At 34.1% G+C, this 139,592-nt stretch overlaps 19 protein-coding genes and 2 long non-coding RNA genes across 26 annotated transcripts in view; 14 read left to right on the forward strand and 7 right to left on the reverse strand.

Annotated features, from left to right (window-relative positions):
• The first annotated feature begins 9,886 nt into the window (after window positions 1-9,886).
• Window positions 9,887-14,931, forward strand: LOC111014751 (Serine/threonine-protein kinase WNK (With No Lysine)-like protein). Its single transcript, XM_022289559.2, has 10 exons — window positions 9,887-10,323; window positions 10,991-11,080; window positions 11,222-11,309; window positions 11,816-11,857; window positions 11,954-12,013; window positions 12,098-13,543; window positions 13,691-13,792; window positions 13,891-14,046; window positions 14,135-14,272; window positions 14,357-14,931. The coding sequence occupies exons 1-10, from the start codon at window positions 10,226-10,228 to the stop codon at window positions 14,546-14,548; spliced, it is 2,412 nt and encodes an 803-aa protein (XP_022145251.1). The 5' UTR covers window positions 9,887-10,225; the 3' UTR covers window positions 14,549-14,931.
• A 794-nt stretch (window positions 14,932-15,725) lies between these two features.
• MTA (mRNAadenosine methylase) lies at window positions 15,726-23,218 on the forward strand. Its single transcript, XM_022289738.2, has 7 exons — window positions 15,726-17,084; window positions 17,615-17,713; window positions 20,487-20,570; window positions 20,731-21,086; window positions 21,239-21,455; window positions 21,991-22,070; window positions 22,669-23,218. The coding sequence occupies exons 1-7, from the start codon at window positions 15,852-15,854 to the stop codon at window positions 22,949-22,951; spliced, it is 2,352 nt and encodes a 783-aa protein (XP_022145430.2). The 5' UTR covers window positions 15,726-15,851; the 3' UTR covers window positions 22,952-23,218.
• Window positions 23,219-24,221: 1,003 nt separating this feature from the next.
• Window positions 24,222-25,167, reverse strand: ENODL8 (early nodulin-like protein 8). Its single transcript, XM_022289642.2, is given in 3 exon segments — window positions 24,222-24,629; window positions 24,631-24,731; window positions 24,813-25,167. Coding segments are annotated over 3 exon segments (747 nt in total). The 3' UTR covers window positions 24,222-24,338.
• Window positions 25,168-25,242: 75 nt separating this feature from the next.
• LOC111014812 (Phosphoenolpyruvate carboxylase family protein) lies at window positions 25,243-26,850 on the reverse strand. Its single transcript, XM_022289640.2, has 2 exons — window positions 25,626-26,850; window positions 25,243-25,380 (listed from the first exon to the last, which is right to left on the reverse strand). The coding sequence occupies exon 1, from the start codon at window positions 26,720-26,722 to the stop codon at window positions 25,655-25,657; it is 1,068 nt and encodes a 355-aa protein (XP_022145332.1). The 5' UTR covers window positions 26,723-26,850; the 3' UTR covers window positions 25,243-25,380; window positions 25,626-25,654.
• A 918-nt stretch (window positions 26,851-27,768) lies between these two features.
• Window positions 27,769-30,125, forward strand: LOC111014813 (homer protein). Its single transcript, XM_022289641.2, has 3 exons — window positions 27,769-28,258; window positions 29,372-29,732; window positions 29,814-30,125. Exons 1-3 carry the CDS (start codon window positions 27,854-27,856, stop codon window positions 29,999-30,001), a joined length of 954 nt encoding a protein of 317 aa, XP_022145333.1. The 5' UTR covers window positions 27,769-27,853; the 3' UTR covers window positions 30,002-30,125.
• Window positions 30,126-32,879: 2,754 nt separating this feature from the next.
• Window positions 32,880-45,044, reverse strand: LOC111014790 (Protein kinase superfamily protein). Its single transcript, XM_088118592.1, is given in 21 exon segments — window positions 32,880-33,571; window positions 33,677-33,728; window positions 33,852-33,916; window positions 34,916-34,971; window positions 35,073-35,124; window positions 35,381-35,482; window positions 35,582-35,638; window positions 35,734-35,772; window positions 35,840-35,934; window positions 36,754-36,890; window positions 38,791-39,140; window positions 39,237-39,299; window positions 39,419-39,487; window positions 40,161-40,226; window positions 40,295-40,466; window positions 41,069-41,145; window positions 41,249-41,330; window positions 42,574-42,618; window positions 42,716-42,840; window positions 42,952-43,206; window positions 44,681-45,044. Coding segments are annotated over 21 exon segments (2,202 nt in total). The 5' UTR covers window positions 44,855-45,044; the 3' UTR covers window positions 32,880-33,502.
• Window positions 45,045-48,052: 3,008 nt separating this feature from the next.
• On the reverse strand, window positions 48,053-56,727 carry LOC111014811 (Tetratricopeptide repeat (TPR)-like superfamily protein). Of its 3 annotated transcripts, none has more exons than XM_022289637.2 (15): window positions 56,105-56,727; window positions 54,919-55,050; window positions 53,844-53,913; window positions 53,237-53,350; window positions 52,733-52,816; window positions 52,030-52,080; window positions 51,814-51,843; window positions 51,607-51,669; window positions 51,435-51,500; window positions 51,070-51,198; window positions 50,736-50,771; window positions 50,328-50,447; window positions 50,064-50,228; window positions 48,981-49,101; window positions 48,053-48,468 (listed from the first exon to the last, which is right to left on the reverse strand). In XM_022289637.2, the coding sequence occupies exons 1-14, from the start codon at window positions 56,548-56,550 to the stop codon at window positions 48,991-48,993; spliced, it is 1,617 nt and encodes a 538-aa protein (XP_022145329.1). In that variant the 5' UTR covers window positions 56,551-56,727; the 3' UTR covers window positions 48,053-48,468; window positions 48,981-48,990. The 3 variants fall into 3 exon arrangements, with proteins under 3 accessions (XP_022145329.1, XP_022145330.1, XP_022145328.1); XM_022289638.2 differs by having other exon boundaries at window positions 48,971-49,101; XM_022289636.2 differs by lacking the exon at window positions 48,053-48,468 and having other exon boundaries at window positions 48,844-49,101.
• Window positions 56,728-59,291: 2,564 nt separating this feature from the next.
• LOC148208791 (uncharacterized) lies at window positions 59,292-64,392 on the forward strand. Its single transcript, XR_015787324.1, has 2 exons — window positions 59,292-59,529; window positions 64,023-64,392. It is a non-coding gene; the product is annotated as an uncharacterized LOC148208791 (long non-coding RNA).
• A 2,737-nt stretch (window positions 64,393-67,129) lies between these two features.
• On the forward strand, window positions 67,130-69,948 carry LOC111014781 (methionine gamma-lyase). Its single transcript, XM_022289601.2, has 2 exons — window positions 67,130-68,116; window positions 69,131-69,948. The coding sequence occupies exons 1-2, from the start codon at window positions 67,324-67,326 to the stop codon at window positions 69,712-69,714; spliced, it is 1,377 nt and encodes a 458-aa protein (XP_022145293.2). The 5' UTR covers window positions 67,130-67,323; the 3' UTR covers window positions 69,715-69,948.
• A 3,110-nt stretch (window positions 69,949-73,058) lies between these two features.
• On the forward strand, window positions 73,059-80,469 carry LOC111014791 (mediator of RNA polymerase II transcription subunit 10b). Of its 3 annotated transcripts, XM_022289611.2 has the most exons (8): window positions 73,060-73,218; window positions 73,567-73,913; window positions 74,707-74,964; window positions 75,062-75,142; window positions 75,247-75,349; window positions 75,468-75,557; window positions 78,945-79,039; window positions 80,098-80,469. In XM_022289611.2, exons 3-7 carry the CDS (start codon window positions 74,741-74,743, stop codon window positions 79,014-79,016), a joined length of 570 nt encoding a protein of 189 aa, XP_022145303.1. In that variant the 5' UTR covers window positions 73,060-73,218; window positions 73,567-73,913; window positions 74,707-74,740; the 3' UTR covers window positions 79,017-79,039; window positions 80,098-80,469. The 3 variants fall into 3 exon arrangements, with proteins under 3 accessions (XP_022145305.1, XP_022145303.1, XP_022145304.1); XM_022289613.2 differs by lacking the exon at window positions 73,567-73,913 and having other exon boundaries at window positions 73,059-73,218; XM_022289612.2 differs by lacking the exon at window positions 73,060-73,218 and having other exon boundaries at window positions 73,233-73,913.
• Window positions 80,470-94,614: 14,145 nt separating this feature from the next.
• On the forward strand, window positions 94,615-96,600 carry LOC111014782 (transcription factor bHLH14-like). Its single transcript, XM_088119186.1, has 3 exons — window positions 94,615-95,031; window positions 95,751-95,758; window positions 95,835-96,600. The coding sequence occupies exons 1-3, from the start codon at window positions 94,679-94,681 to the stop codon at window positions 96,404-96,406; spliced, it is 933 nt and encodes a 310-aa protein (XP_087975312.1). The 5' UTR covers window positions 94,615-94,678; the 3' UTR covers window positions 96,407-96,600.
• A 1,896-nt stretch (window positions 96,601-98,496) lies between these two features.
• LOC111014760 (beta-carotene isomerase D27) lies at window positions 98,497-101,932 on the forward strand. 2 transcript variants are annotated; one of them, XM_022289574.2, is made up of 6 exons: window positions 98,512-99,148; window positions 99,679-99,771; window positions 100,809-100,870; window positions 100,961-101,067; window positions 101,566-101,661; window positions 101,761-101,932. In XM_022289574.2, exons 1-6 carry the CDS (start codon window positions 98,780-98,782, stop codon window positions 101,808-101,810), a joined length of 777 nt encoding a protein of 258 aa, XP_022145266.1. In that variant the 5' UTR covers window positions 98,512-98,779; the 3' UTR covers window positions 101,811-101,932. The 2 variants fall into 2 exon arrangements, with proteins under 2 accessions (XP_022145267.1, XP_022145266.1); XM_022289575.2 differs by lacking the exon at window positions 99,679-99,771 and having other exon boundaries at window positions 98,497-99,148.
• Window positions 101,933-103,061: 1,129 nt separating this feature from the next.
• LOC111014897 (uncharacterized) lies at window positions 103,062-106,845 on the reverse strand. Its single transcript, XR_002601953.2, has 3 exons — window positions 106,706-106,845; window positions 106,458-106,615; window positions 103,062-103,345 (listed from the first exon to the last, which is right to left on the reverse strand). It is a non-coding gene; the product is annotated as an uncharacterized LOC111014897 (long non-coding RNA).
• LOC111014896 (endoglucanase 1) lies at window positions 104,540-107,111 on the forward strand. Its single transcript, XM_022289760.2, has 7 exons — window positions 104,540-104,743; window positions 104,861-105,070; window positions 105,174-105,374; window positions 105,494-105,586; window positions 105,674-105,835; window positions 105,914-106,025; window positions 106,476-107,111. Exons 1-7 carry the CDS (start codon window positions 104,540-104,542, stop codon window positions 106,964-106,966), a joined length of 1,473 nt encoding a protein of 490 aa, XP_022145452.1. The 3' UTR covers window positions 106,967-107,111.
• Window positions 107,112-109,197: 2,086 nt separating this feature from the next.
• On the forward strand, window positions 109,198-110,951 carry LOC111014901 (Lung seven transmembrane receptor family protein). The gene has a single exon (XM_022289764.2). It carries the CDS (start codon window positions 109,349-109,351, stop codon window positions 110,669-110,671), a length of 1,323 nt encoding a protein of 440 aa, XP_022145456.1. The 5' UTR covers window positions 109,198-109,348; the 3' UTR covers window positions 110,672-110,951.
• A 1,275-nt stretch (window positions 110,952-112,226) lies between these two features.
• FHIT (FRAGILE HISTIDINE TRIAD) lies at window positions 112,227-116,050 on the reverse strand. Its single transcript, XM_022289735.2, has 5 exons — window positions 115,849-116,050; window positions 115,636-115,746; window positions 113,076-113,222; window positions 112,610-112,708; window positions 112,227-112,507 (listed from the first exon to the last, which is right to left on the reverse strand). Exons 1-5 carry the CDS (start codon window positions 115,969-115,971, stop codon window positions 112,391-112,393), a joined length of 597 nt encoding a protein of 198 aa, XP_022145427.1. The 5' UTR covers window positions 115,972-116,050; the 3' UTR covers window positions 112,227-112,390.
• Window positions 116,051-116,662: 612 nt separating this feature from the next.
• LOC111014754 (uncharacterized) lies at window positions 116,663-118,229 on the reverse strand. Its single transcript, XM_022289564.2, has 3 exons — window positions 118,048-118,229; window positions 117,521-117,957; window positions 116,663-117,346 (listed from the first exon to the last, which is right to left on the reverse strand). The coding sequence occupies exons 1-3, from the start codon at window positions 118,136-118,138 to the stop codon at window positions 116,810-116,812; spliced, it is 1,065 nt and encodes a 354-aa protein (XP_022145256.1). The 5' UTR covers window positions 118,139-118,229; the 3' UTR covers window positions 116,663-116,809.
• A 5,219-nt stretch (window positions 118,230-123,448) lies between these two features.
• Window positions 123,449-125,332, forward strand: F3H (flavanone 3-hydroxylase). Its single transcript, XM_022289603.2, has 3 exons — window positions 123,449-123,886; window positions 124,250-124,678; window positions 124,862-125,332. Exons 1-3 carry the CDS (start codon window positions 123,518-123,520, stop codon window positions 125,174-125,176), a joined length of 1,113 nt encoding a protein of 370 aa, XP_022145295.2. The 5' UTR covers window positions 123,449-123,517; the 3' UTR covers window positions 125,177-125,332.
• A 711-nt stretch (window positions 125,333-126,043) lies between these two features.
• Window positions 126,044-131,228, forward strand: FNR1 (ferredoxin-NADP[+]-oxidoreductase 1). Its single transcript, XM_022289789.2, has 9 exons — window positions 126,044-126,295; window positions 126,388-126,613; window positions 127,694-127,827; window positions 128,281-128,359; window positions 128,837-128,928; window positions 129,685-129,762; window positions 129,862-129,924; window positions 130,060-130,294; window positions 130,959-131,228. Exons 1-9 carry the CDS (start codon window positions 126,053-126,055, stop codon window positions 131,024-131,026), a joined length of 1,218 nt encoding a protein of 405 aa, XP_022145481.2. The 5' UTR covers window positions 126,044-126,052; the 3' UTR covers window positions 131,027-131,228.
• A 2,049-nt stretch (window positions 131,229-133,277) lies between these two features.
• On the forward strand, window positions 133,278-134,416 carry LOC111014753 (cold shock domain-containing protein 4). The gene has a single exon (XM_022289563.2). It carries the CDS (start codon window positions 133,412-133,414, stop codon window positions 134,195-134,197), a length of 786 nt encoding a protein of 261 aa, XP_022145255.1. The 5' UTR covers window positions 133,278-133,411; the 3' UTR covers window positions 134,198-134,416.
• A 4,020-nt stretch (window positions 134,417-138,436) lies between these two features.
• LOC111014785 (thaumatin-like protein 1b) overlaps window positions 138,437-139,592 on the forward strand; it is a 4,704-nt gene continuing 3,548 nt past the window's right edge. The window contains exons 1-3 of the mRNA XM_088118818.1: window positions 138,437-138,762; window positions 138,909-139,292; window positions 139,520-139,592. The exon at window positions 139,520-139,592 is cut by the window's right edge and continues 246 nt beyond it. Coding sequence (XP_087974944.1) covers window positions 138,705-138,762; window positions 138,909-139,292; window positions 139,520-139,592 — 515 coding nt within the window. The 5' untranslated portion in view covers window positions 138,437-138,704. The remainder of the gene's footprint in view (window positions 138,763-138,908; window positions 139,293-139,519) is intronic.

Genomic DNA, 139,592 nt, shown 5'->3' on the forward strand with positions numbered 1-139,592 from the left:
AAACGTAAAAGAAAAGTAGATACTATCTACCGGTTTAAATATATTCAGAATAACGTGAGGGATAGACACAAAATAATGGGAATAAAAGACTTAAACAGTGTTAGTTAATAATTAATACTGATTGATATTTGGTGCTGTAATGTCCCCAATATTATAATCTCTTTAATCTCCAACCTTTTCTTCACTTAGATGGAGATCCACTTCATTCAATCAAAATGATAGAAATTGATACAATGGGTTAATATTTTTTGTTGGTTTAAAATCTTGCTTTAGATATTTCAACTTTCATAAAAAATTTGTTGCCATAGTACTTTATATACTAAACATAAATCTTAAATCACTTATCTTAAGAATTGGGTTTTTCTTTCCAAAAAAAAAAAGAAACAGAAAAAAACGGGTTTTAAAATAAAATAGGCACGTTATGATTCCTACTTTCATGTACTTTAATACCCATTGAAATGGTATAGACTGCCACAATATAATTACCCTCTAATACCCATTGAAAATGTATACTCAAAATCTTTATGTGCCTAATAACTATATCCTGGTCGATGCAAATTCAAAATATATGTTGTCTGTTATTTCTACTTATATACGTATCCAATACTGTAAAACTACCTGCTACGCCCCAACCAATTTAACCAAAAATGAGTGATACATGTCCAAAGAATTATGAAGCCTTCTCCACTAAATGGTAAAGGCCAAAACTAAGCTAAAACTAGAAACCAAACACTGAAAAAACAAAGCATAGGTTTGGTTGAAATTAGGCAAAATATAATGACATGAAATAAAATCTAAGTGTTAAGAGAATTTAATGTAACAAAAAAAAAAGGTGGAGTTGACCTCATTTGCATGATGAAGCTTGTAATGTGTGGAGGGAACAACATTATGCTCTTTTTCCCTTTTTCTTCATTGCCAATCACTTTTTTCTTTTTTTCTTTTTCTTTTTTTTTTTTTTTGTTTTTTTTTCCTCTCTCTCAAACCCCAAAAATAAAGGGGCCGGATTGATTAATTATATAAAGTTCTTGGGCGACACCACATAAATGATTAAATGCTATCTGACAAATGAACAACAAAAAAATGAGTATGTTTTTATTTAGTGTAAGCATTCCATCATCCCCTTATTCCTCCTTAATCATTTGCTTCCACTTTTACCTACCTACCACTCAATTTGTTTCATAGGCCAAATAGTTCTTAATCGGTCAAAACTCCACGATGGATCGTAAGTTTGAATCTTCTCTTTTCTAATCGTTTCTAAGTAAAATTAATATTTGATGGTTTTCTTTTTTGTTTCATTAAAAAATAAAAATTTCGATGAATGTCTCTAACTATACACATGCATGATTTTGTATTAAATAAATATTATATATCGCTCATATATATATATATATAGTAGAACATGTGAGGATTGATGCACGACTTCTTAGTTTGAGATATATATCTCAGTTATGCTCGTTTTGACCTCATATTTATATATTTGTGATATAATATTATTCTGAATTTTGTTATGTGTTTATTTAGTCCATGAATTCTAAAAAGCTTCAATTACGTTTCTCAAACTTTCAATTTTAGTTCTAATGAGATTTTGTTGTTAAATTGTTAACGAAATATTGACATAACAAACATATTAATTAGATAATTGAGTGATAATTTATCATGACATTTAGGAAATGCACAAAAATGTAGGTCAAGAAAAGCAAGCCAGCCAAAAAAAAGTTTTAATTGTATTACACTCATCTGCCCATCAATATTTTTGCCTCTCGCCCACCCTATTTTTTCTTTTTATATATATATAAAAAATTTGTGTGTCCTACTCCATTGTATACAACATACTAGACCATCACTTATTAGTTAATTAGCATGTCATTTTAACATTTAAAAAGTAATATAAACAACAAAAATTAATTCAAATGATCAAAATTAAAAAGTTTAGACACATAATTGAAAACAGAAAATATTTTAAAATTTACGAATTAAATAGACAAACTATCAAAATTTAAGACTAAGATTTGTAATTTTAACCTTCACCTACATATGGATATGTTTTAGAGTATTTTTTGTAAGGTTAGAATCACTTCCACTGGAAAAAAAAAACTTTCATTTTAAAGTAGAATGTTTAACAATGATTCTCAATTGATTTTCGGTTCCAGTGATTTTTGACAAAAATTAATAAAGAATTAATTTTTAAAATGGCTATTGTTTTACTTTTAATTGTCTTTTTATTCACCTTAAATTTTGAAAATTCTTTTCTAAATTTTTTGCCACGTTATTTATCTTTATTTTTATTTTTTTTATTCTCTCTAATTTTTCTTTTAAAATTTTATTTTAGTTCCCATCTGATCTTTTCTAACTTTATTTCTCTTTCTAAAAATAAAAATTTTGTCTCTGTAACATTTTTCTTTCTAAAATTTTTATCAAATTTCCTCTTTAAACTTTAAATATTAATCATTCATGTTTCAAAAAATATATATATTTATTAATCATATAAAATTACTTGAGAAGTGTGTAACCAACCACTAAAATAATTATATAAAAATTATTTTTACAAAATCAATTATTATTAAATTTCTTTCGTTAAAATCACTCATTCTAAAATCATTTTTAAATTGGTCCATACATATGTATGTGAGTATTTTTCATTTTTTAGTTCGACAATTACGAAATAAGATATCAAACATTACCCTACGAATTATGTATGGGTAAAATGGGTGGCTTAAGTCAACAAATTCTCGAAGGAAGAGAGAGAAGATAATTTATTTAAAATATGAATATTATATTTATATGGTTTTGGGTTTGGTGATGTGCAATATGCATTATAATGAGATGGGTCACAAAAAAAAAAGATGTCGTCCCCTTTCCCCTATATCCCTTGTAGATTTGGGACAACTTTGGATACCCTAATTCTTTTTTCTTCATACATTTATTTTCTATATCTCAATTTTAGAGAGAATTAAATGGAGTTTTTTTACTTTTATTTTTTTCTTTTTCAAGTGGAAGCCAATTCCAAATGCAATCTTGAATTAATTATTTATATTTTTGCATTTCCAATACATAAATTATATGACATAATGATTCATTCTTTTCGTTTTGATGTTGAACCAATTCAATTCTTGAGATATTAAATAGAGAGTTTTTATTGGTTAATGATCTTGAGCTTGATAGAGTTTTAGTGGGTATAGTTTGACAATTTTAGTTATGGCGATATTTTAGAATGTAGAAGGCTAGATATGCGTAAGTATATGATATGACATTTATCGTTGGACTTGTCTAATAATTTCTACACTGATCACATATCAAGTGTTACAGTTGATTTGATATCACGAAAGATGATTGTCTAATACATTTTGATGTGACCTCGTTGAGCCTTTTGAGCCAATTTTCAAGTGTGTCAGCCAGATGTTACTTAATTTTAATAGGACATAGAATATGCCTAGACTTTTTCGAAACCATATATAGTTTTTTTTTTTTGTCTCACATAGTTGACTGACTAATATGTTTGTGCTAGCCAGTAATATCTTCATATATTATAACCACCTTTAATTAGTTGATAATGTATGAATGGTTGATCTTGATTAGATAGTCAGAAGTAGTGGGATAGGATAGGGTGTATAGTTAAATGACGTTGAGTTGATACGACCACGCAATTCACGTAAATTATTCATTATTTTAAAAATCTCCCCGAAATCGATACCCAACCCATGAAGAATTTGAATTTCTTTATCTAAAAAAAGCATGATCTTTTGATGTCTAATTGATGTTTTGTTGCATCCCATAACAATATATACACAAAAATGTATAAAAGTGGGACATGAAAAACTTTTCAAGGGATGTGATCCCTTTTTCCTCTTTACATTAATTAAGCAAAGTTGAAAAGGGAATGGGTGGAGTGAGCATGCATGGGGGAAAAGGAAAAGAAGATGAACACTTTTAATATGTTTTTAATAATCAAACAAATCTAATTAAAAATCTAGATTTTAGATTACAAATGAAAATCAATCATATCAAAAAAGAAAAAGAAAAGAAATAATAATAATAATAATAAAGTGTAAAAGATCTATGAGAGAAGAAAAGTGGTGGGGGTGTGGACATAAGGTAGGTGAGTGGTCAAACCGGAATTAGTTTCAGAGAGAATGTTGGGGAAAGATGAAACCTTTGATTACATCACTTCCCAATTCTCTATTTTTCTCTCTCTATTATATTAATATTAGATTTAAATATCATTTTAATCCGTACAGTAATTTTGTTAAACAACGATTTAATCGATGAACTTTTAATTGTAATGATTTAGTTCTGTACTTTCATATCGATAATAATTTAGTCCATGAACTTTAATATGTAACAATTTAGTTCTTATAGGTTAAATTTTGTAACAATTTAGTCCCTACCGCAAAAATTCTCATCAAAATTAAGTGTCAATTTCTGTCGTACAACGATTTAATTTTTGTAATTTATAAACTAATTTGATCATTCATCAGTTTATCGGTCTACATATATAAAAAATTCACAATTGAGACCAAATCATTACAAACTTTAAACTTGAAAGACTAAATTGTTACATTCTAAATTTCAATGAAATGTTACTTTTGAAAGTTCGGAGACTAAATCGTTACTTCAACTAAAGTTTAAGGACTAAAAGTGTTATTTAACCTAATTTTTACTTTCAAAATGTTTCTTGTGATCTCTGTGCTTTAAAAGGTGGTCATTTTGGTCCATTATTTTTATTTCTATCTTGATCAAAATTTTAACATGATATTTTACTCACTAGATTTCTTGAAATATGACATTAAATTTATGTTAAAAGATTTTCGTTTATATAAAGTTTGTGTTAAAATTTTGTAAATAAAAACTAAAATGGTCACTTTGTAAAAGTATAGGACAAAAATGGAAAGTTTGAAAGTACATGAACTAAAATAAATAAAAGTTGTAATACAAATATCAAAATGTACATTTTAAGAGTATAGGTACCAAAATAAATCAAATTCAAAAATACAGAAACCAAAATAGTATTTAAACCTGAATGTTATTATATCCGTTTTGAACTTAGTATTTAAACTTGAATGTTATTATATCTGTTTTTTAGTTCAAAAGATATAATAGAACGATATTTTTTTAGTACAATAAACGTGGAGTATGATAATTTGAATTTCAGATATTTTTTTTAATATAATAAATGTCAGTAAAAATGGGTATTTTTTTTAATTAACCATAGCTAACTACTTAGACTATTGGTATAGCTTTTCTAAAAGTTAGTGATTTGACAATCTACTCCACATTCTTGTACTTTAAAAAAAAAAAATCTCATTTTTACTAACATAATCAAGTATAACTAATATGTTAAAAATTCCACACGAAAAATATCAAGAAATTAACCAAATTTATAATATATAGACTACTTTTTTATTGTCAATTAATTTTAAATTAGAATTTTATATGTTAAGGATTTCACGTAAAAAAGATCATCCGGACGTTGATATTGTATTTTTACCTTAACGAAAAAAAAAAGTGATTATTAGAATTTTTTATGTCAAGGATTTCACGTAAAACAGATCAATTGGACGTTGATATTGTATTTTTACCTTAACTAAAAAAAAAGTGTTATTATTAGAATTTTTTATGTCAAGGATTTCACGTAAAAAAGATCAACTGGACGTTGATATTGTATTTTTACCTTAACTAAAAAAAAGTGTTATTATTAGAATTTTTTATGTCAAGGATTTCACGTAAAAAAGATCAACTGGACGTTGATATTGTATTTTTACCTTAACGAACAAAAAGTGTTATTATTAGAATTTTTTATGTCAAGGATTTCACGTAAAACAGATCAACTGGACGTTGATATTGTATTTTTACCTTAACTAAAAAAAAGTGTTATTATTAGAATTTTTTATGTCAAGGATTTCACGTAAAAAAGATCAACGTTGATATTGTATTTTTACCTTAACGAAAAAAAATGTTATTATTAGAATTTTTTATGTTAAGAATTTCACGTAAAAAAGATCAACTGGACGTTGATATTGTATTTTTACCTTAACTAAAAAAAAGTTATTATTAGAATTTTATATATCAAGATTTAACGTAAAAAAGATAACGTTGATATTTTATTTTTACCTTAACGAAAAAAAAAAGTTATTATTAGAATGGTAATTAACAAAAACGTTGGGGGGAATGAAAGGTAAATTATTGAAATGGGCTCGAGGCGGAGGGGTGCGGCGGAAGGAATAAGATATTGTCGGAATTCACAATTTCTCTTCTCAGAGTTTCAGAATTACCGCGATATTAATGAGATCACTGTGGGCCCCACCCTCCCTCCTTTTCCCACGTATAATAAACACAAGTACACAGCCAAACATAATTTATTACGCACAAATAATTATCTCATCACCTTTTATCCATTTTAAGTTTTAACTTTTAAATTAATTTATTTTTTCGGTTAAATTATATTTTGATCTATGTTTTTTTTTCCCGCTTCAATTTATTTTAATATTAGTTGTTTGGATCAAGCCACACTGACCAACCTGTTCAAACCGGTTCAACAAAATCGACTTAATAGGTCGATCTTGGTCAGTTAGCAAGAGGAGTCAGCTGCAGTATCTCATCCACCATGCCAGGGAATGGACTGGTCAATAGCAATGACCAGAGGTCGTTCGGAAGAGTCCTGCTAGAGCAGATAAACATCCTGATGGGACGGCTATCTACCTCATCGACCACTATAAATACACCATTCCTCCATGGGCCCAGGTATGAAATATGTCTGAAGCTGATATGTTAAGCTCGGATTCCTAAGTGACTTGGACGTCAGAGTGGCCTACCTGTTTTACAGATATCCCTAAAGAACACTTCAAGTATTGCATCCCGACCTCCGATGTAATTCTCCATGCCTTGGTAGATTTTTGCATCAACATTAGTCAATATACTTTTAAAGATAGTGCCTAGCGGAGGACCTGTGGACTGTCTTAGAGGTATGATTTTTGTTTTATTTTCATAACGTCGATTTTGGTTCTTATACTTTTAAAGAACGGTCGGTATTTGTTTGTAAAATTTTAATACAAATTTTATACATAAGAAAAACCTTGTAATACAAATTTATGACTATGTTTTATAAAATTTGGTGAATGAAATGTCATGCTAAAATTTAGATTGAAAAAAATAAGATTCAAAGGAAAATGAAAGATACCAAAATGGTTACTTTTTAAAAGTACAATAATGACTAAATCAACATGAACGTTTTGAAAGCATAAGAGCTGAAGTGAACAAAAGTTGGAAGTATGGGATCAAAATGAGCACTTTGAAATTTAAGGACCAAAATCAATTAAATTCAAAAGTATGGAGAACAAAATAATATTTAAATTAATTGTTAAGTTTTCAAAGTATTGATATATTCACAACATAAATCTGGCTAATAGGTTCGAGTTTTTTCTTTATGATTATTATTTTAGTTCAGCGAGAATCAAACTATCAATTTAAAAAAAGTAATTAGTGTCTTGTATTAATAATTTAATATTGATGTTGGTAGTATGCGAGCAGATATTAGAGGATAGAATAATGACAATTATCAAAACAAGTTATTTTTTAAAGTTCATAAACCACAAAATAGACCATAATTTTAAGATTTAAATAATACAAAGTTTTTATTTTTTATATTTTTATAGTATAAAATATGGGAGGGAAGATGGACCTCACAATCTTGTGATCAGATATATATGTCAGTTATTATGAACCTATACTCACTTCGACAGATACTAAAATAATTATTTATTTAATATTTTACGTAGTTTAATGAGATTTAAACTTTTTTTTTTCTTCTGGTATTTCAGTCAACGTATCAAAATACTAAAATTTAAAATTTTAAGAATAGAGGGAGAGTGAATTATTAATGCAAAAACATTAACCCAATTTAATATTTTTTTTTATTTTGTTAGAATAAATGTAACGACTTGACATTAGTAAAATAAAGATAGATATGAAAATGTTTATATGCTGAGGTAATTTTGATAACAAAAATGTTTACCATATTAAAAAGTAGCATAATTGAGAATCATTTTTCTACCCACTTGCTCATTGGGTATAATTTTAAAATTTCAAATCTACACTTGATAATGATAGTTTATATTTTATTTATTTTATTACTTTTATTACATTTAAAATAATATGTGTGTTCTACAATTAATACCAATCATTTTAAATAAAAACTGTTTTTAAATCTTAGTCTGTTTTTTTTAATGAAGAAACCAACTTTAAAAATCTTTTTCTATTTTTTCAAATTGGTTAAAATTTTAAAAAATAACATTTAAAACACTAAAATACATCAAACATGTATTCCACGTCAAATTTTTATAGTAACATTAAAAGAGGGCGATTATGAGAATTATACCATATTTAAAAGTGAAAAAAAAACCATATTTTTTAATTATTTTTCAAAAATTATAATAAAAATATCAACAGGATAATCTAGAATTATTAATATTCAATTAATATGCAATGACCATGGGACATTTCAAAATAGGTAGCAATGATTCATGCTGCAAGTAATGATGCTTATTACAATTTTTTTTAATTAACTTTCATAAATTTGAACAAGCCCAACATTATGAACTTTGATTTTAGGGTTAAATAAGAAATAATGAGGGACAATCAATTTCATAGATTTTCATGTATTATTATTTTCTTTATCTTTTGATGCATCATTAAAAAATTTTACCCATCCCATTTAATGCAATATATTTTTCTCACATCAAATTATCACAAACATATATGATGTATTCATTAAACAATCAAAATGCAATCTTTTTTATTAAATGTAGGTTGAAACTTTCAAAAAAAAAAAAAAACAACAACATTTTTGAGATAATCCTTAGAAAAAAAATAAAAAATTCAAAATTTACCATGAACTTGGCTGGAATTTTAAATTTCATCTAATTGTATTTTTAACCGAGATCAATAGTGCAATTTTCATATTCTATTACAACTTTGTTACATTTACCTAATAATTTAAAAATGACAACGTAGGAATCTTCCAAACCCTACAAATTTCAACAAAAATCCACTTTTAATGTCATATTTTTTTAATATCCCATCAATTTCATGTCATATATTTTGATAATAAATTTTAATAGCTCTCCAAACATATAAGGTAAAAATTCCAAACACTAATTGAAATTTAAGGCCTATTTCAATCATAGATAAAAATGGACTCATATTTATTAAAAAAAAAAAGAAAAAGAAAAAGGCTCATATTGCCAAATTTATAGATGACAATTTGATTTTTTAAAAAGAGAAATACAATTTTTTTTCTCCCATAAAATGGATTGCGGATAACCATATATAAATTAAAAAGTAAAAAATTATAACAAAATTTTCATATGTCCATGAGTTCAACATCGACATCAGAGCAGGATCAACATTTTCATAATATTGCATAAAAAATTGACAAAAATATAAAAAAAAACATAGATAGATATCAATAATATAGACATAATATGAATATTAATAATTTTTAACTTATTTTAAAAGACAAATACTTATTTATTAATTTAAATATTTATTATACATTTTACATTTTTATAATTTTTGTAAAAATATCAATCGAAAGGAGTATTTTATGATATTATTGGACTATTTTCCAATGAGCTACTGTTATGCTCTTTTTCTTTTTTCTTTTCCTCTCAAATGGTGTTTAGGAAAAGTGAATAATAATACTGAATCAAAAGTGTCTTTTAGAAAACATATGAAATCTATTGTCCAAAATTTGTCCAAGAAAAAAAGCTTGTTTTTTTGTTTTTGTAATGAAAAAGTGGAGACCACCGGCACCGGCTATAGCCGGTAAAAGAAAAGAGCGAGAAAAAAGTGGGGGGAAGAGCAGGGCAGAGTCGAAGACAAAAGGAGCGAAACATATCAAATGCGAAAGATCTGTGTGTTTTCTTCGCTCCTCCATTTTCATTCTTCCCTTTTGTCCTTTCATCAGTCAGTCCCAAACAAAACCCCCCATTTTCTTTTTCTTTTTCCCCTTTTTTCCCACTCTTCATATAAAACTACCCTTTAATCTCTCCCCTTTTCACTCTTTTGCTTCCCCTGAACCCAGCTGAGCTCCCCTTTTTGCCATTTTTGCCGTTTTTTCTCTGTGGGTCTTCACCGGAATCGTGTTCTTGCTTCTGGGTCTGAATCTGAATGAGCTTGTTTGGACGATTCTGAATTTGGGTTCATCATTGGTTGGTTTTTTTTTAATCCAATGGGTGAAACAGAGGTGGGTTCGGTTCTTAGCCGCATTTGCCGCAGTAACCGCTGGTCCTACGCCGTTTTCTGGAGTTTTGATCAAAGAAATTCCATGTAAAGCTTCTCTACCCCCCATTTCTTCTTCGAGACTTGGTTTCTGCTCTTTTATCATTCTTGTGGTTGCTTTGATCTTCTTATGCAATAATGCAATGCAACTAGTTTTGCTTCGCCTTCATTTCTTGTAATATGAATAACTATGTACTCTGTTATCCGTGTAGAAGGTTGTGTTCGTGTCATTTCTTTCGCAATTAATATTGATGGTCACTTGTTGGGTTTTTGTTCGACTTGTGCTGATCTTCAAGTTATTGAGCAAGGGAGAGTGAAGAATATGAATAAAATACTAAATATGCCGTAAACTTTTGCATTTCACGGGTCATTTCTTCGGGATTTTGCTAATTTTCAAGCCTTCAAGCAAGGGAGGACGTTAAAAATTGAAATATACTGTAACCTATCAGCTTAAGATTGTACTAATTTTCAAGCCCTAAATGAGGAGTGGCAAGAACACGAATAAAAGATCAAATACACAATAACCTATCAGTATAAGATTTAGTAGTCAGTCATTTCTTCCCCAAATAATACTGGTTCTGTTGGTACTAATTTTTAAGTATTAAGAAAATGAATGAAAGATTAAATATACCGTAATCTATCGGGTTTTTTTGACGTTTTTGAGGATGTAACATGGTTTAGCTTACAATAGGTTGTGTTGTTGCTATGTATATAGGTTGTTGACTTTAGAGGATATTTGGTATGAAGAGCAAGTGGGGCTGATAGCCGCTAATATGCTTCATCAAGTCCACATTCTTGGTGAAGGGTAAGCTGTCTCTAATCTTTATTCTTTATGTCTATATGCTTTTTCTTTTTCCTTGTAATTTCCAATATTATGGTCTGTTTTCTTGAAGCAAAGGGTTGAAAGTTTTTGTTTGTTTCATTTTAATTTGGCTGTTTTATTCAGAGTCATTGGCACTGCTGCTTTCACTGGAAAGCACCGGTGGATATTTTCAGATGCTTCAATTGGAGAATGGAATTCCTCGATATTTCAGGTACGTCTCGGTCGCGGAGAAAGGAGGGAGGGCAATTGTCTTCTTAGTTCGTGTTAAATGAAAAAAATTATATTAAAAAGTTAAGATTTTAAAGTTTTTCACTCTGATGTAAAATTTTGCCTTCACAATAAAAATTTTTGGCTCCACCCCTTAGGCTTCAGGGTGGAGCCAAAAAAGGAAGGGGGCAATTGTCTCTCTTAGTTTGTCTTGAAATAGAAAAGTTCTTTAAAAAAATTGAGATTTTAAAATTCTCTCTAAAATTAAAAAGTTACATGTATAAAAAGTTAGAAGGTAAAATTTTGTCTCTTTCTAACAGCTTAATTTAATGCTCTTGATCTCTTCCTGATTCTGTTTCAGATTCTTCGTTATTATATTTCTGTGATCTTTCAATATTTATTATGCCTTAAACATACAAACATCTCCAAATCTGGAAGATTGTATGTAATCTTTCACTTATTGTGTCTTAAACACTTTAATTGAACATTTCTTTCCATTTCTTTTTCCAGGACAATTTGGAGTTTCAACAACAATTTTCCTGTGGGATAAAGGTATGCTGCTTTTCTTTTCTTGTTTGTTCATTACAAAACACCATTTCATTTGATAAAAGTAATAATTTTTGGGCGATGCAATTATTTCGATTTCAGACTGTTGCAGTAATTCCTGTTCATCCTCACGGAGTGATGCAGCTTGGCTCTATTCATAAGGTTATATTGAAACTCGTGTACACTTCTAATTCTGTTTATCTAGCCTGGCAGAAGTTTGAATAGTTTGGTCTGTTTTTGCTGCAGATTTTGGAAAGTTTGGAGTTTTTAGCAGACGCAAAGAGATCACTGAGTCAAGTGATCAATGGTGATGAACTTGTAGCAATGAAAACTACTCCCATGGTTTCGAGTGCTGATATTTGTCACAGTCACTTTAACGAGCTTTTAACGTCCATAGTCTCGTCTGCAAATGCAGATGATTGGAGCCTCAGCGCTATGCATAATAACAACCATACAGACTTCACAGGGAAATCTTATGCTTCAATTGAAAAACAGCAAGCCTTTGATAGTTCCTACTTCAGTAAAAGTAGTTGTGAAACTTCTGTGCTGACTTCATCTGAGCCACTACCAAGATCCGACGTTAGAGAACAAGATGCTCAACATCCAAGTTATTTGGACGGTCATATTCTCGAATCTTGTATAGACGATATGGATTATGGAAACCAAAGCTCGACATTCGCATCGGTGTCCAGTAGAACCGGTTTTCCCCATACGGACAATGTTCAGCAATCAGTTCAACTACTTCCTCTGACTGAGGGTGAACTTATGGAAAGTGTCACTTGCCTACCTGACTTCCATGACAAGCATATTTCCGAGGATTTTACTATGGATCTCCCCGACATCTCCCTCGTAGAGGATCTATTTCAATGGTTTGATTCTTCACCAGAGATCAGACCCAATGGAGCAGCAACTACTACATTGAACGATAACCTTCCACAGTCCGTAGGAGTTCCCACATTGTCATCTAATCTGGTTGAAGTTAATAAGTCTACGGACGATCTGACCGGCGTCTCCGCTCAAAGTTTAATAACTCATGGATCTCAATCCAGTGGACAAGACAAAACAGTAAGAATACAGAATGCAAAAGATAGACTATTTGACAGTTTGGGGTTGGATACAGGATTTCCAGTGGCCAAATCTTGGGATAACTTGATAACAGAAGCTCATGGCAGTTACTCGGGTGGGTGCAACAGTATGTCTACGTGCACTTCGAAGTTAGCAGATGGGTCGTCGGATCTTCCTCGCAAGAGATTATTCTGGGAGTTGGGAATTGAAGAGCTTTTGGATGGTCTAAATAACACTAGCTCTGCTACTAAGTCAAGTGTTGAGAATCATCAATCATCTGCCTCAAAAAGGTCAAAGATGGAAAGATGGTCGCTCGACAGTAATCCGATCCAATTAGCCGATCCATGCATCAACATGAATTTGACACAACCTTTGTGCACGGTTGATCGTTTCCCATGTAAGAAAGATGCTGTACCAAAGTCACAGGTAAGTTCATGGATTGATGATAGCTATAGTACCAATATTGGGGGCTCCCTCCTAGAACTATCTCAGAAGAGTGAGGAGCCTGCTAAGACCAGTAAGAAAAGGGCGAGACCCGGAGAGAGTAATCGTCCGAGACCCAAGGATCGGCAACAGATCCAAGATCGTATCAAAGAGTTGAGAGGAATTATCCCTAGTGGTGCAAAGGTACATTTCGAATTATATTGCACATCTGATGATAATGCATCAATGTTTCGTTTTCAAAACTATTGCCATCATCTATGCTACGTTCAAATGCAATATTTGGCATACCGATATCTGTTGTTAAAATGTTATTTTTGATTGATGGAACAGTGTAGCATTGATTCGTTGTTGGATCGTACGATCAAATACATGCTTTTCTTGCAAAGCGTTACGAAATACGCTGACAAGCTTAAAGAAACTAACAAACCAAAGGTCAATACTTGATTCATTTTCCTCATTATTTTCTTGCAACTTTACATCTACTAATTGACTAATATATGTAAAAACTGTGTCTTGTACCCAAATTACAGTTGATTGACCAAGAGAATGGAGTGGCCTTAAATGACAAATGCACCATGGAGAGAGGCAGTGGCGGAGTTACTTGGGCATTTAAAGTGGGAGCAACACCAATGGTTTGCCCGGTCATAGTCGAAGACCTTAGCTCACCTGGTCAAATGCTCGTCGAGGTAGGGAAACCGAGAGTCTTCTCAAAAGCTAGTTTTGTGCTCGATTGTCACAACCTTTTTTGACGTTGCTTGATTGCTCTTTGTTTAGATGTTATGCGAGGAAAGGGGCTTCTTCCTCGAGATAGCAGACATGATTCGTAGCTATGGATTGACGATTTTGAAAGGCGTGATGGAGATTAGAGAGGATAAGATATGGGCGCAGTTCGTCGTGGAGGTGAAGCTAAATGTAAGTAACCGAGAATTCTACGAACAAGTAACTTCACGCCCTTCAACAATTTCTCTAATCAGGTTGAAAAAACTTGTTTTGCAGACTAATCAAAGCATTACGAGGATAAATGTATTTTTGTCACTCATGGAGCTTCTACAACAAGCAAACATTGGTGAAACTGAATTACCTAATCATCAGTCAAACAATGCTATGGATAGTGATGTTCCTCTCATGGATTGTTTCCAAAATCCAACTTTGCAAATTCCCATAACCTTGGCAGAGGCACTCCAATGACAGATTTCAAGACCGAACACTGTTAATTGTTGTCCGTGACGACCGAGGAAGGATTTTTGGCTCCTCAAGAACAACTTTGTCCTTACTACCAGTAAATATTTGACAACTCATTATTTTTTAAAGGAAATTTTTGTTTTACATTTCTCTCTCAATTGTTAAATGTTTAATGGTGGTAAGGATAAAGTTGTTCATTGCTAATGAGGAACTAAGTTTTATCCGATGTGGAATTAGAGTTTCTAAGTTTGTTCTTTGTACATAAAAGAGGACATGAAGTTGAGCTCTTTTTTTTGCTTAATTGTTTGTTTGTCGATCAATGCCTTAACTTGTGTATATGCTAAAACTAATAATAACTTTATTATGCATTGCTATCTTTGTTAGAGTAATGACATGAATGGTTATGCCACTCAAAATAACAAAACCTATATAAATTTTGGTTAAATATATGTTTTACTCTCAAATAGTTTAGTGTTTTTTCAATCTAGTAATTTTTTCTTGTCAAGAAGAGTTTTAAATTTAGTTGGTTATATTTTAACCTTTTCAATTTTATATATTTCATGGGTGAATATTAAAATTGGTGGATAATAAACTTATATAATGTGATATTTAACGAGTTGATAAAAGTTTAAAATAAAAATTAAGTCATATAAGAGAGGAAATATTTAATTCCTTCAAAATTCTAAAGAAACTTACGACATAAATAGTATTAATGTGGAACGGAAAGAACTTGCTATAGCACCACTATGGAACTCGGCTAAATGCTCTTTGATGTCTAAGTTATAACTCAGGTGGAGTGAAGGAATATGATAAGGAAGATACTGTGAACGCTTCGATACTCCATACTCTGTGCTCTTTGATTTTATCAAAGTATTGGATATCAAACAATGTTTTGAATGTGAGGCTTCGTTACTCCATACTCTGTACTCGTCGTTGCAAAAGCAAAGCAACAACATAAAAGAAGATTCCTTAACACCTAAATCGTTTTTCTACCAGATTTCAGCGGACAACCTGCTAATACAAAATATAGATATCAAAATCAACATTTTTAAAATTTAAAAAATAAAATGAATGAAAATTTAGAATTACTAAACCAAAATGGTATTTAAATATCGTTTTAAAAGTTGAGAAAAAAGAAAAACAACTAATTTAGTAGTTCAATAGCAATAGGAATTAGGAAAAAATTCATCAACTTTGTAATTTCGAAATACATCCGCGTTCCCCCGTGAGTGGGAGAAAACCCAAATCTGGAACCAGTTCTTCTCCTCTTCGGGTCTGGTCCGTCCTCCGTGCTCGGAGCTGAGAAACCATGGAAACTCCATCAGAGCCCACAGAGGAGAGCATGGCGAGCATCAAAGACAAGCGTCAGCAACTTGAAACTCGCATCCTCACCCAACATTCTACCCATTTGGAGCTCCTCTCTTCACTTCAAGCTCTCGTTCCTGATATCGTCTCCTCCCTCGACCTTTCTCTCAAGGTCGTCTCCTCCTTCAATGGCCGCCCCTTTACTCCTACACCCCTTCTTCCTGAACCCAAAATTAAACTCTCTAAATACCCTTCGTCGGCTAGTAACTCCACACCCCTAAAACCCCGCCCTAATCCTCTGTCGTCGGGAGAAGCGAAACCCGCGATTCAGAAGAATCAGAATGCTAAGGTGGGCTCAGAATCGAATTCCGATCGTAAGCGAGCTCGCCAGCCGGATGGCGGGAAATTTTCGATTGACGATAGTGGCAGCCCCTTGTCGGTGGTTCGGTCGATGGTGGCGGTTTGTCTACTCGAACGGGTGCCCTTTACGGCGATTGATTCTTCGACGGTGTTGAGGAAATTGGAGAACGATCAAAAGGCAACGGCGGCGGAGAAGGCGTCGCTGCGAGAATTAGGGGGAGATTCTGGTGCCATACTTGCTGTGGAGATGGCTCTGAGGTCGATGGCAGAGGACAGCGGTGGGGTTGAGTTGGAGGAGTTTGTGGTGAGTGGGAAGTCTCGAGTAATGGTGTTGGGGATTGATCGTACTCGGCTTATGAAGGAACTGCCTGAGAGCGCAAATTTTCAGTTGCAGGAATCGAGTTTAGGGGAGGGTAACACGAGCCACAATCAGAACCAGCAAGTGGGGAGTGCTGGTGGTGTGGATGTCAATGGCGGAGTTTTTGGGATGGGGGGGCCTTTGCCAAGGCCGATACCGGAGATGTGGATGGGGCTGGGTGACCCTAATATGCAGGGACTAACGCCCATGTTTCCGGCGAGTGGACCAGCCGGTGCTATGGCGGGAGCGAGGGGCACGCCTAGGATGATGGGCATGATGGGAATGGCTCGAGGGATGGGTCTCCCGCCGTTGCATAGGCCATTGATGGGACCAAATGTGCCCATGGCTGGCCCCAATTCAATGCCGCAGAAACCTAGAACTGAAGAGGATGACATGAAGGATCTCGAGGCTTTGTTGAGCAAGAAGTCTTTTAGAGAATTGCAGAAGTCAAAGACTGGCGAGGAGCTTTTGGACCTCATTCACCGGCCAACTGCCAGGGAAACTGCTGTGGCAGCAAAGGTATATATAGATTGCTTGAGAAGTATGATGTAAATACGTTCGTGGATTTTTTCCTGTGGCATGGATTCAAATGTTGCTATGTTAGAGAAATCCTCGAGTTAAAGCATTGCTTGTAAACTGAAAAGTATGATGTAAATCTAGGTTCATGGCTTATTTTCTGTGGCATGGATTCAAATTTGGCCATGTTCTTATCGTATATGCTAGAGAAGCCTTGGTTTTAATCCCCCTCTCCCAAACACACAAAATTAGGCTGAAAAAAGCAACCTTTGTCCTTTTCTGCTGCTGTGTTATTTGAAGATAGACTCCTATTTGCATACTGCAAGAGAAGTCCTCTGTCTCTGATGTTTTGGACCCTAGTTAAACTGTTTTTTCCTTATTTATCCTCAAAAAGAGAAAATTTTGTCTTATATTGTATTGTAATTCCCTGTAAATCAGGGCGTAGGAGTCCTGTTGTGATGCTTTTTCCCATCCCCACAATTTAATTTGGTGGCTTCTAACGAATCTTCTAAATTTATTAATTTTTGCTCCAGTTTAAAACTAAAGGTGGTTCACAACTGAAGGAATACTGCTCATCCTTAACAAAAGAGGACTGCCGGCGTCAATCTGGCTCTTTTATTGCATGTGAAAAGGTTCGTACAACTGTAAAGTGTAAACGTTAATTTGCTTATAATATAGTGTAAACATTAATTTGCTTATAATATACTGTGACACGTTTCGTATTTTCAAGCTCTTGATTCAGGGTGGAGTTGCATGGAAATTTATTCTAAATTAATAATGTAAAAACTTATTTTGCTTATTATTTTCTTTTTTTAAGGAAAGGATATGATCATAGGAATAGTAATTTACATCATTCTCATTGTCATAAATGATGAAAGTGAATTTGCATAACTGGCTTGTATTGAAGTTGTCCATAATATGGTATGCATAATTACACGTCCCGTTGTAGAGGATGCTTACAATAGAAACTAGTTTGGATTCAACCAGGAAAGAAAGGGAAAGAATATTGGAGTGATTTGCGTCCCAATTCACTAAGATTCCAAAAGCCAACCCTACATTATTTTTATCATACTTGTATACTTGCTAACAGATCATCCCTGCACCCCCTTATATCACATATGTTACTCGCGCCCAATTGAACTTAGTTGATTTGGTCTTTTTGCCCCCCTTGATTATTTATTTATTTTAATTTCAACTTGCACCCCTAAGCCTAGGGGGATGAAACAGATGTAGTTCAACCTTAATCTCCTATTTATGCCCTTGACAAAATGATTATTCGAAATAAACTCCAGTCTCCAATACTCCTTTGAGTAGAACTAACTTCAATATTGTCCCTACCCCAGATTAAGAAATTTCTCATCAAAGTTCCTTCCAGCATGGGGCTAAACCATTTAAGTAATCTCTGAAATGGTTGCCTTCCCTTTGCCCACTTTGCCATTTCTAGACGTTACCTTTAGAGCAAAGTGATGTGTCTTCCAATTTCTCTTCCTCAGTTGATGTTGAAACAATATTCAACTTCATATGGCTACGAATATAGGCTATGCCTGAAAAACTTGACATCTCGAACTCCACACTCTATTTTCAAACAGTGAACTCCCATTTGTTCTACTACTACTTCCTCTTGGCTTCCACAACTACTTCTTGAGCTGCATTGTCAATAGGTGCCTTTCTCCACATTACCTCATACTTCACCACCACTTCTCCATTTCCTTCTCCAATGACTTGTTCAACTCTTAGCACATTTGTGTAATTCAATCTTGTCTCCGTTTCTTTCTCTTAGCAACCATACCGTTATATTGTCAAAATGATAGAAAGTAAGTTGCATTGAACCGCAAAATAAAGGCAAACAATCCTGAGTACTCTAAGAGATCCTACTTCTTCCAGATAATTGAGATTTCAAAATCTACCCACCATCATGGGTGGCTCATTAGTCCAAAATGGATAGGGCCAATTAAGTGAGAATGGGTTCAAATCCCATGATGGCCACCTACCTTAGGAATTAATAATTCCTATGTGTTTTTCGGCACCACATGTTGTAGGTTCAGGCGGTTGCCTTGTGAGATTAGTCGAGATGTGCGTAAGCTGGTCCAGATACTCATGGATATTTAAAAAATAAAAAATCTACCCCTATATTATCTACATGATCCTGATATACTTCCTAACTGATCTCTCCCTCCGTCCCCTCCCTCCTTTCTTTGTTTTGTATACTTGGGTATGCTCTTGAAGGTTGCCACATATTCCTTTATTTTCTCTATACATATTTCTCATTCTTTGGGTTATTGTCACAATATGCCTTTTCCTCTAAGATGCCAAGTGATATCAGTCATTGATTTGGAGGGTTCTGGGACAAATACGTTTCAGTGACTTGAATCAGTATCAAGCTCAAAAAACAAAATATAGGAATTCGGCCATTTGTCGCTCCGATTCATATAAAAAAAGAAAAAAAAGAAAGAAAAACAAAGAAAACAAAATATAGGAGCTTGTAAAATAATTAAAGCTGGGATTATAAAATTATTGAAAGTTATGTAATAAATTTCTAATTATTCACTGGCTAATTAAGAAAAAGACCTAATATTGTAGCTTCAATATGTTTACATATTTGACAAAAGGTAAAATGAGAGCAGGTGTAGAAACTGCGGCGGTTAAGAATTTGCATCTTTCAAATAGGAACTTGCCAATTTATGGGTATACTATAAAGTTACAAAGGTTTTACCTGTAAACAAACCTCCTACGATGTAATTGACAAGCTATTTATATCAAATAGAATTAAATTTAACATAGAAGAATTATAAGTTTTGAATTCTAGTTTAGTTATTACTGACTCAGGCTATTTATCTGAGTCAAAGGCCATTAGGCAGAGTGGATCTAAGTATGAGTGGAGTCATGCTGAACCAAACTCAATGTTCTCTTAGTCTTCTTGTACTGTGTAAATCATTATGCTGGTCATTTTTAAGGCGTCGCTTGGCTTATTTTGTCCTCATGAAGAAGTAAAAAATGTTCTTTCTTGGGATAATGCCTAGTAGCCCATGCTAGTTTGCACCTTGCCCAATCCAATAATGTTTAACTGTTCAGAATGTGAGTCGGGAAACTCATAAGATATCAGTTGGTTTCTGTTAGTGGACTAGGATTTAAGACATGTGTGTCTTGACCTTTTGCTATTTCCTTTTTTTGTAAATCTTTTTTCCACCTGCACTGTCATTGTCTCCAAAAAAAACTCCGGCAGACCTATAGCGTCCTTTACTTTTAACGAGAAAAAGTAACCTTAGAATTGATAAGCAATTTATTTGTTCTTATTAAATGGTAGTTTCTCCAACTTATTTCACTGTGTTGCAATGTTTCACATTGTTATACTCATCATGAACTGAATATATAATGTTCTCAAATTATTTCCAAAATGCCTTGCAGGTTCATTTTCGGCGAATAATTGCTCCTCATACTGACATCAATCTTGGTGATTGCTCCTTTCTTGATACTTGTCGGCACATGAAGGTACATATATATTTCCTAAGGATTGTATCTCGTAGTAATGAAACATTAACACTTTCTTTTTGTCTCGGGGAAGTCATTCCCCAACACACAATATTATGAGGACAGGAAGGGTTCATTGATCAATTTGTTAATGATGGTGCTACATTGCATTTTTTTCCAGACATGCAAATATGTTCACTACGAGCTTGATCCAATTCAAGATGTGCCACCTATGGCGATGGGGGCTGCATCTATTACTCCTTCGAAACCACTAAAGCCTCAGCGAGCTGAATATTGTTCAGAGGTAGAACTTGGTGAACCACAATGGATTAATTGCGATATTCGTAATTTTAGAATGGATATCTTGGGGCAATTTGGAGTCATAATGGCAGATCCGCCGTGGGACATCCATATGGAATTGCCTTATGGGACAATGGCTGATGATGAAATGCGAAATCTTAATGTTCCTGCACTACAGACTGATGGTCTGATTTTTCTTTGGGTCACTGGTCGTGCAATGGAACTCGGAAGAGAATGGTGTGTGCTCACTACTTAGTATCTGTCGGCTATAGTAACTGTATAATATGTTTTTTTTTTCTGAACAATCAATCATGTGTTGCTGAGAAACTAATATATGCTGATTTTTTATCTTTAGTTTGGTTCACAAAAATATTACTTTTTCTTTGCAGTTTAGAACTATGGGGATACAAGCGTGTTGAGGAGCTAATTTGGGTTAAGACTAATCAACTTCAAAGAATTATTAGAACAGGGCGGACAGGCCATTGGCTCAATCACAGTAAGGAGCATTGCCTTGTTGGGATAAAGGGAAATCCAGAAGTTAATAGGAACATTGATACAGATGTTGTTGTTGCTGAGGTTCGAGAAACGAGCCGTAAACCAGATGAGGTTAGTACAGTCTCTCTCTTGCTAAACCTCCCCATCAAATTTTCCTCCATAAGTTCACTTGGAATATTGGAGTTTAAAATATTGTCCAGGACAATGGTAATTGCTCTGTGTTTCCCCTTCTCATGTGAGGCACGCTAAAGCATAAAAGCTTGAGCCGTAACCACGAAGAGGGAAAAGAAAAAAGGTCTCTTTTGGGGTGCACAATAGAAAAATATGAATGAATCCTTTGTATATGAGAAGATAAAGAAGGGTGAATAACAAGATAATGAAACTAGAGCTTGTTGCAAGAGATTTTTAGAAAACGAGAGTTTTGGGAACATATTCTTAATTTCTTGAGGTTTACAGAAACATTGAGGCACAATGGCATGTTCCTAGAACTAGAAGCGAGGTGCCCTACAAGGGTCTTTGTGAATCACACTTTTCAAAACAATGAATAGGAGTTCCACTTGCCTCAGATACTACATGTTTGTCGTGAAGTTTTTTCTTCGATTCTATTAATGAGAAATTCAGGTTTATAGTTAACGCATGATTGCAGATGTACCCTTTGCTTGAGAGGATAAGTCCGAGGACAAGAAAGCTAGAATTGTTTGCTCGCATGCACAACACTCATGCAGGGTATGTTTTATTACTTATTTGTTGTATTATCATTACTATTTTCCCTTTATAAAGCTTCATATGAGTGTTTTCTAAGAGATGAAATTATTGGATGGACTATGATCTCAAGAAACCGATTATATTATTTAGATTTAAATTCTATTTTAGTCCTAAGGTTTTAGGTTAACTTTTAAAATATCTATTTTAGTTCTTGAACTTTAAAAAAACAACAATTTTGGTGCTTGATATATTTTTTGCCACCTAATACTACTCAATATAACACGTTAGTACACATACTCGAAATAACGGTATCCAATATGTTAAAAGCAAAATAAGGACAAGAATCAAAACAATTATCTTCTTAAAAAGTTCACGAATTAAATTAGTCATTTAGAAAGTTCAAAGATGAAAATAGAACAAATATGAAAGCTCGGACCAAAATGAAAATTTTGAGGGATCAAAATGGAATCGAAAGTTCGACAAATTTGAAATAGCTAGGTGGCTGCAGGTTGCTAATACTCTTTCTGCTTCTGAGTTATAAATCATCATTCCCCCTTTTAACTTGCAAATTCTGATGACAGGCAAGCATCATATGACTCTCTGTGACATTGTTTTTCAGGTGGATATCTCTTGGTAACCAACTGAATGGAGCGCGGTTGGTGGACGAAGGGCTAAGAGCAAGGTTCAAGGCGGCATACCCAAATGTGGAGGTCCAGCCAGCGTCCCCTCCAAGGGCTTCAATGGAGATAGATTCTGGGGCTGCTGCTCAACTCAGGAGTCCCTTTGCAGTAACAGAATCAAAGCCCCCAGCTGGTCCTTATGGGGGGGACCCTACGATTCCAGAGGTCCCATATGGAGCAGGTACCCCAGATAAAGCAATTGCAGTAGGAGAATCACTTTAGTCTTTGCCTTTGTTCTGTATCCTTTTGTGTTAGTTTTACTTGCGTTTGTATGTTTCAATATTTTGATATATGCAGTAGTGTAGGTCAAATGAGCAAAAGTAGTTGTCAGTCAACTCAATTTTGTATAAGATATAAGAGAATTTATTGTTCCTTTTTTTCCTTTTTAAAGAAAAAGGATGAGGTAATCCACCTTTAGTTGGCCAAGGGGTCATTGGGAGAACAAAAGGAATGGTGAAGGAATTTGAAGATTACGATCCGTTCAAACTTCATGGTGGTCATTTAAAATATCAAGATCAAGTTTTACTAACGATTAAATGTCGTAATTAGATGGTTGTTTTGTGAGATTAATTGAGAGTTGTCTTTAGAGTAATTTAATTTCCACTAAATTATAGGTTAAATTGCAAGTTTTGCCGTCAAAGCTTTATTAAGAGTCACTTGGCCTACATGTGAGGACTCTATCCTCCTTCACCAAATTCGAAAGTGAAAGGGGGAACTCAAAGTCCGTTTCTATTTGATAACGTTCTCGTTTCTTGTTTTTAATTTTCTTAAGAAAGCCACACTTTACAATGAACTTTGTGTATTGTTTCTCTTTTTTTTTTTTTGAACATTCCCAAAAATCTTATATAAATTTTGAGAACTACCAAAAACAAGTTTCTTCTTTCTTGTTCTCATTCTCCAAAATTTACTCCAAAACATAAGTAAAAAGATTGTTTTATCATATTTATTGATGTTTGGGTAATGCATTTCATTTTTCTTTATTAAAAATGAAGAAATAAGAACAAAAATATTACCAAACAAGTCTTCAGTAACTCACATTTGAGTATTTAGATAGCATGTAGCAAGTGATGTTAGGGTGTGTGCGATCCTATTTGCTTCATGATGAACATGTGAACCTTTACGTACTTGAAAAACATGTCCATATCACTTGTCTAGTTTCTTGCGTCACACACGACACTAGTGTAATTGTAACAATCATGCCTAATAAGTTAAATCGCCAATCTTTTAGAGTGGCCACAAGTTTTGAATAAGTTTCTAGATCTTGAAATTCAGATAAACATCTCATTAATTAGGAATAATTAATGAGGAAACAGCTTATCCTTAGACGCAAAATTAATTTAACTTAGATTATATATGGAAACAGCTGAGATTCGCATTTGGACATAGCTGGCTCGCCTATGCATTTGAAGACCAAAACTATGGGGCGGCGTGAGAGTGTGTCGAAACATAAAATTCCCTCTTTACGTGAAAATCGGAGCCAAAAAGCAAAAGCAAGAGCAAAAGCATCATACGAATTAATATTCATCTAAAAACACAAGTATAAGGATATGAAGATTGTGAAAAAGAATTCCTTTCCCATCTGTAACTTGATAAAATCTCGACCTTGAACTCATCCGATCAAAATCAAAAGTCCAGCAAAAGCTCCAATGAAAGTTGGTGAAAAAAAGCTTCTTGTTGGCGAGGAAGAACTGGCGTTGGGAGCCGCTGGGATTCCGCCAAAAACTGTGGGGTAAGAGGGAGAGATCTCGGGGAGAGCGCCATCAGAAGAGGGAGCGTTTGCAGAAGAAGAAGCATTCCCAGAAAGCACAGAAATATGAAGCTTCTGTTTCTTCTCACAGTGGCCAGCAACTCCACTGGTGAAGAACCACTCCCCATAATCAGTGATGTTGAAAACAGAGTTTGCCATCGTTCATGGACAGGATTGGATCCTTGAGGTTGCAGCTGTTGTAAGATTCTTTCGTCACTTGAATCACTGAATCTTGGCTTGGTGGGTACAAGAACACTGCACACCCCCATTAGAGTCAGAATGAAAGCTCAAGTAGTGGAACAAGATCAGGAAATGGGAAACAGAAGAAGCACTTACACAGAGAATCCCCAATCTTGAGAGAGTGATATTTGGACCAATGCGTGTAGATCTGTGGATTTGCTGAAGTGGGGACACCCCATGAATCCAAATCTCCAACTTTGTACTGGTAGCAGATTACACTATGGATCTGCAATAGAATCACAAGTTGATGAAGAAAATGGAATCTCAAGCTTTCAGGAACCGCCATAATAGCTTCACCGCCACTTTTTTGCCTCTTTCCTCTCCCAAATCTACCTGATACTTGAGAGAGCCACAGAGGACCCTTAAAAAAGGGCACGTTTTTAGTTTTTACATTACAGCTTGCTGCTGTAAAGTATGGCAGCTGACACTGGGAGTTGCAAAATGGCCACATGCTGAAAGAGGATTTTACCCCAATGCCCCCAACTTCTCAAACTCCTATAGAAATAGAGGGCTATGATGGGGAAAAGAGGCAAACATTGACCAATGATCACATGTGATTCTGACCAATAAGAACAGAAAGCACCAAAGCCAACCTGTCTCCTTTCACATGGCCTTGTGACATTATACAGTACCCAATATTTCGGTCCATGATTATCAATCAATCCTATAGTAGTAAGATGAAGTTGTAAAAATTCAATGCGGGAAAGTCAAAAACTAGGCGATGACTCAATGAGCCGAGTTTCAGTAAGCAGAAGAAAGAGAGTAGACTGAAAAATTGTATGTAAAAACATTGAGAACAGGAGAAAGTGCATATCCACATCCACATATGAGCATGATTTATAAAGACCCATGTCAAGAAATGCAACTCTCCAAGCTCTACTTATGTACTTGAAAGATAAAGAAGAATACCAAAAAGATGGAAAAACAAAAAGGTTGTTTCATTCGCTCCAGTACTTGTCTTCTTCATCCTCCTCAATGTGAGTTAGCGGCTGATCCTCATCCTCAGAGCCACTGATTTCACTCATCTTAAACTTTCTCACATCCTCTACAGCAGCAGTTCGAAACAAACCCAAATCCACAGCCCCAGAAATCATCCGATATCCACGTTTTCTCATGTCAATTGGGCCATCGTGGGGCATTGAGAATCCAGCCAAAAAGGCACCCTCTTCACCATTATCGCCTTTGCTCTGCAGTACAGCTTTCTCGGCCCTCCTCATCATCTCCCTCACCTTCTTGTGCCCCGGATCCCATAGATACCCCATGCTCCCGCTCATGTCCAATGGCCCCATTTGAATGCAATCCACGCCATCCACTTCCATTATCTCTTCTATCTTCTTCACCGCTTGCTCCGATTCCACCTGACACATGATCAGCAACTCGTCCTCGTAATTGCTCAAGTACCCTTCGTCAATCCCGTATTTGGATGCTCTGACCACCGGGTGGGCCGATCCTCGGACTCCGGCGGGAGGGAATCTGCAGTACGACACCGCTTTCTTCGCCTCTTTCGACGAATCGATCATCGGGAACATTATACCCTGCGGGCCCAAATCTAGCGCTTTCTTCGCCCACGCGGCGGAGCTCTCGGGAAGGCGGAGAATGGCGGCTGTTTGAGCGGCGGCGAGGGCGTGGAGGCAGGGGAGGGCGTCGGAGATGCCACCGTAGCCGTGTTCCATGTCGACGACGACGAAGTCGTAGCCGGCGAGACCGGCGATCTCGGCGAGGGAGGGGGAGAAGGAGAGAAGGAAGAGGCCGTAGAGGGTGTCGCCATTGCGGAGACGGGACTTGAGATTCCGATTGACGGCCGGGGAAGGGGCGGCGAATGAATCTGAGGAATCAATGGGGGAAGGAATTGAGGGGTTGGAGGAGGAATTGGATGAAATGGGGAATAGGGTTCTGAAAGGAGAGAGAAATGGAGCGGAGCGAGAGAAGGAGAGGGATTTGGTGGGGAGAAGTTTGGAAGAAGAGAGGAAGGAGGGAGAAATGGTGAAGGAGGAAGGAATCGCCATTGTTGGAGCCTGGAGGAACAGAGGAGATCAGTTTGGTCAGTGAAATGAGGAGGAAGATGAGTTTGGTTTAGGGTTTTACTATTTTTTATTTTTTTAGTTCAGGGTTTTATTTTCTTTTTCTTACAGTAATTAAAAAACAAGTAGGCTAAATTTAAAAACTACCCTTAAAATATCTTTATTATTCTAAATTTTTAAATTTTTAATTGTCCATCAATAAGCAATCTGATTAAGTAAATCTGATTAAGTAGAGATGATTACAAATTCTAAATTACAATGAGTAATTATTACTACTTTAATAGAAGCATAAACTAAATTATTACTTGAAGTACAGGGACTAAAAATTTTAGCTTACTATTTTAACTCTAAACTTTTTTGGTAAGATTATATATCTTAACTCAGTAGTTAATTTTTTATAAAAGATAATTTTAGTTATAATTGATATTTTTTTTCTTATCTATTTATGGGTTGATGAGTAAGTTTGAATATGTGTATTGGAGTAACATAAGTTGTCAATCCAAGCATGATTTAAATGGATAGGACAATTGTTACATTTTCTTAATACCTTATATTTTTACTTTGAATACAATATACGGGATACATAGATTTGAACGTCCAACCTTAAGAGAAATAGTAAACGTTCAAATGGTTGAGCTTTAACTCCTTATGTAAGTTCAAATCTACTTTTGAGGTGGGGTTCAAATCCCTGATCAAGTAAATCTTAGGAATCCAAATACTAAAAAGATATTGGAATCTTTACTTTATCATCCAACATCGTCAAGGAAGTTAACTCAAGATCCTCTGAAAAATCAAGACGATTGACTGATTAAATGAGTCGAAACGATGAATCACTTGCCAATCTGTAATCAAACAAAACGATATCTCAAAGATGATATACACATTGACCCACACAAAAGTCAGATCTACCCGTCTATATTTATTGATCAAAAGTCGTTGCTCGAAAATATATGTATTAATCACGTATTAAAGGAATAATATTAGGGGTAAAAATTTGTAAATTGTCCAAAAGAATATATATTTGATAAATAAATATGTGGCTTAGAAAAAGTTGTATCGTCTTCATTGTTCTGTACTCGCGAGGCGAGGAGAAAGCGGATAAGCAAGAAGGCGGCCATGTCTGCAACCATCAAACATTCATTGCGTCCTCCATCAAATCCAATCCATTTCGCCGCGATCTCAAGGAAGTTTCTCATATCACATTCTTCCTCCACGAAGATTTTGCACAAAAGTTTCTCAGCACCGCGTCTCAAAATCGTGAAATGTAGCTCGGAATCGAACGGCGGAGAGGAAAACATTCAAAACAATGTCAATTTGAAGGATGCTTTGTCCAGCATGGTCGGTAATCAAGTGGAGGAACTCTTGAATAAGGAGGAGAACAGAGGTTTGCTTGATGGCTTGGAGAAGGCGTCGATGAGAGTCGAAATCGCCAAGAGGCAGCTCGCTGAGATCGAGCAACAAGAACTTGAGCTCAAACGATTCAAGGATTATGTTAACCAGCTCGAAAACAGAGCATCGGAGGTATGTTAATCGATCTCTTACGTACTTTTGTTGTGCAATAAATGATTCTTCGAGGATGCTCTAGGATTTGAGGATTATATTAATCTGCTCAAAAACAGGCTTAGGTTTATTATCCAATCTTTTAGATAATCTTATTGTGCGTCGAAGGACTCTTTCTTCCGTTATCTGTCTGAATGCAAACCAAGTAATCGAGATGCTCTAGGATTCAAGGATTATATTAACCAGCTCGAAATCGGCGTTTCATGAAGTTTGTTAGTTAATGTTTTAGATACTCTTTGCAACAAAGCACTCGTTTACTGCGTGTTTAAATGCGAACCAAGAAATTGAGGGTGCTCCCAGATTCAAGGATTATACTCTGTGAATTTAGATACTCTTTATTGTAAGATAAAGCACTCTTTCTTTCATTTTCTGTCTAAATGCTAACTAAGAAATCGAGGTTGTTCTAGAATTCAAGGATTATATTCACCAGGCTTGAAAATTGAGCTTCAGAAGTTTGTTGGTTAATATTTTAGATACTTTCATTGTGCGATAAAGCACTCTTTCTTTCGTTATCTGTCTGAATCCAAACCAAGAAATCAAGGATACGTTAGGACTCAGGAGTTAAGGATTATTAACCAGCTTGAAGATAGAGTTTCAAAGGTTTGTAGATTAATCTCTTATGTACCATTTGATATGCGAAATCTTGGCAAATGGACAAGGAACTCGTTGACAAGCGAATCCCTATTACACAAGCACTCCTATTGTGCGACAAAGCATTGTTTTGTATTCTGTCTAAATGCAAACCAAGAAATCGAGGATGCTCTAGGATTCAAGGTATTAACTGGCTGTTATTGAATCTGTCTGCATCCGAAACCAAGAAATTAAGGATGCTCTAGGGTGTGTTTCACAAATTTCACCTCTTCTTTTCTCGACCGTTCTGAATTTTATTTAGAAAAAATGGTATCCGCAGTTGCATTGCCTGCGTTGGAGGTTATACAGGAACTATCGGCTGTGTAGCAACTAAAGTCTCTCACTTATCGAAGTCAATTATATGTGGGTGTCACTTCCAAATAACAATTATATTAATATCAACTATAAATAACAATAACATGTTGGTCATTTTTCACATCTAAGATCGCAGAATGTCAAAAGGAGATAATGGAGGCAAGAGGGATGATTGAGGAGGCCGAGCGCTCTCTTTCGCAAAGTGAGGGTGGAGATGCTATTAGCAATAGAAAAGATGGGGAGCTTGACAGAGAGGAAGAGAGACTGGAGTCTATAAAGGCAGCTTCCATATCTGCCATTGTTGGCACACTTGCTGGACTGCCAATCTTTCTTACTCAGGCGACCAACACATCTCAGCTTGTACTTCCTACAGCAATCACCCTTATTAGCTGTGCCTTATTTGGAGTCACATTCCGATACACGATAAGGAGAGACTTGGACAATATTCAGCTTAAGACTGGGACATCTGCTGCTTTTGGCTTTGTTAAAGGTACTGAAAATGGCTCCCTGAATAAAGAATTGAATTATCTTAACGCAGTGAGTGAGGAAGTTATATTGTTAATAAATGCAGGTCTTGCAACGCTGGATGGTGGACTCCCTCTGGAACTTAATGCTGAGAGTTTCTCATCGCATGCTTTCGATGCTGCTGTGTATATATCTGAAAATCTTTATGTATTTATTTCTGCTGCCGTTGCCCTGGATTACTGTTTCAAGATGAGGTTATTAAGCCCTTTTCCTATCAGGAAATCAATACAATAGGTAAGTTAGAAATGAAGTTCGTTTTAGGAAGGTCAAACTCCCGTGATCGAAGTTCATGCTATCGAACTCCAAGCTATATACGGTTTTCATTTGAGTATCGGTCATGACCTGATGTTTTCATGAACTGTATGCCGAAAGTAACTGCTGAGTTATTCTTGAAACTTTGATCTCGAGCAGGATTTGACTGCTAAATGGACCTTAGAAAGTTCGAGTTAGCGCCAATCATCAGATCAGATTTTAGGAGGAATCTTTAGGCAGATAGAATTATGGATCAGAGAACTCACTCATAAAGGTGATATGGCAGCAATAAGAATGGAATCCTACAGAGTAAAAGAAAGATCTGTGCCTTGAAAAAAACGACAGGGAGTCTAGTGATGCCTTTATAGGCTGAGAGATTAATACATTCAGTTCTACAAATCTAGATGGCTCAATCCTTATTGGTAGCAGTGATTACGTAATCAAGAAATGGAAATAGGTCAATCATTACACTATACGATGCTGTTTGCTTTCAGTTTGGTATATGGACAAGAATGTTTGGAAGGTATTCCAACTTTTGAGAGATAGGAAGTGAGGGTTCCAAATTGATTTCTAAGTGTACTAGGAAGAGTTCAAATTATGGTGTATTTAATATCTTACGAGTTATCTAGGCAACCAAATGTAGTAGAATCAAACAGTTGTCTCGTGAGATTAGTCGAGGTGTGCGCAAGCTGGTTCGGAATAAAAAAAAAGTGTACTGGGAAAAAGAGTTTAAGGCTAAGAGTATAAATGTGGGTCCATGGATAGGGTGGATTGAGGGCTTTTTTGGAATACTAAAGTTCTTTAAAAAAAATTGGGAAGATAGGGTAGTTTCCCAACTATTTTGGAAATGGAGTGGGAATTTGGCTTGGACAAGGAGGACCAAAACGCTTTGTTTTAGCTATAAAGCTAAAACATATGTTTTAGTTCCTCATATTTGGATCCTTTCAATTTAGTCTTTTATGTTTTAACATTTTTCAATTTAGTCATTTATTGTTAATGAATATTAAATTTCCATTGATAATAAAACTATATAATAGTGAGTGAATTAGAGGAATTAGAAATTTATCTCTTAAATGACTTTTCTTATCCTCTAAATACGCTAAGTATTATGTTATACTAATATTGAGGGATTAAATAGAAAATTTTTAAAACATAAGGATTAATTTGAAACTCTTTAAACAATAGAGATTAAATTAAAAAAAAAAACCCAACATTTGAAATTAAAACATATGTTTAGCCTAACTACAACCATCTTCCTTCAAACTCAAGTTTGGAAATGCCAAGTAAATTACTAGTCAAATCAGTAATATAAAAAATATTTGCCGGCAAGAATGATATGTTTCAAGAAATTTTGGTTTCTCCCACCTTTAGACCTTCTCTACCACTTCCTTGTCTCCAAGGCTGACTCCTAGGATAAAAGCAGATGATAGATTAGTGGATTTTAGCAGGATGTTAAAATGTTTCAATTGTCATTGGAAGGCCAAGCACTGTGATAAAATTCTTTCCATTAATTTGGTCAGTAACGAGGAGATTTTCAGTTTCAAGACTAGCAATGATAATAGGTTTTAAGTTGTTTAATAGGCTCAAGTTGGCTATATTCATGGTAGTTGTTTCATGTCCAAGATATCCCAACTTTTATAGAACTCCTTTTAGTTTGCAATACACCCACGATAGAAGATAGTGGGTATCTCTCTGTCATTTTGTGTAAAGAATGTTTGAGAGAGGTACAGAATTTTGTAATACTCAATAATAGAAGAGAGTTCTATGAGCATACTACTAACAAATGCAAAAAGGTATTTACATGGTTTGAGTGTGCTAGATAGACTCACTTTTTTTTCTTCTTGATATGGTTTGTTTCCACAACACAATAGGCAAGATAGGCTTTTGCAAGCGAGAAAAGGGATGATCATTTGCTTTTGGGTCATTGAGCTGACGTTCTAACACCAATGAATCAACTATAACTATCATCAATAGCTGAGAGCATATTTGGGAGTGTGTTATTTTCTAAAACCACTTATATATCATTGTCAAAAATTACAATTTTAAATGGATGTGATTTTGACGATAACAAAAATAATTTAAATCATGTCAAAATCACTTTCAAGCAAACCCTAAATAATCTTATTAGAGCATAAGGCAAGGTTGAAACAAGGACGGCTTCCTGTCCCTTATCCACACCCCCATTTCACTCTTCATCCTTGCAAACGGAAAATTTTGCAGGAATTGAGAGTAGGGAACATGCAGAGATCGTGTTTTCCACGGGAAATTATTCCATTTTTTTTTAAGAAATTCCAATTTAGAAGTTAATTCTCCATAGTAAAGCTGCATTTGAATGGTTAAATTCTCATGAAGAATCTTCATTTGAAAAAAATATTGTTAAATTTTCTAAGTCGGATTTTGAGGGTGAGACGAGCGTAAGAAGAGGAGCCGAGGGAGGGAAGGAAAAATCTAAGAGAGAGGGATCTAGAAGGGTCGGTGGTTAGGCAAAATTAAGAGCCTCGTTAGGTTATATATATAAGAAATGGGGAGGGGACAGTGAATGTATTCCTCATAAACATCCAAGCGGTTGGGAACATTTTGTCGCCGGGAGCCTAAACGGGAATTCCCCGTCCTATTTAGAGGGCATCCGCAGAAAAAAATAACATCCCTATAGATTGATAGGGAGTGTCATGGGAAAATGGATGAATAAAACCACCTTCAAAAAGTGAAATTGATCATGAAACCACAAGTTTAGGATTAGTGGAGAGAGACCAAGATGGAGCTGCATGGAGTAGAAAGAAAATCAAGAAAACCAAAGTTTCAAACGCTCAAGCTCAGAAAATTGGGGATACAATTACATACCCACACGTGCAAGTTCAAGTTCAAGCCAGGAATAGGAATATACCCATCTCCAGATTTATAATCAACATTATTACTAGCTAAACTTTGTATAAAACAACCACATTTGGTAATCTAAAAAACAGATGAAGAGGAGAGGAGGAATATAGGTTGACATAAAAACAGAGAAGAAAAAAGAAAGCCCCAGGCCAGCCTGCGTTTGCAAGCTTCTTGTTTTGGGTCCTTTGGATTTGGGAATGAAATAATATAGTTCATTATTACATATGAACAAATAAATATTAATGTAGGAGGCTGGTTCATCACAAACTAAGCTTCCAAGGGCCTTTTTCCATCTCATAGCCATCCGAGAAAATAACAAGAGAAAGTTAGACGGCGTACCCGGCAACACGGGAGTTTTCAGAGCCGATTGCCACTCGGGATTGACCTGGAATCTGCCAACTCTGAAGAGCCAAATGAAGATGGCGATTGGGAGGCTGAGAAAAATGGTTTGCTGGCTTTGCCTCGACAGAGCTATTAACAGGCCAACAATAGACATTCTCCAAAGAGTTGAATGTCCCAAAAACAATTTTACTGCATACTTATTGCTCTCTCCCAGATGTATACAGCGGCATACTTTACAGTAGTCGTAGCACGGGACGTGCCTTTTCAGACGTTCTCTTCCCTCTTGATCTCATTTTCGTCATGACCAGATGTTGAGTTGAACTGCTCTTGTAACTGTAGGCCAAAAGATTAAACAAGAGTGGCAGTCTAAATACCAGAATTTAACTAATAAACAAGTTACTTATTTTTTGAAAAAGAATAAAAACTTGGACGACTCACTTGAATGTATTTCAACTTTTCAGCAGTCAATTCATAGGTCAAATGCGTCATTCTGGAATGAAAAGAGAAACACTGTGAAACACTACAACATTTGGTGTGATCTATACATCTATAACACTGTGGTGTTGAAGGAAATTCTGGAAAAATATTCAAAACAAATTTCTAGAGAACCGACCTAGCTTGAAGTTCGGAGACCTTCCGAATCAGTAAACGCTCTCTCTCAACAGCGGCTGATTCAGCCTGCCAAACAAAGGAATTCTACATATCAGATGGGTGGGGTTCTTTATACCTATACATATATACTTGCATCTATTTTTCCAATATGAGACAGAAAAATTGGTAATGTAAGCTATATAAGGTAAATAAAAAGTCTGTATCTTGTTAAAAAAAACTCCAAAATGAGTGAAAAGAGAAAGAAAAACTGAAAGCAAGAGTATAGCTAGGCTAAAAATAATAAAAACATCCAAATTATACAAATATTATTGTAGATCGCAAACAAACTAGAGAGCAAACGACATCTGAAAGCACTTTAGTTTTAACCAAATCAAACCGATCTACCCGACATCTTGACTTAATCTCAATACACATTTATTTTCTTTTTTAATTGGAGTTGTCTCATTTATGAAAGCATTTGAATGTAATCTTTTAAGATTTGTAAGTATATCCCTTTGACTAATACCTTCAACCCTGTTGTGGATTACAAAACAATTTCCAATTGGAAGCTACCATAGATAGATGAGGAATAATTAGAAAACTTTCGAGCAGTTCCAAGAGGAAGCAAACCAAATCACCAAATCCCAAAGGATGTCCCCACTTCTAACCTCATTTTGGAATATTCTATTATTTATTTCACCCTAAATAAGCCATATATATATATACACACACTAACAAAAAAAAAAGAAATATATATGGGCAAGAAAATAAGAACTCGAGGGAATAATCATTGACTAATATTTTTATGGTCATATCACTTTTAAATTGCTTTACTTTTTATATTGTCCATGAGAAGATAGATTAGCAATTGCTCAAAAACATTTCTGCAGACAGGGTTTCAATTGGAATATTGAATGAAAAAGCAAAGCCAAATGTGACAATATCGAGCCATTTATTAAGTTCGTTTAAAATATCAGAGACGAGCAACCACTTTTATTGATCACCCAACAAAACCACATGGGCAAAATGCTAAACGAACCAAGTACATAATTGATCTTATATTAATTTTACATTGATTGTACTTACACTTCCATTGTTCTCCGAGCTTCGAGGCAGTGGAGGCAACTTTCCATTTTGAGTAGCTTGTATTTGAAGGAAAAAAAAAGTATCAATCACACGTTAGGCAAAGAACCTTATAATATAAGATGATCATGCCAGCCATCCTATAATCCTTTTTACTTACCATCAACCACGTCTGATGTTTGTAAGCTATTCAATAAGCTCACTATAAGATCCTGAAACCAACAGAAAACTTTATATCTTTTTAGATTGAAAACTAAGCTTTTATATTAAGACGAATAAAATAATTACAAGAGGGTATAAAAAAGACAGTCCAACAAAATGAGTCAAACTAAAAGAAAAGGCTCCAATCAAGCGGGATCTGACCTAAGTAATTACAAAAAGTTTAGATAGGGAAAGGCACAGCCATGATTAATTCAGGAGACTGAGCAAAAAAAAAAAAAATCCACCATTGTTTTAATGTAACTTTACCTGTTGAATTGAGGTCTGATGGAAAAGATTCTGAAGATGAGGCATTAGAACTGATGTGGGCATGTTGATGTTGCAAGCTTCCTTGGGAGAAAGGCTGACAGGCTGTGGAACAGAGAAAATGATATCACAGGAGTAGAAAGGGAATAATTTTGTATTCTAGTAATCATATGGAGGTGAAGGCAAGCAGGGAAGCTTACGAACCTGCTTGGAATCAAATATCCAATCACCAACGCTAGCTGACTTTCGTAGAGGCGAGTTCTGAACACACATCAATGTACAGAATTCAGAACACGAGCATCAACTAACCTAGACATGGTAATTTTCGATGCAAGGAGCAAAGAATGATAACAAACCTGTGAAGACCGGCGTGAGACCGTACTCAATGGAATATCCTAATCCAGCTTTCAAGTTAGTTCTGGTCAGTTTTTTATAAGAAATTAAAATAATGGTATAATCTACCTTTACGAGATCTAGGTTCTCTGATGTTACTGAAAAACGTCCCTTAATTTGCACAAGATTAGCTTTTGATTTGTCATCCATTGAATCTCGAAACCCTGTTACAAGAGGAAAAGAAAAAATTACTGCCAGAAAAACTCAGCAAGTAAGAAACACAAATTTTGACCACTCACGTGCAAATCTTGGATGCTGGGAGTTGGGCAAGACATCAAGGTCAATTTGATATTTTAAATACTATTACAGTTAGGTTGTAATTTGAATTTAATTTTGTAGGTTTTTCTCTCCATATACTTCACTGCTTTAAAAGTTCAAGTAATGACGCTTCCTGTATCCTTCAACAAATTTCCACCATTTACTTGACACCATTAAAAAAATAAGATTCATAAATGGCTCGAGCAATCTTGTTGAAAGATGTTCTACTAACTACCATCAACCAATTTAAAATCTCTACATGTATGAATAACTAATTAAAGTCAATCCAGGTCAAGAGAAAGCTAATCAGATGCTGATGGATAACCAGATATCCATTGACAATAATCTCCTAGAAATCGGAGGACCTTTGAAAGCAAATGTCGTTCTTCTTTCGATTGCTTCTCAATCGCCAAATCCAAAACTTCTCAATGGTGTGTTCTTTCCGATATCTTCTCCTCTTACTCTCCTAGCATGCTTTGTATGATCGGGAGGCATTCATAACTCTCCCTAGTGGTGTCTTTTAATTTACGTTGATTCTACTGTTACTGTCACTTTTATTTTTGCTCACTCCTTCGGAATTTGTATCTTTGAACAATTTTTTTCATTTTCATTAATCAATGAAAAGTTCGTATCTTGTTCAGAAAAAATATATATATATATTTTCTCCGAGAAATCCTCCATTTCCTAGTATGTAAAATGTTTACTTAAGTGATGACCTTCATTACCTCCAGAAGGCTTTATGGGAGCTGATAGGCTGTTTGCCGAGGCTCGGTTTGGCAGCATCAGTGGACCACTGAAGCTTGGAGCTTGCCGTGCTTCTCGACGATTCTTTTCAGTAGATGGTTGACTTTCAGAATCAAACCTAACAATCAGTAATGACACAAAATATCATTGCAGATGTCATAGCAATTAACCAGCTATAAACAAATAGCTACTTGATTAAATTAAATGGTTAGTTCTTCCATCCCTTGTTCCACCCAACCCTTCATCTGTATCAGGTAATTTAAAAATAATAATCTCACTACTACACTAACAAAATATTAATCCCTTGCTTCAATTTAATTTGAATATAAAAAACTTAAAAAAAATTACAAAAGGGGACTTATCAAAGAACTCGGAGATTCTAACAATCAATAAAGGGATGAAAGACTCGAAACGAATGTTGTTGATAAAGAGGTGCAGAATTGGATTCTTCACAGTGAAAATTGCAGCAGTAAGTAGAGGCTAATGAAGACAGAGCAGTAAGGTTGCAGGAAAGTTTGGGCAACTTCTCTTGCAAATCTGCCTCTGACAGCAAGACCCCAAAACTCAGTTCTCCTACCAGGTGAACTTGAACTGGTGAAAATTTCGCGTGATAAGTCCAAAGACAAAATCATTAATTATCCATTTCTCAAGTTTGTACCTATGTAGAAAGAATGAGATAACTATGAAGTTTGCCACGAGAGGGTTTCACCAAAGCCTCTCTAAATTTGGGATGGAATTCTGTGCCTAGAGATACTTCAGACTGGCTCACAATGCTTCCCTTGGTGGTGGTTAAACAAGCGAAAATACTTTGCAAATATGCTACTAAAGCCCTGTTTTAATCTCCTCATGATCATTATATGATTGTTAATTATAGTCTCCTCTTGATTGTATGGTTCCGTCAGGGTGGCTCCGCCCCTGCCTTTTGTTAATGCATTTTGATGTTTCTTATATAAAAATTAAAAGAAAAAAAGCTCTTTTCAATCTGGATAGAAATAAATGGTAGGCTTTTTAACAATAGACAAATTTCTGTAGAGGTTTTTCAGAATATTATACAGCTTAGTGCCTCATATTGGAGTGCCCTTCTCAAACCATTCCGTAAACTTCAGTACTTTCTCGATCAGGCTTGATTGGGGGCTTTTTCGTAACCTCTTTCACACAAGGGATCCCTCTTTCCATGGCCTTTAGGTTATATCCCTTTTTCGTGATTGAGTTTGAGCATTTGTTTGGCATGATTTTGAATATTTTGTTAGTGGAATTTTATATGCTTTATTGATTGGTTTATGCACGATTTTTAATTTTAGTTTTGAGAAGGAATTAACTACAACACTTATTCAAGTTCAAGTGAATGAAACTAAAAGTTTAGGATTAAAATTAACTCACCCACCTTCTCTCCTTTCAACAGATTGTTAGAGCCTTCGTTTGGAGCCTTGGACAGAACAGAACAACTGAATTATCAATGAAAATGTCTCTCCTTTAAATAAGTTCTTTGATAGCGTTATGTTATTAGCCCTCTGCAAATGTCAATATCCCCTTTACAAATTATAGTCGTAATGACCTTGTATCAAAGTGGTTTTGTAAATCTGTTTTGGGGATTCATTCATTCATCAATGAAATCTCTATTTCTTACCCAAAAAAATAATAATAATTAACTCACCCACCTAAGTTCAAGGGATATAAATTGAACTCCCCTCCCCGCCCCAAAAAGGAAAAAAAAAAAAAAGATAATGAACCATTCCTAGACTCAGTTTCAAGTATCAGAAAAAAACCAAAAGAACTTTTATGTTTCTTGTTTCTTTAACTCAAGTTAGGTTCTCAAGCATTATACAAGTTTACTTCAGCACAAAAACAGTATAAATAGGTAGGAAACACACTTCTATCATCATGTTTATGCAATGAGAAATAGAAACAATGTGTGGTACAGGAGTATAAACATCACTCCTGTGTATCAGGACCATCTCAAGAAGCAACATGAGCAAATAATCAGATTTATAAATATGAAACCATGAAAAAGTACAAACCTCTCAGAGCCTCGCACTCTTTCTGATAAAGAATGACTAAGCACAATACCAGGTAGAAGTGGACCACTTTGAGTTTGACGACCTTTTGGCATTTGGGTTTTAGTCTTGCCTTGTACATTGTCTTGGCCAGAGGTGGATGCTTCTGCTTCAGTGCTCGTTCCATTTCTCTTCCATCCGGTTTTTTCTTGGAACCCAGATTTCAGCATATCACTTTCCATAAAGTTTCCCTTTTTGCTCAAGCACTCCACTTGTGCCAATCCCTGACCACTTGCCCCTAATCCATGCTCATCCCGAGATAATTCACTACATGAATTGAAATTCCTCAAACTAGATTGAGGACAAATAGCATCCTGACATTTACAAAGAATAGAAGTGAGCACATCAAAAGCAGTTGAATACTTATGAACTTGCAGAAATAAAAGCTTGGAGTAAGTAAAACTCTAGACCTTAACACTACAAGAATTTGTTTTCTCCTCCTCTTCCCTCATCTCTGGCATATCATCATTCACCTACTCATAAATATAAAAATCAAAGGATAGAACACATATTCTATAACTGAAGACATATAACCGTAAACAATTTGAATTTAAATATGGTTAATAATGCAGCAAGGAAAAGTGAGATTTACCAAGGAAGCTTGGGCTTTCAAATCCTCGACATCAAAGTTCCATGCACTAACTCCTCGCTGGTACTCACTCTAGTGAGGGCAAGATGCAATATAATTGGTAAAAAGGAGAAAAGGTAAAACTAAAGAAAAAAAATTGTGTGGTGTAAAAAATATTTAAGAAAAAAAATCCTTCTCTTTTTTTTTATATTCGTGAGTGTCCAAGTCAGCTTGCGCGCACTTGACTAATCTTACAAGACAACCACCTGGTCCTATTGCATTTAGTTGCCAAGGAAACTCGTAGGATATTAAAATCTAGGTAGGTGGTCGCCATGGTTTGAACTCATGTCCTCTAAGCCCTTTACTATTGACGGCCCTTATTGACTTATTGACCACTCGACCAACCGATGATCATTAAAAATTCCCTTTTTCTTAATAAAACAATTTGGAGCACTGTTTTTAATGTATTTATAGAAAGGAATTGACCAAGAAACAACATGTACAAACAAATGGAAGAGATAATAAGGGTCCTCGAAATTGTGTTGGCAGAGACAATACATTACCAACACTTCCCATAAAGCCTTGTGAAAGCACAATTATAGAGGATAGACTCCTTGAGTTAAAAATGAGAAGAAATACCTCAAAAAATATTAATTCAAGGACAAGAAGTACAATAAAATGAATTTACTTGAACAAATGGTACCGAATCAATTTGTTTTTAAATTAAAATAGAAAAGGATAAATGGCTTTAAGAAATATTTACAACCTGTGATAGTGCTTCTTGCTCTGCTGAAGGCATTTTCTTTAAGGCTAGCTGGGCAGCATCTTTAAGCTGCAAGATTAGATAATCCATCAGACTAACGAAACCATGATATGCTTGTAAAGTAGTGGAGAGCTTACCTGCAGGTCCTTTACACGGTGTGAAAGAGGAGGCAAGTTAGCAAATAATTTCTTCAAAGAAAGCTCTGGAGGCTTAGCATTCTTGAAAAAGGAGTGCTTTAAAAGTTTCTCAGCTGTTGGCCTCTTGGTTTGATCTTTCACCAGGCACATTGCAACCATTTCTTTTAAAAGACTGATTACAACTGGAAATCCTCTAATTAGAATACATCTATTAAACATTTACCAAGTACAATTCATGGCTTTGGTCCAGCGACCTTTAACCTTCTAGTACATAGAAAACCTAATAAGGAATTATTGGCAGGCTTGGACAACAATGCAGAATTGCCACTGAATGAAAAATCAATCAATTATTTAGTTCCAGGAGCATATAAACAATAAACAGTTAGCTGAAAGCCAGACTAGGCATATAAATAACCAGATGAATTAAAGCTACAGAAGACGGGGAGATAAAAACCAAATTTTGTTTGTGGGCTTGGTTTGATCTCATTAGTCAGTCTTAGGCCCTTACCACATGTTTAAGCTGTAGACCATGGCAGTGAACTAGTGCCAATATTAGAAATTTTGGCATCACTGGGAAAAGCCTACCCAAAACTGGCCAGCGGTCCAGCACAATCTCAAGCTCGATCAAGCATATAGGGAAAATAGTTTCAAACAAAAGCAACATTTGTAGTAATAAACTTGTCATCAATAATATAACAGCATTTTACATAATAATATAACAGAGTATTTTATTCAGTATCTCTAGTCACGAGGAGGAAAAAAAACCAACAAAACACCTATACCTTAGAGAACTTTTTATCTCTATCGTAATCTAGCCCAGGAGGAGCATTTTGTATTGTCATAAGGAGCACCTATCAAGAAACAAGGGCAAGGGGGACGAAGAATAAGATACAACTGACAGATGTGGAAAGAAAAATATCGTGGATAAAGCCAGTTATGTACAAGTAAACGTACCTTCATTGGAGGATATTTAGAAAATGGTGCATGACCATGAGCCAACTCCAATGCTGTTATACCAAAGGACCAAATATCAGCCCTGCACATAATGATGAAAGGCATTGATGAGAGGACTTCCTGTATTGTGTTGGAGTGTACAAGTGAAGGGAGGAGGAATGGGCATCCTTCACCCATGTTACTATTGAGCATTGGTATCCAAAACATACCAAAAAAAAAATTAATACAATATCCAATTACTTAATTTAATCCATTCAATGTTAATTATTCATTTTAAAGTTAGAAATAACTAATTCCAAATTTCGTATAAGTAATTTATTCAACAAACATTGCTAATAAATCTAATTTAACTTAATACAATTAATTTACTTCTTAAAAAATATTAGTATATTTTAGGCAATAAATAAAAAATACATTTTACAAATCTCAGTCATAAACACCAACCAAGATCATTCTAGTCCAAGCATCACATTCTCAAATACTGAAGACTATAAAACTGCCACTGCCAAGTTCCCACTATCTTATCTTTGTTTTGAAAAAGTCAATTGTCCCGTGAGAATAGTCAAGGTCCGTCATACTTGTAAGCTAGTACAGAAACTCACGGATATAATATATATATATATATATATATATATATATATATATATATATCCAAACTTGACTCTAATTCCCAGTTTCTGTGTCCTTTCCCTAAAACTAAAAGGAGTATAATCTCCCTATCACGTTTTTTTCCATTACCCCTTCCATTTGAAACCTTGGTCTTGTCTATTTTACTCTTTCAGAGATTGGTGGTCCAGTTAAAGAAAACACAGCATTAGCTCTGCAGCCATAGCTTCAAAGGAGAGGCCAAGACATTGTGGCTTAATGCACTAGAGGCTTTATTTTGAGGGATTCGGGAAGAAAGTAATCGGAGGGTTTTTAAAGGAAGAAGTGTGAGATGGGAAGATGTCTTAGGTTGTTCAGCAAAATTAAAAGCTGTACGTTGGTAATATGGTATGGGTTTCTATAACTCCTATAGGGAGTAGGTAAACAGAGTTTAGTAGTAACTTTTCAGCATATTAAAGAAAAATGTTTCTTCACACACAAATACACATAATAAATTTTTTTTTTATTTAACAAAATAACTCAGTCACAGTGGGAATTGGGGAAGCATGTGAATAGCTGAAACAAACAGCATTGCATGCCCAAACCCTGAACATTTACGGATCTAGACCCCTGTAATATGCCTCAACAATATGAAATGAAAAACCATAAACTCGTTGTGGCTATAACCCTGGAAATTGTATGATAACATTTAATCTGAAGTCAACATCGAACAAACTCACTTGGAATTATATCCCGTTCCTGGTTGCAATACCTCCGGTGCCATCCTAAGATAAAGTTAAAATGTTAATTATTGGTGGTAAATACTTAGGGATCAAAAAAGTGAGAGGGTTGAAAAGACTCCGCCTAAAAAATAAACCCTACCAGCATGGGGTTCCCACAAAGGTATTTCTGGAGCGCTGTCTATCACCTGTATCAAACATGCAAGCTGAAACACCAAAATCAGCAAGCTTCACAGCCCCATTACTATCAAGCAGTATATTTCCAGCCTGCAAACAAAAATATAAAAAGATAATAAAATAAGAGCCTTCTCAAATATATTGTTAGGATTGATGGGGTAAAGGAAAAAAAGAAAAAAAAAGAATCATGGAGTTATAGACCTTCACATCCCGATGTATGTGTCCCTGGCGGTGAAGGTACTCCAAAGCTTTAAGAGTTTCTTTCAGGATAGAACCAATAGCAACCTCTTCAAATCCATCTGAGTATGCTGTCTTTATTAGGTGCAAACAAGAACCCTCTGCCATGAATGGCATGACAACCCAAAGGTTTCGTTCAACAACAAATGAACAATAAGCCCTTACAAGGTTCGGATGATCTATCAAACTCATTGTTTGAGCCTCCCTACGTATATCATCCTGTTAAAGGAGAAGATCCTCTCTTATAACAGACATAATTAAGAGTCACTAACTTAAAATTGTTATAGTATCGAGCAAGAGAATTTAGAGTAAGCATTTAAAGCTTAAAACAAAATTTAGAACGAAATCTGGGAAAGGAAACAGAGAAATATGAGAAACACAAGAGTACCAAAAAATTACATCAACAGGGAGATAATAATCCACTGGTGCCAATGTTCAAAATACTGTGGTGGCTGGAAAGCAAAAGCATTTGAGGCTATCAATGCATCGTATAAGTTTATTATCACGAGTGCTAAAAGATTATAGGGCCCCTTTAGACCAAGTATGGTTTTTGTAAAATTTTTCATTTGTTGACTGGAATGCTAATCCGTTCCTTCTTGCAATTTTCTTTCCAATGGAACTACTTTTTGCCTACCTATAGACATGCATGCGTGCATGTATAGGAGAGAGGCTGGAGTGCATATGGGGAACTTCTAGTAGCTAGCAACGATGATATAAAAAGGGGGCCCGCATATCTTTACCACTTCAAAGACGTATTTTACAGTCAAGAGATGAGAACCGTGACCACCTTTACGCACATTACCCACTCTATTGTCTTGTCACTTTGGAGCAACTTTGCAGGTTATTGATTATACCTGGGTTACAGGCAAATGATCAGAGTTCGAGTTCATTTCTTTAGAATAAACCAAATAACGGTATTCTTCCTTCTTTTTAACTAAATGGATTGTGTAGCCTTTTGTAATCCTCCTTCCATTGTCTTTTTTGTAGGTTCCTGCCAGTCTTTTTTTTTTCCTTTATTTTTTTTCTTGGTAGCAATAAGACTATCTTATCAACAAAATTAAAGAAGCTTTAAGGAAATTTTCATGTCTCTAAGTTTTATGATAGCTGAAAATATAGTACCCATTCCATAAGGAAGTAAGTGGATTTGTTCTATTTAATATGGTGTTCGCATAACATATTGACCAGGCATCTAGGATTTCTTGCAGGCTCGGTCTTCGCTTGCCACTTGCCAGAGTGCGTGAATCAATCACGAAAATAATGGAACCGAGAAACAACTATACCGAAGTCACTTCGGTTTGTATACATAAACTAACCCCAAGGGAAAATAAAATTGAAAGTTGTAGTGCACAAAGATACTCATGTCCCCGAAATTTTACCACAAAATATAAAAAAGAATCAAAATCACAGAAATTAAACAAATCTGAGATCACAAAAAGGGTGAAAGAACACTTAGTTAGACGAGAAGCGTTAAAATTCCTAAAACTACAAGGTACCAAGTTATTGTGAAGTTAAGCAAGTCAGCAAAAACCTCTCCAAACTCAAACCAAGTAAATCAACAACAATTCAAACCCGATCTTCAACAAACACGGTCCAAACACCAACTAAGCAATCAACAGAAACAAAATGAAGCAAAACGGCAACAATTCAGAGCAGAACCAGGAAGAGGAGCACAAGGAAAGGGCAGGTAACTTACAAGATTACTATTGCAGCGATCAAGATCCAAACACTTGATGGCCACAACTTCATTAGACGGAGTGTAGATCGCTCTAAAAACCGTAGCACTGGCACCATAACCAATCTCCTCGAGAAGCTTGTAGTCGCTAGAATTGGCGCTGTAAAACCTGAGCTTACCTCCCATCCTGCCCATGCCCTAACGAACACTTGGCAGAACCAAAACAGGCGATCGGAAAACCAGTGGAGAGTAGAAGAGCAGTGTGGAGGAGGCGTCAGGAGGTGTGGAGAAGGAATATCGGGTCGTTGACCGCCATGAGAAGCGGTAGAGAGAGAAAAAGGAGGAGGAGAGAGAGAGAGGGAAGAGAAGAGAGAGATGTGGGGGAAGGCGGGGGGTGCAAAGCGAGAGTTAAGCGGGTGATGACGTGTCGAAGGCCCACGTAGGCAATGCCATTTTCTTGAAAACAAGCCCATTGGTGATGCCAACCAAAATATTTCCAAAGTAATCTTTCTAAATAGTTTCTTTCATGCCATCTTCTTTGTTCTAAATTATTAGTTTCAAGTTTTCAACCCCTTTTTTTTTAGTTTCTTTTAAATTTGGTTTGTTACACTTTTTAAATGTCTGTTTTGATTTCTCTTTTTAAAAATAGATTATTACAGTTCTGATTTGTAATATTTTAACATAAATTTTATACCAAATGAAAATTGTTTAATACAAACCTATGGCTAAATTTAGTGTGTGAAGTGTCGTGCTAAAAGCTTAATTTAAATAAATGAGATAGAAATGGAAATAAAATTGTTATTTTTGTAAATATATTATCCAAAGTGAACTTTTGAAAATACATAAACTAATGAGGAATAATTAAAATGGACATTTTGAAAAGTATATGAAATAAATTAACAAATTCTGGATTAAAGGAGTATTTAAACCTTTTAAAAAATATGGAATTTTTTAGGATGGTGGTATTTTGGCCTTTTAATTTTCAAAGTGTATGGTTTAGCTTATGAATTTTTTAGTTTATTCCATTTTGGTAATCCTTTTAAAATAGTAATAATATTTTTGGAGTACTCTATCCTTAATTGTTCAACACATGGATAATGTGGTCATTAACGTGCTGGTGTGGCATGTATAAATGGAAAAAATCTCCTATTTTCACACTATAAATTTTACTTCATGAATAATTTGTAACCTTATTAGACCTCACATAATTATTAATTATTACTTTCTAAAATTTAGTGGTTAAAATAAAAATAACTTTCAAACTTCCAAAGATTAAGATAATTATTTTTTTATATTGAATATTAGTATATAAAATTTAAAGTTGAACAATTAAAAAATAATAAACTCCAAAGTTCTTAAATTAAATTGAAATGAGATATACGCTAAAATTTTTATTATTTTGTATATATTACATTGTCGATGAGAGAGGTTCGATTCGGGGTACAATTTAATGAATAGTTGAGTTATGTTTAAGTGAACAAAAAATTGTCTTTTAACTTGAAATAACTCAACTGACTATAACTACGATACCTATATCCGACTAAAAAGTCGTGAAATTGAATCTTAGCACACATTTGGTCAATGGGACTATTTCAAATATTCTTTTTGGACCTTTCAAAAAATAATTTTAGATTAATTACTTTTACTTTCCTATACATCATGATTTGATAAATAATAAAATATACTCTTCTCTTCATGTTTGCTCACTTTGGCGTTGACACCTTATCTCGTGATAAAGTCATTCTACTTTTATTTTTGCAAAATACACCCTTTATTTTAACATAATTGAAAAGGAAAATATTTAATTTCACACCACACAAGAAAAAATAGCATTTTTACATACTATTTAACCATATGACTTTTTTTTTATTGGGTTGCAATCGTCATTTGTGTGGATCATAATATTATATTAGAGGCGAGGAGTTGAAAATATGCTCGACCTCACGAATTCAAGTCATAACACATAGTTTCGAAAAAGTCGAGTCATAACACGTGGTTTCATAAAATTGTACAATTTTTCTATCTATTTTCACATGTATAAAATTTGACTCAACATGTTCTATTCTATACGAGTAGAAAAATAGCTCAACTTGATAATTAAAAGAAAAACAGAAAAATTAAAACCCAATTAAGATGAATTTTAACCACTTTCGAAAGAATAAAAAATAGAAGGAACAAAAGCCTTAATCACTAACGTTTTTGGCAAATTTAGATCTCGTTCAATTTATAGATATGGTGGAAGTATTATAGTTTACCCGATTAATTACAAAAGTCAAAAAAATTTGTAAAATTATTTTAAATGTACAAATGAAAATTTAACACTTCTCGCAAAAACGAGCATAGCTCAACAGTAATTAGCATGTACCTTCAACCAAGAGATTATGAGTTCGATCCCCTAGCTAATTTACAACAATGTTACATAGAAATTTTTACAACACAATTAAGGAAAAAACAAAAGAAAACAAAAGGAAACACTATAATATAATTTAAACATTCTTTGAAAGTGATAAGTTTGAACTTTAAATTCCCAACGAAATGGAATATTCTTATAATATCTACTACATCTATTCACACTATAAATTTTTCATAACGTTGACATAACTGATAAATTTTTCATAACGTTCACATAGCTGATAATGAATAAGAGTAATATCGGACTTCGAATCTCCGCAAAACAACGTGTAGTTAAAGTGAAGTGTAATGGGAATAGAAACAAAGGACATACTCATTGTCAAACAATACTTGTTTCTGTAGAAGAATAGAACACATGAGACATCCACATAAATGACTCTCTTTCTCTCTCTTCTTCATCTTCTCCCTCTTTCTTCTATTACTACTGATTGACTGTACAGATACTATGCAAACCCAATGGCCTATCTAACCAACCAGCAACCACACCTCCCTTTGTCTTCCCTTAACTTCTTCTCTATCTTCAACTTCATCCCCACCTCCATTTTCAGCCTTAAAAACTATCAAACAAACAGAATTTTGGACCAACATCTCTCCTATTCCACGATCGGATTTCGACCTATGAAAACTTCTTCCGATAACTGCTTCACAAAGATGATTAACGTTCTGTATGTTCTCGCATGTGTTTGTTTTTCTTCTAAAATAACAGATTTGGAAACAATAATCTTAACTAATAACATTAACATTTGCCAATCATCTAGTAAGGTTCTAAGCTTTCTGCATCGTCAAAGATACTCGATCAAGCTCTTCTTTTGGGAACGATTGGACCCTGCTATGGTCGAACCTAGTAAACCCGATGTACTATTTAGTCCTGAACTATGAAGCGCATTATATATTCTTTCTAGCCACTCAATTATAATCAAAGCAGTTATCATCAACAACCGAGGAGAAATCTATCAATCCTACCTACTAATGCCAATAAGGTTAATAAGGTGGAAAGAAATGATGCATTGGGCAACCCCAGTTCCAGCTCTACTTAACTAAGCCCTGTAATTATACAAGGTCAATCCGACCAACTTGAATGACTTTATTAAACAAATGTCATCAAGCTGCTCATAAAGCATTTTGAGGGAAAACGAAGAAAATACCTCATATGCACACAATAACTAATATTGAGAAACAACTATATCTTAAACTTAGGACATTTAATTATCAAGAAAACTCGTACAAATCAATGATATCACGTCAGCGCGTATCAAAAGTCCATTACCCATTTCCAAGTTTGGCAGCCGCCATGAGCTTTGTTGTACCAGCAATACACGGAAGTCTTTCCAGCTGCTTCCTTTTTCAACTGTAAACATTATTATTTTACACCATTGTGGTTGGTGTACTGACCTCTCCTGATCATGGGTGTTACAGTAATTACTCTTTTCACTCACCATAAAATACCAATACCAATCAAAGAATTATTTTATATTTAATCAAAAAACGAAAAAAAAAATAATAATCAGGTTGCAAAGATTAATTACACACACACACACAAAAGAAAGAAAGAAATACTATTCCTTTGTTCGTTGTCTCCCAGGGTCTAAATCATCAATCCAGAAACAATATTGTGTGCGAGTGTATTTTATTATAAACTATTGTTTTCAAGATCTACTGATAAAATTACCAAAATAATTCAATTGAATTTTTCAATGAAATTAATTCGATACCACTTGTGCGTGCTGTTAACAAGCGACATGTACATAGATTATTAAGGTTGAAAGGAAATCTGACTAAAAGAACATGTATTAAGCACTGGAAAGTACTCCAAAATTTTGTGTTTCAATTTAGAGGAATGGATACTCAAATCTACTGTGAGTAAGCATAATATAGACATAAAGATAATATTGATGATACATTTGCGTACTTGGTAATAATCAGCCTGCTATGATGCCAGCCAAAACGTCGTTCTTGCCTCGAGCATAGATTGTGTAAACTAATCTAATTGCATCAAGCCATCCATCAAGCGCGTCCCACGTGTCAGCGACCTGACAGAACAACAAGGTGATCATATAAGTTAATAGTTATTGGGCAAAATAATGCATGTTTCATGTTCCCTAGAACAAAGGATGCACATGCAGTACTACGTAAGTTGTAACAAAAGGAAACCATGGGAAATTACATGTGATCAATGCACTCCACTCTGATAGCAGTAACTCGTACAGACCAGACATAATGATCTTTGGAATTCAGTAAAGTTCGATAAATTGGATGTTCTAAAGATCATTTTTGATATGATCATAGGAATTGGTTTCAATTTTGTCCCGAACCTTTTAGAAGTTTCGGTTTTACCTTCAATTTTTTTTTTTTTTTTTAAGAAACCCCAACCTTTTCTTGGCAATTTCTGTTGATATGTGTAACAAAAATATAAAAGACCAAGCTCATATGATAGGGGCATTTTGTATGATTTATTTGGTTTCAATTTGCACTTAATATTTTTACAAGTCTCAATTATAATAAAAATTGCTAGACCTATGGTTTCTTTTGTAATAATTAAAAGAATGAGATAAAACTGACATTTTTTAAAATATGAAGGGCAAAACTGAAACCAGTTGCATAGCATTTTGTACCATTTTGGGTCCATTTGATAGCCATTTTGTTTTTGTGTTTTTGTTTTTTTATTTTTTTTTTAAATTATGCTTGTTTTTGTACAATTTCATTAGTAAATTTTTCACCTCTCTTGAAAATATATTTGAGTTCTTTTAACTGAATTTCAAAAACAAAAACTACTTTTTTTCCCCTCAAAATTTGGCCTAAATTTTGAAAATGTTCATAGAAACTATATAACAAAAAAAATGAATATAGGTAATGTTCCTAAGCTTTTTTTAAAAGAAAAAAGAAAAAATGAAATTGTTATCAAACGAGGCCTTAGCTTTTTTGTTTTTTTTAATCACTCTTTAGGAGCAAAATTCTATACATGTACGATGTAATGCCGCTAGAATATGCTCACCAAGAAAACTGGTCCATGGATTGTGTCAATGCAGAGTCCAGCACCGGGTGGTAGAGTTAGATCTGCGCATGCTGATACTGAGACAATATCTGGAATTTCTACTTTGATTGTCCTCTCGCCATTCAAGCTAGGTGATGTTTGTATTTGCTCCCCCCCTATGTTAAGCTGAAAGAGGATTGGGTGTAGAGGATACAAGTAGGTTAAAATCAGTCTCAACCAAATCACATAAATGCAGTGGTTAACTTGATTTTAAAAAATGGGTACCTTTTGCAATACATCATGATTTAGAAAAAATTGTGAACGTTTCCAATCACTGTGAGGAGCAAGTGGTCTCCCCACAGGAGGTGCAGTCAGGTATCCAACTTTTAGATACGGCAACGGCAGCTGTCAAAAAGTCAAGTTTCATTAAGTTCATTGCAACCAAAAATATTTCCTGATCAAGGGATGTAACCAGTAAGTAGTAATCTGAAAAGCACACGTACTTCAGAATACATGATAACTTCTGATTTACAAGTCACAGATTTCGTGAAAACTTTAAAATTACAGATAAAATGCTCGAAGGAACGTAAAATAACATTTTTATTCATAAGAAACGATTTCATTGATGATCTGAAATATGGCTCAAGTTCATGATCAATTGTGATGTACATTATTTGATAAGTCAGAACTAACCATTGAACGAACCAACCGCAGGGCACTGCTGTAAACCTAATAAAAAAAACATCAAAATTTCAATTCAAACTTTTAAATGAAGAAAAGAAATTGACTAATCAGAAAACAAGAGAAATGGGAGAAAATTTAAGAGTTAAAGCCTTTTGTATAGTATTTGAAATGTCTTTGTTTTCTTTCCACGAACATCAATGCTTAAAACACTATCATACTTGTGCACAAATACTTGTCCAGTCGTTGGTAAAGATGTAAAAGAAGCAGAACGGAACATAATATTCCGTTATTACATCAGGCTCAACAACACAGAAATTATTCGAGACAAAAGGACCAGGCTTACAGAGTAATTTGGTTTTAGAGCATGAGCAGCTGCGATATAAATAGCAGATTGGCTGTACAAGTCATTAGGGGAAACATCCTTAGCATTTCCTGTTCCTCCGGTCCTTAATGTGTCCTCAGCTAGTCCATACTGTAGATGCCAGAAATCAGTTTAAGATTTGAGCAAATTTATATAATCTGATCTGTGAAACAATCAAGAGTTAAATCCCCTATTCCATTGTCACTATCACTTATATAGACAGAATTTGAGAAGTTCTTAAATACATCTCTACAACACATGTTGATGAAGTCATTCTAAACACAGCGCTTTAGACAGATGTAAGATCATGTAATTTCCATATACAGAAGGACAGGCAACAGACTCACCAGAACAGTACCAAGATTGTAGATTGCTCGATGAAAATCAAATTGCAACTGTATTGCTGCACGAAACTGTAATGGAAGACAACTCAGTTATCAAGAATGGAACGTAACAGTAAGTTTTATGTGAAAGGCAGCAATTATTTTGTACTTAGATGCTGCCAAATAGTAGTGTTACCTTACTGATAGCTGTTCTTACAATTGTCTGCTTTTCTCGTGCTGGCACAATCGCACTGAGTTCCTAAAATTAATCATGATATTCAATAAAAACAAGTTTCTTACACATACTGTGGTTGCATACGTGAAGGTGGGCCGGCGAGAGCCTTTAAATTCAAAGAGTAAACTAATGTGAAAAACATAACATAACATAACATAACATAAGTACCTGTAGAGCGAGTCCCCAATTATTTAGCGCCTGATATAGATCCAAAAAGAGTTAGCCTTAAGGTATTAGCAAAATAAATTTATATGATTTATTTCAAGTTATGGAGGTTTAATAGAATCCATTTCACAACGGAGAACACATTCCATGGGAAGAAGAACATCCCAGAGGGGCAAATTTAAGCACATATGGGTTTTCTAGCAATTTCTTGACATGTACCTGGGGACTGTTCCAATTGAGTTGAACAGCTTTTTCATAGTTTTTGGTAGCCTGAAAAATGGAATAATTGAAATGATTAATTCAGAAAAAAAGGAAACAGTAATTACTGACCAAATTATATATCAATTATTTTTGTGGATGAATTTTAAAAAGTTCCATTCAGTCCCTCAATAAATTGATCTTATTGTCAACTTGGTTTATCTAATATAAAAGAATTGCTTATATTTTATATGTTTTACCAGCATCCCACAAGAGTTGATGATTAAATATAATTAGACCTTTTATACAGTTAATAACCCAAATGATACTTTTGAGAGAAAGCAGGTATTCTCTTTTTTTTTCTGAAAATATAAAATTACTAATATAGGGGTGGAAATTTGAATTTTCAGCCTAAAATGGAGGCTACTAATTTTTACACTGAGTAATGAAATTGATGATATAATATTAAGGAACAAAAGGAAATTTGATAAAAGATACATTTCACCAAAAAGAGAGGAAAATAACACCAAATTGGAGAGGACATGGAGTGTCCATTGGATCACAGCCATCACAATAACACAGTTGATAGCTAAATTATAAAATATTTTTCCCTTCCAAAGGAAACGTTAATATATCCCAGAAAAAAATAGAATGGCAAGAGCCCATCCCTTTCCAGTCATAGACATTCCCAAATGATAGATACACAAGGGATGGAAGCATAAACCTGCTTCCATAGTTCTTCAGCCTCCTTTGTACGACCACGAATTTTGGCCCGATCAGAGATTGCAATAGCCCAATTATAAAAAGCCTGGGATGCAATCCGAATACATAATATCATTGAAATAGCACCAACAATAAATTTTGCAGGTCATGTAAAAATGCATACAATAATTTTCTTTATCTGCTAGTTCCAAGTTCAGAAGAAGGCTCATTTTTCGTAATAGGTTATCAAACCTTAGCAGGAATAAATAATTACTGGTGTGAAAAATTGGCCGGAGGAAAATCCATTTTGATCCATCTTGAAAAAAGAACGAAAAAATAACTCTATATTCTAAATAACTTCTTTTCTGGCAGAATCAATATTAGAAACTCTTCAAAATCTGTCCATCTTTTCCTTTCAATTTTTCCCCATCTTGTCATTAACAAAACATTTTCCCCCATCTTCTGCTCACATTTCTTGCAACGTCATCCTGAGTAGTAAAAGTTTAAAAAAGTTTTTTTTACATACATCATGAAGTGTTGGGCAAAGACGGGTAGCCTCATCATACTTTTTACAAGCCTCCTCAAGCAACGCATCTTTAGAAGGTGAAGAGGAATCTGCACCAACATTATCTGCACTCTCCTGCAACACCAGATTAATAAAGAGTTTATTGTGATATTGCTTACAAAAGAATGAAAAGAGATCTGTAGATTTTTTTTCAGTAAGAAACAAGTATTTCATTGATAGAATGAAATAACCAAAAGCCATGGTGGCTAATTACAAGAAAGCCTTCCAATAAAGATCTGTACATTTTATAGTGTATTCTAACAAAGTTTTACTTGTACTATGTGAAAAAACTAAATGTTTCATTGCATTTTACATCCCTGTAGTCTTTCTGCAGAAAATATTGGTACTGTACTGGAAGGTGTCAGCTAACTAGTTATATTTTTTTTTTTATATTTTCTTTTATATCAAACACATGCCAAACACTTAATTCAATTGAGCTGGAGCTATATTAATGACCTGTCAATGACTCAATGATATCTCCCTGCACTCTACAAAATTACTGATCAAGAGATAAAAAGGAAAAGGAAAAGAACCACCTTCCCAAAAGAAATAATATGAAGTCTCAAACCTGGAGGACTAATGCCCAATTGTATAGAGCATCATAGTCTTGAGCATTTCTCTCAATTGCACTAGCATACCTGCAATATTTAAACGGAAATTAGATGATTGGAAACAAGTGACATCTATAGGAGTGGCAAATTATTTTTATAAAGAAATGGATTACTATAAAATATATATTTTCAATAAAGATGATCAAAAGGCAAAAATTAATTCTTGACCTTTCTTTAACGTTCATTTTATCATATTTTCAAAGGTTTGTAGATACCTGCCTTCATTTCAAAAAACTAAAATAAAAGTTGATATGTACTTGTTGGGCATTTTCAACGGTACCATGGTGGCAAACGTAACTCATATGTCTTGGACATCATAATTCAATTCTTGGTGCTACCCATGGTTCGTCTAAAGCCCAAAGTTCACTAAGGGGTAATAATCCTTTGAAGCCTAATCATAATTCAATGGGAAACAATGTGAGCCTTCATGAGCTCTACCCTCCTATAGTCATCTCCAAGCGACATGCCCAAGATATCTTGAGGTGACTGTCTTGAATCTCACCTATGCCATCTGTGCTTTGCACTTAGGCATGCCCCTTTGAAAACAATGGGGCCACCTAACTGGAATGTAAATATTCTACACATAATTTTAATTAAGAATGATTTTTTTATGGTTATGGAAACGAATCAATACAGTATAAGTATCAAATCTAAGTATTATGAAATCAGCTAATCCCATATCGCTTTGCATGAAATGAAACCTAATCTAAATACCCATGGTAATCAATATAAATATAAACAAGCATACACATAGTATTGTATATTGTCTTCTTAACCAACACTTGTGTATGCACGTCGCACGAGTTTCCCTTTTCTTCATTTTTATTTTGTTGCGTGAAAATCCCAGTCCAATTCTTACAATGCATCCCAATCACACAACAAGAGCTTAAACACAAGCTCCAATTGGAAGAAATGGGAAAAAACAACTGGGCAACTATTTCAATTGGAATTCAAAGTTTGAATTACCATAACCTCCAAGAGAAATGCAGAGGTCTAGTTGGTAGACAACTACAAAAAGTATTGTGATGATACCTCCTAGCAGCAAATGTGAGAATGCGTTGGCGAGAACGACCCTCCTCATCAACACCTGTAACACTATTGATCAACTCCATAGCAGCTCTGCTCTGTTCAGAATAAGGCTGATGTGGGCTATCTTGAGTAAAACTGTGCAAATTCTTTTTTTGATAAGAAAACTGTGCAAATTCATACAGTAAAAAAAAGAATACAGCTCTTGAGACGGACAGTGATAACAGCAAAACTCTATTGTCATGTATAGCAAGAAAAAGGCTCCACTGATCATAATGAGCATTTTCTTAATTGACACCGAAATCAAATGGGAGAAAATCAAACTAATTGATTAGTATGCGAAAAGAAATGGACAGGGATATCCAAAAACGAATTGATTAATTCCAAAAATCCTAAAATTGAAACTACAGGTAGAGGATGGAACAAAGAGATAGAAAAAGAGAAGATACTACTGTGAGAAAAGGACAGGGGATAAGAGAGCAAAAGATAGCAATCCAGGAAAATGCATTAGTAAAAAGATTTGGATGAGAATATAGTGTTCACAATGCTTAAGAGTGTTAGTGGGTCATGTTGGGACAGTTTTGAGGCCGAACAAAAACCACAACACTCGATCGTTCAAAGCAATCAGTGTTTCTTACCCTGATAGGAAGACAAATAAAGAGTGGACTCCTGAAAGGAAGAAAAACACCTTAGATATTTTTAAAGTGTCGGCTTCCAACAATTTGCTGGGGGTCTATCAGAGGAGATGAAAATTATCGTTAAAGAGAAGAAACCTTGCTGGCGCCAAGAAAGCTCGTGGGATAGCTTTAGATCAACTTTGACTTTTGGAAATTGACTTGCTCACATACGAATCCTTTGATTTTTATGACTAAAATATTCTTCTTTGAAGGAAAACTACCCAATAACTTGTTTATCAAAAATAGGGAGGAATATGTCTAACCCTCAGGCTTGAAAGAACAGAACGATCGTAAAACCACTCTCCCTCTAACAGAAGTGATCGCTTTTTCTCCGGTCACCGGTGGAAGGAGAAGATAAAAAAAACCAGGTTAAACATTCATAATTCATCATTCATTTCCAAATAATTGAAGAGTATACTGCATTATTAGAAACAATTCAGTCACCAATCAACTATATACAGTATCCTAAAGTAAAATTAACATGAAGAACAACAAAAGAGAACGAAGAAACGAACCTGTGACCGGAGTTAGCCTCGGGCCTCTCGCCTTCCGATTCATTAACGCTGTCGTTACCATCATCACCTTTCAATCCATTCAGCAGCTCCCTCATGGTGAACGTCCGGCTTCCTTCGTCCTTCCGCAGGGCGGGATGCGAGTTGTCGGCGCCGTTGGACGGGATCGAGGCTTCCTCGGGATCACCGGACCTGGGATCTGTGGCATCCGTCACCACCTGCAACTGGATGGACTCCGACGACTGTTCCCTCCGAGACTCCGGCTCCGATCGAGGCTCCGCATCTGCTTCTTCATCAACCGATTCTGATTCGCGTTGCTGTTGGGGAATTGTGGCAACTCTGGATTCTGGGTCCGATCCGGATTCTTCAGTTTGCTGTGATTCTGACGGAATGTGCGGTTGGGTTTGGTTTCCGTTCTGCAAATTAGGCTCCTCGGGAGTAGGCGACATGGTGAAGTGTCAAGCGGGAAGAGAATCGGGTAGAAGCAAGCTTCCGGAAAATGAGCAGAAGCAGATCCGTCAAGAACGAAACTGAATGTTGAAGAGAGAGTGATGAATTTTACAAGCTCCCGAATTCTAACCCCCTCCCTCGTGTAATTACTCCGCCATGTTTGAGTGACACAACTAAGCTCAAACACTACATCCAAAACTTTACCCAAAGAAATAATAATCATAATAATAATAATAATAAGATTAATCATGAATTACATCTCGAATACCGACGCTAGAGCAATATAGCACAAAGGTAATTGATATATATTTCCAACCAATAAATTGTAAGTTCGATTCCTCATCTTCACGTGTTGTACATCTCGAATACCAACCTGACCATACTTGCAGCGATAATTTGTATCTATTTCTTTTATTGAGGTGGAAGGATCAAACTCTCGTACCTCGATAAAAAAGTTATAGATGGAGTACTTTCATGAAAAATGGTTAACAAAAAAATACTTTCATAGAAACTCGGTTAACAAAAAAAAGTTAACATGTTATTTTTATATAACGTATTTGGACGTGTAAATATGCTACTTCTAGTTGTCACATGACATATAGTTTAAAATTCAATTTGTTCATTAGACAATCGATTAATAAAATTTATTTCTTCTAATTGATACATCAATTTTTTGTTAGTAAGCATGGACTTACTTTAAAAAAATAGACATGTTTTGTACCTAATAACCTGATTGATAATTTCTTAACAGGTTGAAAGTAAAATTGGGAATTTTGAAATATTAATGATTAAGATGATAATTATCCAACGCATCAGAGATTATTTGGTATATTTAATATATTTTTTAAAAACATTGTAGGTATGGAATGAAGATTTGAAATTCCTTTTTCGTACAACAAATATAATGGCGGGTGAGAGAATATATAAGTATCTTAACTGCGGAGTTATATTCGTGTTGGTGTAGAGGCTCAATAAATATAAATGCTCAACAAACTAAGTTTTGGTTGATAATTAAATTTCACTTCATCTTTATAACTTTAAAAGTTTTGGTTTAGTCACGCTATCATTTCAATGATGTAGTTTCTAAAAGTCTCAATTTGAATTTTATGGGTCAAATATCACAAATTAATTTTTATATATTTACCGGTGACCATCTAATTAGGTGGTTTTGACCTACTTATTTTACTATATCATGGTTAGAGTTGAACGAGGAAAAAAAACTGGGTATATAAATTATAAAAAATCTGTAATATTAAACCAAACTATTGGGAGAAAATTTAAATTTATATACACTCAATTAAAGTATTTGAAATCATAAAGACAAACTTGATGTCTAAAGGGATTTGATTGGCAATTTAACCAAATGGTAAATTACAAGCTTTATTGGAAAAGATAAATGGGCCCTCCCCTTTTATAACTTTTGGTTTATCTGTTGAATTTATTATTGGAGAGATATCCTTGTCGAAACTAAATAACATGTATTGTATCTCATGAAGCATAAATTACTTTAGCCTAGTCCCATCCTCATGGTTATGGCTAGGTCGAGCTTGGGGTCGTAATCGTAATCTCGGGTTACTTTAGCCTAGTCCCATCCTCATGGTTAGATAGTTCGTGATTTAATTTTGATAGAGTTATTATTGAATCAGACTGTCTATCTATCAGATTGTTTGATGACTTTAATGATAAAATGTTGGGATATTTTATATTTACACTTTAACTACTAACTTCTTTTATTTATATTATATAGGCATTAATAGTTAACTGTAAATATAATGACCATTTTTCTAACTGAAAAATGTAGCAAAAAAAAATGAAGGTCTAACACAAAGGAAAAAATGGAAAGGTCGGTTATACCCTTAAAATTGGTGTTTTCTAAAAATGAAAAAAAAAACATTCACGATATACATAATATCGAGTATATCAATGATATACTTTTTTATTTTGAGTATAACATGTGGGGTAGGGGATATACATAATATCGAGTATATCAATGATATACATAATTGAAATGTCTAATATCAATTATATTGGTGATACACTTCATCTTAGATATATCATAATATACTTTATATTTGGTATATCAATTATACAATTGAAATATTTAATATCAAATATCGATGATATACTTCATTTAGATATATCAAAATGGAGTATATTATTTGATATATGAATAACAAACTTAAATTTTTTTTAGATAAAGAAATCTTTAATGTTATTTAAATTTATCAACGATATACATAATACGATGTTGATAATTCATATAGTTGGTGTGTCTGACATATTTCGTATTAAGTATACCAATAATACACATGGTATTTGACATATGAATTGTGTAACTGATATCAAGTACATCAATGATATACTAAGTACATCGATTTATAGAAGTAATAAGTGCAAAATCAAACTAACAAAAAAGATAAAAATTTGATTTGAAAAAGTTTGTCATATTTGAAGTTCAAACCATGGTGGTTACCTACCTATGATTTAATATCCTACGAGTTTCTTTGCAACGAAATATAGTAGGGTAAGGTGATTATTAGTGATCAATCGAGATGCGCAAGTTGGCGACACTAATATAAAAAAAAATTACCATATTTGTAAAACAAAGAAGTAGTCGCTATATTTACAAATATGACAAATATTTTTGCTACCCATCGAAAATAGGTGTGATTTAATGATTTTTTTTTAATTTTCTAAAAAACAGAAGAGCAAATGACGAATGGGCCATTAAATGGGCTTCTTCTGGAATTGTGCAATGGAAAAAGGATCAAATGGGCTTCTTCTTCTCGCGTCAGCCATTTCTCGCAGAAAGGGCTTCCTCAAGTTCTCTCCATCGTCGTCTTCTTCTTCATTCAATCAGCCTCCATTGTAGAATCCGCCTCTTCACTGCAATTGCATAGTAAAATTGCATGATTCAAGGCGCCAAGCTTCCAATTTCCGGTACGAATGGTCAGAATTTCGGGATCTTCATAGCGCCGGTGAGTACGATGAACCAGTTTCGATTAATTTTGATTGGAATGAATTCAATTCAATTATGTGTTTAATTTCATTTGAATAGTTAATTTCAAAGCATCTCTAATGGATAGAATCGAAAAATCCCGAAAGTCAAAAGAAAATTAAATAGGCTTCTCTTCTCCGGTCCGTCAATTTATAAGGCTTCCTTAGGTCGTCCCCATCGTCATCTTCCTCTTCATTCCCCTGCGATTTCTAAATCGGCCTTGGTAAACTAAATTCTGTGTTTAATTTCATTTGAAGAGTTAATTTTAAAGCATCTGTAATGGATGAATATCGAAAATGACGAAAGTCAAAAGAAAATTAAATAGGTTTCTCTTCTCCGGCCAGTCATTTTTCATGCTTCATCAGGTTCTTCCCATCGTCATCTTCCTCTTCTTTCCCCTGCAATTTCACACCATTCAATCAACCTTCATTGTATCATCCGCCTCTTCACTGCAATTTCATAGTAAATTGGGGGATCTTCATCGAGTTTCAATCAATTTGGACTGGAGTGAATTCAATTCAATTATGTTGTTGATTTTACTTTGAATATTTGCTTCTGAAGCATCTGTAATGGATGAAGATGGAAAGCTTGAACTCGCAAAATTTGAATGTGAATAAACAAGGTCCACTGACCACCACCAAAGGAGAAGCTGTCTACTCTTAGATAGACTTGGATTTGGATAAGCATTTTTTATTTTTTCAAATCAATTATTCCATACAGCAAACCCCATCTTAAGATTTATTATAACACCTTATTCATACACGTTTATAATGTCACACACTCCATGCCTACTAAGCGGTGTCAAGGTTACTTGGGATGGTCCCCATGAGTGATTCTTCATTCTAAATTTTTTGACAAGTTGGAGAAAAATGCAAGAACAGAGATAGAGATAATTTTTTCTTTTTTCAAAAAAATTCAAAGAGCAGGCAAATTTTGAGCGGTGATCATCAAAGCCTCCTACCGAACAAATTACTGGAAGTTGGTTTTTGAGTCGGCTGGTGCTGACCAATAGGATTCTAGAAATTGTTCATCACTGGTGTACAAGTTAAACTTCAATAAAAATGGTGAGTAAATACGATATGTACCATAAATACCAATGTTAATTTAGAGAAACAACAATGGGTTTGAAAATCAATTAAGAAAAACAATGTAAATGATAAAATCGAGGAAAAACCTATGGTAAATAGGGTTCTAAGGAATTGACTTCACCAACATCATTTACAAGTAATTAATTAAGTCGAGAAATCACATATCATAACTATCTCTCCCGAGCACAGTTACCTATCAAGAAACCAAAATCGTATCCATATTTAATTTTGTTAACAAGTAAAGGTTTTAAGTCTATTTCTTTTAAGAACTTTTAAAGTATTTCTAAATCTCTAAAATCCTGAATGTAAGATTTAGATTTATAGACAAATAATCAATTATAGACGTTAAGCACATAAATACACAAATAGATTAAGAAGAAATCAACCTTCCTTGCCCTTCAAAATCCAGTTCTGGTATTTCTCTCTCAAACAGGTGATAAAATTCTAACTCTCCAAAATAATTTCCCCATGGTGGTGCCCAGATTTTGAATTTATAAAAATCACGGAACGTTGAGACGTTAGAAACAGTATATCAATGTTGTACCCTAAATAGGCAGAGAGACCACTTCGTAGTGTTGAGACGCTACAAATAGCGACGTTAACGAATGTTTGCGCGGTGAATCTCGTAGCGTTAAGATGCTCTATAGTAGTGTTAAGATGCTCTAGAGTAGTGTACAGTGGCGTTAAGATGCTCTATAGTAGTGTTAAGATGCTCTAGAGTAGTGTGCAGTGGCATGACTGATGGTTGACGGCATACAACGTCTCAACATGCTGCCCCTCGAGTATTAAGCTCCAATTCCTTCCACTTCAACTTCTTTAATGGTGTGCTAGCTCAATCTCTGGAAAATATATAATTGTGTGTAAGACTTATTCGAACTCTGCTAAGTTTTACAAAAATGAAGTATGCTCAATAAAATTTAACAATATGTATAATACAAGACACCATATGAATTACTAAGTCTCAAATTAACATGAGTCAGTCGGTGATCCAAAAAAGATTGCTGGCCAGAGTATCAAAGGAAGATAGCCTGCTAAATATGTTTCAAAGACCGCAAATAAAGAAGTTTAAGAGACAGTTTAGTTACAGCCAAATCAGGTCATAAGAAGCAATCCCACGACCACTAACCGTTAAAGGTAGCTAAAGTCAGTATTTTTGAGATGTTTTTTCTTCCCCACTTTCACTTCCAAAGTAAATGGGAATAGCTTTGGAATCTTTTTCCATTTTTAATTCAAGGTGGGGAATAATATTTTTTCCATTTTAATATGAGGATAGGAATATTCAACAATATTTAGTATATTAGGGATGCCAATCTTATGTACTTCTTTATAATATCTCTAGACTCTCCCTAATTTTAACCCCCAAAAAAAAACAGAAAAATGAAAAAGAAAAGATGTTCACTCTTAAATACTCCATGTTTTATATAATATGATTTGTATATTAAATTATCTTATCATGTAATGATTAAGTACTTCATTTTGGAACAAAAAGTTGTAATAATTAACAATAATGATATGAATAGTTAGTTACTTTCCAAAAGAAAAAAAGAGAGAAAAATAGAAAAAAGAAAAAAAAATCATGGAGACAAAGAAAGTTGGGGATAATGTTGTGAGAATCTTGGAATATCCAATCCAAGATAATAAGGCAAGTGGAGATGGTGGTTCAAAATTTGGATAAGTGGAAGAAAATTATTTGCAGAGTTGTCTTTGTTAATCTGATGAACACGATTCCCTCAAAAACAGGAGCCGCCTTGACCAGTTTTCTTCCGTTTTAGTTCTATTTTAGTCCATTAACTTTCTAAAAATAATTATTTCTTTTTAGATAATTATTTTTTACTTGAAAAATTGGTAGAAATGTTAAAACAGATGATTCAATGTATATTTTGTGTTTATCAATATTTTCGAATATGTGTTTGGTTAATATATTTATAAACTAACATGATTTACCAACTAAATATTTAACTCAATCTACAATAATATTTATTAATACATTAAACTTTTATGTTATAAATTTTGGAGGATCATTATTTATATAACTTATAATATATTATATTTGACATATTTTAATTTTAACAAAAATTAAATGAGTTTATAACATAAAAGCTTTCAAAATTTGTAATTCTGTATTTTAAAGTTTCAAATTCAAAATTTGAAAACACCGAAAACATGAAAATGTTGGTTTTCTAGAATTTATATTATTTAGATCACATAAATCGAAAACAGCTTTCAAAAATAAATTTATCACAGATTTTAGTGAATCTGAAAATAATAAATAGAGTCTCAGATTGCACACCAAACAACTCTTACTTACCCAATACTTGATTTCAGTTATGGTTTGAGTAAATAATCATATTAACACGTTAGTCCACGAACTCGAGGACATACTATTAATTTGTTAAAATCAAAATAAAAGTACGCATTAAAATAGTTACTTTTTTAATTTATAAATTAAAAATGAAATAGACATTACGAGAGTTTGAAGACTAAAATAGAATTTTCTTAAAAATTAGAATTTAGATCAATATTTTATTAGGTTGAGAATTAAAAAAATTAGAAAAAAATATAATAAAAATCTTTATAGATAAGAAGGGGAAATTGGACATTTTGGTGTCATAAAAATGTAAGTGGGTGTCGTGGAAAACATGAGAGAGAAACCACCTTTTGTTTAGGATAAGATCGCTCTCTACTTTTATTTATTTATTCTTATTATTTTTTTGAATTTCGTGACATAAATATAAGATGATGATATGAAACCTCGCCAATAAAGTAAATAAAATGAACTATACTCATCATTTTGTTTGAAAGGTAGTTGAGTCCAAGTAAATATATAAGCAATTTAAAAGTTGGGAGAATTCTTTTTTTTTTTAATATGAAATAAACAACTATAACAAAAACAAAACAAGAAGAAAAAAATCTGGGATTGGTATTTTCGATAAAAAAAAAATTATTGATATGATAGACATATGGATACTATTTCTATTCACTGTTTGTTGGTTAGTATCACATTAAAAATAATGTGAGGTCCACCACATTAAATAATAATGTAATATGAAAAATGTTATGATGCAAAATTTGACTCTTCGTTTGGACAATTTATGGCTCGACCTTTAATCAAACCTATGTTCAAAGGCTTTACTGTACATAACGAAGATGATCAAAATGATTTTACCTGCACTGTTTTAGGAAGCAACAACATGACAATTCATATGTTAGAAAAAGGAATGAATTCATCCAGCTTGTGCATTCCTACTCTAAGAAAGTCCGTATTTCATTAGGAACATATCTTCGTCTTCCCTAATCTAATTTTATTTGTTCACTTTCCGCTCTATTTCACATGTAAAAGCGAGTCTATTTAGTGATTAAACTTTTCATTTATCACTTGACTCAGATAGATGATTAATGGCTTCACTGGAGATGAGATGTTACGGGTGAAATTATACTGAACAACATGTTCACATGGAGTGATGCTAAGAAGCAACGTGAGTCGAGCTGCCTCAGTGTCAAGCTAATCCAACTGGACCTTATCGAGTCAGTCTACACTCAAACTAACTCGAGGATGCTCTTTCTTATTTAAATAAGAAGATATGTCAAAGGTGCAAGATATCTTCTGCACCATTCTATTTTTTGTTATTATAATCAGTTGAATCATTTGTGTATTAGGTATTAAAACGTATTGGAATTATCACCACACCACACCACGTGCTTATATGTACAAGTGTTCGGGTACATTCGACATCGAAATCTAAATCCAAACCCTATCTCGTGATCGAAAAATTTAGAAATATTGTAGCCAAATGGGTTGTCTCTCGAAGATTCATTGGAAAACAATAGACTTTTGTGTTTGTTTTTTTCACAAACGATAAAACAAAAGCACAAAAGGGAATAAAATAATGTCATGCCATTTGTGCACGTACGATGCCGGGCCCACACTCCTTATTTCAGTGTCCTAATTGATTTCTCATCTCAGTTTGTCCATATCCATCGGACGGTCATTATTCATTCCACGTGTAATGTCACAAAACCAAAATTTATGTCCTTTTCGGGCCTAGCATACCAAATAGAATGTCTGTAAAAACTTAAGCTACATTATACAAAAAGGTAATTTCACCTTAGTGTTTCCAAATTTTTAATTTTACTTTTAAATTTTGAAGATTTCTATTATAATTCTCACTTCCAAGTTATGTTAAATTATAAATTTCCATCTCTAAATTTTAAAAATTTTCAATAACAAGTATCCAATTTTTATAATGTTGTATCTAATAAAATTTCCAACTTTTAATTTTATATCTAACATTGACTACTAGACATTAGTTTATGGATTTACTATATGCAATTTTTATAATGTTAAAATATCTATTAGATATTTTTTGAACTAAAGTTTAAGATTTAGATCTGTGTAATTATTTCATTATTTCATTAAAAAAAAAGGAAGAAAAGATTTGTGTAATTTAACCATAAAGTTGTAAGTAGCACTTTTTTTTTTTAATTTCAAAAAGAGAGAGATTAAACTATCGACATTTAGAATGACAATAAATATTTTATTAAATGAGTTATGCTCAGGTTGATTAGAAATAATATTAGGTTTAAATCATATTTTGATCTCTGTACTCTTGGTTTTGGTTCGTTTTGCTCTATATAATTTATCAAAACGTCAATTTTGGTCAATGTATTTTCAATTTTGTTCATTTTCATGCCTATATTTTTGTCCTTATACTTTTAGAAAATGACAATTTTTGATTCAATTTGTAAAATTTTGACATAAATTTTATACATAATAAAAACCCTTGAATATAATTTTATGGCTACATTTTCAAAAATTTTTAGAATGAGGTGACATTGCTAAAATTGTGATACAAACAAGTGAGATAAAAATGAAAATGAAATGATCAAAATGGTCACTTTTCAACAGTAAAAGACCAAAATGAACGTTTTCAAAAAAACAAAAATCAAAATGAACCAAAGCCAAAAATACATCGACCAAAATAATATATATTTAAATTGTTGATGCATAATTTAGATTAGAGATGCAACGCCGAAAGCTCCGACGAATTCTTGCAAACACAATAAATTTGCGAAGCGGTTTAGTGCTAAGCCTAATACGCTTCGATGCACAAGTCATATAAAAAGTTCCACTAAACGTAGCAAAAGTAGGAGTTGTATGTAGAACTTACCCCACGCTCCATATCTCTTCTTTTATTTATAGAGGAAGTTAGTCTCTTCCAATTGATTCGGATGGACCAACTCGATCAAATTTGGTCACCTCAACCTAGTCATGTCTGGTATGATCTCGACCCATCTAACTTTCTTAGCCTCACTTTATATTGACCTACGCCAATTTTACCCGTAACATTATTCAAACCATATTGGACCAGAAGAATGTGAATTTAGTAACGTTTTAATTAATTATTGATTTGACATTGGGCCCGTGGAGCATGGTAAAAGATACGAGAATAATCTGTGTGGCAGGATAAAGATCCACGTGTGACTCATCGGCTGATGTGTAGCTATGATGGAAACCATGACATGGCCATGGTATCATGGCATGCTAATCTATTATAAGATTCTCACCAAATTAATTATAAGCTTCAAAATAGATAAGATAATTAATTTCATCTAAAAATATAAATAAAGATTATTTAATTAGTCTCTTTGATCTCATCGGAAAAGAGGAAGAAAAGTCATCCAACCAAAGTTTTTCTTTATTTTTTCAATATTCTTTTGTTCTTGAAGATTTAATATTGTTTTTAACCTTCCAAAATTTAAAATGAAATAGTTTTATTTGTCACTATTTTTTTAATTGTTTAGTAGATAAATAAATAAACTTAATAATTGTTCATTTTAAATTCATATATTAAACTAAATATTTTTAAAAGTATATCTCAAAACTTGTGAAACTATATATTATCGACCAAAATATTAAAATCTATTGAACCTAAAAAATAATTGATATTAAAATAAAATCAGAAGTCCTGAAACAAAAATGAAATTAATATTTTTTCAAAAGATATTTAACCTTGCAACTATATAAAAAATATTCAAATCATCAACTTAAATTATATTTAAAACAATACTTATTTGACCAAAAAACTTCAAATTTCTTTCTTCTTTTGCATTTCTTTCTTGTAACTATCCATAACAATGAACATTAATAGAAGATTCTAGGGCACTTGAAATCTAACCGCTGTGATGACCTTGCTCCAATGCTTCTCCTCATCGAATGAGTCTCTTTGGATTTGTTTGGATGAATCAGTTCGATCAGTTTGACTCTTGATCCACGTCCTCATTTCATGTATAAATCTAATACAGTAATTTCACCTTGTTCGTTTCTCGTTCAAAACCATTGGTTGAAACAAAAAAAAATATGTTACAATTCAATAAAACTGAAACATCATGGGAGGTCCTCACCAAATATAAACATCATTCCAAACCAACTTCAATTTGGCATCTCTAAACAAACTCAAACTCATCCGTCCATCCACTTTCGTGTTTAATTTTACGTTTTACAAAAAAAAAAACCCCCCACATTTAATTTTCCACAAATCCCATTTGGAAACCAAATCCTGACCACATTCACTGTACACCCAATTTCATCCTCTCCCCTATATAAAGCAAACCCAATAATCCCAAAAACTACACGAAGCTATAAATAAAATTAAAATTTTTGAAATTCTCTGATATCTATTTTTCCCATGGCAGAAATCCGAGCCCTTAATTCCCCCTTGAAATTCTCCGGCGCCAAAAGACCCGGCCCCGACGACACCAACGGCGGCGGAAACGACGAGTCGTATTTCATGTCGAAGAAATCGGCGGCGGGCATGGCGGTGGAGGACGATCCGGCGGCTGCGATCGCGAACGCGCGGCACGAGTTCGGAGAACACGGAGGGGTAAACATGTCAATTGAGGCGTCCGCCACGTTCACGGTGATGGAGCCGGAGACGATGCGGCGGATGTTCTCCGGCGAGCTGGGGCCGGACCGGGACTTCTTCATCTACAGCCGTCACTTCAACCCGACGGTGCTGAATCTGAGCCGTCAGATGGCGGCCATGGAGGGCACCGAGGCCGCGTACTGCACCTCGAGCGGAATGTCCGCGATCGCTGCGGTGCTGCTGCAACTGCTCGCGAGTGGGGACCACATCGTGGCCTCGCGGACGCTGTATGGCGGGACCCACGCGCTGCTGAGTCATTTCTTGCCACGTACGTCGGGGATAACGACGTCGTTTGTGGACGTGGGGAATGTGGAGATGGTGAGGGCGGGGATTGTGGAGGGAAAGACGAAGGTTCTGTATTTCGAGGCGGTGTCGAATCCGACGCTGGCGGTGGCGGACGTGCCGGAGCTCTGCCGGATCGGACACGACCACGGCCTCACGGTGGTCGTCGACAACACTTTCGCGCCGATGGTGCTGTCGCCGGCCAGGCTCGGCGCCGACGTCGTCATTCACAGTATCTCCAAGTTTATTAGCGGTGGAGCTGACGTCATCGCAGGTACTCTTATTAACTCTACTGTGTTCTGTTCTTGTTTTAAAAAGCCGAAAATCAAATTATTGGTCAAATTTCAAAATTGAAAAATGTGTTTTTAATTTGTTTTTTTTAATGTATTTTATAAGTTTTATTAAGAAAAAAAAAAACTAAAAATCAAATGATTAAATATATGGATGAAAGTAGATACTAGACAAGAAGATAACAATAAAAATTAATTGGGACTAAAGTAGATATTTTGACTGTTTAAAAATTAAAAAATATATTTTATTTTATTTTAGTTGAGAGATTAAAATATATTTTTTCTATTTAGGTGTAAGTTTACAACAAACATAAAATATATGACATACTAAGATAATTTTTAATTTCTGTCCTTAATTTTTTAAAGATCTTTAATTTTATCCTAGTTAAGTTGAATGATGGTGATTATATGATATAGTTCAATTACCGTTGAGCTGTGCTCTTTTTGATTATGAATATGCTACTTAAATTATTAAAAAAGTGGAATATACTACCCATGACACATCAAATCCAATTTTTTTAACTCACCAATTAATAAAATCTATTTCTTTCCATTTATTTTCCAATTTATAATAATGACTTAACTTTTTTTTAATTTAATATATTAAAACTAAAATTGAGAATTTTAAAATATTAATAGTTTAGTACACAACTTTTGCAGCCTAACTTTGAAACATTGCCCTACCATTGGTATCTCCATCCCTATCCCAACGAAAGAACTTTTAGAAAAAGTGGGACACGTTTGAAAGACCACATGAATAATACGACAATGAGTCATAGGTCACGAGGCACCAACATCAACCACACACACACAACACATCATCACTCATCAGTACATCACACATATCCCCATCAATGTTTGTGAATCTTCGTTTACTTTTCCATTAGAGAAAACAAATGCCATATGGATGCGAGAAAAAGATTAAATATATCGTCGCTTATTAGCTTAAGCGCTTTTAAATCTTGTAGTGATTTAACATGGAATGACTTGGTGTGTAGGCGCTGTGTGCGGACCTGCAAAGTTGATAAACTCAATGATGGACTTGCGACAGGGGAGCCTAATGCTTTTGGGGCCAACAATGAATGCAAAGGTGGCGTTCGAGCTCTCGGAGAGGATTCCGCACTTGAGCTTGAGAATGAAGGAGCATTGTAGAAGAGCTGCAGAGTTTGCAGAGCGGATGAAGAAGGCAGGGTTGAAGGTCATATACCCAGGGCTACCAGACCACCCACAACACAAGTTAATGAAGAGGCTTGCAAACTCGGAGTATGGGTTCGGGGGGATGTTGTGCTTAGACATGGGAACTGAGGAAAGAGCCAACAGGCTCATGAGCGTGCTCCAAAACAACACCCAATTCGGGTTCATGGCAGTGAGTTTAGGGTACTATGAGACCCTTATGTCGTGCTCGGGTAGCAGCACGAGTAGTGAGATGAACAGGGAGGAGAAGCAACTGGCTGGGATCTCACCCGGACTCATAAGAATGTCCATTGGATATATGGGTACGTTCGAGCAAAAATGGAGCCAATTTGAGAAGGCTCTTGCTAAAGTGCAAGATATGGGCCTTCCATTTTGCAACAATAACTAATTTTAGTACAACAAATGTGAGGTGTGAGAATTTGAACATTCAACTTTAAAATGAGTTATATATATTTACTGCTAAACTAGGTTTATATTAGCAGTAAGCCTCCTCTTGTATCCAGAGTGCCTTCTGCTTCCTTTCTCCAGTTTCATTAGTTTAGTACTTTTGGACCGTGGACTTAGTTTCCTTTGGCCACTTAATGTATAAATTTGATTATGAATATGTTCTTTTCCTTCTTCATATGTTTCTAATATAATAAATGAATATTTGTCAAAAAAAAAAAACAACGTACCAATATCTCTTGGTTGAAAATATATGTCAATTATCATCATACTCGCTTTGACAATACACGAATTAAGTGGAAGGTTATGTTGTTATGATGTTTTAGTCTAATAATAATGTGTTAGACAATAGTCTGATATCTCTACAAATACAAATAAAAGTTTTGGTGTTTTTTCTTTAAATAAATAAACATTTAGATGATAGTAATTAGTCAAAACTCTCGCTAGAAAAAAATATAACTTAACATACGTTGTCAATCACCTCTAAGTTATATATTCATAATAATTTTTTTTAACCAATTAGAAAATGTGCTTTTAAAAATAAATTATCCTTTAATAATATAGTTGCTAGCCAATTAGAAAACACATAAATTTTTTTTTGAATATTTGTAAGTTTTTGTAAAATTATTATAATTTAATATATTTATCACAATTATTTTTATCCCTTTTTAAATGTAATTATAAATTTTAAAGGCTGGTAATTAACACCCGTCGCGAGAGAAGAGGTCATGATTTTGAAATTTGACACGTACTAAAAAATAAATTATAAATTTTAAAGTTGTAAATTTAAAATCTGAAATACCACGGAGGTAAAAAAAAAGAAGAAGTTATTTTCATAATTTTTACAATTTAAATCACATGATTCGAAATAAGGGAAATTAGGATTTTTGACCCCTTTCAATAACTACTATGGACTTTTGACCCCCTTTTGATTTTTACAGACTTTCTATCGCTTGCGCTTGCTTTTCACTCTCAAGACAACGGTCTCTCTCTTCTATAAATATAAAGCGAAGCAAAGCGCATGGCGCTGAAGTGAAGAAAGCTCAATAAACACAGACGAAGACGATGCAGGGCATAGCATAAATGAGACCGCTGATCATTTCATAAAACATATATGCTTGACCTTGATCGATGCTTTTTTTTGGGTGACTCACCAACCGACCCAGCAGTGATCGATGACAGAATGGTACGAACAAATCCAATGACTTGGATTTGGTAGTTCTCCATTTTCTTTTCTCTTTACCCCTTTTGATATCTTTCTAAATGGGTGTGCACCTCCAGATGGGCAGGGGTCGGCCTCCCACTCTCTTATGCAGCATTTATTAGCTTAGCTGAGTTGGGTGGATCGTGCAATAAGCCTCTCTCGACCCTCCCTTTCTCATACGTCTTTATGAAAGCCTCTCGCCTTTCGAGATCCGGTCCATCATGAGTTGATCCATCCACCCCAGATTTCTGACCCCTCCCCTTATTTTGCTTTGTAAAATTACCAAGTTACCCTCAATTTAAAAAAAGAAATCAAACCCAGCCCTCCCCTCCTTTCCCTCCCTGTCTCGGTCCTTCCCCTCCCTCATTCACTATCTCGTTGTCCATCCCAGTCTTCATCCCGGTCTCTCCCTCACAACCAGAAAGTTCATCACCGTCGTTTCTTCTTCGTCTCCCTCACTTCGTCTCTATCAGAGCTTTCCCCCTTCCCTAATTGAGGTAATTTTTCTTTCGAACTCGTGATCTTATTGTGAATGATTTTCTACCTTTTTTTTCTTCGTTATTTGCGTGGGTGTGAATGATTTCAACCTTCGGCTCTATCTGAAGTAGCCAAGGTTATTATAAAGTTTGATTTATTGTTGCTTCCATTGTTTTGTTTTAATTTTTGACTTTCAGGGTTCCATCTCGGCTTTAAGCCCGGTGGATTTAGGACCAGGATGAAACTCTGAAAGTCCATTCCAAAAGGATGGACTTTCTGGATTCCATCTCGGGCCTCATCCCGGTTCGAAATAGACCGGGATGAAGACCGAGATGGTATCCAGAAAGACCATCTTTCTAGAATCCATCTTGGGACTTATCCCGGTTCGAAATGGACCGGGACGAGGCCCAAGATGGATTCCAGGAAGTTTCTGGATTCCATCTCGGGCCTCGTCCTGGTTCGAAAGCGAACCGGGATGGCCCAAATAGCAGAAAAGCAGCGGGCGGCAGAAATTAAGCAAACAACAGAAGAACCCCAAGCGGTGGCCCAAATAGCAGCAGGCGGCACCGCCACAACGGCAGCACGCGGTGGCGACCCCAAACGACAGCAACCAGCGCGACAGCAATCTTAAATGGCAGTAATCGGCACTGACGGCACGACGACTAAATCTTCTCTCTCTCACAAAGGAAATTTCAATTCTCTCCCCCATTTGAAAAAGCAAATTTCAATTCTCTCTCCCAATCTGAATAAGAAATTCTCGATTTTCCTCTCAATTCAATTTAATTTGATTGGAAGAAGGAAATATAAGGGTTGAAGATGAGAAATTTCTAGATTCAATTATAATTTCAAGATCAAAGATCTTTTAATTTTCTATTCAATTTTAGTATGGAAATTAGAAAATTTCGTGGATCTCTCTTCACTTTCAAACCTCTCCTCTCCAATAATTTCTCCAATTTTGAAGGAAATATCTGAAAAATTACAAATAAATTCGCCCACTCCCTCTCTCTCCATTTCGAACCGGGATGAGTCCCAAGATGGATTCCAGAAGGATGGTCTTTCTGGAAACCATCTCGGTCTTCATCCCGGTCTATTTCGAACCGGGATGAGGCCCGAGATAGAATCCAGAAAGTCCATCCCAGGGTTCCGGTCCTAAAACAATGGAAGCAACAATAAATCAAACTTCATAATAACCTTGGCTACTTTAGATAGAGCCGAAGGTTGAAATCATTCACACCACGCAAAGAACGAAGAAAAAAAAGGTAGAAAATCATTCACAATAAGATCGCGAGTTCGAAAGAAAAATTACCTCAATTAGAGAAGGGGGAAAACTCTGATAGAGACGAGTGAGGGAGACGAAGAAGAAACGACGGAGATGAACTTTCTGGTTGTGAGGGAGAGATCGGGATGAAGATTGGGATGGACAGCAAGATAGTGAATGAGGGAGGGGAAGGACCGAGACAGGGAGAGAAAGGAGGGGAGGGCTGAGTTTGGTTTCTTTTTTTAAATTGAGGATAACTTGGTAATTTTACAAGGTGGAGGTGTCATAAATAGATAAAAATCAAAAGAGGATCAAAATTACAGAGAGTAGTTATTGAGAGGGGTCAAAAATCCCAATTTCCCTCGTAAGAAAGCCCAAATTACCCCCTTCCTCTCGATTTCCCCCTTTCGATTTCAAGCTTGGCTTCCGCCATTGGCATCGGATTTAGCAACCTCCCGCCATCGCGTTACCTTTCTCGCTCGGCGTCTCACCTCCATCTCTCTGCACTTGTAAGATTGAAGCTCTATCTTCTTTTAATTTTCAATTATTTCTTCCGTGCTTTCTGCTACTCTGGTTCTTGATCGAGATTTTAGGAAATCTTGTTCTTCGGTCCGTGCTTTCTAAAATTCTTAATTGTGGGGTGTTTCGTTTCCATCTTTGATTTATGGCTACATAATTGCCTTCCTTCGGATTCATGTTTAAAAAACTTTCCAATTATGTCGTCACAATTAATTGGAAGCAATCTTGTAATGGTTGTAAGGTTTTGTACGATTATCGTTTAATAAAAAACCCTAAAGACTTCTCTCTCTTCGTTTCCTCCCTGGCCTCCCATCCCTTATCTTCTTCGTGGAAACCAGCCGCACCAGCCCTCCCTCGGCGTCGTCTCCGGCAACTCCTAAGTGGTGAACGATGGCACACAAACCAGCAGCGTGCTTCCTCGGCTTTCTTCTCCTGCGGCATCTGTGCGCAGCGGCGGTTTGACAGTTACCACGAACAGCGGATACTGTGGCGGTGAGAACCCGGACGGCGTCCTCCCTTGCAAGCGACGGTGGAACAGGCAAGTTCGGTTCTGTAGCAGTCTGGCCAGATCTTAGAGTTCCGGTCTTCTCTACCTACTCTCGCATTTGCATCAATTGATTCCAAATCTGTGTATCTAACGCTTTTGCCACCGTTCAAACAAAGATCCCCAATTAGTTCGATAAGGGTAAGTGGGTAACAACCTTCTCGTTCCCCTTTCTGATTAACGTTCTGAATTTTCTTTTTGTTGTCTAGTAATCGATCCAAATCAAGGGCTTGGAAAGTAGATTGGGGCGAGTGTGCGTGGAATTGTTCCTTCTTGTTGTTGACTCTACTATGTATCTTCCTTATATTTATGGTTGTTGGACCTAGTTTGAGAATTTTTATTTGATATGGCTTGATTTAGTTTACTTGTGGAGGGTTGAAAGCATATTCTGACGTTTGGATGAATGTGTTGTTTGTTAACCATATGCTTGTTGGAGACTAGGAGTGGGCTGTGAGTTCACGGGATTTAGTTGACTTAATAGTCTTTATGCCTTAGGGAGAAGGTTTAAGCATTATTCTTCTTCTCCCAACTCCCAACTTGAGCATCACATCAATTGAAGGTGATGTACATTTCTAACTCTTGTATTTTCACCTCAATTATAATTTGAAACGTACGATACACGACATTTGCGATTCAAAACACGATTTGAATCGTTTTGCCTTCATTTCGTTCTGAATTGTACGATATGTTTTTACGAACCATCTTACGTTTTTAACAACTCGTTTGTTCTAAATATATAAGTTATCGAGTTTATGTAAAACAATCAACTATTGATTTCAGCGTGAGTATGCCGATGGCCATAATTCATAAAGCAAGTGGGCATTAGCCAATTCATCTCAGTAAAAAAACCTGTTAACTACCACTAAACAGTTGCTATGTAATGAAGTACCTAACAACTCTTTTCTCTTGAATTGTTGCAAAATATGTATTTCAGAGCTCCAACACATTTTTGAAGTGAAAATAAGACAATGGATTCGGCTCAGAATGCATCTTCAGCTGCTGGGACTGGTGGAAGTGGTGGCAATGGATCAGTCATTAACGATACATCAGCATCGGCAACAGTGGATGACTCGAAGCAAAACTTGAACCAAGTAATCAACTCCATACAGAAGACTTTGGGCCTCCTCCATCAGCTTAACCTCACCGTTTCTAACTTCAATGCGGCTTATCAGCTGCCTCTTTTACAACGCCTGTATGCTGATTTTGCTTCATCTAATATCTAATTCTTTATTATCTCCGTATTCCACTGAGTCCACTCTTTACCAGTGATATTCTTCTTGACTTTACAGTAATTCTCTCGTTATGGAGCTAGATAACATGGTTAAATTATCAGAGAAATGCAACATACAGGTTCCTATGGAGGTTCTTAAGTGAGTCTTCGCACCACCTTTTTTGATCTCTAACTCTGCGAACTTTTTCTATTTTGTACACTACATGGTTCTCTTGGTCCAATTCTTACTTTTCTTTTAATTAGTTTGATCGATGATGGGAAGAATCCGGATGAATTCACGAGGGACGTAATAAATAGTTGCATTGCAAAAAATCAGAGTACAAAAGGCAAAACTGATGCGTTCAAGGTAGTCTTTATGTCCCTATGTGACAGGCTGTTAAAATCTACTTCACTCATATTTGTATCTTGATTTTCAAAAATTCACAAAAATATTTACTGAACCTTGTACCACATACTATCTTCAGGGTTTACGGAAGCATCTTTTGGAGGAACTTGAACAGACATTTCCTGATGAAGTCGAGTCATACAGAGAAATTCGTGCTGCTTCTGCTGCTGTGAGTTATGATTTCATTTCTGCTATCAATTTTATTCTACCTTCAAATATTTCTCAAAATCATCTTTTTGTTTTTTCATTTTCAAACTTATCAAGAATATTTTATTGGCTTTTATGGATTAACTTTTGCTTTGTATCTACTATCTATAACCATAAGCTATATGTTTTTGCAAAGTTTGCATCATCCTTTCTTGACCAGCACTTCTAGCTATTTATATCTTTTTAGTGGTTTTAGACCTCAAACATCAGAAAATTTAAATATGTTATGGTGTCAGTTATAGGTATAGTTGGATGTCCATTGCTTTAATTATATGGTAAGTTATTGAAGATTCACTTAACTGCATAGGAGTATTTTTAATATAAGATATTGAACGATTTGTTTTCTGTTGATTTGAGTTTGTGTGTAGGCAATAGTTGCTTTATTATATGGTTTCTATTGGTTTTCTCATATTGTCGAAGAATGAGATCGACTAAGTTGCTTTTTGTTTTATGCTTCATAGGATGATTGAATTCTGCTTGCTTAAATAACTTCTTTGTGGTTATTTTATAAACATCTCTTAAGCCGGAATTCCAATATTCTCCTCTGTGAATGAAAGGAGTTAGATGTTTTTAGAATCAGATTGAAGTACTTTAGCGTATAGTTAGTTGAATGTTGTTTTGTGATTAGCTTATATGAAGTAAATGACTTGAAATACTAACTTGCCTTGAAGTCTATAATTACCCTTCCACTGTTGAACTTGCGCCAGATGATTGATAGTTTTTTTCTAAAAAAAACCATGATAGTGATGATCAGTGATCACTGTTATTCCATCTAGTGTCTGTCTCTATCTATGCTCTGGGTTTCACTCGATCATTACTAAATTTTTCATGATATTAAGGTTTTTGGATCATGTGGTCAAGTGTGGAATTATGGTACTGGAGTTTCCATACTTGGTGGCAGTTTTAACTTTAAGTTTCACTGTTGATGATCACTAATTTACACTTAAGTGATTATGTAATGCGGAGTTGCTTCTTGTAAGGCAGTTATATAACTTATATTGTATTAGGACATTAGAACGAGTGTGAGTCGTGTGATTTAGTTAGATACAAAAATTTTGATAGTGGCTAGAATTTTATTGCAATATCAAAGTGGTACGCCGTGGTGATTGCCTAGGGCTATCTCTCTTCTGAAAAATTTTTCTACGAGATTGCTCAACTCTTACTTGCCTGTTGCCTTGCTCACACTATTTATAACCAACCTTTTCTAGTAAGCTCATTATCTAATAGCTAATTTACCCATCTAAATTATAATATTCCACTACCTCCAAAACACACTATTTTTTTCCCCTTTTGATTGACTACTTTCGTTGAGAACAAATGAAAGAATATAAGGGGGCAATACAAAAAAGAAAAGCCCAAGCAAAAAGGAGTCGAGATGAATCCAAAACAAAAGAAAAAGAAGAAAGAGAAACAAATTACAAAAGGGGCTCCAATTCAAAATTCAAAAGAATGAGAGGTAAAGGAAAATCACTAAAGTTCTTGGTGATGGAAACCTAAAGGGGTGCGTTGAATTGAGCCAAGTCCCAAATTCCTCCCAAAGAGTTTCTCTTGTCACTAAAGATTCTCCTCTCTCAAGTCGTATGTTCCATAAAATAGCAAAAATTGCTGCTTGCTGCAGAAACATCCCTTTTATCACGAAAGGAGGTGAAACAGCACCTCGTCCAAGCATGCGCTGGGACGATTTGAAGACGGAATAGATACTACATCCATATAATCTTGCTTGAGATACGAGGTTCATCCAGACTCGAAACATCTTTAATTAGACCAGAATTACAGAATCTAAGCGGCAAATCCTTTCCAGTCATCTAGTAATTCATTGGTGGCTCGGCTCTCCTCATAAATGTCTGCAAGAGTTATAGAACTATGCCCCATAAGAGGGTGTTTATTTTTGGTTAATAAAATGATCATAAGAGTTCATCTTTGCTCATTTTTCCCTGTTTGCATCCTTTCATTGCGCTTTCTGGACTCTGGTTGAATTGTTTGATTTCTCCCCTTCAACTACCACCCCAACCCATAATATCGGTAGTTGTGTTTTTATTTTCGTTTGTTGCTTTCATTATTTTTTCTTGAAATCGTGCCCATTTATTTTCACTTCCAAGAAAATTCTTAAGCAAGCAGATAGCACACAGTTCTTCAACCCATTTTGTTGGTTCTTTCCAGGCTCGTGTACCATTCAAGAGATTTGAAAAATACAACCCAAAGTTTGTCCCATGCAACACCCAACCCCAAAATTATTCTCAACTGTAATTTGCACTATTCGTGAATCCCCTCCTCGCTCCATCTCCTAGTATAACCACTCCTTGATGTTTTTTGTCATCAGAATCTTCAAATTATCAGGTGTGAGGAAGCTAAAGTGTTGCAAGGATTCTCTAAAAAGACGCTAAAGCTTTGATGCCCATCTGTACATGCAAGTACCTGAAATGAAATCAAAGGATCCTCTATTCTTGTTGACTGTTTGTCTCGCTCTACCACATTCGTTCCTTGAAGTCCTTGCCTACTTGTATATTTGCATCTGTTAAATTAGCACCAAAACTTTCTTTCTCCACCACTGCCAGATGATTTTGGTCTCTTTTGCCTCAGTCTGTATTGTATCGGCTTGATTTGCATGTTTCTTTTGCCCATATTTTTGCTTGATACCGTAGTGCTTTCTTACTATTTTGTCTCAAGTATAATTTTTCTTATCTGATGATGTTTAATTTGCGCTTGATAGTTCCTGGTTTTAAGTTTTAGATTTCTCCAGCTTCAATGATGGCTCTTTCTTTCTTTCCTTTTTTTTGTGTTTTTAATTTAATTTTTCCCCTCTAATTGCTTCTCTTTTCAACATTACTGGCAGACACAATTTTAGCCACCTGTTTCAATTTCATCTCCTCAAATGGCATCATTTTTGTTAACGCCATCTCTTTCTCCAATTTCTTTAATATCTCCAACCTTTGAGCAACATCTTCCTATGCTCTAGATTCTTTCCTGAGATCAAATGGCTCAGATATCTATTTGATAGAAACCTAATCTCGAGATTGAAAAGAAAATAAGGAATAAAGCTTGATTGCAATATTGAAATATGCAGGTGATAACCTCCCGAGAGGGCTGTAGGTCTCCCTCGACCTTTTCTTACAAACTCATCATCCCATAACTAATTTTATGCCCATGGCAATTATGAATTTGGTTAGCTCAAAACTTTTGCTTAGATATGTTGTGAGATCTTTTGATAGTGATGGAATCATATCGAGAAAAGAGAGAAAATCGGGAGTCGGAACTTTGCTCCTCTATACCCGGGACGGGGCAGTAGCATTGTTTATTATGTTTTCCTATTATTGAGCTCAAACTTTAGTCTTGTTGCAACTAATTGCAGGAAGCAAAAAGGATAGCGCAAGCGCAAAGTATGTTACCAAATGGAGATGTGAAGGTCAAGATGGAGGTTTAAGAGCCCTTCTCATTGATTATCAGGTTTTTGAAGTTCTTCTCTTGCCATCATTCTTTATTATGTCTTCAGCATTCTTCATTCCTTATTAGATTTATTAGATTTAATACTTTTGCTCGGGTCAGTTTGTAGGTTTTTTTTGTTTGTAATTATGGTGTTATGCTTTTGGATGGGAGCACTTTCTTCAGATGAGACTTATTTCTTTGGGCTGTTTTTCTAGGCCGTATTTTGTCATTTTTTATTTTTCTCAATGAAAATTTCAGTTTCTCATTAAATTTTTATTATTATTTTTTTTTGTTGCCATTTGTTTGATGATTTTAGTCTCAATTCAATGGATTAATAGTTGAATAACTGAAAATTTTATAGTTTTATATCCTAACTTTTTGATATTAAATTAGAGCTAAAACATATTTACTTTTTGATGTTAGAGGATGATGTTATTCTATTATTAATCCATTGAATTGAGACTAAAATCACGAGACTGAAAAAATAGCTTTAGCTCTAATTTAATATCAAAAAGTTAGAATATAAAAATATAAAATTTTGCTCCTCTGGACTTTTAGCTCCATACCAACAAAATTTTATATTCTAACTTCTTTTTAAAATATTAAATTAAACAAACCATGCCCCTTCTCCCTTATTTGTCCTACCCCTAACAATGTTGTGATAATTTAGGACTCGTTTGATAATGTTCCCGTTTCTTGTTTCTCGTTTTCAAGTTTTATTAAGAAACTCAAGTATTTTGCATCTAATTTTGTTTATTGTTTCTCATTTTTTGTATAGAAATTTTGGAAACAATCAAAACGAATTTCTTGTTTCTTGTTTCCATTTTCAGTTTGTTACAAAACATTGATATAAATATTGTTTGAGCATGTTTGGATTCATGGGTGTTGGGTCATACGATTCTATTTTTATTTATATCAAATTCAAGTTTCTCTGATTACTTTTGGCATCGTTTTTACTTGAATTATACTTGGACATTGAGGCCGACACAGTTCTTGTAGGAATTCACTGGTATGTAAATAATGAATGAATTAAGGTGAGGCGATGTTTTAAAGTAGGAATTTTTGTTGCTGAAAAATAGGTGAGATGGCTGTTCGTCGGTTTCTCCATTCAAACTATTCGGCAGCCTTCAATGGCGGTTGCTGAATTAGTACTGCAAATGCCATAGAAGGTGGAGAGATTTCCTGACACTATCAATGGCGGACAAGAATGACAACCTTAAACCCCACGCAGTGTCAGTTTGTCCGATTCAAGTTTGAATTTTTCCTTTTTTCTTTTGTTTTCTTTTCTTTTTACTGGTGAACGAATCTTTCCATGTCTGGATTCTCAGTTTTCTGATAACAAGTATTTGTAAATTCATATACAATTCCTTCCCTCATACAAACTCATGTTGGAGGTTTACATTTTTCTTTTGGGATATATATATGTTAATAAGTGTCCATGCTTTTTAGAATACCATCTTTAATCTTTATCCCATCTCATGAATCATATGGGATATTAAACATTTTAGCAACTCAAACACACAGCGAAAATATTTATGTAAATATTATTTCTCCTAGTCATATGTATATGTATAAAATAAGAGTGACTATTAATATATGCACATTTTCTTGTGTCAGACACACACACTAAAGAGGTTTTATTAGACTTCTATTGGGAGACATTTTATTCTCCTAATAATACTTAGGTGCTTAATGATTACCATTCATCTTTCATTCATTTTTTATTGAGAAATGTCGAAGAAAAATCGTTTAGAGTTTTTTAAAAAATAAAGAGCTGCCAAATTTTCAGGGAGATGGACTTGCGTCCCAGCCCTATTTCAAGTTCAATTAGTGCCAAGTTGAATCCAATATTGTTACCTGCCAACTTCTATAAATATGCACAACAAGTTGAGTGACGGTTTGGTATGCAATCTGCTGCATAATTACATATACTATTTCATGTAGTAAACTAATTTAATTTTTTTAGTACAATATATGATGGTGGGGAGATTGAACTCACAAATTCTTGATTGGAGATATATGCCCATTACTGGTGAGCTATACTTGCTTTGGCATAAATTCATTTCATTTTTGTTCAAATTAAAACTCATAAAATATAATATATTATAAATGGTATAATATTTAAAATAATAAATTTACAACATTTATATAAAAATTGTTCTTATATGGAGCTAATTATTTAGTTGGTAATTACTACTAGTTTAAAAATATATTACTAAACATATATTACTAAACATACATTGAACAAATTTTTAAACTAAGATTCAATTTCAAAATCTCCTATCAAAGGCCAAACCGAGCATAGCTCAAATGGTTAAGGCACCTATATCTAATAAAAGGTAAAAAATCTTCTACAAAAGACATATCTAAAAACACAATATAACCGAGTTTTTCATTAAATTAAATCCATTATTTTCAAATTTTTGTTTTGGATCACCAATGAAACGCACCTTAAGAGAAATTCAAATATCTGGTCGGGTTGATAATGTTTATACGAGGCATAGAACTGATGGTGGTGGTGGCATCCTAGCGTACAATAAGTACAATTCCATCAAAGCCAGCCATTTATTTTGTTGTCTTGTGCTGACGTTTGGTTGGATGTAGGGACCATAAATGTCTAAAGAATAACAATATAGATGAATTATGAAGTAAAGTCGTGTTTAGTTGGATCTACTCACTTATAAATAATATATATATATATATATTATTCTCTTAGTACAATAAATGTGGAGTGGGGATTTGAACCTCTAATTTAAAAAAAAAAAAAGATATCTTAATCGCTAAAGTAGGTTCGAATTTGCAAATAATGGATACATTTAATTAGTCGGAAAAGTTACACTTTGGAGTACAAATACATTTTATTTATATGACTTTCTAGCTTGGCTTAGATGTCATGGTTTAGACTTCCAGAGATAGTAAAGAGAGGGCCCCACAGACAAAGGAGGGGTTAGAAAGTCTTAGCATAATGATTTAGAAATTGGAAAAAGAAGCCCCCAAAAAACTTATAACCACAAGTCATTGACAAACCTAGACGGAATCTTTAACATTTTCTTTTGTATTTGAAACATCAAATTATCTCTCTTTCTTTACGACTTTAATTAACAATTTAGATATAGCTAAACTGGTTAAGACATATATTATCGATGATAATATTAGAGGTGATGGTCACTCTTTTTTTCTTTAAAACTTTAATTAAAATGATAAATTTAAGCCTAGCTCAACTGGTTAAGACGTATATCATTGACCAAAATGCTAGAAGTGAGGATCTCTTTTTATTTTTATTTTTTTAAATTTTAATTAAAGCAACCAATTTGAGTATAACTCAACTAGTTAAGATATATATTATCGACCAAAAGGTTAAAAAGTGAGGATCTCTCTTTCTTTGAATCTTTAATTAAAGTAGTCAATTTGCACATAAATTAAAGCATACGTTATTGACCAAAATATTAGAACTCTTTTTTAACTTTAGTTAAAATAATCAACCTGGACGTAGCTCAACTGTTTAAGACATTTATCATCGACCAAAAAGTTATAGGTTCGAATCTTCACTCTCGGAAAAAAAGAAAAAAAAAACTTTTAACTAAAGTAATTGGTTGAGTTTGTGAAGTGGGGTCAAAGTGATTACAAGGCATTAATGTGATTCATTGTCCAAAAACAGAATGAAAAGGCAACGAATTTGCCTAATTTATGTCTTTGTTTTTTTGAGTTTCAAAGTGAAAGGCCAACGTGTAATGTGTGCCCGCCCCCCTTCTTCCCTTTGTTTTTTCTTGGTCAAAATCATAGATAATTTTGTTCTTATTTGTTTTTCCACCTGTGGGATCCAACGTGGCTATCACGTCACCAGTCCTTTTACGGTAGAAATTAAAATGTTACAATATTTAAATTATACCGCTTAAATCGTTACAAATACTCAAGTTTAGGGATTAAAACGTTACTTCAATCAAAGTACAAATATCAAATATATTTTTTAACCTAATTCTTTTTCCTTTAATGACTACTTTTGAGTTACTAATTAATATAGAGTTTAATTACAATTTTGATTTTCAAGCTTTCAGAGTTATTGGTTAATAGGATCTTGAATTTAAAAAATGGTCTAATAACTAATAAGTTCTTCAACTTCTAATTTTGCGTCTAAACTTAAAAAAAAACACAAGTGAATTAGAGATTTATTTAAATACAAAATTAAAAGTTCGAGAATCTATTAGATATAGCATTTATTATAAACATAATTACTATATTTTCTTTTAAGTACAACAAATATAGTGGGGTAACTTTGTACTTTCACCTCGAACAGGTGCCTTTATAAAATAATTCATAGGGTTAGGGGTCCTTCTGCACCCCATCTTCCACAATTAAAAACTCGGGGAATACAATTTCGTTTTATCTGTAATATGTAGGGGTAAGATACGTAATTTATTTAATATGCAATGATGGGTATATGTGTGACTCGTTACCCTATGGTACCCCAAGGTAGGTACCATTGGATAAACGGTCACATACACCTAAGGGATTTCGAGTATCATTTTCCTTTTTACAATGAGACCCGAAACTCTCCACCACTAGATATTAAATAAATTATTTATCTTACCCCAAAGTAGGTACCATTGGATAAACGGTCACATACATTAGGAGATTTCGAATATATTTTCCTTTTTAAAATGAGACCCGAAATTCTCCACCACTACATATTAAATAAATTATTTATCTTATCCCGTACATAGTACATATTATAGGTAAAATGAAATCGTACGTCGGGTTCGGGTTTTTATTAGTGGAAGATGGGTGGAAGATGGCCCCCCCGAACCTAACCATATGAGTACTTTTGGTCTGTTTGGTTGCTCAAGGTTTTGAGTAATTTCAAATCTAAGCGGATTCGAAGCATCAAATTACTTATTTAACTTTACCGTATTTTAATTTACCATTATAGATTAATTAAAACCCTATATTAGTAATTTTTTAAAAATATTTTCCATTGGTTTCCACTTAACATCCAAACAAAAAAATTTAATTATATTAATTTCAAATCAGCTAAAAGTAAAAAATTAAAATTCTGTTTCGAATATTTCTACCACCAAATAAAATATTATCGTTGAGCTATATTCAGATCGACAATATCACGATACGACTCAACAGAAAGTTTAAAAAGGAGGGCGAGTACAAAAAAAGTAATTGATGAATTAACTTAGTGTTGATATTACATGGTGGGGCAAATTTCAATGAATGAGAAAAAAATAAAAAAGAAAGGATAGTGATTGGAAACCAAAGGGGAGGAATTAAAAGACGGGCGGACTTTTTTTCTTTTCATCCGAATTCAGAGAGCGAAACCCGCGGAGCCGCCCTCTCCATTCACGTGCCTAAAATTATTCTCCCATCTCGACTTTCAAGTTTATTCTATTTTGATTTTCGTTAATCGCTTTATTAGTATTTTCATTCACACCGTAAATTTTTCTTCATCAATAATTATTTAATTTTTTGTCAAAGCGAACATAGTTCAGTATATATTTCCCATTAAGATGCTGTGAATTTGATTCTTCGACCTAGATGTTGTACTAAAAAAAATATTTAATCTTTTTAAAACCTACATCATTTTTGTTAATGTAGCTGATAATAAATAGTAGTATTGAAAAATTTTTATGTGTATCTTCTTTTGAGTACAATGTAGGATGTATGTTTCGGAGCTACGTATTTTTTTTGTGTGATGGATGTTGAATGAGCGAATATTAAGTTGCAAATAAAAGGAAATATTAAAATATATTTTTTTTTCCAAGTTTAGAGACTAAATTTTTCTTTTAAATACTAAAATAGATATTTTGAAAGTTTAGGGACTAAAATAAGATTTAAATTTCTATTATTTTATTTTATAGACCTCACATTATTCTTTGCGGGTAAGATTATTAATTAAATTATAAATTCGATTCATATTTTTTTTTATATATTTTTAAAGTTATATCTATTTAATCTGTATAATAAGCTCCAAAACTTTTACTTCTAAAAATTCATGTGGTTAAACCTTTAATTTTATGTCATCAAATGTCTTAACTTCCTCCAAATCAACTAATCACACCATACTTAAATTTAATAGAGTTAACATTAGAGCCCTATATAAAAAGTTGAGATGCGTACTAGAAAGTTTTTAAAGAATGCTATTTAACTACTAATTGATCGGTCGAAATCTCCACTACAAATTTGACAGCAAATTAATTATGTTTTCGAAAAATAGAAAAAATATTTATTTTCTCTTTCGTCTTTCAATTTCTACATTTTTTTCTATGGGTAAAGAACTTAAAGGACGGTCAAAATGAGATTACGGACCCCGTTTTCTAACCATAGTTAAATATTTGTCTTTTTTACGTTGAAAATTTAGGAACATTTAGAAATATTTTAAAATACAAGGGACATCGTCCCAAAAATAAGGACCAAATTTATAATTTAATAAAAAAATTGATGTAAAAAAGGTGGTACATATTTGCTAGCTTGAAATAATATAAAATACAGTATCATTTTGTTATTACATATTAAACCACCGTCTCATTCTTAATTACACTTTCTTTTAATTTTTGTTTATTTTGGTTACTATATTTTCAAAGCATTTCTATTTATACAATGGAAATCCTTTGATACACATTGTTTTCGATTCTTCCTCTTAAAAATGACTCTCTCTCTCTATTATACTCATCTTTCTAAAAAAATCTCTATATTTCTCTCTAATTAGCAAAGATTCTCTTTTAAGGCATTACGTCATTGTTTGCGTATTACAATATAATTAAATCACTATTAGAAAGAGAACATTTTTTCACCTATGTAAGTCGTTATATTTAATCTTAAAAAAAATTCCTTTTTTTCTCTCTAATGGGTAAAGATTCTTTTTTAAGTTATTACGTCATTGTCTATGTATTACAATTAAATTACTATTAGAAAAAGAACATTTTTTCATCTATGTAAGTCGTTATATTTAATTTTTACGTGTGATAAAATTGAAGTACTAATGCCAACGTGAGTTTAGTTCAACATTTAAGACACTTAATTCTTTTCTTCAAGATCGGAGGTTTCATCCCCACAACTATTGTACTAAAAAAAGATTTAAGTACTAATTATAATTCAAGTATGAAAGTGCAACGATGGATAAAGTCGTAATATAAATTATGAAGAAAGAAATTAAGGAGTCTCCCCTTTAGGGTTTGACACGCACCATTTTTCCCCTTAAGCCAACAAAGCTACAGAAAATATGATGGAAGAATGGAAGACCATTTTAAATTAGTTTTAGAATTCAACTTTTATCTACTAACTTTGAATTTCTTCTTCTTCTTCTTTTTTTTTTTTTTTACTTTTAAAAATATTTATTTAAAATATGGCATAATTTTGACATTTCTTCCTCTATTTTAGGATTAGGTTGCGTTTGTAAAATAAAAAATGTATATTTCAAAATACAAGTTGATTTTTTGTATGCTTAAACTTCTAAAATATTTATTTTAATCTCTTAATTTTCACGATTATTCAATTTAATCATTGCACTTTTAAAATTGTCCACTATAATTCAAAAATCCATTCAAAATTAATCTCTGTTCCATTTATATTCATTCAACCAAACCATAATATATATATATATATATAATATTTGTTTGCTTTTTTAATTTTCACTCAGATTCAGACCCCTACAATAAACTTCAAATACAACCCCTTTACACCCTTTTTTCTTTAAAATTAATTATTAATTCTTACCCACGAGCTAAAATATCATCATACTCCACGTGGATTTCCTTATCATATGATAGTAGAAAGAAAATAACGTCACACATTATTATTGCAATCATTTACCATTCCTACATCAATTTTGGTCATTTTGAATTTCTACCCTCTTCCATCAGCATTTGCGTTTAATTATGGATTTTTTAAAATAATTATTTTTAAAAACAAATGACAAAATTAGTGTAGGTTTCAAAGTAATTACAAAACTAGTGTACATAAATCGCAGAGATGGACTGCGATTTCAACAAAGTCTCAGATGTGGGCTACGATTTCAACGTAATCGTAGCCATCACCTTCGATTTCAGTGAAGTCGCAGCCTGACAAATAAAAAGGTTGAAGTTGCGTACATTGTATACAACTTCCAACGTAAAAAATAAAAAGGTAGAAGTCGTTACGTTTAGCATGCGACTTTCGTTTAGTCACCTGTCACGTCAAATATACACGTTTGCACTAAAATCACATGCATGATAGGCGAGTTTTGACTTTTACTTTGACCTAACCTATTTTTAACAATAGTTTTAAAAAGTTACCGTGCTTTCAAATTTATCTATTTAAATTATATTTATTTTGTTATTATTTTTAATCTAATATTATTTTTATAATTTATTTTTAAAACTAGATTATTTTAAAGCTCTGGGGCTTGAGACTTAATTATTAGCACAAAGTTGGAGAGGCATAATTTTAACTGAGAAAGTAATATTAAAGGGTCAATGAGTAGATGATTTTATTTTATAGTATCAATTTTCTCACCCGTGATTTAACTAAAAAAGAGTGGATAGAAGTTCTTAATGGCCGATGGGATGCTGTTCTTCTATATATATATATTTATTTATTTATTTATCGTCAAAAAGGAATTAATATTTTTTTTTATGAGATTTGATTGATATGTTGGATATAATAGGAAAGGGCAAATAATGTATGAAAAAGAGGGTTGAGTGAATTTGTGAAACTCCCGTGCGCATGCAGACAGCAATTATATACATCAAGAAAAAACAACAGGAAGAAATTAAAATGGATCACAATAATATACCATTTTCGAATCTTCCATTAATTATCAAACATTATAATTCGAGCTTAATTAGTAGCTCAACTATATATGAAAACTACTTGCTCTCATTACACAATCAATCAATCGCAACCATTAACCGATTGTAATTAACACACGATACAAGTAATATGCAATGACCAAAACATAAGATTCAGACCGTGTATATATCAAGAAAAAGGAACAACCACGAAAAAATAAAAATAAAAGTGATCACAAAATCATGTTTGAACCTTTCATTAATTATCGATCAAAGTGACGCAACTCTTTCGTATATAGGGATCATTTTGAACCATTGAATATAATACATTGCAACTCTAACCGTCATGATCTCTAATATGTTATTAAAAACTCTGCGGGTCAACTTTGTAGAAACTATCTACTTTTAATAATATAACTAACACCACCTACTGACTTGTCTTGACACAATAATTAATAGCGTCACGATGTCCTTGCTCACGTACCTTCTGGGAAAATTTTCTTAGAGATCATCCAAGCAGAATTGCTAAAACAAATTAGCTTATATCCTTGAAGTTCTTAATGATAGACTACTTAAAAAGAAGATGTACTTTATCGATACACATATTATATACTTATCGTTCTTTTTAAATTTTTCTAAACCATGTTATTCTACACTTGTACCATTTTGATACGATGTTTGTTCATATGTCTCTTCACTTAAAAATCGGACAAACCGAGAGCATATATATGGTCACTTACAACTCTCTTCAATCCAAAGTTTAAACCAATTAATCTAATATAACAATTGGATGAAAATTTTGAAACAAAATTCAAAGAACAAGTTAGAAATTTTGGGTAGGGATGTTGAGGTAAAATTTTATATTATGACTTTTTAAACATAAATATTTTGATTTTAAAAAATTCAAGAGAGGAAAATTAACTTTTTTTTTTTTTAATTCTTTCCACATGTGAAATTTAAATTTAAGGAAACAATCCAAACCCTATCTCAATAATGCATGTTCGGCCGAAGAAAAAGAGATGATTAAAAGTAAAATGTATAATTTCAATAATGATGTGACATTGATTAAAGTATACTTAACATATATTATAAATGAACCAAATATAAACAAATTAAATTTAGTTAAAAAGTGGTAATTAGGTGATAGAAGATGATAATCATAGGTCAAAAGATTCCAAACCATGGTTAAATTAATTTGGTTTAATAGTGTAATTTCTCATACTTTAAGATAAGAGACTTTTGAAAAAATAGTCAAATAAATAGTAAAATAAAAATCTGTATATTTTTAACATGATGAAATATTTAAAAACAAGACTTTAGGATCATGTATATCTCATTTAAAAAGCATTTCAAGGATCTAAAAGCAATTATTTAGAAGTTTTTTGAAAAAATATATATTTAGTGTGTATCTCCATATAGTTTATTTCATTTACACCTATATTTTCATTACAGAAAAAAAATTAGAAAAATTCATTTTACTGCTATACCTAGTTTAAACTTTCGATTGGATTAATTCAAATTAGAACATTTTAAATGACGAACCAGATACAAACCACACAAAATATTACAACCAACTAAGCATTAAAAATCTATAAAAATTATTTATATATTTCCAATAGGTTAAAAAAATGTTCGATAGTATTGTTATATATATCATCCACAGATATATGAGAATGAAATTAAATTTCGGGAGACCCACTTTTATTAGACAAGGTATTAATTATTTTACGACTATTCAAAATAATGATTCAATTTTCTATTTCATTAGATTTTCTCCATCGCTCATCTAATGAAATAGAAAATTATGGCTTGATTCAATCTGAAAACTGACCGATGTACGAAGGTTTATAAAACTTGTACCGCATGTGAAAGCAATTTTTGTGATGTCGATAAGTTGTAACTATGTGCTAGATAAGAAAATACGAATATTTAATTTGAAGGTGACCAGACGGAGAAAAAGAGAAAAAGGTAACCAAGCATTAAAAATATATAAAAATTATTCATAAATTTCCAATAGGTTAAAAAAATATTTGATAGTATTGCCATATATATATATCGAAAATTAGTTGAGAAATCAAATTTGTATTATAAGAAAAACATTAAACGCGATTTTAACAGGTAGGGTAGGTAAGTGGCATTAATATTATGATGAAAAAAATAGTTTTTGTTTGGTATTGGTAGTATTGTCTATTTTGTAGGGCAATTTTTTTGGAAGTGAATCATAATGATGAAATGAAATGTTGATTAATCTTATATAAAATCTGAATCCACACGGAACATAAACACAATTGTTTGTCTCTACATTGTATATTAAATATATATTGCATTTATATCAAATAATTTTGGATATTAGTTTACTGGAATACGAGTAATGCAAAGAAATAATAAGACAGCTCTTTATTGAATATAATCTGTTCATAAATTACAAATATACGAATTAAAGAGTACCAAACACAACAATCTCCCACTTGTCCGAAAGCGAGACGGATGTACAAATTGGAGAGGTAAGTAATAATTTGATCCGTATATTTAATCTTTTTATGTAGATCAAATATACATTGTATATATTAAATATATACATTGTATATTAAATATTAAATACATATTGTTCTAGTTACATTGAATAATTTTGGATCTTAGCTTATTGGAATACGAGTAATACAAAGAAATAATAAGATAACTCTTTATTGAATTACAAATATACGAGTTAAAGGGCACCAAACACAACAATCTCCTACTCGTCCGAAAGTGAGAGGGATGTACAAGTATTACTAGGATATACAATATACCCAATTTAGAGAGGTAAGTAATGATTTGATCTGTTCAACTAGACTTACGTTGGGGAATCATATATTTCTCTTTTATATTATAATGGTGTATAAAACCAATTATAATATTAATGAAATATTAAAAAAATATTATCAAAATGTTACCATTGTGACTATAAATGTTTATGACAAAATTGTTAACTTATTTAAAAGTGTGAAGGGGTTATTTATTCATTTAGATACCATTTTTTAATTTTTTTTATTAAATTATAAGTTTGGTAGGTGTACAACTTTAATAAGTTGTTCAACATTTAAAAAAGTGGTTAATATATTTTTAAATTTTCATTGTTCTTTATTCTAAAAAAAAATAATAATAAATTCATGAGCTTTCACCTTTACGTCGGATAGAGAATCCTATATTTTAAAAATTGTCTCATAAGTTAAGTATTCATTATTAAAAAAAAAAGTGGGTACTGATAACCCTTTTGTTTTTAAAATTATGCTGGGCTTCCTCCCCATATTTTGGTCTATGTTTTTTTTTTTTTTTTTTTTCAGTTTTCTTAAAACCTTATTTGACTTCTAGGCTCAATTTTAAAAACAAAAACAAGTTTTTGAAAAGTACAGCATTTTCCCATTTTTGAAAATTACATTTCCCAGTTTTTGAAACACAGGGATAGAAATAGTGTTTATAAGCTTAATTTTCAAGAACAGAAAACAAAAACAAAATGATTATCAAATGGATCGTCCTTAAGGATTTATTAGATACAACATTAAAAGTTTAGACAGACCTCACCAACTGATCTAGTTAAAGGATATATTATCGACTAAAATATCAGAGGTACAAATTTCCACGCAACATATAATTGAACAAAGAAAACCTCTTGGACAATTCAAAAACTTACTAAATTTAGAAATCCATCGTCATCAATATTTTTCTCATCGACTACTCTTCTTTAAAAAAAAAAATAATAATAATAATAAAAAGGTTTCAATTAAAATTTTCTATTTTAAATAAAATATACTGAGAAAATTTAATTTTTTTTCTCTATGTATTACTAAAGGCTATTTTGATAACCATAATTTCATATAATTAAAGTCTTAAATATTTTCTCCATTGTTGGTAAAAGAAAACAATCTCACACCAAAAACCACAATAAACATCTAAATCAATCAACTCTTCTAACCACTTTCTTCATGCATTCAAGGCCGCCAATGGATAATTTCGACGGAAAGAGAATTACTTTTCATTATGAAAATATATGGTAACTCAAGAAAATTATCCAAAAAAAAAAAATTATATCTCACGATTAAAAGAAAAAAAAATCTACTTGGGTAATATATTATTAGAAGACACTTCGAAAAGTAGACATTTTATTGAAAATTTTGAATACATTGAGTAAGAAAAAAAAATAACTTGGAATGATGAAGGTTGAAAACAAATTTCTTCAAAAAAAAAATATATATATATAAAATAATAATAATAATAATAATAATAAAACAAGAAAGAAAAAGGTTGAAAACAAATGAGTTACGTCACAATTTTGATCCATAAACCATTCAACGTCGTATTCTCTTTAACCTTTGAAAAAGTTCTAATTTTATGTTTGATAAAATTATCAATCAAATATACGTGGACTATAATTTCGAGTACTAATAATTATAAATTAGTCCGTACCTAGCAGAAAATTAGAGTATTCATGAGTTTGGATGGGTTGAATTTAAACTATTAATTTTTAGATCACATCCAATTAATCCGAGTTATAAATTTGTTCAACCCAAACAACTGTTACTAAATAATGAATCTAACCTCTAAAATATTTATATAATTGGTTTGAGTTATTCAATTACTCCTTCAAAATATTATGTAAAAAAGTAAATACTAATATCTTGAACATTTATTTACATATTTTTTAACATTAAATCAAGAATATTCTTTGTTAATGTTTATTTATATGGTAAAAAATTACACTCCTAAAACTTAAAAACTTATTTTTAAAAGTTATTGGAAAATAAATAAATCATAAAATATTATTTAATGAAATAAAATTAAAATAAATATATCCATATATAATTATAGGTAATTAAAAGAAACGATTTTCAAATTAATAATAAGTTCGGGCTAACTTGGTTCAACTCAAATTTATTTTAAGTTGTGGGTTACGTTGATCGATTCTTTTTTCTTTTTTTTCCCTTTTCAGGTTATTGAGTTTTTCGAACATCCTTATTGAAAACCCAGTTCTCTAAACTTTACACACTCCATCTGTTCGATCGTTCATACATGTTTATGCTCGTCCTAATATTTATAATTTAGAGATTTATTAAATACAAAATAAAAGTCGATTAAAAATGCAATTCTTTAATCTATGTGATCGAATAAATGAGGAAATGAGGATTGACGGAGGTGTACGCATCTAACATTGAACTATTTTGACCCATAACTATTAGAGGCAAAGTATACCAAAACATTAAATTCTCAATTCCATAAATGAACACACACTTTACAATTCAAGATTCTTATAACTTTTTATTAGAATTCCACAACATAAAATGGTCGTGTTCATGCTACCAAATCCCTAAATTTATGGGTCTTTTGCTTAAATTATCGCTATGTATATCAAAATTGAATAGCAATAGATATCTCATACTAGATTTTTAATTTCGTGTTTGATAGGTCTCTACTAAACGTCCAAACATGTTTGGAATAAAATAAGCTCACCACATAATCTTTAAAGTAATACAGATATTGCTAAGGGTAGAATCAAAACTTGCCACGTGGCCCTCTCACTTGAAAACGACTATGTGGATTTTAGCTTAGATGCCACTGAAGTAAAATCTATTGTATCAGGTTTGACAGGGCAATGCTTCCCAAAATTCTCCGATAAAAGGCCGAATCCATTCCTCACATAGGGGAGCAATTCTATACAACCTTACCAACCTTGAATCAACATTATCTCAGACTAAGCACTAACTTAAACATTTAGAGTATACATGGCTGAATACCACACTAGTCTAAGATTATGTCAGCAGGTCCTCACTTCAACTGACCAGATTTCCAACTCGAACAAGACGTCGTCTCGCGTCACCTCGCTCGAAAATCCTACACGAACAGCTACTACGTCTCACATAATTAACGACAAAGAACTATCAGACAAAAAAAAAATTGAAAATTCAAAGATCAAGTACACTAGATAGACACAGCTTTGATAATTCAATGACCCATTAAAATATTTTTGAAAGTACGAAGACTAAAATAAACACGATGCATAAAAGTTCATGAACATGACTCGTAAATATTTAACTTAAAAAGATAACCCCACGTACGACAAAGGAAAAGAAAACGAAAGAAAGTTGAATTATACAATGGGATCCAAGAAAGTTGAATTTGAGCGCATGGAAATGGTGGGTGTTTGGGGAAGAGAATACCCTGGACACGTGGAGGACCCCTATTGGTGCTCCAAGATGACTCATGAGTCATGCCCCAGTTCGGACCGCCGAGATCACCACCACTAGCGTTGACAGATGCTAAGTATGAGGGCCGAGGTGAACCTGGCCGAGGTCCGACCTACCGGGAAGCTCGGTAGGGGCCGATGTGAGCTACTGTCAGTGGCGTGATTATCGGGTGTAACCGTCGGCCCCGAGATTACCGGGTGTAACCGACGGTCCCGAGATTACCAGGTGTAACCGTCGCGAGATTAGCGGGACTACCACCCATAAGTAGAGGACCTCACTCCACGATCAGGTACGATGATTTCTGACCTCGAACTAAACTGGGAATCCGACCTATACTGACTTGATCGTCGGAGTGCTCACCTTTTTGTGCAGGTCCGCCCAAGTATTCAGATCGGTCCGGAGGCCGAGTTCGAGCTGCAATCTGAAATACATTGTTGTGCCATATCCTTGCATAAAGAGTGGGTGAATGATTGAATTTACCAACATTTTAAACATAGAACACACACAAAGGTGGGCTCCTTAATGAACATCATCTTTGTTTTTTTTTTTTTTTGTCTATATAAGCTGAATGTTTATAATATCATATTTGTCTCTCCTCTCTCTCATATCCAATCTTCAAACTCCAAATTATTTTTTACAGAGAAATTGAACTCAAAATTAATCAACCCTCCATGGATGAAATGGTTTCTCCTTGTTCCTCTCCAAATTCAGCCAACCCTACGCTTCAACAGAGGCTGCAATTCATCCTCCATAATCGCCCTGAATGGTGGGCTTACTCCATTTTCTGGCAGCCTTCAAAGGACATCACTGGGAATCTTGTTTTCACTTGGAGAGATGGCCATTTTCGCGGCTCGAGGGAGTTCGTCGCCCGATCCTCGAAAACGGGCGGCCGTGGCGGGGGACAACTGATTAGTTTCAAGGTGGAGGGCGGCAACAAGGAGAGGGAGGCAATGTTTCACGATTTGTTTTATGACGAATTGGTGGTGAATAGAATGGAAGGGGGCGATTTCATGGACTTGGAAGGGTAATGTTAATAGACTTGTTCGATAACCATTTTGTTTTTAATTTTTGATCTTCGAAAATTAATGTCTAAACACTACTTTTTCATTTCTATATTTCTTTGTTTTGAATCTGCTTCTTCCAAAATTCAATCCAAGTTTTGAAAACTAAAAAAAAAATTTAAAACTCGTCTTTATTTTTGTTTTTGAAATTTGACTCAAAATTTAAATGTGTTTTTAAGGGAGGTGGAGACATGCTAAAGAAATTGTGACTCAACCGAGAATAATTGTCAAAATCAGAAAGCTAAAAACGAAATTATTATTGATCAAGGTCCAAGTTATTTTCGTTCGTATTCTTAACATTCTCGTCCTCAATTATGGAGGAAACAAAGACTTTGAATATTTAATCATTTTTAATGAATAAAAAAAATGACATTATAGGAGTTTAAACATATAACTTCATTTCGGATATCATATTAGTTTATAGGTGAATTCAAAAAATTGTATTCACATTTTGGCGCTCTTTAGAGAGAATGATATTGCACTGATCTCAAAATAACTAGATCTCATAGTTAACAGTAGAATACTAATTTAAATTCATTGTTTATTTTATTTATTTACTTTTACATGTGGGAGTAGGGATTGAATTTACAGCCTCTTAATTGGAGATATATATATACATCAATTATGGATGAGCTATACTCGCTTTGGCTATCATGTTTTCATTTTCTATTGAGAAATTAAGATTGAAAGGTTACATTAAATTAGCGTTTCAATCCTTTTCAATATTTCAAATCACATGATCTAATATCGTTTCTTGAACTTACAGGGAGTGTTAAGAGGGGGAAGAGGCCCGGGAAGAACAAAACAGATCCATTGTCACCTCCGGTGAACCATGTGGAAGCAGAGCGGCAGCGACGACAGAAGCTGAACCACAGATTCTACGCACTCCGATCAGTGGTTCCAAACGTATCGAAAATGGACAAAGCGTCGCTACTCGCCGATGCTGTAGTTTACATCAATGAGCTCAAGTCCAAGATCCAAGGCATGGAGTCCAAACTGAAATCACAGCATCATAGCAGCAGCATGAGCAGTGTATTTGATCAGAACCGGAGCACGATATCGACCGTGGAGCAGACGATAAGCTCGACGAGTTACTTGATGAACAACACCAAGATCAATAATGTAGAAGTGAGAATTATTGAGTCAGAAGCAATGGTGAGAGTTCAGCGCAGAGATGAAAATTATCCATCAGCAAGGCTTCTGAATGTGCTAAGGGATTTGGGACTATCAAGTGTAAATGATATGATGCTTCAAGATGTTGTTGTTAGAGTTCCTCAAGGGGCGGCCTTGAAAGAGAAGACCTTACGCACCGCTATACTTCAACGACTTGAATATTAACTATTGAGCAGCAAATTACACTTTAAGTCAATGAAGTTTGGATCATAGACTTTCTCCGTGAGAGAGAAGTCCTTAAGAATTATTGTACGCTAAGTTGCATGTTCCCTATTTTTATTTTGTTTCTAAAGCTCAACTTATAAAGATAACCTTCTTCTCTTCTTTAGAGTTCATGAATGGTAAGTTCTTACGTGCATGTTTTTAGCTTGTACGTCGATCTATATTGTTGAAATAATATGATGATATTGTCTACTATGAAAACTAACGTCTAACATGATGCTCGATCGAAGTAATAGAGATTTTCTCAGGATGCTCTTGACCTCACTCGGGATAAACTCTTTTATGATCTCACTCAGGATGCTCGATCATAGTAATAGGGATTTTCTTCTTGTAACTTTCAATCTAGCGTACTATGTTCATATCTCATGACTCGTCTTCTAAGATATACAATAAAAAGGTTGATGAATTGATAATTTTATCAACTTTTTCGGCCCTCGACTCTTTAAAACTAGAAGTTTGAAAATGAAACTAACTTATTAGGTCAAAATTTTATTTGATATAGGTGGAAAAAGATCGATGATCATCAAATAATTCAGATGGGGTCCAAAGAAATAATAATATATCATATCAATTGTAAGTGTCTTTTTCATTGAGAACTCTAAATTAAAGTGGTTTTGGTTGTTTTTTCTTTTTTTTTTTCACTTTAGAAATTGATGCATGAAAGTTCTTGAAAATGATAGAGTGACGAAGTTAATAAAAGTCACCTCTTTTATATTTCTCTTTTGATACAACGAAACAAATCGTGCACACTCGAATTACTATAAAGTATTATGAGCATAGATCGCTAATATGAACATAGATTAACTGTTAAAACATACATCATGGTTTGAATTCTACTCCCACATGTTGTTGAACTATATATATTATATATATAATATATATATATATATATTAGTACAGACGTGATATCGAGGAGAGAGCAAGTCATTGTTGAGTGTTCACTTAACATTAAAGTGATGTTTGACAGAATGACTCCAACTATCAAATTAGTGTTGTGAGATTCTACGTTTACAAATCATTGTATTACTATGTTTGATTGCAACGACATCTTTCATAATTTTATTTCGAGTTACTAACTTCTCTTTTTTCTTTCTTCTTTTCTTCATTTTGGATCAGGAAATGGAAGAGTCGCGTGAATTAAAAATCCAAGGAAGGTTCATGGCCAAGGGTAAAGATGCCGAGTAACAGTTATTTTGGAATGTACTCGTTATGTTCGAAACAGTGTTAATAAGAAATCATTTGGGGATTTCCAGATATATTACTCAAAATTAAAATAGGCACAATACACCTAGTCAGTTGGAATTTATCGAATTAGTATTGTTAGATTATGTACGGGGTAAACTAAATGACAAGTGAGCTCGATGTATGTAGATATCTCAATACAGAATGACTAAAGATCTCAATCGAACAAATATGTGAATAGTTGTCAGTGTTTAGGTTGTATGATCTATAAAATTGATTTGACTATAAGTTGTTAGAAATTATCCCACATGATCGGTTAAAAAGAGAAAATTGAAGCTCGTAAAATTAACACTTAAAAAGTATGTTTGCCCACACTTAGGTCAACAGGCTTTTAAAGTGCCCATCTTCCCCACCACAGACTGCCATATCCATCCTTGACACAACCACAGCCACAAATCTATTTCTAACCTCATCCTCATGTCTTCATCAATGATATTTCAATTTTAGCCAAGAATAATTCATCAAAACCTCTTGATCCATGAACCAAATCACGACACGTCACACACCAATTAATGTTTTCCTTGTGTCGTCCTTCTAGACTAACTCAGTCAAACTAATAAAACAATAATTCACCACTCTTCTTGTCCAAGTGTACGTGTCAAAAGAGATGTTGTCCTTTACTTATATATTAGGGATCAATCTTCTCCCTATCCTAATTAACCTCTAGATAAAGTACATTATATCGTCTGTTTTAGAGATTGACGATTTATCCAATTCAGTAATAAACATCTATTGGCATTCTAGCATTCGTTCTCTTTTAATGGCGAACTCGAAAGAGGGAATCTAATATTCTTTAGTTGGGAATATCATAAAAGGATGAACCGCCTTGTAACTTGTTCCAAAATAAAAAAAGACACCGTTCGTATCCCCGATATCCAATGATGAATCATAGAGAAGCAAAATTTGGAGAGTCGGGACAAATTAGAGGACTTCATATCTTTATAAAATCATAATATCTCTCAAAAGCAAACCTCAGCCACCCACAAGCTGTGTGGAATCATCATATCATTTGACATGATAAAAGGTAATTAATCTGATGAAGTTGAAGCAAATAGTAGCTACAAAGTGGTTTTAATGGTGGTTGTGAAGCTACAAAGTGGCCAATTCTTGAGAGCTCCAGTTGAGAGGATTGGGAGCAGAAGGAGGGGAAGAGGACTTATCCGATGTGGGATTGCAGAGGCATCGGGGGAGCCAGCTCCATTGGGGCAGAAGACAAAGTACAGTGATGGGGCGTTTGAGAAGGTTTTTATGACACTTTTTGCTGGAAAAATGGAGAAATTTTCAAAGGAGGAGAAGAAGAAGGGAAAATGGTGGGATCTTTATGATTATGAAAGCTTTGTGGATGCTTCCAAGAGAGTAATGCAAGGCAGAAACCGAGTGCAGCAGCAGCAAGTTGTGCGTCAGGTTCTCTTGTCTATGCTTCCTCCCGGTGCACCTGCACAGGTAAGAATTAGTAAATCTGTTGCGGCTAAAATGGGAACGAACTTGATTTTATACTTACAAATAGAATACGATAGAATGGTTCTATTCCATTATTACGTCAACTATGAGTTGAGTTCTTTAACCATGCAACTACGAATCCTCAATAGAATCCTTAATAGAATGTCATAGGTGGTATCTGAAACTTATCAACTTACCTTCATATATCTTTCTGGATTTGCAGTTAAAATTGTTAGTCATATTCGTTATAGCTCTATCGAGTTATCTCAAGCTCGGTGAAGTTAGTAATGTTTACTGTAAACTTTTAAATTGGACAAGTGTTGCAATTTTTCCTTGGTTAGAAGAAGTGCTTGGAAGAAAGAATTACAAAATTGACGGAGATGCAGTGAAAGACAATGCTAGAGCTAGATTTTTTCTTTGATTCTTGTTAAATTTTGTAGATTTGACAAGAATAGAAAGTTCAGGGTAGAAATGGATTAATTCCCTCCTGATAATATAATCATAAAGAGAAATTGTTGTCGAATGGCGCGCAGTTCAGGAAATTGTTCCCGCCGACGAAGTGGGCTTGTGAATTCAATGCGTCAATAACAGTGCCATTTTTTCAGTGGTTGGTCGGCCCCTCCGAGGTAATTAATTTCTCCATTCCATTCCCATCTTCAAATTCGAAGCCCTAATTTTCTGCGCCACGCCGCCATGGCTAAGGCCACGGAGATACCTAATTTCTATGAATCCCTGCTCTTCTCTTCACTTTAGGCTCTCTCTTTTTTGTTGATTTGAATGCTTCAGTTTTCCAAATGAATGCGCACTGTTACTGAACAATTAGTGAATGATTCTGAATTGCTTAGTGCTGATACTTGTTGGTTGTTGGTTTTGGAATGGAGTAATTTTGTTTTGATACTCCATCGTACACTTTTAAAGTTGTGTCTAATAAATTTAGACACGGAACCTTCAATTTTGTAATAAAATTATCTATTATAAAATTGAAGTAAATTGTTTGGCACAAACTAGTATGGATGCCTTGAATCTTTGTTTTAGGAACTTTTTCTTTTCTAGTTCTTGTTTTGTTAGTTGTAGTTGGATTTGTGATTGAGGTTAGATGACTGTGGCGTTGTAATATATGTGTGATGAGATAACCCTCTGACTCTACAATATTTGATAGTCAGGTAGTATGTGGATTTTAATATCTTAAATAGGTGACTATCATGGATTTTAATATCACATATTTATGTAAGGTTGCATCTAACAAGTTTAGATAACGAACCCTCAAAAGCATCTATTACAAAATTGAAGTAAATTGCTTAGCACGGATGTAGTTGGCTTGAATCTTTTTTTTTAGGAACTTGTCCTTTTTTCTAGTTCTTGTTTTGTTAGTTGTAGTTAGATTTGTTATTGAGATCAAATGACTAGTATTATAATATATTTGCATTTAGGTAAGTGACCATCATGAACTTATATCCTGAAGTTATTTTAATTTTTGATTTGTATCTCATTGTTAATAATATGATAATAAGAATCTTGCATTAATCTTCATCTAATCGTCAACAATTTGCTAGTTTCCAAGACTTTTTACTCTGCAAAAGGTCATGAGTTAAATCAACAAACTTTCCATAACTCTATAACCTTCCAATATATGTGGAAGAATCTTATACTTTCTTTTGTATAGGTGGTGGAAGTGGAGGTAGATGGTATAAAGCAAAGAAGTGGAGTTCATATAAAGAAGTGCCGGTATATATAAACTTCATTTGGTTATGGTGATGGTTATCAATCCATAATTACAAAAAGTATATATTCATCTTCACTTTATACCAATCGAAGGTACCTGGAGAACAGTGGGTGTGTTGGTATGTGTGTGAATATGTGCAAGATACCCACACAAGATTTCTTCACCAATGAATTTGGGCTCCCTCTCACCATGAATCCTAGTACGTATATCTTTGATCATGTTTTAACTTGATCATATTTGATTCAATGCATACCTAGACAATCTTATGTTCTTTTCTAATGAAACAAGAAAATATGTTAAAAGAACACTGCACAAAAGGAAATTACATAATCGAAACATTCTAATCATTGATAATCATAAAGATGCTATAATTACAAAATAATTTCTTGTGGTTTGAACACCGCTTTGTTGTAGCCAAAATGTTATACCATCATGATAGAATCAAAGAACTGAAATGGTATCATAAGTGATAAAAGAAGTACAATAATTCCCCTATTATAGTATTCAAGGGTACATATTAACCTCTCAAGTTTATTTTGGAGCCCAAACCAACTAAATCATTGCCTACCTTCATCTCCTATGGGCTCGCACTCCTATCTATAATCACAAACAAATTCCTTGTCTAATTACTAATATGCTCTTAATACTTTAATGGCATTTCTAATACATTGTTTCTCCTTGCTCCTGTCGAACTTAGATTTTGAAGACATGAGTTGCGAGATGATATATGGCCAAGTTCCACCGCGGTTTGAAGAGGATCCAGTATCTAATCAACCTTGCTACACAAATTTATGTAAGGGAATGTCTGTTTGCATTCCAATGATGAAGCATATTTGCTAAAATGCTTCAAGTTTTTCACTAATTCATATATCTTCATTTGTGTTTGTGGCAGGTTCCCTGGCGAATCCTAGTGCCTCTTTATGTCCTAAATTACAAGCTTGAATGCATTATCTCATGAAAATTTATGAAAAATACTCAGATGCTGGTAATATCCATATTCATCACCCGTAGAAAACTCTTTTATTTTTTGAAATATATTAAAAAAAATCATGTCAAAAATTTAATGATGATCATTAGGGATGGTAACAGGACAAGGCAGGACAGGGCAAAGCTGGGGTCATCCCCATCCTCGCTCCATTGGGGATTTTTTCCCTCATCTCCAATCCTGTCTTTGAAATTTTGGAGGCTGGGACAAGGCAGGGATTCCCTAATCGGGGAGGGGAATCCGTCCCCAATATATATATTAGAAATATTTACTAATATTTTAATTCTTTAAAAAATATAAACTTTTTCTTGTATAGAATAGTGTAAAATTCAATTAAATATAATTAAAATTATTTATTAAAATTAATATATTAATATTATATAAAATAAAAATTAGTAAAATATTAAATGGGACGAGGTTGGAGCAGGGACAAGGACTACGCAGGAACCTCCCCCATCCCCACCTTGTCCCGGGACCTCAAGTAGGATCATCGGTTTGACCCTGTCCCCTATCAATTTGGGGATTCCCGACCCGATCGGTTGGGTACCCGCGGTTTCTTTTACCATCCCTAGTGGTTTGCAATGAATATTGATCGATATGCACTTAAATATTTTCATGGTCTGATTTTATTCACCGCCACCAAACTGGCATTTGGCACATATGGTATATTTTTTATTCCAACACTGTCGGATGCATACCATACAATATATAATATCTTTCTTTTAAACCACAAGTCATAGCTTTCGAGGCTTTTTTTTTCTCTCTCTTTTGCTCTCTATTTGAATTTTTTCCAAGGTAAAGATTGTTATAATTATATAACCTAGCTTTTAATTTCCATATGATATGATAGTTCAAGATACGACTTTTTAAGTGAATAAAATTGAGGACTATATTGGTACTTGAGGGATCGAGCTCAGAGCCCGCCCAGCCTCCAGAATACTAATGGCCGAGCTCGAGATAAAGAGCTCCCATCTACAGGACAATGAAATAAACAAGCATCATTTGTATTCTCATAAACAACTAACTAAAGTTGAAATGTCTTTAATATCATCCACAATCAAGACCAAATCCATAAAAAAAGGCCTCCATCAATAGGAATGAAATAAACGAAGCATTCTGGTTTATGATTAAAAATCAATAGAATGAGCAAATAGCATTTGAGAATAAATTAACTAAAGCTCATGTGGCTTTAGTATCATCAAAAAAAATTGGAGCTAAATTCTGTCAAAATATCATACTCATCCTTTCAATAGGGTCCTTGATATGTGCAACATACATCGTAAAAGATCAAATGGACTTGACACCGTTATTGCACCTGCAATTAAATGGTCTTTATATTTTCTAGTACATAAATATATGAATAATGACCAACATTTACATTCGGCTCTATTCAAACTTTTATGTCCTAAAGTCTCGTGGAATTTGACCCATTTTTCCATTGAGTGGAAAGCACGAAGTAATTTTTAGCTGCTACTTAATATCAGCAATGGATCTGAAAAAGTATATAAAGATAAAGAAGAAAACTTAGATATGAATCGAAGACGAGTCTTGATATACTTGCACATAATACTTTTTTTGTTTTGGCGTGATAAACTAGGTAACTCCATGAAACAATTAAAAAGAGTTTATAATCTCATCCTTAAAAGGGTCAAAACTATATCATAAAATGTTCTTTCAACCAAGAAATTTAACAATTTTATTTATGAAGTGAGAAAGACAGGATAAAATTTTGAGGGTTGAGCGAATATCATGGAAAGATTATTGAGTAAATATGGTAAAGGATCAGTTTCGTAACATTTCATGTTTCTTGTTTTTCGATCAAGAAAAACATAATTGTGTTTAATAGGTGTTTCTTGAAACTTTTGAAACATTTATGAAAAGTGAGTAGTAGTATTAGAACTTGAAACAGATGGAAAAGTTTAGAGATATTTTTTTGTAATTTAGCCTAACTTTAAACATACAACATTGTGTAGGCCAAGACAATCTAGATTCCAAAGAATGTTCCTGTCCATCTTGACAGTAATGGTGCAGTTTTTGGGCCACAAATCACAAATACATCTCTATTTGTTTCTAGAGAATACAAATGTGTTAGTTAAAAATACTAATCTTGAAGATACATGTGAAAGCTGAGGATTACCCACTTGCCAATCACAAGATATGAAACTCAAAAGAGTGCATAATTTTACCCATAGAATTATGGGTGGCAAAAGAGTTTAGCTCATGTGAGCAGAGACTGAGTATATGCATGTAAAAATACCCACCCGTGACTTCTCTTTTTGCAATACAGCCAAATTCCTGTTGCTATATTTAATTCAGTATTCCCACTCCCACCTCATTTTTTGGCATCCAAAGTTCCCCCTTCTTCCACGTAAATTACGCCTCACTTTCTCCAATATTCAATACTATCAATACCCATATTTTCAATTCAATTCTTAGTTTTTTCTCCTCCCCCTCTGACTTTTCCATTCCTTTATCCAATCCAATCCCAACCGTAAAGTTCGTTTGTCCTCACCCTCCCCTCTTTAACTTCCAATTTGGCGCAGTTGATCCCGTGACCCAATTTCTCTCCAAACCAACAAACAAATTTCCTTCTCTTCTGCAGTCCTGCTTCTGCTTCCTCTCTATAAATACACCCGCACTTCATCTACTCCTTCACCATTCTGAGTGAGTGTTGTAACTTATAACAATGTCTTCTTCAATCACTTTTGCCCTCTACTTCATTTTGGCTTTCCTTGCCTTATCTTCCTCCGCTTTCACTTCTCAACATTACTCTACTGCTCTTCAGTATTCCATTCTCTTCTTTGAGGGACAGCGGTCCGGGAAGCTGCCCTCGAACCAACGTCTAACATGGAGGGCGGATTCTGCCTTATCAGATGGCTCCTCTTATCATGTGCTTGCTTCCCTTTTTCTCTTTGGTGTTCATTACTGCTATGAGTCTAATCTATTCAATAACTAGCTAACTCAGGCTCTAACTTAATGGGAATGTGAATATTAACTTATTTTCCAGGTTGACCTTGTTGGTGGCTACTATGACGCTGGGGATAATGTCAAGTTTGGCTTGCCAATGGCCTTTACAACTACATTGCTCGCTTGGAGTGTCATTGAGTTTGGTAACTCGATGGGGAGCGAGATTGAGAATGCAAGAGCAGCCGTTCGTTGGGGGTCGGATTATCTATTGAAGGCTGCCACAGCTGCCCCTGACACCTTATATGTTCAAGTGAGTAGTGTAGAGTGACCATATAACATATCATTAACTAAGCCAAATAAAAGAACTTTAATAAGAAAAAAAATGAGATAATATGACAACTTGTGGTGTGAAGGTGGGAGATCCAAACCTTGATCATAAATGCTGGGAAAGGCCTGAAGATATGGACACGCCGCGGACTGTGTATAAGATAACCACTCAAAATCCAGGCTCCGATGTAGCAGCAGAGACCGCAGCTGCACTCGCTGCAGCTTCCATTGTGTTCAACGCCTCCGACCCGTCTTATTCTTCCAAATTGCTCAACGCGGCCTTGAAAGTAAAACAGTCCCACTCCCTCCCACCTCATTTTTCTTTCCATTGGACATAGCTATTGCACCTCATTGTTCTCCAAGCAAAGTAAAAAAAAAAAAATAACTCCCATTTCTTGCAATGCAGGTGTTCAATCTTGCAGACAAGCATAGAGGTTCTTACAGCGACTCCCTCCACTCAGTGGTTTGTCCATTTTACTGTTCTTACTCAGGATTCAACGTAAGTTAAGAAGATCTTCACCCACTTGCTTGCTTTCTTTCTTTCTGAAATGTTGTTTTCTTGAGTTCATATGACCTCTATTATCAGGATGAGCTTCTATGGGGTGCCTCATGGATCTATAAAGCCTCAAAAAACAGCACACATTTGAACTATATCCAGTCCAATGGCCATATACTAGGAGCTGATGACGATGACTACACATTCAGCTGGGACGACAAACGCCCCGGAACAAAGATCCTTCTCTCCCAGGTTTTGTTTGTGCTCCCTTCTAAATAAAATTTAGTCCAAATTTTATCTCCTCAACTAAAGCTTGATGAGCTGCTACAGGATTTCTTAGAGAAAAATTCGGAGGAATTCCAAGTCTATAAAGCTCACTCAGACAATTACATATGCTCCCTAATTCCAGGAACTTCCAGTTTCGGTGGTCAATATACTCCTGGTTAGCAATAATTTAACTCTTTGTTTGAAAGTATAGGAATTATAAAAAGTTAAAATCTTTTTTTTATATCTAAACTTTCATGATTTTCTAATTTGGTCTTTAGAAGTTCAAAATGTCTATTTTAGCCTTTGAACTTTGGAAAAATAACCATTTGGTCAACTTTTAAAATGCCTATTCTATTTCTTAAACTTTTGAAAAATAACCACTTTGGTTCTTAGTATTACTTCCCCACCTAAAATTCACTCTCCCAACACATATACTTCTATTATCTAATCTAAAAATTCAGTGATAAAAATTGAAACAACCGTAAAGTTCAAATACCAAAATAGACAGTTCATCTCATCTACCAAAAAAGTTAAGAAAAATGCTGAAACTTCACGGACTAAGACGAAAAATACAAAAGAGACACCCATTATTGAAATGAAAACAAACCTGGAAACGAAATTGCAGGAGGACTGTTCTTCAAAGGAAGCGAGAGCAACCTGCAGTATGTAACATCAGCATCATTTCTGCTCGTAACATACGCCAAGTACCTGAGCTCCAATGGCGGATCCATCCGATGCGGGACTTCTAGGGTTTCGGCAGAGGACCTAATCGCGCAGGCAAAGAAGCAAGTGGATTACATATTGGGAGAGAATCCAGAGAGAATGTCTTACATGGTGGGATTCGGAGAACGATACCCTCAGCACATTCACCACAGAGGTTCCTCTCTGCCGTCCCTCCATGCGAGCCCTAATCGAGTTTCCTGCAATGAGGGATTCCGGTTCCTGTACTCTTCTTCGCCGAATCCGAATCTGCTGATCGGCGCCATTGTTGGTGGCCCTGATAATGGCGACAAGTTCTCTGACGATCGCAATAACTATCAGCAGTCGGAGCCTGCTACTTATATTAATGCCCCATTTGTCGGGGCCCTCGCATTTTTTGCAAAATCATCTAATTAATTTATTAATCTCCGCGGATAAGACACCCGTTAACTTATTTTGGGTCGAAATTCGAAAGTTAGCATGGATGTTGGACCAAAATGTCAGCTGTTCGAATCTTCGTATTATTGAACTATATATATATATATATGGAGAGGTTAGAGGACGTGAAGGATCAACCCGTCATGAAAAAACTAAATCTATTTATTGATGGATCCTAGATGAACTCTGTATACTTTTCTTATCTATCTATCAATCTAGTTAAATTTGCCACGTTTACTTATAGAATCAAAATGATAAGTAATTATAGTGAAAATCAATTTTTTTTTTCCTTTTTTAGTACAATTGGAATAGAAATGTTATTTTTATAAGTTTTCTAGAATCGAAATCATGAACATATTGATGTTGTTTACTAAAACGGTCTATAAATTGAAAAGGTGTGGAGCCCACAAAATAAGGAATTAGAGTGACATTGACAACGTTGTAGTAGATAAATTATATTACTTGAACAGCGATTCTCTTAGGTGAATTCCATCAATTTGTTCAATTCTTTCACTTTAGTAAACAGCGTTAAAGGAAATGAGAACTCCTTAAATTTTCAGTGGATGCTATTGTTTACTAGATTCAACGCTTCCAACAGATTTGTTTCATGTTGAAATTGAATGGACCAATTTGATTGATTAGAAAAAATTCATGTTTTGATTTCATCTACTAAAAAATTGAATATAGTTAGGTAACTCTTTAATCCTAATCCTAATCTTACCTGGTTGACTTGTCCAAATTAAATATTTTATTCAATTATTTATCACACTATGTCTATGCACCAAAAATTTATTTAATAGGAGTGTCAAAGTATTATTCCATTAATAATATTTTGCTTCTATATTTTTTTATTAAAATAATGATTTAGTCCCCGAATTTTAGCTCGTAATGATGCGGTCTCTATATTTGATATTTGTACAATTTAGTCATAAACTGTAGTATGTAATAATTTACTTTTGGTTGTATTAAGTTTGTAACGATTTAGTCTATATCATGAAAAATGTTGTTAAAATTTAATGATTTTTTTTTCTTTTTTTGCAAAGGTAAATAAATTAAACAAAGAAATAGAGGATCTTATAGCCCGAGATCAAGGTACAAAAAAAACTGCGTTCTTCTTATTGTTCAAATACTTATAAATGAATTTACCCATCCCATCAACTTAAACTTTTAGGTTGAGTGATAGTTTGTTAATTTTTAATATGGTATTAGAACAAGAGGTCCTGTATTCGAACTCATGCCTTTTTACTTCCAAATTGTTACCAATTTAAAAGTATAAGAATTAAATCATTACTTCAATGAAAATATAGGAATCAAAAGTATTTTTTAATTTAAGTAGTGCAAATTTTAACATGATTATGACAAAATTAGGAAAATTACGGGTAAGAATTAGTAATGACTGAGTAGTGCCACGTCAATTTCCCAATAGTGTACCATCTTATCTATCATGAAAATTAGTGGTAAGAATTAGTCCTGAAATATCATCAAATTTCATGAACTAGTATAAAACATTGATATTAATCTACTTCTTCTCTTAAGGTCGGAGATTCAAATCTCCATATTCTCACATCCGACTTACTAAAAAAAGATATTAAAGAGTAATATTGAATTTTAATTAATTACCTTCACACGTATAATGTTATATAAAGTATTAAAGGTAAAGTATAAATATCGAGGTGCAATTACAAATGGAGTCTATGAATTTTCAAATTCGTGTAATCTAATATGTTCTAAACTTTCAATAATGCATTTAATAGGTCATTAAAATTTAAAACACATTTTTTAAGCTTCATAATATTTGTAGTAAACATATACTTTATATTCATTAAATGGAGTCAATTTGAGCATAGCTCAATAAGTTAAAATATCTATCTTCAACAAAAAGGGTCATGAGTTCAAATTTCCACCTCAACGTATACTTAAAAAAAATATATGTATTCATTAAATGAAATTTAATCAAGTTTAAGATAAAAACTCCAACACTTATTAAAATTTTTGAAAATTTAGGAGGAAAATTGTTATAAAACTATCGTTTTAAAAAAACCGTGACAATTAAGGTAGAAATTTTCTCCAATTTTGCCCTTTTCTCTTTTTAAATATCTAATTTAATCTTAGACGCTATTCAAGAAGGAATTTTCTTCTTCTTCTTTTTTTTTTTTAAAAAGGGAATTTTCTTTTTTTCTTCCTTCAACACCAAGATTGGGTGAACTGTTAATTTCCATTTCCCGAAAAGACGAAAAAAAAAAAAAAAAAAACCCTCACGTTGATTTCTTGGACGATAAAAACCAGAGCGTTGAAGAACAGATCTGAGATAACGAGGGAATCCCGTCGTCTTCTTCTTCTTCTTCTTCTGCTCTCTCCGCCATGGCCATGGGTTTCTCCTCCATCTTCCTTCTCTTCATCTTCCTCTTCCTCTTCCTCTTTCCCTTATCATCTGTTGCAGAGATTCGATTCACCGACGTCCGCAACGACAATCGCCAAATCATCCCCTTCGACGTCTTCGGCTTCAGCCATGGCGGCCGCCTCGAGCTCAACGTCTCCCACATCTCACTCTCCGACTCCAATCCAGATCTCGACCTCTCCAAGGCCGGCTTCTTCCTCTGCACTCGCGACTCATGGCTTCACGTCATCCAGCAATTGGAGGAGGGTGAAATCTCCTGCGCTCTCCAATCCGACCTCGTCAAAGCCGTCTACACCTTCAATAAACTCGCCGGCCGTGACCGATTTGATGTTCTTTATTCCGAGACCGACGCCGATCAATACACTCTCGTCTTCGCCAACTGCCTCCTGCAACTTCAGGTTTCCATGGATGTTCGATCCGCCATGTACAACCTCGAACCCAAGACCGGCCGCCGGGACTATCTCTCCGCCGGGAAGACCGTCCTCCCCAGGATTTACTTCCTCCTTTCCTTGATTTATTTCACTCTTGCCGTTGTTTGGATCTACGTTCTTTACAAGAAGCGATTGACGGTTTACGGAATTCATTTCTTTATGCTTGCCGTTGTGGTCTTGAAGGCTCTCAACCTTCTCTGCGAGGCGGAGGACAAGTCGTACATTAAGCGCACCGGCAGCGCCCATGGCTGGGATGTACTCTTCTACATATTCAGTTTCTTAAAGGGCATCACGTTGTTCACTTTGATCGTCTTGATCGGGACTGGTTGGTCTTTCTTGAAGCCTTATTTGCAGGACAAGGAGAAGAAGGTGTTGATGGTTGTGATCCCGCTTCAGGTGGTGGCCAACATTGCTCAGGTTGTGATTGATGAAACTGGGCCTTTTGAGCAAGATTGGGTCACTTGGAAGCAGGTGTTCTTGCTTGTCGATGTCATCTGCTGCTGTGCGGTTCTATTCCCGATTGTTTGGTCGATCAAGAACTTGCGGGAGGCCGCCCGAACCGACGGGAAAGCGGCTGTGAATCTGATGAAATTGACCCTTTTTAGACAGTATTACATTGTGGTTATATGCTACATCTACTTCACCAGGGTTGTAGTTTATGCACTGGAGACGATTACTTCATATCGGTATCTTTGGACCAGTGTGGTGGCTGGGGAATTGGCAACTCTTGCATTCTACGCATTCACTGGTTACAAGTTCAAGCCTGAGGCCCATAATCCCTATTTTGTAGTTGATGATGAGGAGGAGGAGGCAGCTGCTGAGGCACTGAAGCTTGAAGACGAGTTTGAATTGTGATCAAGTAGAAGAAGAAGAGGGGTGCTGTGCTGCAATGTGTTCTGTTGATTGTGAGTTTTTTGAGGTAGAAAAATTCTCCTTCTCAGTTTAAAATATATGTGGCTTTTTTGTTTTCCCAATCTGGCAATTACAGGCATGGCATGTTGTTTTTTTGATATTTTGTAATTTCCATCTCTCTAAGTCTGTAGAATAACATATCAATGTCTGTGATTTGGATAGCGTGTACACATACTGACCATAACGCATAGTTGTATCTTTTATGAGTAATTCTTGTTGTTCATTTTTTGCTCCTCATGGCTCAGGAATTTGTGTTTTCCCCTTGTGAGTTAGAATAATTCTCTGAGTTTTCTGTTTTCTGATATCCTATCCAATTACTTGTGTGGGCATTGAGGTTTTTTCTTTTGGTGGCATTTGCTATGACAAAAACCAATACATGGCACGGATTCACGACTCTTTTTTGGCTAAAATTGTGAAGCTTAGAGGTCTGAATCTCCACCCCACTTATTGTTAGAACTAAAGAACCACTTTTTGGATTCAGATCTTTGGTTTTTACTGACTCTGAGTTTCAAATTTACTGGATATATGATGCATGATAGTAGAGAACTAATGGATGGGAAGGAAATTTGCAGGGTTAATAGTAGGCAAATGATCCAGTAGAAATCATGGCAGAGTGTTCATATTTTGATAATTATTTGAGAGGTTTAACTAATATGGGTGTGATGTTTGCTTTTAAGTGACTTACAAATGTGGAATGAATTTAGCAAAGTCGTTGCCCCATGAACAATGTCAAGAGTTCATTGGTGTGATAAAAATATAATATATGATAGATAGTTATATCATATTTTACTTTCCATAGCTATTAGATTACAGATTTAAATTCTTCATCATTGCCTCATGCTTAGATTTGAAATTAGTGTCAAATCAAGAATTTAGAAAGAAACAATAACATGAGCAATGTAATCACCAAATTTTTTAGTACTAAAAATTCTTATAATAATAATAGCTTGTCTAGGAGTATTGTGCAAATTAAATACCTGTCTTCAAAATTTAAATACTGTTCAATAGTTAATTTACATTTATTTCAACTATACATTGTTCAGTTTGATCTTTGCACTTTCAAATCATCCATTTTGAGTTGTTCAGTTTGATCTTTGCACTTTCAAATCATCCATTTTGATTTCTATACATTACATTCACAGTTGTTCAGTTTGATTTTTGCACTTTCAAATATATTTTGATCATACTTTTTTACATTTGTCCATTCACTTTGAAGTTCTCCCAATTGAAACATTCAACGAATACGATCGTCATTAGTCATAAAATTAGCATTACACTTGGTCACTTTAATTTCTTGAAATATAGCAAAAAATTTATATTAAAGAATTTCTATTGTGTATAAAATTTGTATTAAAATTTTACGATTAGAGACTAAATTGGTCACCTTTTAAAGGTAGAGGGACCAAAATGAATATTTTGATAGTACAATAACTAAAATGAATAAAAATTGAAAATAAAAAACCAAAATAAACCGAAGTCAAAAGTGGAATCACCAAAATAACATTTAAACCTAAATATAAATATATAATCATATTAAAAGTCAGTTCGTTACACGTTCTTAGTAGTTTATGTTGTCATAAATTACAACAGAATAGTTCGAAAATACTGAAGATATTGCAAAAGCAAAAATAATATAAAATCAGAATTAGAAGCACAGGAAAGTTACAAGAAAAGCTTTCTGTATTCACCTGCCTCTTGAGCCATCTCCTCTAGGCCTCTATCTTTCCTCTCCTTGTCCAAATCAAGGTGTTGCTTCAATTCCTTCTCCTTCTCATCAAGCTAATACCACCAACAACCAAAAACTCAGTTTCATCAGTTCAGTTCTATCAAAACTCATAAAAGTAGGTGAAACATAACATAAAAATGGATTCATCATCTTACAGCATCATAAATCTCATCATTCTTCTCAAAGTCACCACCCTTCCTTGGGAGAATATGAATGTGAACATGAGGTACAGTTTGTCCTGCTTGGGGCCCATCCTACAACACAATATCACCCTCTACTCAGTTTGTCCTGAAGAATATGAATCGTTGAAAAAAGTGCTTTCAAGTATTTTTACAATTTCCCAACACTTCAAAATTTTGAAGACTGCTCTTTCTTTGTCTAAAAGCACGTTTCACCCTCCCAAAACCAATCTCGAATCCACCCTAAAGCTATTAAAACTTATTTCTTGCACCACTATACATAGGGCATCCAAGATATCAGAAAGATGAAAGACATGGCAAGGATCCAGACAGACAAAAGGTCACCCAGCTGAGTAAGCTCCAAAAGAAAAATGTAACAGCAATAACAAAGGAATTCATATCTGAAAGAAATCTTCATGTACATATCTACGAAGTAGCTTACTTGAATTGCAAGTGTGAGTGATGAAGCATCATGGTACAACTCAAGTTGACGACCAACCCGCTGAGCAGCCAGCCATAGATCACAAGTCTCGTCAGCAGTGAGATCGGCAAAGCGCTGAACTTCACGCTTTGGGCAGACAAGCACGTGTACAAAATGTTAAGTTGAACAAGATTCGAGAGTTGAACAAATTGAGTTATAATTTCACATGTAATCCAATGAGAACGTAACTTATCAAAGACATTCAGAGGAATCTTGGCAGGAATCCATTATAGAAGCACAAAATTTGCAAATGCTTCTTAATCCTATCTATTTTTACAGATATATAAACAAAACGAATAGTTGGACGCCTTGCTAAAAATCCCACCAACAAAATTCTTATATCCATCCATATAAATGCATCTAACAATTATATTGGCATGTCCTATCCAAAAGAAAAAAAAAACAATTATTTTGGCATGAATGTCTTTTCCAATCAAAGTATCTGAAGTCACTTCATAAAGTAAACGTGTTAAGCTTTACACTAATAAATAAGGACAATCAAATGTGGGATGCCAGATTTTGAGCTATAACCATCCTGGCCTTTAAAAAGATGGAATGAAAATAAGAGACCCTGCTCGTGCTCATTATTCTGAAAGATGCGTATAGAAACAAATTTTAAGGGTAATATTGAGAAAAGATAATTCATGACAGCATGAGTTAGAAATAAAATCAGCATAATCGTTGAAGGGTCGGGATGAAATTTTTATATTTAAGAGGCTCTCTTCTAGAATATATACAAGCACCTCTCCTAGTATTTTCCAGTAAATCTTGCATCAAAAAGGATATGACCTGCAAAGCCAAAATAATCAATCAAACAAGAGTAAGCAGAAGAATCTTGAACGTTGAATATAAGAATAAAATTAAACAGCTGCAGTTCAACAAAGAGAAAAGCTCTTGCTATAGAACACTGCATAAAGAAGTCTTTTATATAAGATGGTTATACAAAATTCATCATCCCACTTTGATCGTCTAAAATTGACAGCCAAGCCAGCTTAATGCATAGATACATTTAAAGTTTTTGCATAAAGGAGACATTTGTGCCTCCAGATACTGAGACCATACCATGATAGAATCTCATGACCAACCAGAAATGAGAAGTGAAAAAGGTTTGTTATCGAGGAGAATTAACACCAGTCCTGAATTTAGAGCTTACAAGGAGAAGAGATAGAAGAATGGGCTGAAACCTTCAACAGTTCTGAATGGAGTTATCCCTACTCAAAATAAAGACAGATTGGTGGTACGGTTGATAGATAATTCTGGACATTATTTTTGTAAACCTGGCCTCTCCCTCTAAATGACTCCTTTTCAACGCTTGATAATCTCTCACAAATCTCATATGGGAAGAGAGAATCTTGAAAAGGATTTAATATTTCATCTGGCCTTCTCAAAAGTCGTCTCTTATCTATTGCTAGGTGGCCCATAGATCTTAGAGACCCAGCACGCCTCTTCAGCTTTCAAAATAAATTTAACTGAAAGAGAAAATCCCAGGAAGAGTTTCCACAAACTTAATTTTCTTTTCATCTATAGAATAAGAATCCCTCTTGATCTCCCAAAGCTTTTCATTCCATCCCACCTAAAACACTTCCAGCTATGTTTTTTTTTATCTCTTGACATAGCTTTTCTCTTGGAATTCAGAGAAACAATAAGTTGTGGTTGAATCCACTATTTAATCTAAATATATTTTCAGAGCACCAATTGCAGATCAACTAATATGGATACATTAATTATTTGATGCTTTGGAATTTATAAGAAGAGGAGCCTACAAAATATTGCTATGATAGTAACAACTCTACCATCTCGTTGCCTCCAACCCTATATATCATGGTACAACAGAACAAATTAAAGTCAAATTTCATTACTGGAGGAAGCAAAGAAAGAAGGTGAGATCAAGCTCTCATTGCAGTTTAGAATCACAACTAGCTGACATTCTCAGAAAAGCTGTTATAAAGGCAATTTGCATTTTGGTACAACAAGTTGGGTTTGAGAAAGCAAAATTGAGGTTTTAACTATCGCCTATTTGATGTCTATCATTTATTTACGTAACTATATGAGCAAACAAACTTATCAGTAAAGCTAAAGCCTTAAACAATTGATGCCTCTTGTGTCTTGCAAAAAGATAGTTCAATTGCCTGCATCATGACCTACCTAAAGTATAATATTTCCCCAACTCTCGAGGATTTAGATTGGACTGAATACTGCAACCCATCATAAGACCAATTCCATCTATTTAACTTCATGAACTAATTTTTGTGGGGGGACAACTGATGCAGCAGTTCATTAAATTGTATCAAAAGGAGCTCAAAACCAAAAATAAGTAGTTTAATTGTGGTAAGGCATTTAAATCCTCCTTCAACCTTACTCAGAAAACCTTTCTACTGCACTCCATCCACAAACCCGTACATTGCCGATATTAACCCACCTCCAAAGAAAAACTGCCCTACTTTTAGGAACCCTACCACCCCAAATAATCGCAGTTCATAGAATAGAGGGAAGGGAAGTAAAGAGAGGTAAATAGTAGTGTACCAGGAAGAAGCGGGCGGAGGTTGACCATGGCGTAAGAGAGAGTGGTGGAGAAGAATACTTCCTTCGGATGAATCTTGTATCGCCCAAAGGTGTAGTGGTCGGACGCCATCTGCGATCAATGGAAATGAAGGGTGTGAGTAGATGTGATGAATTGGAAAGGGAAATTTGTGAGTTGTGATAGTGATTAGCGAAGAAGAAGAAGAAGAATTACCTTGGCGAATGAATGCGTTGGGGAAGAAGAGATGGAAAGAAACCCTAGTTTTGATGGAGCAAAATTCGAGAAACAGGAACTGGCGATTGAAATTGAAACTGATGCTTGAAAACGAAACAGCATAATTTTTCAGCGAAGGGTTCAAATGAACAGTAATTGGAAAATGCCTTTATCGAAAATCAGCATTGTTCTTCTTCCCAAAAGGAAGGGATTTTTGTCTTATTTCCTTCATTTTTTTTAACTCGTTTTCTAAATTTATAATTTTATTCGTTGAAATTTTTGAAATGTAGCATACCAAATTTATTTAAATACTATTTTGATTTCTATATTTTTTGTTTTAATTTATTTTTAGTTCATGTACGTTTAAAATTTTTTTAGTTATCATACTTTTAATTAATCGAAAAATAGATGACCAATCTTGCATCGTCATCGTTAAACATTGGACAATTAAGAGAAGACAAAAACAGATATTTATGGCAAAAAAACATATAGAAAAAAAGTAATAATAATGAGCTAGTCAGTTTTTAATGATAATGAACAAATTCGATCAAATTTCCCGATCAAATTTATTTGAGAGGGAATTGCAAAAATAACATAGTTTTTGGTTTAAGATTGTAAAAAAAATAATATAATTTGCAAACTTCTGATTTTTGTGTCATGTTTTAAGAAAATAAAAACTGCAGATCATATCTTACAGCAAAAGCTAATAGTTAGAATTCAATTTGGTGCAATGAATTTGTTTATAAAATTTCTTAATGATGTTGATGACGATCGTCCTTTATTTTTTTTTAATTTCACTTACGAATATAAAAAATTAAAAGAAAAAACAGAATTTCTAATTGAACAAGGAAAAAATGTCAATCAACCAACAAAACAGGAACCTCACAACCACCACCAATGACCAAATGCTGTTGTCAAGAAAGACAACATTACAAATTTTGATTGAAGAAACTCAGAATCTTCAGCTTTCTTCTTCTTCCTCCTCTGATGGAAACCTCAAGTGCTTCCCTTTCGGCGTCGGGAACCCCTTCAACCGCACGATGCTCGGCGAAACCCCGCCGCTGCTCTCGTCGCTGACTTCCTCAATCAGTTCATCGTCGGTATCGTACACGAACCTCGTATGTTTCCCAGCAAATTCCGCTGCTTTCCCATTCTCATTCACGCTTATTCTACTCAATCCTCGGCACAATTCATCTAAACCATCATCGCCATCGTCGTCATCATCATTGTCATTTTCCTCTTCATTCTCTTCTCCATCTTCTTCGTCATCTTCGATCATATCTTCTTCTTCATCTTCGCCATTGTGGCTTGCATTCACTTGGATAGACCAGAGAGAAGAGTTGTCGTCGTCTCGAGACGGCGATGACTTCTCTTGACGGGTGAGAACAGAGGAGCAATCTGATAAGGCAGCATCATCATTTGTCTCTGATTTTTCAGAGAAATCTAGTAGTAGAGACCTAGTAATCTGGCTTTCTTCTTGTTTCTTATCGCCTAGCACCTACGAACGAACAAGCATATGAATAAAAGATTAAATTTCTCTCGGCTGAAACTTTGGATTTCAGAGGTATTTATCGTAGCAAAACAGAGTCGAAACCGATATAAATTCAAATTCTTGTAATGGCATTTCCTCTCGACGTAAATAAAAGAAAGATTGTGTCATTTGAACTCAAACCTGAGAAATCAGCTCTTCTTCAACAATGGGAATATCTATTGCCGAACTGCTTAGATTTCCATCAATCGACATATTCAAGATCTGCGGCGTGTTTGCCGGAGTCGGGGCGAGAAGTCCCGCCGGCGATTGAAGATGAACAAACGGCCGGCTTTCCAATGAAAGCTTGGAAATTTCAGCTTCTTCTTCCACCTTCTGCAGAAGGGTCTTCACTTGGCCTCTCAGTAAGGCCTCCCCTGAACCAGGCGTCATCATCTTGGGCCGGCCGCTCCTCTGTTTCGCAATGGAAGATATTGGCGTCGTCAAGTTCCCCGACGCCAACCCGACAATCGGAGAGTCGTTGGTTATGTCGATAAGCGCCAATCGATCTTGCCCCTTTGCCAAATCTTGGGGATTCCGACTCCTCGGCCGGGATTTCGACGCGCCATTGTTGTCGCCGTCTTTGAAAAGAAACGAAACCCATTTAAGAAACTTCTAAAGAAAACAAAACAAAAAAGAAGACGACGAAGAATAAGAGAAACGGCTCTTACTTAAGACGGAGTTGTTGTTGTTGTTGACGGAAGTTGCAGCGGCGAGAGTCTGAGATCGGGTGACGCGCCTGATTGACGACGGAGTTTCCATCGGAAGCTATGGAATTTGATCGGAGAATTGGGAATCCGGAGGAAAAAGCAAAAGGAGCAGAGAAATTCAAATGGCTGAAGGAAGAAAGTGAGCGATGGAAAAGGGGAAAATGAGAGGGGTTTATAAAGGGGTACGGGGAACGGAGTTTCAAATGAAAATATGACCGTTGGAGCGTCCAGAGTAGCACGTTTCAAAAACTAGCCGTTGGGGTTTCTATAAAAAATAATATATTTATTTATTCCACGGTGCAGGCTTCCGGTTCTGGTGGTATTTTTTTGGGGCAGTTTGGTGATTTGAGGAAATTACTGGGCTTCTAAGATGATATAAGTGGAATTATTATTATTATGGTTTATAAAAGCAAAAGGAATTTTAATTACAAATTATTTTTAAAATTAGTTTCCAAGAGAGAGAGAATTAACTTTTACCTCTAAATTTATCGAAGTGTCCATTTATATTTTAAACTTTGATGTGGGTCAAATTGCAGCTTAAATTTAGATAAACATTGCAATTTATATCTTATCTTAAACTTTAAAAAGTGTTTCAATCTTTATCTTAAATTTGAATATGTGTTGCAATTTTTACATTATCATAAAACTTCGTTTGAATAATCATTAAAGAAATAAATTTTTATGTGTCTTCAATGATTCAATGAATTATAAAATGTGTCTTGATTTTAGAGAGAAAAAAATGAAATATATATATATATATATATATATATATATATAAAATTACGGACACGGGAGAAATTTTTTTTTAGACAATTCTGTCTTTAGTTTTAAAATTAATACATAAATTATCTTTACTAAATTATTATTTTTATTTAAAATCCTCAACTCCCCTCACACTCTCACGTTGCTTCTTCCCTCTCTTTTAGGTAAATATTTTTATTTTATTTTATTTATCTTTTATTCATATTGTCGAATACGGAGAAGTTTACGAGAAAGTATATTAGATTGAATTGGGAGCGGCTCAAAAAGCAATATGAAATGACATATAATCAAAGACCTGAGAAGTAGACTTTATTCTTCTTTAAGAAAATGCATGAGTCAATGGAGAAGAAGAAGAAAAAGACCAAGCGAATGTTTAAGAGAACTTTTTCCCTATGTTCTTCGTTCTTTTTTTTTTTTACAGTCCATAAATAGAAAAAATATTTTCATTTTCTAGATATGAAATAGAAATGTATTTTGTAATTTTCTTCTTTTTTTCCTTCAAAATATTGATCTAAAGAAAAAAAATTCATGGTTTTCAATATCATTGAGTCCAACAACTCTAATTAATGTTGTTGGAGGATGTAATCTACTATTTTCTAACACTCATTATCGGTCGATAAGAGAATGAAAATTTTGAAATATATCTTCTACATATTAAAATAAAACTAAAAGTACCACACATGTTACGCACTAGTATATATATATACATTCACGGATTGCTTTCACAAAATTATGGAATCAATGAAATGAAATCAATGATGAAAAATAAATGAGTGAATATGACCAAATATTATAAGCTAATAATGGATCATTAAAAACTAATGAATATGACCCCAAATATAATTATAAGCTAATAATGGATCATAAAAGACTAAATTGCTAATAACACTAACATCATACTAATGTTGTAAATTACTGATTTCTTTGATCTCACTTCCCCATATATATTAGTTTTCTAAATATGGTCGGGAAAGCCAAAGAAGCTATGCTTGTTAAAAGGAAAACAAAATGCGGGATGGAAAAATACTTGGCTCGTCAGGATCAAATCTTGTCTTCACTATTATTGAAAATTGAGTATTCCGATGTACATGCATGGTTAATTTTATATAAGATTGCCGAGCCTACACTCCTACTACTAATAAGGGGATAAGACCAACCAATTAGGTTAGAGATGATCTCTTCTCTTCCTACAAGTGTAGTGAAGGACTCTCGCCTCATCCACCCGTTTGACTTACGACATCATCAATGTGCGTTTCAACCTAAGTGATTTCATAACTCAAAAAAAAAATACATTTATTTCGAGATTAGTCTCGTCTCTAGATGTAATAGTCAATTAGCGAGACATTCAAAGAAGCTAGCTATGCACCTAATGAAAGCAAGCTCTTTCATCTTAATCTCATTTACTGAAATTTCCTTTCTGATATTTCTCTCATTAATGTCTCTTCTTATTGGCCATCTCTTTTTTGTTATCTTTTTCCTCTTCTCCCTCTCTCTTATTAATAATTTTGCATAATTTTGTTTTTCCTTCTCTTTCATGCATTCACTCTCCCTTTTATCATCCTCCCTCCCTTCTCTCCCTAAAATTTCCTTTCTTTCCCAGGTTAAAATATCAATATGAATATAGTTCAACCGTTAATGCACACCTTATTCTTGTTCTTAAGGTCTGAGATTCAATTCCCTATTTCTATATTTGTTGTACTCGAAAAGAAAGAAAACGTAGATGGAAACAATTTCGTCGTCTGCAAAACTCATTAGATGAAAACATAACTTTGATTGAAAAAATCACTTTTATCGAAGGATTCCTAGTTGTTATAACGACATTATTTCCCGATGGTGTGTTATGCCGATATTTTTCTCGATGAAAAAAAACATTAGAATAAGATTGATACGAACGAATTGGTAAGCTACGATGACGATATGCACGCGAGTCAAAAAGCTAAATTTGTTTTAGTGCTACAATTGGGTTGATTTTAAGTTTGGAAAGTTTCTTTTAGATGCTGTTAATTTAAAGAATATTTTATTAGCAAAATATGCAGTGGGTTCCATCAACTAATTTTCTAAGCTAGTGTGAGTCAATAAAATATACTGTTGTAGTAGAACTTTTAAGGGAATTGAAATTCTTTTATTGTAAAAAATAAATAAAGAAAATGAAAGTAGAAAAGACGTCGGAGTTGGAAAGGTTTTAGACGTGTTTGGATAACGGTGAAAGAAGTGATTTTGAAAAAAGAGATTTAAGAATAATTGATTTTCTAAAATCATCATCCAATTGATATCTTAAAAATCAATTTCAAGTAATTTTATATTTTCTTAAAATCAACTTTTTAATTTGACAAACATAATCCATCGAAATGAAAGTGATTTTGTCATACCAAAAGCACTCTCAAACACAACTTTAATGTAAAAAAATAAAGAAAATGAAAGTAAAAAAGACTAAGAGTTTGAATAAGGTAGGTAAATTTTGAGAATTTGATTGATTTTTTCATTTTTTGAATATAACATGTGAGTGGTGAGATTCGAAAGCCTTTACATCTATATTTATGTGAGATTTCTTCAAAAATTATATGGATTTAGATGTGAATTAGTGAGACTCTTTTTAAGATAATTTCTCTAAAAAAGTTATATTAAACATTAATTTGTCAAGAAAATTATTATTGAATGAATATAAAATCCTATCCAATAATCAATAGCCATGTCATTGATTTAAATTAATGACGAAATTACATATTATTATATTTGTAGCCAATTACAAGTTAATACTTGTTTTCATTTAGCCAAATGACATAAATTAGTCCAGGTTATGTCAACATGTGCCAATGATCAACCATCAGGTTTAAATCTTTAAATCTACCTCAGACCTACCAAAACTTTATAAATAAAAATGGCTGCTATATAGAATCATTTAGAAACAGTCATGCAATAGTAAGAGGATTCAGAACTAGGATAAAAGTCCTACTCAGAAGATTAGAAAACTCAGACTTTCACCTTCGTCAACCCCCTTGATACGAGAACAATCAGATAAAGTTTACATAGAAAGCATCAAATGACTATACAATAGAGATTATAACTCGATTTTCATTATTCTACTCTACATTCTTGAAACCTAGATACGAGAGAATCCTAACGATGCTTAGAATCAAGCAGATCTAAAGAAGTTTTTTCTTCTCCTTACTGGAAAAACCATATAGTTATTTCACAAAATGTTTTTGTTGGTCCTTTCCCTGGATACTCTAAGATCATTTTTCAAACGTCTTCCCATTTCTTATACAAAATTAAGTTCATTTATTTTGAGTTTTATTTTTCATTTTTTTTAGAAACGTTTGTTTCAAATTCTACTCCTCTAAATTTCCTCGTGAACAAATATATATAATTAAAAATTCAAAGTTATTAAATGTTGGGCTGATTATCTTATATTTTAAAACAATATTTATAACTATAAAAAAAATAAACACAACATTATCAATATATATTGTATGGAAAAACAAAAACGTGGCCTTAAAAAAAATAGTAAGTCAGCGAAAGAGTATAGTTCTAATACTTCAACCAAGAGATTGTGAGTTCAATCCTCCACCCCATATATTGCACTAATAAAATAACAAACTTTCTGTCATATTCGACAGTATTCAAATTTATTTTATGCTGGATAAGTAAATCTATACTTTAAATTTTAAATTTCTTTCGATTTTTCAATTAAGTCTCTACTAATTGAGGTATATATCTCAAAAATTTATATATACACTTCTTAGAAAAAAATATAAAATACTTAACTAATGATGTCCTATCTTGTGTTCGTCACCCTTAAATAGTTGATGGACTAATTTTTTACAAAAAATTATTTATTTTTGTATTTCTCTCCTATAATTATCAGATATTTAACCATAATGAACACTATCTGTATATATATTGGAGAAAGATGAGCACAAAATAGATATAGGATCAAAGTATTTATTTTTTAATTATTTTTAATTCAACTGCAATTTTATTGATTCGTGCTTTTATTCATTCAAACGGTTAGGTTTTACACGTGGTGCTGAACACGACACGTCGTCTATAAAGTGGAATCAATTGCCAATTGTGCTGTTTCAGAGAAAGGGAAAAAAAATTGTTAAAAAAAAAAAAAAGACCCAATACACACTTACGAATTTTTGGCCAAAATTTGAAATTAATAAACAATTTCCCAAAATTTTTCTTAGGTTTTGAGAATAATTTTAAAAAATAAATAACAAAACATAAAAGCATAAAGGTAAAAATAATATTTATTTTGAAAAAAATAAAAACATTATACCATCAAACAATTACTTTTTTTCTAATATAATGGTCCATATCGAAAACTATCCTCATCCTATAATAAAAAAAAGTAATTAATTGTTGCATTGTTCTAGATTCTATATATATATATATATTTAACAACTGCCTCATTAATTTTGAAAATGTATTTTTTTTTTAAACGAATGGTAAAATTGAGAGATTTTTTCTTTTTGGTGTAATTTAGCATTTTTGTAAATAGAAAAAGAAAAAAAAAGGGTAGTTAGGTAGGTAGGCGGTGTAAGGCAAGGTGGTCACGTGCCTCTCACGTGTCATCTCCCCCATAAGATCTGGCCCCGTGACCCGTTCCTCTGTAACTAAAACCCGCCAATTTTGCCTCTCCACAAAGCTTCTCCCTCTCATTCCGATGGCTCATTCCGTCTCCACTCTCACCGCTCTCGCCGACGAGAAGACTCTCCGGCCGACTTTCGTCCGCGACGAGGACGAGCGTCCCAAAGTCCCTCACGATCTCTTCAGCGATGAAGTTCCGATCATCTCGCTCGCCGGAATCGACGATGCCGAAGGCGGCCGCAGGGCCGAGATTTGCCGGAAAATCGTGGAGGCCTGCGAGGATTGGGGGATTTTCCAGGTCGTCGACCACGGCGTCGACGCCGCACTTATTTCTGAAATGAGTCGCCTCGCTACAGAATTCTTCGCGCTGCCGCCGGAGGAGAAGCTCCGATTCGACATGTCCGGCGGAAAGAAGGGCGGATTCATCGTCTCCAGTCACCTCAAGGTAATCGAACATCGAAAACCTCCTCCGATTTTCGCCATTTTCGCTAATTTAATTTCCAGATCTACTGCAAAATTGCAGAATTATGTCGTGGCCACGAATAAACCACCACTCTTCCAAAAAATAAATTTAATTAGTTAAACTATTAGTTTGGTCCTATATTTTTTAACTGGTACTTCTGTCTTTGATCATTTCATTTAAATTCAAATCTCCTTTTTTTTTTGTCATTTTATTTTAAATAATGTCAATGTATTAAAGAATCTTCGAGTATAAGACTATAATGTCAGAATACCCGGAACTAAAATAGTATTTTAATCAATTTAATTTATTAATTCATATATTAGATATTCAATGTTGAAATTGCAGGGCGAAGCAGTACAAGATTGGCGGGAGATAGTGACGTATTTTTCGTATCCTATCAGAAACAGAGACTACTCGCGGTGGCCGGACAAGCCGGAGGGGTGGGTGGCGAAAACGGAGGAGTACAGCGAGAAGCTGATGGGGCTGGCCTGTAAGCTTCTGGAGGTGCTATCGGAAGCCATGGGGCTGGAGAAGGAGGCGCTAACCAATGCCTGCGTGGACATGGACCAGAAAATTGTTGTCAATTTCTACCCCAAATGCCCTCAGCCGGACCTCACTCTCGGCCTCAAGCGCCACACCGACCCCGGCACCATAACGCTCCTCCTCCAGGACCAGGTCGGGGGCCTCCAGGCCACCAAGGACAACGGCCGCACCTGGATCACCGTCCAGCCCGTCCCTGGAGCCTTCGTCGTCAATTTGGGAGACCATGGCCATGTAAGTATCAAGTATCTTCTTACTTACCATCACGGTTAAGTATATATAGTTATACTTTATTAACCTATTTAGACGTGGAGATAAAACTCGAATGAATTGCATGGGTTTTTCAAGACTAAATTTGGATTAAACCGAATCAACTCGCTCCAGAGAGAATTCATAAGTGTTTGTGTGAATTTTCAGTATCTTAGCAATGGGAGGTTCAAGAATGCTGATCACCAAGCAGTGGTGAATTCAAAGAGCAGCAGATTATCCATAGCCACATTTCAAAACCCAGCGCCAGAGGCCATTGTTTATCCATTGAAGGTCAGAGAAGGGGAGAACCCAATTCTTGAGTCCCCCATCACCTTCTCTGAGATGTACCAGAGGAAGATGAGCAGGGACATTGAGCTTGCCAGGCTCAAGAAGTTGGCCCAACAAGAACAGGCCCAAGCCCAAGAGTTGTTGGACAAGCCCCATTTGGTCGAGCCCAAGCCCATGGACAAAATATTTGCTTGAAATGTTGGACCGGGCCCATTTTAGTTGTCCAGCCTGTGACCATATGGAATAACTATAGTGTACTTGCACTTGCTCTATGGTCATCTATTGTTACTATTTATGTAATGAGATGTTATTGATTATGATAATTATAATATTATATTTTGGACGACAAAAGTTTGAATCTTCACTCGAATGATAATAATATGTAATGCCGCACGTCCAGGATTTGAATAAGGATTCAAAATTCGGATTACGACCTAGCTCCACACGAGTCCTTTCAGTATACTTTGTCATCACTCACATGTTTCTTAGTAAAGCACTTTGTCGGTAGAACTATCAATTATTTTAATTATTTTCTCAACCATGTTTCCATAGCATGATCTTGAGTGTCACATAATAATATTAATAATAATAGATTTGTGATTTGTTAAAGTCCGATATATTTAAACAAAATCTAATATGATACCCCCTCCCATGTGCCAACAATTATCTTCACTGCTATCTAGTAAAACAAAAAACAAAGTCACATGTGAACAATCATCTCTGTACAAGAACATATCATTATAGAGATACGTATAGATTCGTTATCCCTATACTTCAAAAGCCTATAATATCAATTCTTTTTCCAAACTCATTATCTCTTGATGAGAAACAAGTACTAATTACTGCCGAGTTAAGTATGAATTTTAAAGCTTGAGAGGAAAGTTTGAAAGTGGCAAATTAAAATACAAAATATACAAAAATAATTTATAATCTCACATCGTAGAAATTTTGGATATTTCTCTTGGGATATTTAAGAGATGTATAATATACCACATTAAAACAAAAAAGAAAGTGAATTGAAAGTAAAAAAAAGAATCAAAGTGGGTGGTGGTGGTGTAGACTTATCCTCACATGAACCACTGCATCTCCTCTGCAATCTCCTCCACCCAATCCCTAATCTCTTCTCCCATATTTCACAAACAAAACCCATTTCAATTTCCATTTCCATTTCCATTTTCCTCTGTCTCTTTTTGTTCTTCAGCCATGGCCGCCGCAGTCACTGCCGCAGTTTCCTTCCCCTCCGCCACAAAATCCGCCGCGCCCCTCTCCTCCAGAGCTTCCCTAATCGCCCCCGATCGAATCGCCCTCAAGAAGGCAACAAATCCACAAACCCCCAAATCAGATACCGCTGCATTTTGATCTGGTGATTTGGAAACTGAATTGAATTGGATTTTGCTGTTTTTCAGGTTGCGGTTTTCCAGCAGAATGGGCGGGGCAGAGGGATTATTAGGGCTCAGGTGACGACGGAGGCTCCGGCGAAGGTGGAGAAGGAGTCGAAGAAGCAAGAGGAAGGAGTCGTCGTCAATAAGTTCAAGCCAAAGAATCCGTACATCGGACGCTGCCTTCTCAACACCAAGATCACCGGCGACGACGCTCCCGGCGAGACCTGGCATATGGTCTTCACCACTGAGGGTAAACTCCATTTTCCTTCCCCTTCTCAATTTCATTGAAAATTTTTCAATTTGGTCCCTATGATCTTAAAAAATTTTGTCTGCGCAAGACCCGATTTTTGGACTTAGTTTCAACTTAGTCCTTATCGTTTTAGTTGAATTTCAATTTAGCTTCGTAGTGTGTTTTTTTAGTACAAAAATATAGTGGCTTGAGACTTGAATCCATAACTCTTTCGTTAATTGTTGATAAACTATAGTTCTTCTGGTCGTCCCAATTAGCATATAGTTTGAGTTTATTTTTAATTTGGTTACTGCAATTTTAAAAGTTTTGGTTTAGATCTTTGTGATTCCGTGAGTTTCAAATTGCTATAAATTTGGTTGCAACTTAATCTTTATAATTTTTGTTGAGTTTCAAATTGATTCATCTAATTTTAAAAGTTCGTTCATAAATTGTCTTTTCCGTAAAATAAAACTCACATAACTTTTAGCTATTTCGTCGTTCAACTTAAACTTTATAATAATTAGGATATTAAATTTAGATTGACATGTTTATATATGTTTATGGGTTGGACATCATTGCATAGAAATAGATAAAATATAAAAAGAATATATCATCGATGAAAATATAGTATTAATAATTGATATTTTTAACTTATTTAAAAATGGCAAAATATTTATTTATGAATTTTTTATTTTTATAAATTTTCTTGAAATATTCATAATTATCGACAATTTACCGTTAATCTCTACATTTTTCATAAAATTAAGACTTTGATGTTTCCTAATATAGTTGGCCAAACAAGAAACATCTCCTCATTGGCTGTGACGTAATTGATATGGCAACAAAAAAAATGATAATTTTTGTTGTATTAAAAAAAATCATAATTACTAAATTAAAACTTGGTGAAATTATGCCCAAACCGGAGGGATTAAATTTGTAAATTGTAAAGTAACCCAACATAAAAGTAATTATGTTAGAAAAAGGTCAAAGTCCTTTAAAAGTGGTTGGTGAAGAAGTTCTTATAAAGTAATTTTCACGAGTTTATGAACCGAACCGAAAATCAAAATGATTTGTTATTAAGTCGAGCGCGTCGGGTAATAGGGGAAGTGCCGTACAGAGAAGGGCAATCGATTGGGGTAATTGCAGATGGAGAGGACAAGAATGGGAAGCCTCATAAGCTGAGATTATACTCCATTGCCAGCAGTGCCCTTGGTGACTTTGGAGACTCCAAGACTGTAAGCTTTCTTCTCCCTCCCATACATTTTCGTAATTTTGCAATTGTTCCTATCAATATTTCTCGACAATGAACAAAAGATGTGCTTGAGTCTACGACGAATTTTTGTTAGGTAACTTATCAAAATTTACTAAAATAGTTCTGGCCCCTATTTTCAAGAGGGTTAGGTTTTGATATATGAATGAAAGCTTTGAGACCAAAATAGAATAAAGGTTCTCATATTATTTCGATTTTAGTTCATTTTGGTCATTGTAATTTCATAACGTTAGTTTTGATCCCTATAAATTTTCGACTTTTGTTTATTTGCAAGTATATAGACTAAAATGAAGTTTTTGAAAGTCGGACTCGAAATAATGCTTAATTCTATAATAAATTTGAAAGTTTAAGTGATATTTTGAATCAAAGTTGATTGATTTTTGTGATTCTAATTTGGTTAGTGAATTTACAAATACAGGTTTCTCTATGTGTGAAGCGGCTGGTGTACACCAATGAACAAGGGGAAATTGTCAAAGGAGTTTGCTCTAACTTTTTATGTGAGTTTCTTAACCTTTTTCTTTATTTTTAACTCACTTTATAATAATACTTTAAAATCACTAGTTTTATGATTTTAAAAAATAATTAATGTTTGCTTCCTCGCCATTGTAAAATTATGTGTTTAACTTTTCTTGAAAACAAAGTCTTTGGTTATTTTTTATTTTAAAAAATTATACTTTTCTTGTGTAAAATTCCATTAATAAGTTTTTTACCTCTCATATCTGAATTCTTAGCCAAATTTCATAAATAAAAAATAAAATTTTAAGTAAAATTCTAAGCTTAATTAATTTTCAAAAACATAAAATAAAAAATAAAAGGGTCGGGGAACTTTTAAATTAATGAATACTTAAGCAGACCAAAAGATGTTATTTGTAAACAAGTTTACTTTTAAAACTTGATTTAAAAGATTAAAAATATTTTTTATAATTTATTTGAAATTGAAATTAGTTGAGAATTGATTAATTTTATGGTTTTAGGTGACCTGAAACCTGGAGCCGAGGTGAAGATAACAGGACCTGTTGGAAAAGAAATGCTTCTGCCAAAAGATCCCAATGCTACAATTATCATGGTACTAATTTTAATTTCATTCAATTTAATTTTGAATTTGAAAAATTATTGCATTAATATCTTCCTATAAATGTATCTAAATAATTGTAAAAAAAAAAAAAATCTATTTTGCTACATCTACTTTCAACTTTTATTTGTTTTAATTCTTTTGGTCCCTATATTTTAAAAAATGACTGTTTTGGTTCGTGTTTGTAAAATTTTAACACAAATTTTGTACACAATGGAAATTCTTTGATACAATTTTATGGCTATATCTTACAAAAAAAAAAACTGTGAGTAAAATGTCATATTTTGAAAGGAAGGAGATAAAAATGAAAATGAAGGGACTAAAATGGTCACTTTTGAAAATTTATATACTAACGTTTGTTTTGGTCTCGGTACTATATTAAAGAGTGACCAGTTTGGTATTTATCAGTAAAATTTCAGTACAAATTTGATACATAATGGAAATCGGCCTTTAATACCATTTTATGACTACATTTCAAGAAATTTTGTGAATGAAGTGTTATGTTAAAATTATAGCCGAAAGAAATGAGATAGAAATGAAAAAGAGACCAAAATGGTTTCGAATAGAAAGATTAAAATGAACAAAAATTGATAGTGCGATGACCAAATGAACCAAAGTCGGAAGTATATGAAACAAAGTAGTATTTAAACGAATAAATTGTAATTTTAATATTAAACTTCACACATCTTTGTGGAAAATGTTATTGTTATTTTAATAATTAAATTGATGGAATTTTGTTATTTGTTGTAGCTTGCAACTGGAACTGGAATTGCTCCATTCAGATCATTTTTGTGGAAAATGTTCTTCGAGAAGCATGAAGATTACAAGGTAAATGCTTCTGATTTTGTTTTTTTTTTTCCCCTAAGTTCTAATTTGCAATAATTTTTACTCACATCTTTAACCCTCTCTTATATATGCTTTGTGTAGTTCAATGGTTTGGCATGGCTTTTCTTGGGTGTCCCAACAAGTAGCTCACTTCTTTACAAAGAGGTAAAAAAAGAAAAACCCTATTCTACCTCCTCGAGAACCCGAGAAACAGATTACAAAGTTTAGTGTATGAATTTTTAGGGTCGTTAAAACTTTGAAGGTCTGGTCTCTGAACTCTGAAAAGTGAAAATGAAACAGGAGTTTGAGAAAATGAAGGGGAAGGCTCCCGATAACTTCAGGTTGGACTTCGCTGTGAGTCGAGAGCAAACAAACGAGAAGGGCGAGAAAATGTACATCCAAACTAGAATGGCGGAATATGCAGAGGAGCTTTGGGAATTATTGAAGAAAGACAACACCTATGTGTACATGTGTGGACTCAAAGGCATGGAGAAGGGAATTGATGACATTATGGTCTCTTTGGCTGCTAGAGATGGTTAGATTTTTCCCCCTCTTTTACCTTCATTTTATTAGCAGCACACATGTGTTGTAGGGGTGAGGATTTGAACTCACGACCTCTTAGTAGGAAATAGTTGCCTTAACCAGTTGAACTATGTTCAAGTTGACATATCTTCCATTTTTAAAATTTGGTAAAAATTTCAAACTAAGTTATGCAACAAAAGAATTACAAACCTAGACTAAAATCAAAATTGCTATCCAATAAATCAACAAAGTAGATAGTTGCCTCCTAAGGATGTTCAACTAAGGAGTAGAGCTTGAATTCCCACAAGGAAGTACTTTCTAATTGTATATAAATTCTAGAAGTTTATAAGTAAACTAAAGAGAAATTTCAATACTATTTTTCGACATATAATATTTTAAATATCGGACTAACTAGGAGGAAAGAAAATGGTCAGAAATGACAATTGCTCATTTTTTTCTTCGCTCTTGGTTCGACTAACTAAGACATTATTTATTATTCTTTCTGTTTTTGGTAATATTATTGATAAAAGGCAAGTATTTGATTGGACAATAATAATAAATAGGTCAATTAGGTAAATAACAATTTTTTTAAGAAGAGAATAAAAAGGTAATTTTGAAACATTGGGTGATAGATTTTTAAATGTTTGATTTGATATGTATTTTTTTTTTTTTTGCAGGTATTGATTGGCTGGAGTACAAGAGGCAGTTGAAGAAATCTGAGCAATGGAATGTGGAAGTCTATTAATTTTATAAAAATAACTTGTACATTTTGATTTCCCCCAAGCATTATATTATGTAGATATAGGTCATTTCTTTTTTCAAATTTTCTCCCATTTTAGAATTCTATTGTTAATTATGGCCATAAGATGAAAAAAAAAAAAAAACCTCTCTCATTTACGAGAATCATGCACTAAATGAAATACTTTCACTCCCATTCCATCTCTCAATATCTTCTAGATTATAGAATTTCAAATATAGATAGGAGGTTTGAACTAGATCTGATTAGAGAAACTACTAAAGAAATATTTTTTTTAAAAAATATATATTTTAAGAGTTTTTTCAAGAATATATTTAGAATGGTTGAATAATTGATATTTAATCTAACAAATATATTTAGAAATGACAATTTGCTAAAATAAAACTATTAAATAACAAAATTAATAAATTGGAAATATGTAATTTTTTTTAAAATGAAATAAGTGGGAAAAAAGTGTGTAGAAAGGTGTTAAATGAGAAAATTTGCACCTATTTTCTAAAATTGTGCCTATTTGCTCATGTAGCTCATTTATTATTTTTTTAGTACAAGCAACCTCATTTATTACTTGGCCTACAATTTAATTTAATTTAATTTTTAAATTTGGAATTTAAAGCTTGAACACATAGAGATTTAACCTGCCTTAGGTGTGACCCAATATTTGAATAGCAAAATTTATTTAGTTCAAACCCGACCCAATTATTTTGCATCATGTTTATAATAATATAATACACAAGTCATATTAGCCTTTTAATCTCAACATCAACGTCACATTAAGAAATTGTTAGTCTATTAACAACAGATTTCAATCGTGACTAAAATTCTCATACACTAAAATGAATCTTTTTAAAATTTTGGAGGCCAAAATAAAATAGAGATGAAAGTTGAAGGATCAAAATAAAAATTAAATTAAATATTAATCAGCTATATTTTTCCAAAAAGAGGGATCTATGGTTGGGCTCAATTCCTATATTATGTTGCCCATAAAGTGGGCCACAGTCCAGTCATGTGGAATGTTTTTACCATAATGACATGTCGTTTTACTTCTACCAAACGACATGTCGCGTGTTCCCACCTATATATTAATTACCTTTTTATTAAGAAAAAGGCATTTAAATATTCTATATTAGTTCCCAAGTGCGTAAAAAGTATTCTAGTCATTATTATTTTATATTTATTATTATTATTAGTATAATATCAAATTTGGACCCACAGATAACTACCTTGACCTATTGAATTACACTTTCATTGATATTTTATATATATTATATAATAGAAATCTGACATAAACATGTATTTTTTGGCAAATAAAATATAACCTACAATTGTCCTATATAATTTGATTAGATGATTGATAAAAAATAAAAACAATAACTAAAATAAATTTAGTATATACTACCTTAGTTATTTTACTTTTAAAAATTATTCGTTCTAATCGATTTACTATATTTTTTAATCTCATTTTTATTTCGATCACAATTCAAATATAAGAACTACAGTAAACTTTTCCAAACATACTTACAATTTGATTTTTAAAGATTTTGTGTCAAAATTTGCAAACGTAAACCAACTTATCAATTAAAAAAATTATAGGAACTAAAATATAGGTTACTCAAGTACCTGGACTAAAATAGAAATAGTTGAGAGCAGAAGAAGATGATGAATGAATGTTTTTTAAAGTATAAATGAATAAAAATTAAAAATATAAGATCAAAATAATATTTAAATGTCAAAACCAGCATGACTTAACCATAATTCGTGTGTATTTCCAACTAAGATATTGTGGTTTGATCCCTCAACCCCACATGTTATACTAAATTGATAAAATAAAGCTAAATAATATTTAAATCAATTTTTTTTAATGTAAATTTCAATAACTAAAACAAATTATTTTAAAAATGGTATATTTATTTACAGGGAATGGACATTATTGAATGTAAAATAAATCTATTTTTGTACTAAAAATTGAATTTATTGAATTCAAACTTTGGATTTACGAAATTATATAATGGAATATTTTCAACTCAATTTGTAAAACATATTTTCACATTACATAACTTTAACTTTACTATTCACGAGTATTAATATTTAAATATGGTAGGGAACTAAATGGATTCGAAAGTTTTAAAAATAGGAGAAGATTTTTCTTTTTTTAAAGGAAAAAAAAAGAATATCAAATCAGAGCAATAAAATTATTTATATTTATATATTAAAAAAAAAAGAGTAAATTGGGGGAATTAAACCGTAAGCGGATTAGGGTTTTGTGTTGGCTGAAATTCCCCTAGATCTCATTCTCTTCGGCTTCTATATATTGCGACCTTCATTTTTGTTTTGCGCTCGTCGCCACTTTGCAGAGAAATTTCTTCCAACTTGAAGATGGCGGAAGAGAGATTGACTGGTGTGGTTCAATGGTTCAGCGATTCGAAAGGATTTGGCTTCATCAAGCCAGATGTAGAAGGCCCGGATCTGTTCGTGCATCAATCCTCGATTAAATCCGATGGCTACCGGAGCCTTGTCGTCGGAGACCATGTCGAGTTTCAGATCGCCCCGGGCGATGATGGGAAATCGAAAGCCATCGAGGTTGTTTCCCTCGATGGATCTTCGGGAAACAGGAGGGATAACTTTGGTGGTGGTGGTGGTGGAAGGGGTGGCCGCGGCGGCGGTTATGGGTTTGGTGGCAGTGGCTGGAGAGGCGGTGATCGGCGGAACGGGAGCAGCGGAGCTGGTGGGGCTGGGTGCTATCACTGTGGTGAACAAGGGCATTTGGCCAGAGACTGTACTCGTGCTAGTAACCGCGGCGGAGGCGGCGGTGGTGGGTGTTTCACTTGCGGTGAGATTGGACACTTAGCGAGGGATTGCCCACGAGGAAACAGCGGTGGAGGCGGCGGTGCCGGTGCTGGGGCTTGCTATAATTGTGGCGGTTTTGGGCACTTGGCTAGGGATTGCAATCGGGGTGGAGCTGGAGGCGGAAGTGGTGGTGGCGGTGGTGGTGGTTGCTTTAATTGTGGAGAATATGGACATTTGGCTAGAGAATGCCCGAATGAAAGCCGTAACAGTGGCGGCACTGGAAGATTTGGCGGCGGCGGTGGCGGTGGCTCAAACACCTGCTTCAATTGTGGGAAATCGGGGCATTTTGCCAGGGAGTGTCCTGATGCACCTTGATAAGGAGGGGGAAAAAGAGTAATAGTATATAATTTTTCCTTTTACCTCAATATTGTCCTTTAATTTATGTTCTTCTTTTGGTGTGGATGGTGGCTATACGTAGCTTACTTGAGAGGTTTTTATTATTTTTATTCCATGGTTGTTTCGCTCTTTTAGGGGCAAATTTTCTGGTTCACACATGTGGTGATGATTCGGTTAAAGGAGGCATTTTTATCCTTATTTTCTTGTTTTATTATGTTGCGGTTTTTTTTAGCTTTTTCTTTTCTATTATTTTTTCAATTTCATTGCGTTCGTACCTCCTAATCTCAATTTCATGTTGTGCGAATCAGTGCATGCTTCAATTAGCATCAAATAACCCATTGTGTTGAAATAGCTTCATTTGATTATATACATTTCTGGCATTATCTGTGTTTTAGCATCATTTTGTTTGCTTCTTTATCATCAAGAAGGCATTGTTTTATAGATTTCATTGATTTGGATCCCCATAATGTTTTAAAGCAAGTTTGAGTGTTTGAGTTCACTCTTATCGGTCTTGTTGACCTTCTTAATACCATGTTCTGTTTTATCTGTTGTGGAATTTTTTATAAGGTAGTTAAAATGGGTTTCATAAAATTTTTTTAAGCGTATTCCTCATTTCTGTTTTCAAGTTTCTTAGATTTGACTCCTAGTACAAATCTTTAACTTTCCAAAAGATGTAATAAAAGAACATGGTGGTACATAGAAGGTCTTAACAAAGACAGAAAGGTAGTTAAATGTGTTTCATCAAAGTTTTTAAAGCCTATTCCTCATTTGTATTTTCAAGTTTCATAGATTTGACTCCTAGTACAAGTTTTTAACTTTCCAAAAGATTTAATAAAAGAACATGGTGGTACCTAGAAGTTCTTAACCAAGACAGAGTAGGAGGCACTTGGATGGAATGTGAACAATTAAAAAAAAGGCTGTTGCCTTCTTGATGTTTTCATTCTAGAAGGTGCATAAAAAAAAAGTCTCTTCTGAGTGCTAAGTTAAAGCCTTTTTATTCCGAAGGTGAGATGGGCAGGGGAGGGATGCCTTCACCATACCCATCCCAACCTCTTTCTTCTCCTTGAGGAGCTGTGGTGGGCTATAGGGAGGAGCGACGTTTGTGTGGGGAACAGTCTTTTGAACTCTTATTTCTTGATGTAGTAAAAAAAATTTAAGTCTTAAATACTTGGAATTGATTTCTTTTTATTTGTTTGAATAGCTATTTTAATGTAAACGTGTATGTGAGAATATCATCATAAATAAATAACAGCACTTTGGTTTTGGTAACAAAGCTTATTCTTCCCTAAAAAAGGTTATTCTCTACCCTTATTCATGAAAGGGAATTGGTGAAAACATTATTTTTGCCCTCCTTGTCCTTGTCTTGAAATAATTGAATTTCATGGTTTTGAGGATTGATATGATAAAGCTATGGCTTCATTATTACCTTTTGGACAATAGTTTTTCCATTTTTGCTTTTATAAGAAACCTTTTAGAAAAGAGTACAGTATAATGTTTATAATTGCTAGTTTACTGTCAGCTGTCTATTCAATTCAGTTAAAATGCTCTGTTAGCCATGCATTCTTCTATTTGATTGATGATGATATGTCTGTCACATGTTGTTGAACATCATAGTTCAGTTTAATTTTATTCACAAGAACATAGTTCAGAAGTTACCTTCCTTACCTACCGTACAATACATTTTTGCTTATATTAAGAATTTTGAAGCTTTAGATTCTTCTCATCTATAGGTGTGGGAGTGCGAGGGTAATGAGATTTCTCTCATCGCCGTTGTTTAATTTTCTTTAGCCCTCTACTTCTTTCTCATTGCTATTGGCATTGAATGACTGCTTGGTGAAGTTGTGAGCTATTTTGATTTGAATCAAGCTTTAAACTCCCGTAGTTCGTTTGGTTGGGATGAGTTTCTGACTTTGTGGTGTTCTCTGCTGCTATTCACCCTCTGGTCTGAAATGGAAATGTCTCATGATGGTGTATTTTTCCAGGGCTGTAGGAAGTTCTTATATTATTATGGATGATCTTGAATTATATTTGGATACAACACTTGAATTGTGGGTCATAAGCAGGATGCGTTTAATTCTCTTGAATATTGTTTTCTGGGTTTAAGTTGCAGACGAAATTCCAAGTTTCAGGAACAGCCCATGATTAAGTAAGTGATTGAATCGGTAGCTAAATTTTGTTATTAGTACTTGGGATATGTTGATAACTCTCCTTTTTCCTTAAAACTTGTCTGTTGCTAACTTGTTTGTTTTGTAATATGTTTTTAAAGTTATCTTTACAAGATCTACAAGTTTAAAAGAAATAGTTCCAAAAAAGCCTATGTGGAAGCTTTACAAGTTATTTAAATCATTTTCAGGTCCTGGCCCATATTTATGTAAACAACAAAGTAATCTCCATATTATGAGGTGATAGTATTTGATTAAGATTAGATTAGTTTGAGAGGAATAATGAGACTGAAAAGATTTAGATTTTGTTTTTTTTTTTCTCTTTTTTGTGTGTGGTGGTGGTGGAAAAAAAGTGAAGGAAAACAACAAAAGATGTCTCTTCCATGAGGCGAAGAGGCATGGAGCCGCAAATATGGTGTTTTAGAACAGTTCAAACTTCAAAGCCTTAGAAGAAGTGGACTGTCGTTTCCTTCCTTTGAAAGAATGCTGCTTCAGATTTTACCAAACCACACACTTCCAAAAGTATTTTTCTTTTGTTTTGTAGTTGAAACTTAGGCTCAATAGCATTCCTGTTTTTAGAGGTGGGAGAAGAAAAAGAAAGGAAGAGGCAGAAGGCAAACAGTCTGTAGTAGTGAAGTTATTACTATTACTTTTTATAAACTTGCAAGTCAGTTTTAACATTGAAAAAATTGGTCCATTAAACCAGTGGTCGACTAGCCAACGATTCGATGGAATTCATTTTTTGGAATTTGGTGTTTATTCCTAATAATATAGAGTTGAGCGATCTTTAAGTTGACAGTATTTCTATTCGTTTAAATCTTGTTCTTCCTTCATCATCTCTTGATATGGAAAGCTTGAATGAGTTATCATTTCGATCTAGGAGGTTTGAGTTATGATATTTTCTTTATATATTGTATTAATGTTCATCTGTGTCGTCATTTATCATTGGCAATATTTAGATTGTATCTAGTGGAGTTATTATGTGGGTGTGTTTAAGCTCGTGTTCAAGTAGCATGCTCTGTGTCTCTGTCTCATTTTGCATGGTTTTACCGTCGTTGTCGTTTTCTATGTGATGTCGATTCATTCATATTTTTTCTATTCTTAAATCGGACGTCACATGTAAATCAATAATTCTTAAATTTAATTTTTGAAATTTTAAAATTGGAATTCCCAATTTCCATGAACCTGAAAGTTTGGAGCCAGCCGGCCATGGTCTGAGAGATCTAAAGAACCACGTGCTCTCTCTTCCATGAGCATTGAAGAATCCCCATCCCAATTTCCATACTCTTCACCTATTTCAACAATGGACATAAGATTCCTTTTGCTCCCATGAAAAAGGTATTTTTAAGTGAATAAACTTCTTTTATAAACACTTTTGGCATAAGCATTAATGAAAAACTACTTTTAACTAAAAGGACTAAGTGTTTTCTCGATGGCTTAGTTGAAAGGTTTATGTTTGAGCTATACAACGTTTGATGTACTTTGACCTTTTCAAGTTTGTGTGTCTAATTGCTCAACTTGAACTTAACTTAATAGTTTAAGACACATATCTTCTATCAGAACGTCATGAGTTCAAATATGTTACCATACATATTGTACTAAAAAAAAGTTTCGCGTGCTAGCTTTAATATTCATGGAGAATTTCATTTCAAAACCAATCGACAAGGAGAGGAGTAGTCAATGACTATTATAAATATTTGTAAGGTCATTTTTCTTTTCAACGTGAATCTTTATCACGAACTTCATTAGTCCGTCGAATATCGAACCACCAATCTTCATACCCACTGAATGATTCAAACTCAACCCATTATAGGGATCAACACCGACTTCCAATGGCCCATCTCTAACCGTCGATTGTCAAAAGGAGTTTCGGCCACCTCCCAGGTAAAAACTGTCAAAAACAAGAATTCAATCTTTATTCGATAAGATATAAGTCACCAAACCAAGTATATGTCGTATCAAATGGAAAAAGCCAAGACGTATAACTCACGGATGAGACACCTATTATCATCTAAAAGAGTTGAGTTGGTTAGATCTCAGGAAGAATAAAAATGCAGACCTAGATGAGATTCCTTAATCCTTGAATTCTATATATGGCTTTCAGGTTGCTGTATTCTGACACAGTCTCAGGGCTCTAACTTCAACAAAATCACCGTCCATTTCCATTTCCCATTTTATATTACAATTTGAAAAAAACAAACAAATAATTCAATGGGATGGGATTGCCCCATTCAATCCCCTCTCTATAAATCCATTTCCCCTTCTTCTCCATAACCCTTCTTTCAAAAAGCCATAACAAAAAAGCTTCTCTGTTTTCCCCTCCAATGGCTTCCATTCCTTTCCCTCTTCTTTCCCTCTTCCTTTGTTCCCCTTTATTCTCAGGTACTTTCTTCTTCTTCTTCTTGTGTCTCTCTTTCTTCTCTCCCTCTTCCTCTGTTCCCCTTTATTCTCAGGTACTTTCTTCTTCTTCTTCTTGTGTCTCTCTTTCTTCTCTTATGAAGTTTTTTTTTGGTTGTTTCTCTTTTTAGGTGTGGATTCAGCAACTTTCTCTATTTTGAACAAGTGTGATTACCCGGTGTGGCCGGGGGTTTTGTCCGGGGCCGGGACGCCGCCGCTTGCCACGACCGGCTTCGCCCTCCAGCCCGGTGAGTCCAACGCCCTCGCCGTGCCGCCTTCCTGGTCCGGCCGCATCTGGGGCCGGACTTATTGCTCCCAAGATGCTGCCGGGAGATTCTCCTGCGCCACCGCGGATTGCGGCTCGGGCGCCGTGGAGTGCAACGGCGCCGGTGCAACCCCGCCCGCCACCCTGGCGGAGTTCACGCTGAATGGTGCAGGCGGGCTTGATTTCTACGATGTCAGCCTTGTTGATGGCTACAACGTGCCCATGTTAATCACCCCACAGGGTGGAGCAGGCAAGTATTAAATATATGAATGTGCATAGAAATATCAAAATCTAAAATAGAATTTCAACTCAGTCAGTAAAGATATTATTTTAACACGAACAATATTAATAACTTCTAAAGTTAATATGAAACTTTTTCGTTAATGGATATTTAAAATAAAATAAAATTTGAACGTGATCATTAATAATAACATATTAATAAATATGTCAATGGATATTTAAAACTTTAAAAAGCAGGTGTAGGCAACTGCACGACGACTGGGTGCACGGTGGACTTGAACAGCGAGTGCCCCATGGAGTTGAGGGTGGT

The sequence above is a fragment of the Momordica charantia genome (genome assembly GCF_013281855.1).
Source record: "Momordica charantia cultivar OHB3-1 chromosome 10 unlocalized genomic scaffold, Mcharantia_2.0 BLBB01000010.1, whole genome shotgun sequence".
In the NCBI taxonomy this organism is placed as follows: Eukaryota; Viridiplantae; Streptophyta; class Magnoliopsida; order Cucurbitales; family Cucurbitaceae; genus Momordica; species Momordica charantia.

Bases quoted from the DNA above. Each gene is read 5' to 3' on its own strand.
- LOC111014813 (XM_022289641.2), top strand. From the start codon at position 27,854: ATGTCTGCAACCATCAAACATTCATTGCGTCCTCCATCAAATCCAATC. The intron at 28,259-29,371 runs GTATGTTAATCG...TTCACATCTAAG, and splicing joins TCGAAAACAGAGCATCGGAG to ATCGCAGAATGTCAAAAGGA. The intron at 29,733-29,813 runs GTACTGAAAATG...TAATAAATGCAG, and splicing joins TGCTTTTGGCTTTGTTAAAG to GTCTTGCAACGCTGGATGGT.
- FHIT (XM_022289735.2), bottom strand. From the start codon at position 115,971: ATGCTGTTTCGTTTTCAAGCATCAGTTTCAATTTCAATCGCCAGTTCC. The intron at 113,223-115,635 runs ACACTACTATTT...TAACATTTTGTA, and splicing joins TCCGCCCGCTTCTTCCTGGT to CACGTGCTTGTCTGCCCAAA. The intron at 112,508-112,609 runs GTAAGATGATGA...TGGTGGTATTAG, and splicing joins ATGATGAGATTTATGATGCT to CTTGATGAGAAGGAGAAGGA.
- LOC111014896 (XM_022289760.2), top strand. From the start codon at position 104,540: ATGTCTTCTTCAATCACTTTTGCCCTCTACTTCATTTTGGCTTTCCTT. The intron at 105,587-105,673 runs GTAAGTTAAGAA...CTCTATTATCAG, and splicing joins GTTCTTACTCAGGATTCAAC to GATGAGCTTCTATGGGGTGC. The intron at 106,026-106,475 runs GTTAGCAATAAT...ACGAAATTGCAG, and splicing joins CGGTGGTCAATATACTCCTG to GAGGACTGTTCTTCAAAGGA.
- LOC111014754 (XM_022289564.2), bottom strand. From the start codon at position 118,138: ATGGAAACTCCGTCGTCAATCAGGCGCGTCACCCGATCTCAGACTCTC. The intron at 117,958-118,047 runs GTAAGAGCCGTT...TTCTTTTCAAAG, and splicing joins CAACAACAACTCCGTCTTAA to ACGGCGACAACAATGGCGCG. The intron at 117,347-117,520 runs GTTTGAGTTCAA...GTTCGTTCGTAG, and splicing joins AAGAAGAGCTGATTTCTCAG to GTGCTAGGCGATAAGAAACA.
- MTA (XM_022289738.2), top strand. From the start codon at position 15,852: ATGGAAACTCCATCAGAGCCCACAGAGGAGAGCATGGCGAGCATCAAA. The intron at 20,571-20,730 runs GTACATATATAT...ATTTTTTTCCAG, and splicing joins ATACTTGTCGGCACATGAAG to ACATGCAAATATGTTCACTA. The intron at 22,071-22,668 runs GTATGTTTTATT...ATTGTTTTTCAG, and splicing joins ATGCACAACACTCATGCAGG to GTGGATATCTCTTGGTAACC.
- F3H (XM_022289603.2), top strand. From the start codon at position 123,518: ATGGCTCATTCCGTCTCCACTCTCACCGCTCTCGCCGACGAGAAGACT. The intron at 123,887-124,249 runs GTAATCGAACAT...TTGAAATTGCAG, and splicing joins TCGTCTCCAGTCACCTCAAG to GGCGAAGCAGTACAAGATTG. The intron at 124,679-124,861 runs GTAAGTATCAAG...GTGAATTTTCAG, and splicing joins ATTTGGGAGACCATGGCCAT to TATCTTAGCAATGGGAGGTT.
- LOC111014751 (XM_022289559.2), top strand. From the start codon at position 10,226: ATGGGTGAAACAGAGGTGGGTTCGGTTCTTAGCCGCATTTGCCGCAGT. The intron at 11,858-11,953 runs GTATGCTGCTTT...TTTCGATTTCAG, and splicing joins AATTTTCCTGTGGGATAAAG to ACTGTTGCAGTAATTCCTGT. The intron at 13,544-13,690 runs GTACATTTCGAA...TTGATGGAACAG, and splicing joins TTATCCCTAGTGGTGCAAAG to TGTAGCATTGATTCGTTGTT.
- LOC111014753 (XM_022289563.2), top strand. From the start codon at position 133,412: ATGGCGGAAGAGAGATTGACTGGTGTGGTTCAATGGTTCAGCGATTCG.
- LOC111014760 (XM_022289574.2), top strand. From the start codon at position 98,780: ATGGTGGTTGTGAAGCTACAAAGTGGCCAATTCTTGAGAGCTCCAGTT. The intron at 99,772-100,808 runs GTAATTAATTTC...TCTTTTGTATAG, and splicing joins GGTTGGTCGGCCCCTCCGAG to GTGGTGGAAGTGGAGGTAGA. The intron at 100,871-100,960 runs GTATATATAAAC...TACCAATCGAAG, and splicing joins GTTCATATAAAGAAGTGCCG to GTACCTGGAGAACAGTGGGT.
- LOC111014791 (XM_022289613.2), top strand. From the start codon at position 74,741: ATGGATTCGGCTCAGAATGCATCTTCAGCTGCTGGGACTGGTGGAAGT. The intron at 74,965-75,061 runs GTATGCTGATTT...TTGACTTTACAG, and splicing joins CTGCCTCTTTTACAACGCCT to TAATTCTCTCGTTATGGAGC. The intron at 75,350-75,467 runs GTAGTCTTTATG...TACTATCTTCAG, and splicing joins GCAAAACTGATGCGTTCAAG to GGTTTACGGAAGCATCTTTT.
- LOC111014811 (XM_022289637.2), bottom strand. From the start codon at position 56,550: ATGTCGCCTACTCCCGAGGAGCCTAATTTGCAGAACGGAAACCAAACC. The intron at 53,351-53,843 runs GTTTGAGACTTC...CTGGTGTTGCAG, and splicing joins ATTGGGCATTAGTCCTCCAG to GAGAGTGCAGATAATGTTGG. The intron at 51,501-51,606 runs GTAACACTACTA...CTTCCATTACAG, and splicing joins TAAGAACAGCTATCAGTAAG to TTTCGTGCAGCAATACAGTT.
- FNR1 (XM_022289789.2), top strand. From the start codon at position 126,053: ATGAACCACTGCATCTCCTCTGCAATCTCCTCCACCCAATCCCTAATC. The intron at 128,360-128,836 runs GTGAGTTTCTTA...TTATGGTTTTAG, and splicing joins AGTTTGCTCTAACTTTTTAT to GTGACCTGAAACCTGGAGCC. The intron at 128,929-129,684 runs GTACTAATTTTA...TATTTGTTGTAG, and splicing joins CCAATGCTACAATTATCATG to CTTGCAACTGGAACTGGAAT.
- LOC111014901 (XM_022289764.2), top strand. From the start codon at position 109,349: ATGGCCATGGGTTTCTCCTCCATCTTCCTTCTCTTCATCTTCCTCTTC.
- LOC111014782 (XM_088119186.1), top strand. From the start codon at position 94,679: ATGGATGAAATGGTTTCTCCTTGTTCCTCTCCAAATTCAGCCAACCCT.
- LOC111014812 (XM_022289640.2), bottom strand. From the start codon at position 26,722: ATGGCGATTCCTTCCTCCTTCACCATTTCTCCCTCCTTCCTCTCTTCT.
- LOC111014781 (XM_022289601.2), top strand. From the start codon at position 67,324: ATGGCAGAAATCCGAGCCCTTAATTCCCCCTTGAAATTCTCCGGCGCC. The intron at 68,117-69,130 runs GTACTCTTATTA...CTTGGTGTGTAG, and splicing joins TGGAGCTGACGTCATCGCAG to GCGCTGTGTGCGGACCTGCA.